Raw genomic sequence first — 144,179 nt, 5'->3', positions numbered from 1 at the left:
GTCTTGTAGTGTCACTGATTTAGGATCAGTTGTGATATTAATTCAATCATCAACTCTAAAATATTAAGAATACAAACATTAGGTTCCATCATCCAATTGATTGCCATCCTCAGGTATCTTAGTGTAGGCATATATAGGTGGTCCACCTGATGCTTTATTAAAGGTGTGGGACACCACCCCATATGCCTTTCCATCTTCACAGACCAATGGACCACCAGCGTCTCCCTGGAAGTACATACACAGTCTGCAGTGATTGCTTCAACAACATTGACCAAAGTGTGTGTGTGTGTTTGTCCATGTCATGTTATATAATGTAATATCATAAATGTACAGACCTCACCCGGTCCAGCCTCTCCCTCAGAGCAGTAAATCTTTTTCCCACGACACAGCTCATTGTCAGTGAGTGTTACACTGACTTCCATGAGTTTCAAAGACATATATTTTGAGTTTCTGTCATTTCTTCCCCAGCCAGAGACTGAACATGATTTTGGCAGAGAGCCATCACCTCGGTCTGCGAGAGCAATGGGTCTCACATTGTTGCTGAAATTTGCCTTAGAGCTCAACTGGAGGAACAGAGAGAGATGAAAAAAAAATTGAAGCTGAGGAGATAGATATTTATATCAAATCATGGATTTCAATTTGTTCAGAAATGTATTACATAGTTTGATTCACTACAGTTCACTACTACAAGTACAATGATTTTAAATGTAATTATTTTTTATATTACCTTAAGAATCATTATGTCATTTATTAATTCAGTTGCACTGTAGTCTTTATGTGGAAACGTATCTTTCACATATATACGCTGTATTCCATTACTGTTACGGACATTGTGAACACCTAGTAACGCTGTGAAGGACCTGAAATGACAAAAATAAATGTAAAAACGTTATCTTGAAGTAAACATATTAGTTAGTTGGTCAGAGCATTGTATTCACACAATGAAAACATTATGAGACTTGAAATTATGTCATATATGTCACATCATAAAGGAGTCATGAAGTGTATTTGTCAGTCTAAGTGCATGAATCTAGTTTTTTATTGAAACATGAAATCTTATCAGAGGCCATGAATTCCCAATAGATAAATATAAAGTGTGTTAAACTGACTTGGCTTGGCAGTGCGCTGCAGTCATCACAAAATCCTCAGTCAGAAGGAAGCCATCACAGTAAGATGTTTCACCATTCTGCATGTGCCGCTCCAACAGCACCATGTATGGCCTGCTATGTGCCACAGCCTCATGTCCTCCGTAAACTGCAGAAGCTAAATAAATGAAAATATATATACATAAGAAAAAATAACATGTTATAATACCCTGTGCACATGATGCACATGATGTCATAAAACCTAAACTTACCTTGACCATCAAGAGTCAGTGCCAGTATCAATACGACCAGTTCACAGTGGATAAACATGGTGAGTTCACAGTCCAGCTGAGCTACTGAGGAACAGTGGTACACATCACTGACAAGTTCAGTCTTTAAATGCTTCCGAGAGAAGGACGTGTTTGCCTGATTACACATTTTGGCTTTGAACCACAGTCATAAGGAGGGGCCTCTATCACCTCCAGATTATGAGAAATGTTAGATTTTCATAAAATAAGTCTAAATTCTTTAGATAATATTTATTTAGTTTGTTTAGTTCACATACACCACATGTAGCAATATATTCATACCTCTATGGTAACACACACAACTTTGAATATAATAAGTCATCAAGATGCTGTTGAAAGTAAAAAAAAAAAGATCAATCAGCAGACTGCAGCATTTTTTTTACTGTGTCCGGGCCAGGACCAGCAGACTCAAAGACAGCTTCATCCACCACGCTGTCAGGAAGCTCAACTACCTCCCTGCTCTTCCCCTCTCCCCCCTGCACACACCAACTCTGGACTCTGAGCTCCCAGTTCCCCCTTTGGATACTGTTCATCCCCCCCACCCCAAACACACACACATACACACAAACTCAGGGGCACCAGCCACTTTACACAGCATTTGACTGCTCCGTTTGCACAACACGCCTTGTGACTTTAACCTGTTATGTGCCGTAGTCTTATATTTATTGACCTGTTGTTGTATTGTAGATATGTTTATTTTTATTTTTTATTTATTTTTTTTTATTATTTCTCTCTAAATATTTTTTTATATTTTTTTTTCTACTTTTATGTTTACCTTGAGGCACAGTGGGTCTAAGAGAAAAATCCAATCCTCTGTATGTGCATACATATGGCAGAATTGACAATAAAGCTGGCTTTGACTTTGACTAGTTTAAAAGAAAATGCACAAATCAGTGATGTTTTTAATGCATAATATTTCATTTAAGAACATAGTATATATGTCTAAATATTACACCTGTTAAACAGCATTAAGTCTACAGCTGAATATTTGATTTTACATCACACTTGACTTGTGTGTCATAATTGGCTTTTAAGTGAACTTTCCAAACAAAAAATTGTAGAATTTGGTATCATCAAAGTAAAGCATTTTTTTTTTTTTTTTTTTTAGAAAATCTTTCTAAAGCAAGCGAGTCCAGACTTTGGTCTGACAGTCTCACTGATTTAAGATTAAGTTCTTTAATATTAAAAATATTAAAGGAAGAAAGATGAACACAAAAATTCCAATCTGCTATAAAGTAACAGCTGTCAGATAGATGCAGAGGAATAAAAAGTTGTTTCCCTATTAATACTATAAATAGTATTAATACTATCTCATATTTTTACTTAATCACATTACAATACTTGGTTTGAAGGGTTTTTGCAAATTAAAGAAGTCAAACTAGACATCTGCAGCCATACTGTAGACAGCTAAAAGAGGACACAGCATTTTCTGTTTTGTGAGAAAGCTGAACACAAACCTTAGGGATTTCCAGACCACACAATTCTGCAAGACGAAGATCGTATCATGTACAACTTGTTGGGGGACACGTTATGTTTCTAGTTATGTGAAGAAAAATGTTAAGGTCCCCCTTCTCTTCCTCAGTTCCTGCCCTGGTTTTTGTCTCTGTCCAGTCTTCCCCTCTCCCTCTGTGTGTAGGTGTGTGTGTGCTTTCTCCTCAGGGGCGTGGCGTGGCACCGGCACTGCTGCTATCTATTAACTCATCCTCACCTGTTCATCACCCTGGTCTGCTCGCAGTCTGTATTTTGTTCTAGTTTTCCACCGGTGCTCCATCAGCTCCTGTGGATCTCCAGCCGCCTCTGTTAACCTCCTGGCTTCCCTCCCGGGCTCTCACCTCACTCCCTGCACCACGACCTGACTCTCAGCCCTGGACTTTTCCCCGAGACCTTTTTCCACCTGTTGCATTGTTGCTGTGGCAATAAACCACTTCTGTCCCTGCATTCCTGGTGTTCTGTGGTCTGACTCAGCGTTGGGGTTCTGTATATGTTAACCCATGACAAAAAAGAAAGCATGGCTGACTATTTGAGAAGATCCAGATATAGTACTTTCCTCAGTTATCACCACACAGACAAGGAAAACTTGATCACTAATGGTGGCCCAGGTGATAAAGAGATTATTAAATGGAGGAATTCAGGGAAGTTTTGTACATGAGAATATAGTGAAGGCACTGAAAATAGAAAAGAAGGCCCCTCTCTCATGTGTACCTTAAGCCTTCCACTCATGGTATTATTTCACTGAAGTCTCCTACATTTTGATTGATTGTAAATTAAACTTTATATTTTGTAAAACAGTCTCTGACCCCAGTTTACTCTGGGTCTAGTGTATGTGGTTATTGCTTGTTCACATGTGTTTAAACTGTTTGTGTACAGTTTATCTTGTTTGTAATTAAGACAAAGCACAGATAATATCATGAACCATTTCCTCAGTCTGAGCTGACAGCAGTATACCACCTATATATACTTGGTTATCTCTCATTCTTTCAGGTCTTATTTTCCATTAAATATGTACAGAAAACAGAATGATCCCATGCAACTGTCTTCACTTACAAAGACCACGGCATTTAAGTATGAACATTAGCTTATTGGAATGGCAGGTACAACAGGGGTGAATGAAGAGAGAGAACCTGATGAAAATGTTAATGAAAATCCTAAATAATCTCACCTGCAAAAATAATTGTCCTTTGTTATCTTCACAGTTCATTTTCATTTAACATGTTGTTTAATTTAATTCTTAATTTTTTGTGTGTTTTGTCTCAGAGTTCTTCCTACATTGCACTTGTCAGTAGGTGGCAGATTAAGTTATGTCTTGTACATTACTGACAGCAACATAGACATAGGCAACATGCAGCTGACAGTCTGAGTCCATGGAAGCATGTGTTCTCAGTGCTGCTGTACTGATAGCTTGTTACTGGTTGAACTGCTGGAGACATCTAGCTGCCTGAGAGGTGAAGTGAACATGATGAGAATAAAAACCAGTCCAACTCAACCCTGTGGTTGGGAATGACTGGACATGCAACATCAGGCAACTTTGTAAAAGTAAAAACTAATTCTACTGCTGTAAATTTCCTGGAACATGCATGTGAGTGCAGCCTGGGTTTGACAGATCAGTGGGGAAAGAAGTTTAAAGAGGTTAATGATGGGAAAGGCTGCATGTACAAGGGCTGTAAAGGACTTCAATTAAATCTCATATTATAGGTACAGATAATTGACTACCTGGATGACGTATGTGAAACACCAATAATAACTTACCAGTGAGCTTGAATGGATATAACTAATGTATATATATAATAAAATCAGAGTGGCAGCTCTCAGAAGCGTTAAGTAGAAGGTTCTCTCTGTGAAAACTAGCCTGAGTAATCTAGTTTTCACTTAGTCCCTCTCTATATTGATGATATGAGCCTGGTGTGATACACCTCTTTATCCTGACACCACCTCCCGGCACCATTTGGTGCTGACAGCAGACTTTGCTGTAAATTTTCTGCCGTTTAAGTATAATTTTGATGTAACACTCACAGATGACAAACATCATTAGTAGCAGGATTATTCTGTCCTCATATTTGTTGTCAACACAAGTATTCAGACTGATATTATTTGTTGATTTGTATTTTTTTTAAATCATTTTAGTAAATATGGCTTTAAATAAATAGCTTCATCATTGCCCTCCCTCATTTTTTATTCATATTCTTCTTGCAGTATAGTATTACTTCCATAACATTATTTAAATTTATTATTTATCTTATTATCATTTATTATTTAAATTTAGCCTATGTTTGGACTGGTAACAGAAGAAGGTGGCCTTATTTAATAATTCCTAAACAATCTCATTGGACATAAAACATTTTTGTACAATGAGAAAGTGCCAAAGTTAGTGTACAACCGTCGCATTGGCTGTTCTGTCAGTTGCTAAAAACTCTAGTTACAGGTTCTGTTAAACAACAGGTGGGCTTGATCAGGTTTAGAACTTATAAATGAGAAGAAACTTTCAGCTCTGACTTTATCAAGTGAACAGTGACCCTTGTTGCATCAATACACTTCACAAGGAGGCAGTGTTGTCTTATTTGTGGGTTTAATTCATGTTCAAGCAGCGAAGTGTGTGTAAATGCGTTTCATACATTTTCAATCTTTTGACTGAACATTCCAAATAAAAAATTATATCATTTGAAATCATCAAAGTAAAGAAAATGAATTATCGAAAGCAAGAAAGCCCAGACTTGGAAGCACTGGTGTTACAAGTATTTCAGTGATTTCATTGGAAAAAAAAGTAAATTCCAATGTTGTGATCTGATCAATTAAGTATTACATGCATTAGAGATTTTTCATGCCGTTTTCATTACTGAGTCGATCCAGTCTCTATACTCAGGTATCTTAGTGTAGCAATGTATAGGTTGTCCTGATTTTGGATTGAAGGTGTGGGACACCACCCCGTACGCCTTTCCATCCTCACAGACCAATGGACCACCAGAGTCTCCCTGGAAGTACAGTGTACAGTGTTTCAACAACAGTAAATTAATTATCATTGTTGACTAATGTGTGTTTGTCCATGTAATGTTACTTAAATATACATACTTCACCCGGCCCAGTCTGTCCCTCAGAGCAGTACAACTTATCCATGGTACAGAACTCTTTGTCAATGAGTGTTACATTGACTTCCATGAGCTTCAAAGACATCTGTTTTTTGTTCCTGTCATTTCTTCCCCAGCCGGAGACTGAACATGATTTTGGCAGAGAGCCATCACCTCGGCCTGCGAGAGCAATGGGTCTCACATTGTTGTTAAAATGTGCCTTAGAGCTCAACTGGAGGAACAGAGAGAGATGAAAAAAACAAAAAAACAAACATGAGGCTGAAATATCAAATTTATGCAGTGTCCACCTGTTTAGCTATTGTTCAGTGATACTAATGTATACACTACAAACAACAGTAATACAGTAATATTTGCAAGTAACATGATGAGAAACCTAGAAATAACAAAACCAGATGAAAGCAAAACTTTGCCTTTTAATGATAAGGATTTTCTCACCTTAAGAAGCATTATGTCATGTTTATGTTCCATTTTATTGTAGTCTTTCTGTGGAAATGTATCTTTCACAGATATACGCTGTATTCCAGTAACCTTATTCATGTCATGAACTCCAAGGAAAACAGTGTAGGACCTGAAATAATAAAAAAAAACAGTAGTAGTATGGTCAGTGTATTGAATTCACAAAATAAAAATATCAAGAGACTTGAATTTATCTATTTTTTGTGAGATAAGAGGTCTCATCAGGAGCCCCAGAATTCCCAATACTTAAACATAAAGTGTGTTAAACTGACTTGGCTTGGCAGTGGGCTGCAGTCATCACAAAATCCTCATTCAGAAGGAAGCCACCACAGTGACTTTTACCACCATCCTCTGTGTGCTGCTCCAAAAGCACCATGTATGGCCTGCTATGTGGTACAGCCTCATGGCCTCCAAAGATTTGCCCTGTATGAACTGGAAAAAAACGAATCGATGACCATTGATCTTGTTGATGTTCTTAACAGATATACCTAAACTGACCAAAGAAACACAGAGTGGAATGGAGTTTGTCATGTACTGTGGTCTAATGTGTGTTCTATAACCTGGATGAAAAAATTATGTAAAAATGCTGCTTACCTTGACCATTGAGAGTCAGTGCAAGTATCAGTACGACCAGCTCACAGTGGATAAAACATGGTGAGTTCACAGTCCTGCTGAGCTACTGAGGAACAGTGGTGCACATCACTGACAAGTTCAGTCTTTAAATGCTTCCTTGACTTAGAGAGAGAAGGAAGTGTTTGTGTAATTTGCATATGCAAAAGATGTGGCTTTGAACCACATTGATAGGGTGGATGTCTCTATCACCAGTGTGAGAAAAAGTTTGAGTTACATAGTACAAGTCAAAATTTTTAGACAGTATTTAATTAAACAGATATGGAAGTATGAAAAAGTTAATGTGCAGTTATCACTCAAACACTCACACATTTTATCTGATTTTTCACATCAAGACTTTTGTTAGGCCACTAAAACTTTTCACTGAACACTCACTATCACAGATATCTGGCCTGGATTGACATTTACATGAATTTAATGTCTAATGGTGTGAATGTGAGCATAAATCAGACCAGAGTAGTGACCTCTGATATTATGATGCCTCTGTGGTGACACTCACAGCTACTGGTATTTCATGTTTAAAGCTGTGGCTTTCTCAGAGGAGTCACTGTGTCTGTCACACATCCCCAAAGGTAACATTATTCTGATGTTATCACGTCATAAGACAGTCCATGAAAATAGGATTTGTTTGAAAATGTGGTTCATGGAACTTACAGTGAAACGTGACCCTTGAGCTACTAAAGGAATGAACAAGTCATTAGGACTCTGCTGAAGTGAGAAGGAGATCAGTCACCACACTGCATCCTAAAAATTTTAGTAAAATCTTCTCTAAGCAAGGAGCCAAACTGTAATTATTTCTTTATTAGAAAAATGTATGTGTAACATAAATCAAATGCAATTCATAATGTCAGCTCCTAAGTAGTGGGTTCTGCCAGTCAGTTTGGCAAAAATAAAGGAAAATACACTTGCAAGGTTTGACTGCTGTATCATTTTAGCAACCAGTGAAAGATGAAAAGGGAATTTAGATGTTTGCCGAATACAAGGACAGAGGATCAAATGTGTGAATGAAGCTTTGCAATGACAAGCTCAAATGGTAGCGGCTGTAACCTGTTCTCCAATTTTCACCATGTAGCCAAGGATTAAAGTATGCAGCTGACTGACCAGAGTGGAGATATGTCTGTTACATCACTTCCTCAGTCTAGACTCAAGTATGTCCCTCATATCTTAGGTACAAACGTTGTAGTCATTGTTTTGAATGGTACACAATAGAGTTTTCATGTGTTAAAGAAGGGAAGAACAGGAGGTGGGGGAGGATGGGGAAGAGTGAACAGGTTTTTGGGATGTGAGCTCCTGGAGTCCAGGGCAGTAATGGGAATTACAGCAGGAAACACAGAGAGGAACTTTTTTTGGTAGAACAGGGTCTTCAGCCCTGTCACTTTTATGGGGACCACGGGGATGAGAGGACCGACTGGTTTAGCCATCGGACACAGCAACAAGGAAAGCGGGAATGTAATAACAGCCATAAAAACATCAATCACAGTGAAAATTACATGTTTATTAAGAAGAAAGGAAAATGACAACAATAAAAACCACCAGACACAGAAACAGACATTCCTAACTGAAATCACATATGGGAACCGAGGTTTATGGCCCCTGAGCTATGCTGATATGACACTGACTGTGTTCAGCAGTAATCGTGATGAGTTTACTCGTTGTTGGTGTTCATGCAGATGATCTCTACTGTATGAATATAGTTAATGTTAGACTTGTATCAGATTTTCTTACAAAAATTATCCCTTAAGGTTTTCATTTAGGTGGTGCCATCCACTTCAATGACCACCAATTATCCCCTGTGACTTAGTATAAGAGAGCAAAGCGTTTGTAGAGCATCGTAAAGTATAAGAGAATATTTCAGTTCATTTCAATATTTCAGTTCCCAAATCAAACAACTATTGCAACATGTGAGGTAACTGTATATTCACAGTGTCTGCAGTGTTCATTCAGATGTGTACATTTGAGTTCTTCCAATAAGCATGCACTGCTCTTTCTGGAGGATTAGTGTGTTATGGCCCAGCATTCTGGAAGTGGAAGCCAGCCAAGCAGGAGACCTTGCTGCCCACAAGAGAGGACAAGACAAGTCTGGATTCCAAGACTGTAGCTCAGCTTCTGTGATGGGAAGACGTCACCACTGTCAGGAGAAATAAGACTGTTCCCAGACAAAAGTAAGACAGCATTCCCAAATGGTCTCCACACACACCCACCCACCCACACACACACATACACACATTCTTCGTTAAGCGAACCTGTTCAGTCAGCAAAGCTCATGTCATTGACCTCACATGACAGTTATGATCTACCAACATAAAACCACATTTAATCTGTTCATTCACACTATTGCTCGAGTTGCATAAAATGATGCCAACAGAAAACTGATGATGCATGATCTAATCAGTTTCACTGTGTGTGTGTGTATGTGTGTGTGTGTGTGTGTGTGTGTGTTGTGTGTGTGTATATATATATATATATATACATACATATATATGTAAGAACTACTGCATATACTTAGACAACAAACTCTGCTTGTTTTGCTATCATATATACTGTACCATACAAACTCAAACTCAAACTTTGCTTTGTGACTTTACTGTGCTGAATGATCATGGCATTCTTCATTTGTTACTGAATAATTGTGACCTAAATCAAGAAATATCAGACCAAAGAACCATGTGCTAAGAATCTGTTCAAATAACTGCTAATAAAAAATCATGAAATCATTTTTAAGTTCTAAAGTAAAGCAGTATTTTCATAGCTGGAAAGGTAATGCTACACAGATAGACACAGCTGGCTGTTGATGCCTGGGGAGATTCTGCAAGTGGAGATCAGAAATCAGAAAGCATTCTTAGGTGCACCTGTGATTTCAATAAAATATTTTTCTTCCAAGTCAGGCTTTGACTGTTTATCCTCAATTAAATTTAGATATGTGCTGTTCAAATTAACTTTGACAGACATTGCATGATGAAAACACTCAACAAACTGGAGGAGTATGCAGAGTTGAGCAGTCATTTTTATTTTGCCAGGGGTTCAAATGACTTGACATACTGTCTGTAAATGCATTTTATACGTAGTGCAGCTCTCATCAGTGACAATTCAGAGTTTTACTACCTCACTGAAAATTCTCCACTTTCATTTTGTCTGAATTAAGTTATACAGTGCTGTGGTTTCTAATGTGTGAGTTTCAGTGCCATCTTCAGTATTAACCTGCAGTGTATTTGACTGAAATGGCACAAGTTGACATTGTAAGAGAGGTATTCATGGCCGACTTGTCAGTTTGGTACAAATATTCATACTGTATATCATGTGTATGTATTAGTGCTGTTGTGAAACACAGGAAAATATATTTTTTTTTATCCAAGTGTTCATACTCCCATTATCTCCACAGCAAAGAAAACACTTTTATGTACACAACCTTTGAAAGGAAGCCATGTGTGTATGTGTGCTGGGCACATTAGATGAAGAAAGTTCACTTTCCCACTACAGTCACACATTTCTCTGAAAAAACATCTGATGCAAACTGTAGCTTCTCATCTGACTGTCAGTCCTACTGCGCAGACCAGAGCTTCAAGATCATATCTTACAATTCAAACCTTTGCAATCTTATGTTGATTTATCTTGCCTCAGCTTGTTTGACGGCTTTCTGTGAAGCATGTTGTAATAGTCAGACAGCAGGTCCGCAGCACATGAGCCAGTACTGTACTCTCCCACTATGAGGCCACATTTTGTTTGTCTTCATCTCATTATTCTTGTAGGTCCCAAACACAAAGAAACTAGATCAGGGGCTCATACTGAATTTCACGGCTGCTTTTTTTGTTCACATATCACAGTTGGCAGGTGCAGTTGTGTAAGCACCCATTCACAATATTGATCTACACAGTGAAAATATGAACAGGCAGACAGTTAATGGCTATATGTAATTACCAAAGAAAGCCACATGTTCTTCTCGCCAAAAGTCAAGCTTCTTCTCAAGTAACGTGGCCGGCAAAAATGAGAGAGAAAAAAGACAAATCATTTGACTGAGCCTTGAATGACATAAATTATGTCAACTCTATGGGTGTTTTTCTGATCTGCTTGATCCATTTCAATCCAAAAAACATATGGTGACTATCCACTTTAGACATGGGATTCATATTTAGATGTATCAGATTTAAACCAGTATAACAAGGGCATGGGAATTTTCTTCTTTCCCCTCCTTTTCATTTTGTTGAAGAATGAAGCTTTTCCAACAAAATAGCTAGGCCTCTTTTTTCACAAGAAAGGTGATACCAGTAGCTAAAAGCTTTCATGTCTTCAGTTGTGCTACTCATCAGGCCTTTGAAGAGGACTTGTCAAATATGAGGAAATGGTATAAACCTACTGGTGATTACTAAAGTCAATATCATGTTCTCATTAGATGGTGGCCTATGTCAGTCAAGTAACAGGCTCCTAAATAAAAATGAAAAGTTGAAGACATAAAGGTCTAATTTCCCTTCCCCACAAGATAATTGACCTTTAGCTAAGCCCTGCTCCCCAGTAGTCACTGCTGTTTTGCCTATCAAGCTTTCCGTTTCAAATGGCACATACGCAGTTAACAGCGATAACAGTGGCAGATTTTACACTTGAAACTCTTAGATCAGCACATCAGTGTTTTCAGACCAAGGCCAACAAAAGCAGTCTTTTAATGTCTTGTTGCCGAGCATCAGTTTTGTCGGCTGAAATTATAACTGTTGCTGGCAGATTTTATTCATCTGTATCTCCCTAGTAAGTGAATATTAGCTCCATGAGTTGCTTGAAAGTGCTGTTGTTTAAACCTGACTCATTTTAAACATGAACAACATGAAAACAATAATAATAAATAATGCAAGGTTCTTGCAGTGTAGAGTTTACAGGGACTTGTTCTAGTCAACGTGATCTCATGGTGATTGCATATAAATAGCATATGGCTTTCAAGGACATTTCACATGTCATGTCTACACATTTGAAGTTTCCCCCACTCCATCCCTCGATTGCGGAGAAAAGGCAATTTACTGGCATACATCAGCAGTCTCTCCACTGGGTTAGGAGTTAGTCATCACTGATATGAAGTGGTACGAAATGACGTGACAAGCAAAAAATGTGTTGTGATAAGGTGAAATGACTCAAGGAAATTATCATGCTATTCATACACCATTTGGTGATACCAGCCTGTTAGTATGATATGTACATATGATAAGGAAAAGTATAAAATCTATCTATTTTAGCCACTTAGTTTACATGGAAAAGTTGGAAAAGTAAGACTGAGGTAAGATTTTTGTTTCGTTGTTTCATTGTGATTTTCAGTATGTTTCACCTGTTACATTACAAGAGGAAATACTTCTTGGATGAGGACTGACTAGTGTGTTAGGCAGACATTAAATATCAAGCTTGGCTGGGTTTCTGGAGTATAAATGTCCCCAGTGCAACAGATCAGTACAGAGCTGCTAACATTAGTCTAAACTCATATATAGTATAGTATAGTATAGTATAGTACAGTATGTAGTAGCATCCAGATCAGTTCTCTCTCCGTGAGGAAATACTACACAGCCTGGATGCACTGGTCATGAACAGGACTTTTGTGTAACGTAACCCCACCAAACAAAATGTATGAAATGCTGTTGACCTTAAAAGAAATGCTAGGTTACTAGTATAAATAGACTAGTTAGCAGGATATGTTAACATTATGTTGCATTAACACTGACTTATGTAAGAGTATATAAACACTCATGATTTTGCTCTTGTAATTTAGGATTTGGACAGGCTTAAAAAAATAAATAAATAAATAAAACACACAACAACAATTAAAAAAAAAAAAACGTGCACACCCCTTTGACATGTAAATAAATCCTAAGCTTTACAGGTTCCAGTCATTTTTATTAATCATCAAAAAATTCACATATATAGATGATTTTGATTTTTTTTTAACAGTCTGTAAAGTCTGACTGAGATAATAACCCTTGGGGTATCAACAGATATAACAGAGCGTGACAACTCCCCCCACCCACACACACACACACGCACAGCCAGATGCTTTATATGCATACACACATACATATACAGAATACCTTTGCAGTGTCTCCTCGTGAGTTCGTCTGTCTGAGATCCAGTGTTCTCACCGCAGAGAGCGCCTCTGAAAGAAAAACGTGTCGGTCAAACAGCGTGGAAACAAAAACAAACCTTTGAAAGGGTGCTGTATAGGTTTTCACTGTGGTGCAAAAGAGGTCTGTAAGCAGGCAACATAAGACTAATACATCAGCCCTTTTCATGGAGGGCAAGCTAAGGGTCAGATGTAATTAATAGGAATGGTAAGCTGATATTTAGACATTCCCATTAGTACGGTATAGCTGCGGGAACTGATTGAAGAGCCAGATGTGGAAGTTAGAACTAGTTTGGTCTGACTGTGTCATATTGGGTCATGGTACTCACCATATTTCAGCTGAGCATTGGTTTCTATTTTTATGATGGCTTGAAAGCCGATAATTTTCTTTAGTTTTTTTCAGTATTTATCAGTGACGTGAGAAAAGTTCTTTTCTCCTTTTTGATGTTTGTAACTGTGGTGAGATTCATTTGCATTTGTTTTCATTTTGCATTTGTTTTTACGTTTCTAATCTGATGCGTGTGTGTGTGAATTCAAATAGTGTTAAACTTGAAATTAGAAAAATTCCCACATTAGATGTGGTTCTTTCATTTCTTCAGTAGAGATATGAATCAGACCAAACTCTCTGTCACTCCCTCTACTGAAGGCATCTTCATGGTATTTCGTAATGTGGAGATTTTCTATAAACATATTTATGATTTGATTTATGATTTGGGAGAAATAGCTACTATCATCTGTTTGTGCGAAGCAGGAATACCTGCGTGGAAAGCCTTTAACTGGAGCCAAGCTTTTCAGTGCCCAACTCCCCAAGGTTCACTTTTATACAGGAAACCTTGAATAGATTGGTCCCACCAGATGGAAAAGGACACTGGTATTCTGGGTATTTGGCAGTCAGTGGGGAGAAGAAAAGGCAGGTATTTGGAGGTATTTGGATACATAGTGGACAGACAGGAGGTGGATAAAGAGGATGTGAGCGAGAACAATAGAGCGTGTATCTTTAGAGTGGCCTGCCTTGGGGTGGAAGAAGAGTCAGACAGTCTGTGTTTGTCATTAAAGGAGAATTTTCAATGGAGAAAACAGATGAGCACTTCTTATCTGATGATTCCTGACAGCTGTGATCAGACAGGAGGGGGATCAGTGTGTGTGTGTGTTTGTGTGTGCCTCTGCTGTATGAGTCTGTGTGAGGACATGCTCTGCATGTGCTTTTATGTATTGTTTTCATAATGAAAATGCAACACGGCTCATTTTCTCCCAAAGACCACCCTTGCTCCCACAAACGTGCTCTAAGGTTTCTGCTACATTTGAGTGAAGGTCAGAGTTACAACAATAACACTATAATGAGCCTCTCTGTACATAGCCAGACCCTCACCAACATAATCTAACTTATGACAGTCTGAGCAACTTAATTGGTGAACTGTGAATAATTTTTATGGCTTCATGCCAGAATAACTTTTATTTTCTAATTTGCTTTGTTGTACCAAAGCCAGCATGTTCCTTTTCTTTATGATGTAGTGGTTGATTAGCATGACATCAACATTTCAGTCACTCACTAATGGCTGCCATATATCATTGTTACACCTGCTGTTTACTGACCTAGCTCTGACTCCATTTGGCTTGGTAAGTCAAAGCCATTTAGAATGAATGTTCAAAAAGTAATGAGGAAAGACACAGAGGAATGAACAGGAGGGAGCATGAGACGGAGAGGAGGAAGAACCCTCAGCTGATGGAGGGACACCTGAGGTGACGGGGATGACTGTTCCAGCTGGTATCTCATTCCCATTATTCCCAAGATAAGAAAGCTATTTGTGTTTCCTCTCAGTACACCATATAAACATGATGATTGCATGACTGTAGCTCCCTTCTGTCAGTCTTGTATGTCATTTGGAGTGAAATCTAGGCCTCCGCACTTTCAATTTTATTGTACTCTGCAATATAAAGATCAATTCTAGATTATACTTTGCTGCAACAACTGATTGTTGAGATAACTGATATAGTCTGAGGATAAGAACAATCACCAGCAACTGTCTGCACGTTATTTTGTCACAGTTTGTCACAACTAATATTTTGCTTAAACGTGATGATAAAGTTCCCTTTGCGTGAATTTTGGTGTTTGTGGTGTTGCATGTGTTCATTGGATAGGTGACAATGTAGTGGTAAACAGGAAAGAAGCAGCGAGACAATGGGTATGACGTGCAACAAAAATCCCCAGCATACATGGCACACAACATGGTACAAGTTTAGCTACCATGGCACATAGTCATGACCTCTATTGAATGAACTAGCACAAGCATAAAAAAACTGTACATATAATGACATGTTGTTTTTGTGGTGAGATACTACAAGTGGTGTGGTGAGATACAATCATAACTAATACAGCACACATTCATACAAATGAGTGTGTTTGATTGCACATTCTTTGCCCTTTATTTGGAAGAAAAGTCTGATCCACAGGATACAACAGCTATAACCTCTGGAGAGAAATGTTGTTTTGCCTTGTACTCCTTTAGTTTCACATGCTTAAGGGATGAACAACAACTTGTTTTGCCACAGTGATTCGTGTCTCAAACGTCTGGCCTTCAGCAGCAGTCCCAGTGTGATATTCCTTTCAAGGTCTCAGAGTTTTCATATTACAGGCCACTCATGGTCTGGCAAATAAAGCTAACATGGCTGAGTGATGTAACAGTCATGAACAATCATGGATTTATCATTCTGAACTCCTGAGAATTTGAAGCAGTGATCTGTCATTATTAGAGAGTATTATACATGCATATTCTGGAAAGATATTGATTGAATATTGACAAAAAAAATGAACTTCTAACAATTTAGTTAGGAATGTTGTAGCCACAGAAGCAGCATAATCTGTGGAAAAGACGAGTAAGCAGTTAGGATTGAGGGATGGTATTTGGAGCAAAAGAGGCAGCTTGAATTCACCTCTTTAAAATTATGCATAACTGCAACTTCTAACAATAAGTACAGATTCAGCAAAACCATTCAGGAATTCATTTTGGAGGAAATGGAAATTTCATATATTCCACATTTGTTGAAGCCATTTCAGTGTTTTGCTCATTTGTTTTTCATTCTTCCATGTCATCCTTCCAAACGCTTCAGACAAGTGAAACAAAAAAACTTGTTTTCACGTATCGAGGTCATGCCTAACAAGCGTCAAAGCAACTGGTGCTGTTATCTACGATTTAATCATAGACCAAAACGACATAAAAACCTGAGGTGGTAACCTCAGTTTCACATGCTTTTCCCGCTACTAGTTTACAAGAAGAGTAGATTAATATCAAAAACCACTTCCATTGCCGAGTTTTGAGAAGCAAAGCAACACTCCTTTTTATCTCTCTCTGTCTCTGAGGGCTTGCTTTCAATTATGTATGTTCAGAGGCCAAAATGACTGGATGTCACTCCCTTCAATTACTTATAGGGGTATTGAACTGGACAATCACTGGACCTTTCACCCTCCAGATATGAGACTGGAAAGACACTCAGCACCTCATTAAGTGTTCCACTGTGACTCTAATGCTCCTAGCTCACACTCAAAGGAAAGTCAGGAAGACATGGACGATTCCCTGGGCAATACGTAGGTTATTCCAACCAGGTAGCTCCTGCCCTGACCTAGTTTCTAGCAAGCGTAATTTATTACAGTTGCCAGATCTGAAGTGAAATGTAGGAACATGTGGAAGACAAGACGTGTCTGAGGTCTGGGCAGCAAAATGCAGCAGATGTTGGGTGAACTGTGAAAACAAAACTTCAAACTCCTCAGCTGTTTTATGCTGTGAATGGGGCTAATTAAACGAGCCATTCAGCCATCCTGAAAAATCTTTTTGCATTCTTGGTGTATTTACACCATTAGGCATCTGAATCAGGTTTGTTTGCTGTGAAATTTGATTTGGCTGGTGCAAAGTGGGTTTGGTGAGTGAAAAGAGTAGGGAATCATGGTGGCCCACAGGTCATTTTTGCACAAGGGCCCTATCTTGTATGTTAATCCAGCCATGTTATCTAGTGCAACCCTCTTTCTCAATGAGACCCCAGAGTCTCTTGAGATGCATGTCTATTATCTTTGCAGTTACACACAACTGCGTATTTCAACACCACCACACCAAGATGTGAGTGATACACACTCAAGGAAGTGGATTAGTGACTCGTGTAGTTTGCAGAAAGAACATGCCTTGCAGAGAGGCTTGAGGTTGCAGAGTTGCAAAGTCATTTTGTGATGGACAATAATATGGGAAACCACGCAAGGTCAAAAAAACAGTCAAATACAGAGCTGCTGATGTTTTACAGAGCTATAACAGTACTATAACAATACTAAAAGATAATATCACTATTTTCTACTGCATATTAATACAGAAACTGGTGTTAACCCTCTAAAACAGTTCACTGTCTTTGTTGATATACATTTCCTGGTATTTACATTGTTTATTTAGATAAATATGCAAGCGTTAATTAATAATTTAAGTAAAGGTTGCAAAACTGCCAATTAAAAATACAGTTAGCCTTGACTAGAGGGTGGTAGTTGATCCTTGATAAATCCTTGTTTAATGCCAGTGCCAATCACTTGACAACAAAGCAGAATGATATGTCACTAACACCTGAACTGCTTTGGCTATCTATTGCTGAAACACAAATATAATTTTATGAGACTGGCTATTCATTGTATTGTTTTTAGAGAATAAACCCTGATGTGGATATATTCAAATTTGGCACAAAAAAACAGAATTCTCGAACTTCATCCCCATTCGTGTGAACATTACTCCCTGAAGATGCAACAAAAGCAGCTAACATGTTGAGTTTCATTCCATGAAGCCTTTGTTTCTGAATGTTCACTTTCCCAGATGGATGGATTCCCCTTTACAAATCAGTCCCTCCCCTCCTCTTACTGTAAGTCCTGTGTACTCTCATACCCACTGACGCGGCCTGGCTGGAGAGGCTGTGAGCCTGAGCGCTGTGATGTGGTTAGAAGCTGTAGGCCAATGCAGATTTCATCTTCCCTTTCATGGTCTATCAAATGGCCTTTTATAGAGCTGCAACTTTCTTTTCTTAAATCCTTACATTCAGTGTTACCAACTTAAACATAAGATTGATAGACATGTCCAGTTTTGTGGTGTTATTGTGACCTTTTTACATCTCCTCTGGCCATTACACCATCCTCTCTGATGGAAACTGGGGAACATGTTAAATCTATCGATGCTGGAATATAATTAAGGCAGAACTTCTTTGCTTCTTCTCTTGAGCAAACTAACTACGGAGAGGTATATGCGTATGTCTTGCAAGCTCACAACCTGAGAGATATCGCTTACCAAATGCACTGTTTTATAATCTGACTCTAATATAACACAGGACACACACACACACACACACACACACACACACAAATTAAATTTTTGTTTACTTTGTGAAAAAGCCATTGGCCTCTATTATCCAGTCTGTGATCTATCTTGTTCCAGACTGTAATATTCTTTCATAAAATGTTCTAGGTCTGTTTTTGAGAGCCAGGGAGTACAGTATGTCCCTTTAAGAGAGCTGTTATGGGACACATGCAGATCAGTGAGACTTGAAGTATCCATGAGAGGAAAACTAAGGACTTAGTTTGAGTCGGGGATTGAATCTCCAGCAGAAGCAGTCAGGCCTGTTGATGGCAACAGATGGGAACAGGCTTACTGTCTCTGAGGGCCACTTTCAAATGCAATGTTCCAACAACTGTTTCTCTCTCTCTCTTTTACTTTTCCTCATATGGGCCTTATTTACCAATATTTACTATATTAACACACCTGAATCAATGCATCATATATTTGATGACTGTGTCAACTCTGCTTCTTTTTTGGTTTGAATATAAAATGTCTTATGTGTTCTTTTCCCACAAAAGCACAAAATGTTGTGCTCAATTTTCTTCATCTGGCTAAGTTGGCAGGTGGCCTCATGGCTTACAAGGTCTAATAAATAGCTGATCATTGGTCTGATGGATCCAAAGTTGTTGTTTGTTGCTGGTCTTTGTGTGCCACAGGTCTGAATATGAATAACAGGTTGATGTGAGGGAGCTTGGTGTTTTTCAGAGGATTCAATGTGTAGATGTCTGCAGACTGAGGGAGGGTCAAGGGATTATGGGTCTGTGAGTAGAACACTGTGTCCTGTGTAATGTTTTATAGGTGTGTGTGTGTGTGTGTGTGTGTGTGTGTACATTTTCTGTTATCAGTGTTGTATGCACTGTGAGTTTTGTGAGCTTCCTGTCCCTCTGCTTCTGTGTGTGAAGTTATTTATGAGACAATGTGAGCAGTTTTTTTCTTTTTGTTCACAGGTTTGTGAAAGTGCTTTTATTGCTTTTGTACATGTTGTAGTATAAACAACATGTACAGAATAAACAGTATAAACAAGTGATTTATTTTTAAATTCAAAATTCTCTCTCTTAGTTCAGTTTAATAAGCCTTTACTGGTATGGCATTTTGTTCAAAAAGCATGTACATAGGAATGAGATAAATAAAGTAAATACCCCTTTTATACAGCCTATTAAAGGTGAGAATGTTGCACCTTCTGCCTCACCATTCTGTATAAAAGGTACAAATGCAGAATCAGGAGGAGGGCATTGCTGTTCTGCCTTTAAGCCAGCAGCGGAGGTGATTCAAATCAAATCATGCTGTTGTGTCACGGGATGTCGATGTTAACAGCAATATAGCGAGATCTCAGTTTCTGGGCTTTCTGCAAAGAGGCCTCAGTCTGTCACTTTGGTCCAGACATCTATATCTCAATGAGAACTGGAAGGACAAAATTTGGTACAAATGTCTGTGACAGCCAGAGAATGAATGCTAAATACTTTGGTGATCACCTGAATTTTTAACTTGTATGACCAAGTTGTTTAAGTTTGATATCGTCCAATTCTTTTGTTTATGAGCAGATACACAATGACATTCCCATCAGCTTCTGCCACAGTACAGCTTCATAGAGCTGCTAGCATTGCTGTAGACTCTGTAGCCTTGTTAATTCATTTTTTCCACACAGTGACAAGTTTTATGCAGTAAGGAAAGCAGAGAGAAAAGTTTCATGCTCACCTGCCAGATGTTGCCTAGACTGTAATGTTTACGTTCTATAAACACTATTGTGGTCTGAAATTGCAACAGTGTAGAGGGTATATAACATCAACACAATTTGCAAGCTGTGATCAATACAGTTCTGTATTATGATTATTTAGCTACATCCCAGAAAACTATACAGTACTTAATAAGCAGCATATACTGTAATCCATTTCCTAAAACCAATACAATATATCAACACAATCCAACATAAACCATATGGCACACCATAAAACCATCATAGAGACGTCATGACAGCTACACGTCTGCATTTTCAGATGGTGAACCCATGCCTCTTCACTCTATCTGCCTTAACAGTCTGTCTGCTAAGCTGGGAACCTTGAAGAACAAGACATATTGTGTCTGGATACAATCAGGACTGAGGACATGAGGGAAGGAATGTAGCATAGTCTGATCTCTCCTGCAGACATGTATGCTGTGGAGGTGCAGTGGGGGGGTGGGGGGTAGACTTTACAGGGAGTGACTCAGCGGCTCAATGTCATGCCCTTGCTGTCTCACAGGTACAATTAAATGATGTCTTTCCCCTACAAACTGGTTCGAGAAAAACATTCTAAGATTTAAGATGCGTGCAGGTCAAATAAGGTGCACTTCACTGAGCGACACCATTTCGAAAATTGGTCTGAATCTTGCTCTCTCTCGTCAGACTGTCTCTTAGTACTACACCTATGGAAATTATGCTGCACACCATCGCTTCAGATCGTATTTATCCAGTCAGTTTACATCTCCTTGAGTACAGCTGCCTGTATCTAAATGTCAGCACTAACCTTTACACATGAGAAATGACATTGGTAAGTCACATTAAGAATGTCAAAGTGAGTTTGCAGAGAAATGTATGTTGACAAGTAGAGAAAGTAGACTGTGACAGAGAGAAAAGAAGGAAGTATCTGCGTTCACACATACTTCAACACCATCAATCACACTAATATGATTGAACTCACAAAGTCCAACCTCAAGAAAAGCAAATAAAGCCATTAATCAATTTTTTATTTTTATTTTTATTTTTCTTCTTCTCTGTTTGAATTCTGATCCATACAAGTAATCTGGAAAGACAGAGGTGGGGAAATAACCACAGCACCCTAGAAAAAATGGCTGACCTTGAAGGAGCTAAAATCACAATAATAAATCAGCTTTCACAGATGTCACGTTAAGTTGATTGCCAATTAGCAGCGAGAGGTCTGTTCATTGTCCTGTTTTCTGCATGTTTCCATAATTCCAATGTAAATTTGGTCCAATGAGTCATCTCGCCTTTCACCTTTTTTCCTTTACTCAGGCAGGCTTTATGTTTGGAAAAATCCAAAGGATGCCTTCAGCCTGCATTGATGTCTGCCAACCGTTTAATATTGCGGGTCTGTAAAGGTGTGAGCAGTCATCTCATGTCATTAGATCTGATTATTGCCCTGCATGGTCATATAACAGTCAACGAAGGAGATTATTTTACAGGTCCAGGTGGTGCGAACACTGTTTTCCGTAACCATGATCCTGTTTTTCAAGTTCCTGATGCACCCATAAACACTGCTAAACAAATCAAAAGAGTGGTCTCATGAACACTGTTAAGAGCAAGATCCTTCCGTGGCCTCACCAGTAACCATATTTAAACATCATCGAACCTTTACAAGATCCTGAGCAGAGTGTGCAGTCCATCTCATCCCTCACAGAAGTGGAGGATTTTCTTCTTGACAAATGTTCCAATATCCCACTGCACTTATTCTAGGGATTTGCATGGCTCCTTCCAAGGACAGTTAAAGCTATTTTCTCATTATTTGGTGTTCTTATTGTATTGTCCACCCCCTGGACGTATAAGACTTGATGTGGACTGCCGACTGTTTTGGGAGGGGGTCCTACTACAGCACAGGAGGCCCAGTGGTAATGTCAACCTCAGCCCAAAGCACTAAACCCTCTCAGACTTTGATTAACATCACCTGTGTGACCAGTATGTTGAGTTTTATTTCACTGCCAGTCTACTGCTCCACACTCCTCTCCAGCAGGTGATCAGTGTGGGAAGGTGCAAGGGCTCAAAATGTTTCAAGGAGAGCATTGTAAATCACATATTACGTGGGCCAGAGGCATTTCTGTGGCCATCAAAGTGTGAGATTCATGTAATTTAGACTTGTGTAGTTTCTTTAAACCAAGTGTTTGACTGAATCCAAATAACTCGCAGACTTGCTGACAAGCTTAGGGCTGTCCAAATCCACAATTCATCAAGTCTACAAAGGGCCTTGAGTGGGCTTTCTGTAAACTTCACCAGATTGTGCATAGTTCACAGACATATGGATTTGATTATACAAAAGAAAGCAATTATAACAATAACCATAGGTATATCTGAAGACTTTTTTTTCCACTTTTGCTGTACACATTTATTGATGTAGCAAGATTTAAAATTCTATCCGTCCATCTATTATCTATACTTCTTATCTGATGAGGATAAGCTGACACTGGGCGAGAGCCAGGCTACACCCTGGACAGGTCAGATTTAATACTGTAAACACAAATTATGGATTGGCTGAATAGCTTGAATTTCTGTTTTAAAGTGGTTATGAGAAACTCGTCACATCACGTGACAGTGGATTTAAGCCTCTCCCTGCTTCTCTTTGTGTACCTACAAAGAGAGGGGTGTTATGGGTAACGTATGCAGAGACTTGCAAGAGGAACTGATGTGCACACCAGAAGTATAATTCCAGCTTGAATATAATATGAGCAGTGTTAAGCAACCCATGTAAATGGAAACTTTCGATGCATACCAATCACCTCTATCTCATAAGTAAAGCAGCAGACCCTGTACATATGCTGCATGAATTGCCAATGTCAGTACCGTTAGGAACTGTTGAGATAAATACTATGAAATGGGTTACAGGATCGATTTTGATGCATGAGTGAGGTCGTCAAGTCCTGTCTCATACCATATTTTATCCATTTGAGGTTTGGTGCTCTCATAGACTTGACGTGATGATGGTGAACACATCACAGTGCATATGACTGAAGTCTGTGACGGCTGTGAGAGGATGGCCATTTGAATTCAGCCTCTGTTGCACACTTTCACAATTAAATAATAGCCTATATGTATTAGTAGTTGCTGCTATATTTAAACTTGCTCTTTATGATTTCAGACTACCTGTCATCTCCATTTTTAACATTAGAAGGCTATGAATTGCGGGTTATTCCCTAAAGCCAAGTCAGCAGCATTTCAGACTTACATAAAGTGTGCATAAAGAGCTCAAAAAGTTTATGAAAGGGCCCTCAACCACTTATCGTTTTCACAGTGGGACAGAGCTGAACCCTGGGGCTTATTGGGAATGCAGGTCTATGAGGGCAGACATTGGGACTGGGCCGAGGAGCCAGTTGCGGATTCAGTTTCCTGTCCACTAAACATCAAAGTTGAGTCTGGATATGCATTTGAAGTGACGTAACGACATTATGGCTCATTCATGTCCCACAGTTATAGAGGACATCAAGTACCAAGCAAACAATAGTGTTATCCTTATAATGTATGAGCTTGTGGGAGCTTTAAATCATGCCTCCTCATATCGGTACATGAAACAAGAAGCACTTGAATGAGGAGATCTCTCAGATCGAGGAGCAAAGCAAGCAGGTAGTGGTGCTTTGAGTTTGGCCAAAGCATTTGCTTGGCTAATGAAAACCACACTGGCTGGAGAGCTGGTCTTCCATCCATCCTTGGCCAATGAGTTAAGAGACTATTGAGGGTGGTTGCTGGGTTGTAGACAAGACGAGGCTAATGATGGATGAGTTTGGGCTCCACTCTCAGTCTAATATCTCATTTGAGCCAGACTCTCTGCACCAAATTTTGCCCCATAGAAATAGTTACACTGTCCAGTGGTCGGAGTACTGCAACGACAAGTCAAGGAAATTTATAGACAGTGTAATACTCCTGTGATCATTTTTGGCCTGTTTTCCCACTGTCTGCTGCTTTGTTTATTAATCCCATCCAGCCTGCTGATTCAAATTTTCCACAATACATCATTTTGCTTACAGCAATTTTTTTTCTTTAATAACTCAAATCATTTGGAGCTCATTTAATTAGATGCACAGTATGCACACAGCAAGTTTTCTCACCTTTCAGCATGCCAAAGCAGAGCTGTTGGTGATGACTGTCAGTTTGTCAGTGCCACCTCGGACTTGCAGACTGTCCCCTTCTCTGCACAGCTTTTTGGCTGAAATTCTCTATGAGCCATTTCATAACCTCAGGACTCAGCCCTGTAATAACTAAAACTTGGCAGCACTGCTGAAAGTAAACACCTTTGGTGATTTTCCAATCTAACCCTGCTGTATGAGTGGAGGCTGCATGATTCAAACCTACCTGTGATAATCAGCATGCTAAAAATATTCCCAGCTGTGTTTCACTGGGTTTTACTGAGGGTATTTCCACAGAAATGCTCCAACTACATACAAGTTATGAGTTACTTACATACAAAGTAAATGAAACAAATAAACCCAGTGACACTTAATCAAAATAACTAAACTGAAAATACTAATGGTTACAAGTCAGCTGTATAGGCAACTATGACCAAAATAACAGAATCCAAAAGAAGAAAATAAAAATAAGAATTAACCCCCACTCACTTATTCATGCATTATAAAATAACCTATGGCAAAAACAGGGTTGACCAGTCCAACTATGGTGCCGGCTATCGCATGTGCTCCAAAGTGATGAGCATCAAACCTAGGCCCACCTTAGTGGAGCAAGCAAAGCAGCTAGACAAAACAGCAGTTTTCTCCACTCTAAACAGCAACCAGTTCAGAATTTGTCAAAAAAAAAAAAAAATGTAAAAAAAAAAACAATAAACTAAATTGATACAAAAAAGGCATGGATAAGAGCAGAAATAATTAATAGCCGCAGGGTATACATACCGATCGGCAGCGTCTATCACCTGAAGCGGAGGAGGTGTGCTCTGCACCCGAGCGGCAGCAATGGGAAAACCCAAACAAGACGGCCAAGAGAACAGCTCGTGAGCCTACCGCACCGGCCCGCAACACAAATAGCTATAATCAGGTGAAATAGTGTGTAGACAATAGCTGAGTAAAAGCAATAATTTGACACGTAACCAAGGCGAGACGACCAGGAGGTTGGTGGTCTCGTGACCAAGGAGCAAGGGTGATCAAGATGCACGCCGCACCTCTTTATCATGTGCCCCCAGCTGCTGATTGGCTGATAGGATGAAGTGAATGGAAAGGCAGTGAATTCACCTACATTAAGAGCAGGGATGAAACTCATCCTGCTACATGTGGACAGGCCTCTTCAGGCTTCACACTGAATACATCGACATAGGTTTTAAAGGTGTAGAATGAGTTACAATCATGACAACCTTTCTGTTTAAGCTGTTAGTTTAGCAGACAACATATTTGAGAATTCGGTCACTTAGCTCAGATTTCTTTACACTGGCTTTCCCTATTCTGCAGTGATTTGACTTCACATTTGCTTTTGCTGGGATCCAACTTCTGACAAGACGCAGTAGTATGCTTTTGCTGCCCATGACACGTTTTCAGAGCATTACTGCTCTCATCTGCATTCACGCTGCAGCCTTACATGAGTCAGTTTCTCAAAGTCAGGAATCAGAACAAGTGGCCTCTGTTATGCATCACTCCAGTCTAGACAGTAACTCACATTACTTACAGGCTAAACTGCCAGCACCATTATTACTGGCACAATAAAGCGATGGAGACAAAGTGAGTAAAAGTTGAAGAAATACAGATCATCACTGATGTATTTTTGTTTTTTGCAATTTGCCAATTGGCCAAATTTGTAGGTGGCACACAGCTACTGAGAAGGTCACTTTTTATATATTAGTGATAATTAAAAGTCATTATTCTTCTTTGATCATAGACAGATGGATGACTTGTATGCAAATATAAAAGGTCTCATTGAGGTTAAACTGAGTTGAGATCATGTTTTACGATGTATCTTTCTGAGGTTATGTTTTATCTCTCCTATCAAGTTTTATATGATAAAGGACTGCTGACTAAAAGGGACTTTTGTTTGTGGCGAGAGACAACATCACACATTTGACTTGCAGGGACAACATCTACAACATTGCCGAGGGAGCTGACAAACAATTTGTAATGATGCAGAAAAAAAACTGCACTGTGGAAAAAAAAACTCAGCCTGACGAAATCAGCCAAATACCTGTCTGGTCTGGAGGCACAGAACAGTATGGAGCCTGCCATGAAAGAACAATAACAGGCTTTATTACTGATAATTGAGAAATGGTTCTGAACTATTTGCACAGTACATAAAAAGTACTGTTCCACATTTACCACACACTTTGGGAACAAGTCCAACACCCAGTGTATTTAAGTGTTCTCAATAAACTCAGCTGGCCACCAAGATAGCCTAGAGAATGGGAATATTTGCAGAGTTGCATTGTTTGCACATGAAACAGTGAGTCAAAGATTGACCCTGATCAAAGAACCGGAAAGGTCTGTCTGGGTCCATACATGATGAAAAATGAATTTATGATGGGCAGCAGTCCCCGTACTAAGCTCTTAACGTGTTTCTCACTATGCACAAACTACAGCCTGCTGAGCTTTTTTTTTTTGAGCGGCTGCATATTTGCGTGTGCAATTGATAAACCTTTATTATCACTTTTTCTGTCGGTGTGAGAGTAATATCTGTGCTGCTTGTTTATTATCTGTAACAAAACATTCATTCACATCTACAGTGGCTCAAGAGCAGCAGCGTTATTTGTGCACCGCGTTGACTCGGTGTGGGTCGACTGGCTGGCTGCAGCTCGGATGGAGGCAACTCTGTCCGCACGGCTGACTGTGGTACCCGTCGGCCTGGCGGTTAATATGGAATATTTGCACAGAGCGAACTGCCAAATGCATTTGCACGGGCGGAAAAAAAGATCCCCGTAGTAGCGCAAATTAGAAAACCAGTTCCTTTCGCCGTTCTTTATGGCTTCTGGCTCCGGAGATGAAGAGGGAAACACGGAAGGCGTTTCATGGAGACTCATAGGCCCGGCCTCCGAGCTTTCCAAGAAGCGCTGCCGTCTAATGTACTCCTCCCTCGGCTACGACTCTGATGTCTGCCTATTCTATGTGAAGGGGGAGTTTTTTGCAATGGATGCCCGCTGCTCACACTCCGGTAAAGCCGCAACCTGTAATCACCAAAATTCATATTCGCCGATTTTAACCCTTTAGGTGAATTACGCTAGATGTTAAAGGTAAAATCGTGCATGCAGCAGCGTATTGAGCGTGGTCGGAAATCGAACCTGTGTAAAGATGTAAATGCATCTGTTGACCACTGTAATTGTACCGACATCAAAATGAAACGGTCTGAGTGACGATCTTGACAAAAAATAATAATTAAGAAAAATCGAATGTAAGCTCATCCGTTATACAGCATGTTATGCAAACCTCACAATCACATTTTTCCCAAGGGGGAAACAACAGAAGTCATTTGTTTTGAGAAGGAACTGTTATTTCCTGTATCCCTCAGGCGGTCCTCTGTGCGAAGGGGACATTGAGGAGGCAGATGGAGTCCTGCAGGTTTTCTGTCCCTGGCATGACTATGACTTTGACCTCAGGACTGGGAAGTCAGGGACCTCGTTACAGGTCAGTGATGAAATAAGTTTGTCTTGTTTCAAAATACTGAATGAATTATCCCACCAGAATATAAGTGTCTTCTTATGGTCTCTCTATATGCCATTCAGTCACATAGTAATGAAAAACATTAATAAGACCTGCATGTCTGCTTCATAGATGCCCTTATATGAATGTTTTTGAACCACCTGACATTATATGAACATATTAATTATTATAGAAGTAGTAGAATGCCCTTTATTGTCATTATACTAAAAGTACACCAAGATTGGAGAGCTTCTCCTTTCCAGTGCAAACATACAAAATATGCAGAAACAAATATATAAAGAAGACAAAAACAGCACAACTCTATATACAGTGAGGTATAAGTATGAATGTATGCACAGGTGTGTTGTATTGCACAGGATGGGTGTACAGTTAAATAGTTAAATACTAAAGGCAAAGAGTGAAGCATATTGCACAGTCTATGTTATGTTGATGGTGGGGGTCGTTGTGTGTGAGAGTTCAAGGTGGTGATGGCTCTTGTTATTAACCTAGTACTTAAATATGTATGAAACCTTCAAATACTCCACATGAAAACTTAATATGTCCAGGAGGCAGGAAGCTTCAGTTCCTGACTACAGCTGGGAGCTGATCTCAACAATCACATTGAAATGTAGTCAGATCTTTCATTTTTATTAGATGTAGGAAGTTCAACTGATTGAATAGTTCAGATAATGTTCCCCTTTTGTTCCGTCAAACATGTTTTCTTCCCCTCTTCTGCTGTTAGGATGAGTGAATCAATGAACAGTCCAAACAAGAGCTTCACTTTCTGTAAACATCTCATTTTCTTTTCCATTAATCATTTTTACCAACTGTTGTCTCTTTTGAGATATGAAAACAAATGCTCTGCTGCCACTGAAGTCAGAGCTTCACAGGAGGATTTACTACCTCCTTAACTTTAATACACCATAAGCTTGTTTGTAGTTTGACACATTGAGGTGCCGTCAGAGTTCTTACTGCTTTCCCAGCAGCTCCAGGTGGTGTGTTTCTTTTCCATCTTGCAACTCTTATTTCTTTGTTTTTGATTGTTTCAGCAACAAGTGTATGAAGTCAAACTGGAGGATGGCAATGTGTATGTGAAACACTCCAGTCATCTCTCCTTACTGCCTTTTCCTGCAAACCAGAAAAGCTGAACCACCTCAGTCCAGCTGCTTCATCCTCCAGCTCTTGGTTAAGACCTCAGATTGCCTGATTATGGAGCCTCCTGCCTGTAGCAAGCTCATTCGGGCTATTTTTAAGATTTGTTCCACAAACCTAAGCCATCCGAAACATTCCAAAGCCTTATCTGTCATTTTCTCAGAACTGTTTCTACTTTGGTTTGCCTGAACTCAGGATGATATCAAGAGGACTGTCTGAAGAGGACATGACTTCATTAAATTGTTTCAGAGTTTTTCTTGCTGGCATTCCAGGTAGAGACTCATCACGGACACTGAACACACAGAGCTGTGAGCTCAGCACTGACCTTGGTAACACATCAAACAGCAGCAAATATGCAAAATAAAAACACGTTTTTTTAAGTTATAGAGCTAACCGGCATTGATAATTTTCTAGATTTTAAGTATTCCTGAAAAAGATAATATTATTTTGTCTTATGGAAACATTACAGTGTGAATACGTTTTGAAGTGAATGCTTTTGTCTTCACATTTGAGCTGTCAGATTTGCACCAGCCATTACATCTTTTGTTGAAACCCACTGAGATTCTCTACTTGTCCATCTACTGCTAGTCTTATTGGAAAAATCATAACTGCTGTGATGGGATGAATTCAAATGCAGCCAGACGTGAAGCCATTGTGTTCTGCTGTCTTATTAGAGATAATGTGAGTCATTACAATACATGCAAAATGTAATGTTAATCTAGTGCTTTGTAAATGCAAATGAAATAGACAATATGGATAAAATGAATAGGAGAGAGTGCCATCTTGATGCCTTGACCAGACCTGCAGCTGCTAATTACCAATTTGGTATGTGGTGTAATGGTGAGGTCTAAACTGAGAACCACTGTATTGGAATAAGCAACACAAGTCTCCTTTTAAAAACATAAAGCTCCCACTTATTTTCAGTGGAATACTTTGTATGTGACCATGAAATAATGAAATACAATGACAGTTTCTTTCAACCACTACCAAACTAAACTGTCTCATGTTCATTAATCCCCATGATGGTTTTCCTTGTCTTCAACAAGCATTACCTGTAGTCTCAAAATTTTTAACTCAGACAAGTCACACTTGCTGAGTTGTGGCCTTTGGATAAATTTAGACATTTATTCCAGTGATGTCACGCAACAGAAACTCTCTTTCAGAATTTGGAGTTTCTGGATCGTTTTCTAACCCAAATAGAGTTCCAGCAAGCAGAACACACATGAAGGGCACTGCAGTAACGACCGGTGGCAGTCCTGGTGTTAAGATGCCTCCATCAGCATTTCTGTCACTTCCTGGCCTATGTACAGACAGGTTTGTCTGTTACTGACGCAATGGGATTTAAAAGAAGCAGTTAGAAAGGCGCCGGAGGAAGGTTCACGACCTGAAATGCACCATTGACTCAAGAAAAATGTGTTTTCCTAGCTTTATGTGTGTGTGTGTGCACTGATGCGAGGCTGTTTTCTTTATTCCTTAGTGGTGAGAGCAGTCACTCACTATATTTTCTGTCAGCTCCATTTTCTGGCAGACGCACAGAGGCCAGTCAAGAAGGTGTCAGTGACAGTGTGGCCCAATACTCCTGTTTCCCTCCCCGCTGTGCTCCCTGTTGTGCAACTTTATTACAATAATAATTCCACTGCCTAAAAATGTCTGTTATGTGCTGCAGAGGTCTCACTGCGTGCATTATAAGTCATCACCTGGAGGGTAACGGGCATTCACAGTGACAATGCAGCTATTTTGTGTTGGTGGAAAAGTCAAAGTAAACATTGTTAAGGATTCTGCAAAAGCCGGGAGCAGTCTTTACATTTTTACATCTTGACATAACATCCCATGAGTGCCCTAAGACACTGAGGAAACCACCATTCATGTGAGACTTTTGCCATATGTTTCCTAAATTATTTTTTTGTTTTGTTTGTTCCTTTGTTGTGTCTTGTATTAACTGTGTATCTTGCCTATATTATTTAAAAAAATAAATAGTTTTTCAGTGTGTTGTGGATACATAAAACACATCTCAGAAAAGAATATGAATCAAAAGTTTACACAAAATTGTTTATTTACAGTTCCTTGTTCATACAGTTATAGTGGATTTCATACACAATACAATACACAATTTACACATTAAAACTTAAGAGAGAAAGAGATTGGCATCACCATGCAATAGTTAAGCGTTTAAAGAGGATTATCAAGAGTTTGTTTATGTAATTCATTTACTGGAGCACAGTGGCAAATATACAACTCTCTTCTTATACTCCAGAAAGTGGTGGAAAAGTTCAAGGATGACCTCCTGAATAAATTACGATCTCCCTGAGACCAGCTGGACTGTGCAGAGGAGAAAATGGATGAATCTGTTGATGCTTGAGTTACTGTCAAATTGTTGGTGGTTTCTGGTGGATTGAGAGTTTTGTGCTTTTCTGCCCTGAAGTTAAATAGTGCCAGTTAACATTACATGCACCCACTGAAATGCTGTTAGAGCGAGTCAAAACCAAGTCAAGTGTTTTGGATTCTTTTTTCCAATTGTCAGTCATTACAAAAACATTTTCCCTTGAAAATGCCAATTGTTGAGCAAAATCTCAGTACAGCTGCTATTGTGACTGTGTGTATTGTATTCATTAAAAGAAAAACACATATTCACTTTTTTTTTCCAAGAATGAAATGAGAGGATCAAGTGCACTCTCACGTCGGCACAATAATTATGAAAATGTCAGCCAGCAGCTTGTTAGCTTACCTTAGCATAAAGACTAGAAGTTAACATAATCTTGATAGTTTGATTCATACAAGAACTGAACCATGAGTTTGCCAGACAACCAGCAGAGACTCTCAGTCATGCTAGCTAAGCTAATTGACTGTTGACTGTAGTTTCATAGTTACTATACTAATATGAGAGTGGTATCACTGACCCGTCTAACTGTGTTGAACTATTCCTTTAAAGGTATAAAACAAAAATACATGAATCTCCTTTAATCTGTATTTGTGATATTAACATTGAATGACTCCCTGTAATATGAAACGGTTGTTGCAATTACTGCTACTCCTACAGGAGTCCAATGAGATAAACATTTTCTTTCCATTAAAACTGAATCTTCGCAATGTGTTTTATTTGTTAGCTTAAACTCCCTTTATTTGATTCTAAAGACTTTGGAAACTTTTTTCTTAAGTCATTAAACCAAACATTGCAGAGGTTCTTTAATCTCCTTTGAAGTTCCCCAGAAGTCAAAGTAACCGTTTGGCGAGCCCAGCTTACTTTCCCATGCAAAGCCTTATATAATGGTTTACTCAGCCTATTATTGTTACCTTGTCCTTCAAACTCCCCTGATAACTTCTCCTCATGAATAAGCCAATTCTCCTGTCAAAGCATTCTCCACCGAAAACCTGCATTCTTCCATGTGCAACCACTTTTGAAGCCTGAGATTCTTTAAGTGATGGACTGTGAGGCCAAAAACCACTAATATTTTCCCCTCTTTATTTTTTTTTACTTTCAACAAATAGTACCCCCAAAATGATCAAATCCATCACTAGATAATCTCGCTCCTCTTTCTCTTGATGTCTCTGGTCAAACATTTCCTCCAGTTGCTGTACATCTGTTGGGCCTCCTCAGCTGACCTCACACACCACTGCATTTTTATAGAACTTATCTCTTCCCACACCTGGATTCAATCATCATCCTTCTTGGAGGGTGGCTGCTACGACTGCTGCAGGGAGATATTTGTTTTTATCTGGAGATCTGAACTGTTCAGTCTGTGGATGGCCCACAGGCGTATGATTAGAGAGGTCAGTGATAATCCTGAAGGTATCACAAGCTGTCATTCTATATTTTTCTGTTTTCTGGAGTGTGCTGCTCATAGTACATAATGGAAAGAGATTATTCTTCAAAGTGGGGCCAAGTTCAAGTGTTTGGGTTGGTTTTCATTTACACAACTTCACATTTGCACCTTTTAGCACAAGAAGGAACTGTTGCACATTAGGAATATAAATGAGGCTTAAATGTATTTAGCCAGAAACACATTTAAGAAGTAACTGTACAGTGGGCTGGGCGCCATTTTGATGGTAAATATGTTTGACCATAATCCTCTTAGGTCCAGAATATTGTCAATTGCTTAACTTCATCCTTTGTTTCTGGGATATTAACTTGTTTGGCTGTTTGTGAAAGTCAGGGTTAAACTGTTTTAATAGGTCTCAAGAGAATATGTAGTTTATTTTCTAATTAACAGCAGGCTTATATTTACTTGTCAGCCTCTCCCAGTTCCTCCATGGACCACAGTCCCCCTGATTTGGTTTTGGATTAGTTCAGCTTGAAGAACTTCTCCCATGGGTCTGCTAGAGCCCAATTTTGCAGATAAACAAGTTTGGAGCCTTTATCATTCAGTAAAGTTTCTTCCTATTACTGACTTCAAGTCAAATACCTGCTATTCTTTTAAGTCTTAGAATGTTTCTGTCTCAATATTTTTCAACATGTACACTTTAAATTTACTGATATTGTTGATCATACTGTCACAGTGACAGGCTTTTTGGAAAACATAAATACCTTATTGCTCTCATGCTAATAATCATGCAGATGGTTTTGTTAATGGGAAGAAGGCTCCACTGAGAGTTTTAACTCCCACTAACAAGATTGTGCTCTGAAGTTGAAAAGATTACTGTGCACAGATAGTTAAATCAACTGAGTCATGCAGCAAAGCATGAAAAGGTTAATAGATTCTACACAGTTCAGAAAGTCAAAGAATGATTACATGGCAGTTAAATTATTTGCTGAAAATTACTCAAAATGAATCCTGTGCAAGATCTCGTACAAACACCTTAACCACATTACCTGCTGCATGTAGGAGCTGTTGTTTCATTCACCAGCAGCATTTTTCATGCACTGTAATAGTTTGTCACATGCTGATGAAAATTAAATTATACTACATAGTTATTGCACTTCATGATATAAAGGCAGCTCACAAACACATTACCCAACAACAAAAACAATGTCAATGTAGACCCTGAATAAGCCTCTATAACAGTTTCTGAGAAAATGAATATATCATTTTGAGTAACAATCTGTTTGGAGATGACTAATTTGGAATGTGTAGAGGACAAAAGTAAATGTCATACCTTGATACTAATTATCCAGATTTTATACTTCTTAATACTAGTGAGATCCATGCTTGTCTTGGCAAAGGCCTTGGTCTTGTACTTTCTAAGTAGGTGTGGGAGGACATTTGGCTGAATCACAGTTGGCAAAGTGGCATGTTATTGAAAAACATTGAGAATTATGACTGAAAACATCCTCTGTTCCCAGGGTGGCATGCCTCACCCCACTGTCTCTTTAGAGTATGCCTCCCATTGGTGGAGAGAGTTTCCCAGTTTGTAGAAAAAGGGCTCAGTGTCTACTGCAGACAACAGGACCTCATGTTTTCTTCATTCTGATCTTGAAGAAAAGTATGAGTTCATTGGAAAGCAATGGCCAATTATGAAGTGTTTGGGGCCTGGCATAGTATTTATAGTTTTTGAAGGTTTGGTTTCAACCCAAGCATTGAGAGATGTCAGCAAAAACACCCACCATGGGTAAAGTGGAATGCCACAAATTAGATCTATAAAAGTTACATTCTCAACCATCAATTTAGTCTATTCATTCATAAAATTAGACCAAAGCCAATTAAATAAATGCCAGTCACTGTGTTACATATAAACATATGATGCGTGTCTTTTAGGAAGGAATAACTGAATATACAAATCTCTTCAAATCAAGTATAATCTCTTCAAGTATAAGACTGATGAATATCTTCAATCACACTTGATGATTTTGCTGAATTGCTGTCTGCCTTGGTTTTGTGATTTTCATAGTCAAGAGGGAGTTCATACTCAACAACAGTCGGACAACTTTTATTTCCTTGACTTGATGCTGTCATATCAGTCTCAACAGAATACCTATAAATGAAAAGAGAAAACATATAAATCAGTTTGATATTACTACCAGTGTAAAAATGCAGCAAATGATCTCATAAAAATCTAATTATTGGCACCTTTATTGGTCCTGCTGTGTGCGCATGGACATTCTTCTCCTAGTTCTAGAGCTGACTCTGCGATTCTGGGTCCTGCCCTGCTGCTCTGAAGGATAGGCCACCACCTGGGTGGATGATCTCTGCACCTGTAGACCCTCCAGCTCCCTCATGTCTCTCGCCATCTGAGACAGTGTCTGACCTGGGTTGGTCTGCAGGCGCTGAAAGAGGCTTTCCCTGTTAATTTTCCTCTCTGGACAGCTGAAGGTTAGTGCCACTCCAGAGTCTGATTTCATCTCCCTGGAGAACCCATCTGAGGTGCCATCAAAGCAGCGCCCAATGGCAATCTCCTTGGCCACCCTGGGATTCTGGTCTGTGACTGTATAAATGCCATAGTTGTGTCCCAGAGGATCAACAGGAGCTAGCATGGTGAATGCATGGGACTCGTTGTTTTGAGCAACTGGTGGATGTTTGATGAGATACTCTTGTAGGAGGCTGTTGGTGCCAATCCTGCGACAGTTCCCCTGTGGAAGGACTGATATAAGGGATCTGTCCACCTGAGCTTGATCAAACAACATGCCACTGCATTTGAACTCCAGACAGGCAGCCGAGGTGTTGGCCTCTCGCATGTCTCGGGTGCTGCGAATGTCTCTAATGCCATAAAGTTTGCCTTTTGTTTCTCGGTGTGTTCCTCCCAGATTCCTTGACCTGACCATCACTTCCTTCTGTCCATGGATCTTAACCTTAATGAAGCATGCTCTAAACTCCTGAGGATTAGGCCACCAGGAGAGGTAATCACCCGTCCAGGTCGTCAAATCATTCTCCTCAAAGGGAACAACATTGTATTCGTACTTGTCCTTTTCCACTCTGAAGAATCTGAAATGATTTGCATCAACAGGGGCATTTTCACATGCTATTAAATTCTGATATGGATATATTGGCCCATTGGTCTCATCAAAGTTGTTTTGGTTTGGCTTTGCCAAGTTGATTCTGAAGGCTGTTTTCTTCAGGGCTGGATCCTCATGGTCTGAGCGCTGGTAGTCTATTTTATCCAGATATGGCTGAGATACTCCAATAATGTTTGGATTCATCTTGGGGGAGGAAGGAGCTGCCTCGAGTTCTTCCCCACCCATCATTGCAGTGACATAAGCTGTGTAAGCATCAGGCCTCAGGGCATCACAGAAAGCTGGTAAACAGGCCCCATTGGGTCCAGTTATGACACTGTCGAAGCGGCCCCATGCCCTAGGATTCGATGAATATCCAGGCTTGGGCTCCAAATTTATCAAGCTGATCACAACACCTTCCAGCTGTTCACTTGGAAGGAACTTGTCACTCATGTAAGCCCTGACTTTGACATAACAGCGTCTGTTTTCAGGAACATCTAAGTTAAAGAGCCTACGTTCTCGGATCTCCATGTTACCTATGAGGAATGTGCGCTCCTCTCGTTTGCTCCGCCCATGACCACTGGTAGTTGTGGTGGATGAAAAGTCACTCTCCTCCTCCCAGACTCCTGTGTCTGGGTTTAAAGACCACAGTTTCATTTTGGGAATATGCTCTTGCATTTTGACATGCTGTGTGTCAAGGAGGACTTGAATTGCTCCAGCTCCAAGTACTTCCTTGTTGGTCTCATCTCTGAAGTCTACAGAGAACATGCCATAGGTCCTCAAAGGGAGCATGTCACCCTCATCGTCCACAAAGTTGAGATCACCAGGTGCTGCAGCAGCTGTGGTGATGTTTCTTGGGTCGATGAACGTGACACTGGCTTTTACAGTCCCCTCATAGATCTCTCCATTGTCCTTATGGAAGGAATTGGGAGGAATAACCAGCTGCCCTATGGGGTCTTCACCTTTAATCTCTCCTAGGCTAATAGAGTTGGTCTCTCCTGCATTGATATCAACAGGTGTCTGCTTTCTCATCACCTTCACATCATGGTAGATGGATCCACCTTTCTTGTCAAAGATGAACACCTTTGGAGTGTCAAGAAACTTCTGAGTGGGGTCAACAAAATTTACCACTAATCTCTGTGTATCAGGAGTAATTTGTAATGTGAAGCCTCCTTGGTATCCAGTGGTGCCCACCCTCTCCTTACCAATATAGATGTGCCCAAAACGCAGAGGCTCATCGTTGTCAGCTGTGACCACTCTACCACGAACTAGCACAGTCGGCTGCACGCACTTCTGACAGCTGCACTGTGTCACAGCGCGAATAGGGAGGCTGTAGCTCCCACAGTCAATGATTTGACTTTCCATATTTTGAACCCCACAACAAAATCCTGCTCCATCTCTGCAGCGCATATCAAAGTCTAGGGAGCCGGCACATTTGTTGTGAGGGCAGCGGCCAGCATTGTAGTACTTGGAGGTAGTCCCAGGTTGAACACAGTCCATCGGCAGTCTGATGAGGTGCACCTCAGGGGTGGAATTGCATGCTGGTGTTCCTTTTGCTGTAAATTAGATGATAAATTACATTGAGCTAGAGTTGATTTAGCACATGTTTAATTAGTCATCTGATATACATAAAACATGAAAAGTTACTTTTTCTGCAAATAAAACTGCACAAATGACTGCTGTGAAGTGTCATTTTTCTGCTGCTTTGGTTTAAGCAGATTTCCCATGTTGAAGACATAACAAGTTTAGCAAGGCTGTTTAACCCCTTAACCCCCAACCCCTGACCCTATCCCAAATCCCAACCCCTAACCCTAATTCTGCCAGCGACCAGGTAAGTGCTAGAAGGTTATGCTCTGCTTTCAAAGATGCCCCACCTATTCTTGGCAGCCTGTCAAATCTATTAAGCTTTTAATTATAAAATTACCAGGTGCTAGGTAATTGTATAACAATGCATGAGTGTGTATAGTAAATAAATTGGAACTTGCAAGCAGAGCATTTAAAAATATTATTTCTGCCTTTCTGATTTCACACATGGACACACACACACACAGAATGACTGCATGGCTTGAAAGTAAGTATGAGTAGCCAAGTTGGACAGTGAAATGTGCATGAAAGGGTAATTAGACATGAAGCTGAAGAGAACATTTATTTACCAACCATCCAGATGGGAACTGGAAAGAAAGAATAACTGTTCACCCAGACATTGGCAGAATTAATGTGCATGATATAATGGTTGAGCTTATAGTCAGGTATCCTTGTTAAACTCCCCATCTTCAGAGTAAGTTGATAACTGCAGACTCATGGAGCAGTGTGATGCAAATGAAATATTGTTAATGTACTGCTGATGGCTTTAACAGGAACTTTGAGTTTCCTTTGATAATGAATTATGTAACTTCAATTCCCCTGAATGAACTGTAGTGAACACATTTTATGGGAAATCAAATTAAACTTCTGCTTAATGGAAAATGTGAAAAGAAAGTGTATCAGGGTGAAGGAGTAGGGCATGTTTGTAATTCTGACACACAGGTGTTGTCCTGCACACATACTGTGTCTCCTGCCATAATGACTTTTGGAGTGCAGGGATTTGCCTGGAATAGATTGCTTTAGCACTCTTCCATGAAAACCCTGTTTGTTAATCCTGTGTCTTTGCTAACAAGCACCTGGAGGATATAAGCACCATGTAACTCTTCCACAGGGATGTGGAAACACTACTTGTCTGACTCTGAGAGAGAAAAGAAACAGTTTTTATTGACAATCTTAGATTTCACACTGGGTTTTCCGGAGAAACTGGTTTTGAGTTTTTACAGTGTCCAAAACCATCTCACACAATACGCAACCCCTTGTTTAGAAAGCTGTAGCTTCAACCAATATAAACATAATAAAAACATGCTCCTCCAAGCATAGCCAGATTGTGTGATCCCTGATGTTTTTATTTTCCAATGTTCTTTGTATGTAATGTTATTTTTTCCAGTGACAGATTGTCAGTTAACTGACTTTTCTGTCTCCCTCAGTTGTGGGACCCTGTGGTTTTGTTTGAATCCTCTTAATGTATGGACATGGTCCGTGGATGACTTAGTTGGAGCTCAGCGCTGACATTCCACTTTAAGCCTGTATTCAATCTCAGAGGCAGCTGCTCTTTATACAGTGAAATGAATTGCAGTCATTTGTTTTTTGTCAGTGGTTTTATTTGAATCTGTGTAGAACTTTGACTAAATATATCATTGTCAAACACACTGGGATAGCAGCCATCCCAAGATATAATCCCTGCTGTGCTGCTTGCTATCATCATAGTAAATTATTTTCTCTTGTGGCTGATGGTGATGAATTACTGTTTACATAACATCACTGTGACATTTACAAGAAAGGAGTTTTTGTATCTTATTGACTCTGAGAAATTTGTTTTCAGCATGACTTTATGTCATCACATCTGCTTCCAAACCAGCAGATTAATGTGGTAAGTCTTATGTATTTTTAACCATTTGATTGGGGTCCTGTGACGGGAGAAACCTACACTTGTGTTCAGATACTTTCTCAGTCAGACATTCTATATTATACATACCAATTACAGTGAGAGAGGCTGGAGAGGACTTGATGCTGCCTGCAGGGCTGCTGGTTTTGCAGTAATACTGTCCTGCCTGCTCCAGCTTCAGGTCCCGCAGTACAAGGTCCTCCTCATACTTGTACACTTTCCTGTCCAGCAGAGTCCCGTTGTGGTACCTTGAAAAGTAGTGACAGAAATTAATAAATAAAAAACTTTTATTTGAATTATTTTTTAAATGTTTATAGAGATGCATAACATATATTTAAATGTGTAATGGGTGTAAATCGTTTTTATATTGAAAACTGCACTAACTAGTAATTTATCAATCGATCAAAAGACTTCATGTAATGTGAAAAAGCTACTGATGAAACCACAGAGAATCATCACCCGCAGTTCCCCTCAGCTTTACAGAGCAATTACAGTGTAAATAGAGTGACTTTTGAATCACTGTTTTGGATGAATAGCCCACAGCTTCACTGTTTTGGTTCACTCTCACCGCTGTCATTACTATAATTGCTTGCTTTAGATGGGATGGGAGTAAGCCTCTTGCTGGTGAACATTGGGAAGTATTTAGCAGCTAAATAGACAACTATTTTTCTCAGGACCATTTGGACACCAAAACAAAGTTTGAAGTAACTGCCTTAATAAGAAAATAAACAGTTTCCATAAGTGTCTTGATAAGGGAGTTTCCACATATAAATTCCCCCATATAGAAAAATAACCTCTCAGATTCTAGCTATTTCTGTGTGTTGCACTATGATTAATAATGTCCCATTCATCTCACCAGTAGTATTTGTCAGGTGTTGGTGATCCCGTTGCCTTGCAGCAAAACAGCACCCGTCCTCCTTCATAACGCACTTTGTCCTCTGGGTGCTTTACAATGTACGGCTTTTCTGTGGAAGACAGAAAGGAGCAAACCCTCAAGACCTCACTCTGACTTGTGAATGGTGCTGCAGAGGATTGAGACCTCATAAAACTCAGCCAAACATTACACTTTATTCTTGCATTGGTCTCTATGCTGATGAAAAATTATTTCAAAAGCATGGGTCTATTTTTATTTGGTTTCCATGCAACCAAATAAGTGCTCCAGACTGTGTAAAGTCTTACAATAGACCAGACTGTTTACATCATAGTTTTGTCAAATTCCTAATTTCTACAGGAGAGAATATGATTTATTGGTTCTTATAGTAATAGCTCGTTCAAGAATAGGTCAGCAGTATCTAATAACTGAACTTTTATGTATCGGCACTCACCAGCTGATTTGAGGATGGCCTGCACCCAGGACAACCCTGTGGTGTTACTGAAGGTGGAGACAGTGATCGGGGCAAATTTCTCCTTCCTGATGATGATCAAGGTTGAGCTGGAGGAGCAGACCTCTGTGAGCCTAAACTGACCTTTGGCATCCGTACGGGCTCGGACAACCTTGGGCTGGCTGGCCAGTGCCACCCACGCTCCCGCCACAGGGACACCAGTCACACTGTGGACCTCTCCATGTAGCACATGGCCGTCACACACGCAGCGGCTGCAGTCATCACTGGGACGACCCTCGGTGCACACACGCTGACATTTGACTGTTTGGAAAAAGACACAGAGATGTCAGCAAAGATGGCTAAAGACACCTCTATGAAGACAGACATTTTCATAATATACTACATCATACCTGGACAAGGACTCTTCCCACACTTCTGTATTTCAACAGGCCGTCCGGTACACTGCACTGTCACTGAGGTCCTCACACAGGTCCTCCTCCTAATCCTGCGTCCTCCGCCACAGGTCACTGAACATGCCCCCCACCGACCCCACGGACTCCACTTGGCTGATCAAATGGAGAGCCAGGGATGATGCGAGTTTGAAAATAAACACATAATTCATATCAATAGTTTATGTTAAATTCCTGATCAATCTCTTAATTAACTCAATCATTCACACTTTTTTTTTCTCTTGTGCATAGGCACCCTGTTTACACAAGACAATGAATGGGTTATTAAATGGTATAGTTATACAGTATTGTGGGCATAAAAACATTTTTTTTAAAAGAAAGCTGATGAAATAACTGAAACTGAAAGACTGCTGATTACAAGTAATTCAGCCAGGAGCACTTGAATTTATGGTTACAAATTTCTTTTCAGCAGGACAAGTTTTGCTCTGGAGGGTGCTGCCTGAAAACACAACAGAAAACACCACACACACATTTTGTCAGAATCAATAGAAAGACTGGAGTTACTGATAGAACAATCTCAGCTGTAACCATAATAAAAAGGGAAAGTTGATTCCAGTTTAAATTCACGTCTGCATTTTATACAAGCAAGACATTTCATTCAAAAGGATAACACTTACATTACAATGTACTAGATTTGTTGTATATAGCTGTACAAAGAAATAAGATATATTTGCCTCTGTATTAACCCTTTGCAAGAGAGGTCAGAGGTCATGGTCAAAGATGCAATTACTTAACATTTAAGTGCATTCTAATGGTCATTCATTTGTCTTGCGCTAATTCAGGCTGTTGCGTTCAGTTCATTGAAAATCTATACAAACTCCATTTATAAGGTTTATGGCTCAGAAGCCAATAGTTTGAAATATAGGTATCATCTTTATTTCTGTGGCTTGTTTCTGTTGCTTTTGCAATCCTTCAGTGGGATTTTGACAAAAAAAAGTAACACAGTGACTGTCGTGACGCTCTTAACCATTATTAAGGGGAGCTCTGCTGTTAAAAGCTAAAGTTTCAGTGACATGATGATTCAGTGTAGTCAGTTGAGTTTGAAGTTTGAGTATTATCTGTCTCATGTCAGCAAGCTGCAAAGATGCATGCTGATATGGGAGTTTGAACCTTTGTCCTTTGAACAAGGGTCACAAACTGCTTGTTTGCTAGAGGGGTGGATTCTCACCTGTACATGGAGGGGTGGAGCACTCCCTCCTCTCTGAATGGCGGCCTTGGCATGCTGGCACCAACAGGAGAGGTGTGGGCTGAGTACTGACACATTTCCTCTGGCGGACCTGGATGCCTACGTCGTTACATGCCGTGGTTGAACAAGGACCCCACTCAGTCCAGTCAGTCCAATAGCTCTGTACTAAATACACAAATTGAAGAACAGAGTGTGACATCCTGAGCAAAGCTGCATCATGTGCCGCTTTTGGCAAGAAGCTTGTTCAGCGCTTACAAGCTTTTGAAATGTGTATTCATGCACGTGTTTGCCTGCATGTTCATATCTGTGAAGTGAAAGCTTGCACAGCTCTGAGCGGCTGTCATCACAGCTACCTGGGGGACACTGAAAGCGGACATGGTAGTTGGAGCAGATGCGGCCGTGGGGCTGTTCCTTGTTGATACACCAGAAGCCCTTTTCCAGACTGGAGTGGACCACTTCCCCTGTGTCTGCCGCCGCCACCCAATCAGTAGTGCGAGCCTCCATAGCCGTGGGCCGTGCACAAACTCTCTCTCTGTAATAGAAACGGATTGCCTCCAGGCGCTCGTAGTCTCCATTCCCCCCAGGATGGTCAATGTTGAACCAAGACGTCCACTCTGTCACGCCTGGAGGCACATTGAGGGTAGACATGGATGGAAACCAAAAGAATAGAATGCACAAAAAAAAAGCCAGAGAGGAAGAAAACAATTCAGCACATGATCCAGGAATAATGAAAGAGGGTTTGGGGGGGTGGGTTGGAGCTGGTCTTATATGGAGGGGAGACATGGGTCAGAACCAAAACAAAGGGAGCAGGGGGGAAAACAGCAGGGATAGGTTACAAACTTTAAGAGGAGGTCTGCTACTGCCATTTGAATCTGACTTCATACACCCCAGGGAGCTTTGCATTGTCCAGGTTCTTTCCAAACACCCTGGCTTGACTGATGAGGCATATCGTCTAGTTTTTTAGTCTGCTGCATGTTCTGAAACCTGAGTACTTCCTCAGGAGAAATATGAGTAATTAAAAATAAAAGACAAAAACATACAGAGGGAGTATTTTTCAATCACAGAGTAATGCATTACTTCACTTTGATTTAGTCCCTTGGTGAAATATAGGAGATGATCGAGAGGATATGTGCTGTAGACAGAACTCTGGATTCAGACTAATACTGGTGCTTTTTTTGTTCAATTAAAAATTAATAAGTCATCAAAACTTTATGCTTTTCAACCCCACAATGACAAAACACTTAATTTCCTTTTTCTGTGGCTGTTGCATTACGGCACACAGAACGCTCACTTGGATGGACAGAACGTACTGTATCTTCTGAGCTAAGAAAGCAAGGTGAAAAACATTTCAGCCTGTCTTTACTACAAGAAGGTCTTAGGTTTGCACTGTCCACTATGTGGATTAGAGAAGGGGTAGTGAATAACAATGTACAGTAATTTGTGGATAAGGTTTTCAAAGTATGATGTGTTCCCCCCTCAGACAAACCTGAGACAACCATGTCTCCCTAAACACCTCTCATTCACATATTAATGTATATAATAACTCTTTGCTGTATTTTCATTTCAGGGATAAGCACTCTAGGTTTTAGAGCTACAAAGCTGGAGCAGGCAGTATTACGTTCATAGAGTAAGCTGCATTCTACAAATTGAGCCCGTTTTTGCCTTATGTGTATGTTTATATTTTTGGCAGTTTGACAGCAATAAAAGTAAGTTAGTTAATTAGCAGCTCCTGTTTCAAAAGTACTACTGGATGCTAGACACATCACTCAATTACTTTTCACGCTGAAAAAAAAAACATAAAAAGTAGTGATTCTCAGGAAAGTTCTGGATCTATAAGACATGTTTGTTTTCCACGATTTTTGGACATTTTTTCAAGATGGACATCAGAGTCAATGTTATCCTCCGAAAGTGTACGTCAAACAGAATCTAAAAATATGTGTATCATATTTGTGTGTTTGGATTTAATTGAATTAAGACTCCAGGGATGAGTGCAATTGTTGACACAAATTGTGGTAAAGGGTTTTAAAGTACCTTATGCCACCATGAGCTGTGTGTCACAGCCACTGTGACCACTGACTTCATGTTGTTTTTAGAGCACTGGCACAGACTTGTCCCTTTCACCACATGCAGTATCGTTGCTTCACATCTCTCCAACTGCCCTCTCCTTCAACTCTCACAGTATGAAAAACTCTGCCATAGAATCAGCTGTCAGTATCACTGTTGGGTTCAGTACCTGTTGTCTGTGTGTCAGTGAATGAGTTGAGTGCCACTCTCCTGCCCCTGTCTGACTGGCTCCTGATCCTCACAGACCCTGCAAACAGGAAGAGAAACAACTGGATGTGACACAAAAATCAAATAGACTTATTCAATTGAATTTATACATTTCTCCCATTATGCTCTAAGAAACCTAACTCTAGAGTTTCAGTTCAACTGATCTAACAAAGTACATCATTACACACTGAGTTTATTAGGTAAAACTAATGCACTCTAATACACCAGTCTGATATAGGTTTACTGAATGTTACAGTTTACAATGTGTGTGTCTTTCTCTCCACACACACACACACACACACACACACACACATACACAGTGAGCATGTTTGCTCTTTCTCTCTTCATGGCAAGAAGCCTCTTCTAATTGCACGCCTTTCCTCTGCCCTTTACTCTTTACTTTCTCCATTTTTTCCACTGTGCAGTTTAGTCACAGGCCTCGGTGGGTTTTTTATGGGCTAAAACAATAACTACACTGCTGGGGTTAAAAAAAAAACGGTAGCATATAGCTTCTTTTCTCCTGTCTTCTTTCTTTCATCTTTCTAATTTCTCTGTTTTCATCTGCTCTTCCTTCTCCCTGTTTCCCCTCTCAGTCATCCTCCTCTATCTGCTCCCTCTCTATCTCTGGCTGTAGACTTTTCACTCTGCTGCTCCTCCTGCTTCAGCGACACCCCCGCCCCTCTTCATTAAAACTTAGGAACATCCTCTCCATCCATCATCTCCCCCATGCTATTTGTCATGTCTTTTCATCCATCAGCTTGTTGTCTCTGCTTGTCCTCCTCCCATCCTCCCTTCTCCTCTTGATCCATCAACAAGCAGCCGCTGTTGAGGATGCTAATCAAGCTCCAGCTGAGACAAATCAGTGCATGCAGAGTCATCTGTTAAGCAGCAGCCAAGCCAGAAGACTTCACTTTTACTTGCTCCATCAGCTCTCACACAGCACACACACACACACACACACGCTTTTGTGCAGCAGTTTTTTACCGATTTCTTTTTTGATCTTAATGATATAATGTATACACATACCCCGCACACACACATCATGCCTTTATGACTGAATCATTCTTACATCATCATGCACATACAACAGCACAACAGAGAGTGTAGGATGAAAGCAAATGTTGCCTCATTAAAAAGAGAAAGATATTCAACCTGGTATTCATTGTAAATTTGGCTCTTCAATGTATTAAACATGCACCGTGACGTGTTCTCCCTCATGCTTTGAAGTGTAATGATTCATTTTCCTACGGTGCTAATTTTTTATGTTTTTCGAAAACGTCAGTTGTTTGCATGACATTTCATCTCCGAGTTTCACTTGGTCTGTGCAGGGAAAAAATAAATGCCATGGTCCGTGACAGAAACAAAAAGCAGTCTATGTAGCCTTGTGTGTGTGTGTGTGTGTGTGTGTGCATCTGTGGGTATGTGTGTATAATATGTGCAAGCACTTAGCACTTTTGTAGAGACACTGCTGAGTTTATGAGCAGAGACTCCCGGCACAAAGGCTAGTATCGATCCCAGTCCCTGCTGGTTTTACAGCTCACTTCAAGTCTTTATTGTCATGCCAGCACATTTCTTTTTGGCCCTCAACGTTTTTGATCGATTTAGCAAAAGAAGCATGGTAGCTCAGTAGAACAAAGATTCATGGTCCAAAAATGTATTACATAGGTTTTAGGGTAATGTAGATAGTCAGCTGACCTTCATGAATGTTTTTTTATGCCCCTGGCTTTAAAAACCATTGACAGGTTTCCATATCAGCTTTGTCTTTCTGATACCGTAGAATGACTGAATAAACAGAAGCAAATGCTTTCACACTGATCTGCTGGGCAGATGTGGCTCCACTTGCAGTAGTTTAGTAAATTAAACCAAATTTCCAGTATTCTTTGTCTCCTGTCTGTGCTGATGACATTTTCAATGCGATTGAAAGAGAGCTTTATGTTAATATGACACTAATTTGTTGATTTCACAACAGCAGTTTACAGTCTGAGTTTGTCCGTGCAAAGTGCAAAGTAAAACTTTTCTTAGAGAAAGTGTACAGCAGGGGTACGGAAACAAGCTTTTTGTCTCACTTAATTAACATTTAGTTCCAAACTTGTGGCAAATTAAGTGCATTCCTTCCTCTGAAGTGCTAAGTAGTCACAGAGCGCTTTTTCTACTTTTGTTACATAATATTCACTCCTCACTCACACCAAAACAAAGGGAATTCACAGCGGAGCAATTTGGCTCCTGATTATCATTTCAAGATGTTCAATAATGAAAGTGAAATAGCAAACGATTCTTAGAGCTTTATGGGGTGACTAATGGTGGTAGAAAGTTAAAAAGAGGAAACCAAGATTAGCCACAGCAGAGGGCAAATGTTAGGGTAGTGACCTCTCTTGTGGCAGGTATGAACTGGCTCGGCTCCCGTGGCACAATTCACAGAGCTTATTGTGCTTTTGAGTGGCATGTTAACACACTGAATTTTAAAACTTTATTGGGGCACTGCCTCATGCGGCTGGAATGTGAGTGGATTTACCTCATCGAGAGAGCAAGTAACACACGTTTTTCTAGCCAGAGGGAGCAAGGTTAGAACTTATGATTTCCTCTTCTAAAAAAAACATCCTTAAGTGCCCCACTGGTACAGTATATCTTGTTTGTCCTTGTTCTCTTTGGTTTTGCTTTGCTCACACAAATCTCTTTACAGCTTTGACTTTTCATAGAAGCAAGAAGTCCAAATTAAACAACAAAGTACATCATGTGTTCACGCCCTCTAGAACAAAACACTGGGATTGTTTCCTGATCTGACACACAGGTTGATATTATTTGTCTGGGTCTTCCACAACCCGTACAAACCCTTACAAGTCTAATCTAATCTAATGTGACAAAGCTATGTTTAAGGTTAATTTAGGTGTAGACACCAAAACAATGTGTCTAGGTTTAGGTAAAGTCCCAGGTTTGGGTTAAAATAAGAGACTGTCTGAGGAAGTTTCCATCAGTGCCCCATGTATGTTTATATCGAAGTGACAAAGCCCTCTAGTGGCCATAGTATTATGACAAGAGCAAAACAAGAAGTCAGCTGACAATCAGACTTTAACATGTGATCCAGTATTCTTTTCCCATTTCAAACCATAAGTCCGTGTCAATGATTGTTTTTTTATGACCATGATTGTTCCCTAAATTGAAAGGGACTCTGCTGTCAAACGTATTTTCCTAGTGCCAGGAACAAGTGTTGGTGATGGTTGCTTGCCAAGAGCTTCAGCCATTGTTGCTTTTACAAAACAAGAGGTTAGAATACATCTCTGGGCAGCGCTACTGCTACAGGGCAGTCCGGACAATATACAGTCAGTCTCTGTCAGAAAGTGACAAGATGGGCTAGCCAGTTAGCATGCTACCTTAAGTAGAAGAAATAGAGGCAAAACAATAGTTAACATTGGTGTTGCTATCCACTGCTGGAGACAGGTCTTGGCAAATGAATGAATGAGGTTTGATGCTGAGCTCGGAGCATTTCTTCTAGGCTAATAAGTAAACAGCTTTTAATGCCAACATTGGCTATGTAGCAATAGCAAAATGGCTCCTTTAACCATCTTTTCAGTACAGTAATCCTGATGAGAAAGGTGCCCTGACCTTAACAAAGTACTTATTTTAGCCCAAATCCTTAACCACAGTTTGTCACATTGTTAAAACATATCTATTTTTCAGTGATTTGTAGTGGTTTTCAAAGGAAGAGGCAAATGATGTTGTCCTGTCAAAATGGGCCAGGAAACACCTTTATGTGTCCCTTTTGAGGGAATGGACAAATACTGGAGGATTTGTAGTAAATAATTATTTGGAGTAATAATAATTTGGAGTAAAATGATACTTTGTGAAAGTCATAGTTATGCTATAAAAATCCAATCTAGACTCTTATTAAATGGGAAAGAAACTGTAGTCTCTTGTGTTCGATGTTTTGTTGATCCAACCATCCACCATGACCTCCTCTTATTTGTTGTTCTGCAATAGCTTCATTTCACTTCCTTCTTTGCCCCATCATAATCCCTATGGTCAATAGTGGGCTTTGTCACTTTGACATATGTTGTTTCAGTTCTCTTTCAGTTTTACCTTTAACATGAACTCTGCCACTTGACTGTTATCATAAACCTCAGCCAGCCTCATCATGACCCTTGTAAACCACGGCCATCCAGGTAACAAGATATGTTTTAGCGGCACCAGTATATAACAGAAGACTTGTATCTGCAGGGTGGTTAGCATCTAGGTCCACATATAGCCACATGGCAAGCACCTGAATTCCAGACTATGTCAGTTACATGCCTGAAACATAGCTACTGGATTACTTTTTATCCTGCATTGCAGTCGTTGTCATTTTTACCCACCCTGAGCTTGTTGTGACAACTGCAAGTCTTATTTTAGAGGACTAGCTTTGGATTTAACGATTTACGTCACAGTGGCTCTTTCCAAAATACAGCCAGTGTACTAATAGCTAGGAAGGCAAACCTTCTAATAATAATCAACAGTGCCTTTGCAAAGAACAGCCTATTTCTCTCCTTCACTCTCTGAGTGGGAGTCTTCTGCCTTCACCAGAATATTATACAAAGCTGCCAAAGAGAGGTAGAGGGAGGAAAATGCAGAACTTTGTGAAGTTGCACCCAGAATGGCTTCAGTCAGCTTAGTGAAGTATGGTTGTGCCAGATGTATGTTGGCAGAGAGACAGGGCTTAAAGAGAAGGTCTGGATCCTCTTTATTATATTCCAGATCCTTACAAGCAGGAGACGACTTGAAAATACCAACCCCCTTTCCATGTTATGTAAGCTTTTGGACAAAGTTAAGCTCCTTAATAGAACATGGTAGTACAATATTTGCCGATGAATCTACAGAAGAGCAAGATCGGGAGTGTGTGCTGAAGCATCTGTCACAGATGTCTTGCCCTGGTTAAATTTAGCTTAACCAGAGGATTCATGAGAGTATGAGTTTTTGTGTGTGGGCCTGTGTATGTGATGATCTGTTTGCCATGTCATGTGGAAGCTGTTTATGTGTTTGGCGACCTTCTTAGCTGAGGTGTTTGTGGTTTCAGAGGAGTCTGCTCTTTCTCTCTACGTCCATCTCTCTCTTTACCCCGATTTCTCCTTATTTTCAAAAACCCATGTCTGATTCCTAAAACATCTGCAGCTCATTAAAATCAGCTATTTTGTGCCTGACATGAACTAATGATGCAAATCGACCACATGATTTAGGGATTTAGAAAGGTATAACAAAGATTTTGTGTTCTCAGTTATTTTCTCCCTGATGCTTTTAAAAACCCAATTGGGCAGTGTTGAATTTTAGCAGTAAAAATACCTGGGAGTCCTTGCTTGAACCTCAGACACCTGTGCACAGGTATGGAGCCAGGCACTGGAAATAGCTCAATTGAAAGCAGCTGATTAGTCCTGCAATAAATAATATCTTGGCATATCCACATATGCATGTACACATAAATACACAGGGAGAAGAAAAGAAAAGAACAGCTTCGAGGTTGCCATTAATGGGAATTTACGCCTTTTCCTTTGATCCATTGTAATCCCTGTCTTAGTCATTAAAGTCAGCTGGCCAGACAGCTCTGTGTTTGGAGCAGACAGTGGTCAGCATCTGGAGGACTAGCCGCTGTGTCTCACTCACAGCAGTCCTCCAGCTGCTCACATACACCACCTAGTTTTGCCTGAATATTATGCAACAAGAGAAGAGAAAATTGGAAGTCTCTGGTAATGCACCATACTGTTAACAGGCCTGATTACAGTAACTTAAAAAAGCCAAGGAGCTGGACTTATGCTAAGAGGCGGTTATGCCGCAGTGTTCCCCTCTGAGTTATAACGGGCATTCAGCAACAGCTGCCGTCTTCAAATAGGAAAACAGCTCATAAATCTGGGAGCTCTAAGGTGTATGGAGAGAGTGACAGAGAACAAGGCGAAGAGAGAGCGTTTGATGGAGAAGGGCAGAGAGAAATAGGTGGAGAAAGGCAGAGGAGAGAGTTTGATAGAGTGAGAGAGAGGCAGAAGGGAGAAAAGTGGGAAAAGTATTTGTGGAGAAATACCTGAGAGAGATCAAGATCAGAAACAAAAGGTGAACAGACAAAGACAAATAGGCAGATGGAGACATACACTCATTATATTAGTGGTGGAGTGAATGCAGTGAGGGGGGCTGGGTGGGCTGTCAAAAAGGGAAAAGGAAAGAGTGACAAGCTGGCCAATTTGACGGGGGGAAAAGAAGCCTGGTAAAGTCATTCTACCTGTGCTCTTTATCCCTCTTTTTATTCCATTTTCTCATTCATCTGAGCATAAACCAAACAGGTGGGAAAGTGGGTCACTTGGTTTGTGATTATTGCTTCTTGTTTCCAAGGTGACTGGGTTTATATCTTTAGGGAATACTGGCACCACGCTTAAGGGTGAAATGAGGACAAAATGCACCACCTTACCCCAAGATGTGGATGTAGTGACTAAAGGAGAGCAGCACAAAGCATAAAATTTTACAATCCATCCTAAGGTCAGCGTACACTGGCTGTGACGCAGTGATCTCTTTTTAGTGAGAGTCAATCTGAATCACTTTTCTTACATTTACCTTCTTTCCTCATTAAACTGTCATCTAATCTTATAATATAGTCATCAGTGAATGGCACACAGACTCAGACATTTACGACTCTAAGGCCTATATGAGTCCAACAAGATATGGAGACCATTAAGGTATATTCATTTTTGTTTGCTTTTATGAAGTGCCAGCTTCTTTTCTTTTCTAATAGAGAACAGCTGTAGGGTGGACAGAAAGTGACAGCTTTGGAAAAAGTGCTGCTACTGGTATCATTCAGGAAGAGTGGCAAGCTTTCAAAGGATGATAAAAATGAAATTTTGGGGGAGGAAGCTGCAATATGGGAGAGACAGGACAAGGGCCTTATGTTTGTATGTAGTTGACAGTCCACAACAATAAAAAGGTAGAATCAAACAATAATGAAAAATGTAAGAATTGGCTCTTTGTCAGTTCATTAAAGTCAGCGGAGCACTTAAGCTGCGTTGAGACTGCAAAGGCAGGCCTTCTGTTTGCTGATAATGGCAGCTACTGCACTGCAGCCTGTCATTTTGGAAACAAAGTGTGCGCTCCAGAATCTTTTGTCATCAACAGCACTTTTTCTGTCACCAACAGAGTTTTTTTCTTTGATTAAACTACACCACAGGCTGAATATGGCCCCCTCCTCTCCCTCCTGTTAACCTCCTCCTCTATCACCACGTGTTGTTGATTCGCCTGGTGGTGAAACGCGCTGGTGACTTAATATCAGAGATTAGGAGCTGCTGAGGTGGTCTATAAAATAACACACACACACAAAGACACACAACCTTATCATATGAGCTCACCACCAGACATTTCTCCACCAGCCCTGCTATTCCTGACATCCTTAGGGAAATGCCGTCAACTTAGAAAACTCCACAGTTCTGTCAGTTATAGTGCACATGTGCGAGTACTCATACACTGACCCTCTGTTTTTACAGTTGTGATTACCAAAAATGACAAGACAGATTAAAAATAGTCCACCTCAATACAAAATGTATCTTACAATTGGTTCTCTTTCATGTATCTTTTTGTTGGAAACTCTTCTTTTACAGTATTTCCCTGTTATTGTGCTGTTGCTGGCATTCACACTTGAAAGCACAAATAAAAATGATCAGTTTTCACTTACCTTGGCCCAGAGCCACTGAAGCCAGGAAACACAGCAGGAGTGCCACCTTATTCAATTCCAGCATGGTGCCACACTGTCACTTACAGATTTGTTTCTCTACAGCATTGACATAAACTTAAGAGACAGAGAGGAAAAAACAGTTGAGATACAGCTGAGTGTAACCACTTCAGTCTCTCAGGTGTGAGTGATGCTGCTGGTGGATCAGAGCGTCGCTGCTGCTCTTTCTCATGTGAGTTGAGTTGCTGAGTTGGAGACAGGAGCTCTGGCGTTTTTAAAAAGAAGGGGCATCAGGAGTATGCACCAATCCAGCCCCTCTCTGCTCACCATTGGCCAGTGAAATGTAACATCTGGGTCCCCCATATCATCTTCCTAAAAAAGGTGAGGATATGGTGGGGGTAGAGAAGGAGAGAGAGAGAGAGAAAGAGAGAGAGAGACAGGCAAGGAGAGGGAGGGAGAGTGTGTAGGTTGGTGCTGTTGCTCAAAATAAGAGGGTGTTTTCCTCCTTTTCCAACCGAGGTCTAATAAGTTCAGTCCTATTTGCAACACTTTTTGCTATTTCTGTCACATCTTTTCTTTGTAATCACATTTTGCTGTAGCAGGTGTGTGTGTGTTCATCAATCTATGCAGCTTCCTCTGTGTGTGTCACATTCACAATACACAACAGCATGCAGTACTTTTGGATTCTTGACAAACACATTTTATTTGTATATTTTATTATGTTTAATTATTCTGCTTTTTGCTTTTTTCAGCCAATCAAATTATAGTTTGAAACATGAGATTTTCTTGTTATTCATGATAAACAACTCAAGGCTTTGTTTGCCTGTTTATTCTGTCTTAAATAAAGGAGAACGCTTCTAATCATCTTCTGTAAAATGTCATGTCGTTCACTGCCCCCCACCCCCCACCCATCCACCTGTCTTTCTCTGCCTCACTCTGTGTATCTATCATTCCAACAGACACAGGACAGTGCCAGATGCTGCTCTCCCCTCTGGTTCGACTTCTGGTTCAGTTTTGTAACTTTTTAACAGTCGCTGATTGCGGGCCGATGCACTGCCAAAGAGTGGAAGTGGCGTCATATGGCATGCCATTCAGGAAAAACTCCTCAGAACGCAGACACGAGACATGCTTATGAAGTGCAATGTCCTCATTTGCAGCATGTGAATTGTTGCTATTTAGCAACGACGCTTGTAAAGTCCTTGGATATTAAAAACGGTACGAGTACGTGCATTCAGCTCTTTTACACATCCCACTAGATTGAAAATTTAAAAAAGGTGTTAAACAGCCACTTTTGAAAGAATTTTGTTTCAAAATAAAGGCACCTCTCAAAAAAGGTGTTCATATGATGAATGTTGGTGTGACAATGATGAAAATAAGTCCAGGATTTTAAGGGCTGATGTTTTTACAATACAGTGGTGGAAAGTAACTGAATACAAAGTTCTACTATTTTGAGGCTTGTGTACTTTATTTGAATATTTCCATTTTATGGTACTTTTTACTTAGACTCCATTATATTTAATTAAATATTGTCAGTTTTACACCACATTTATCTGAAAGCTGTAGATTTTTAGAATAAGATTTTACAGTAAAAAAAAATATGTATATATACGACACAAGATACTGTTAAAGGTTAAACTAGTGTTTCCAACCTTTTCTCTTTGTGTAGGTGGGACCTTTGTTGAGATTCAAATGTTGTCGGCTGTTATACCAAAGACACAGTTCACCTGTAAATCTGTCATATGCTAAGCAAAGATTAGAGAAAGAGAAGGTTCACAAAATGAAGACAGATAAGTGTAGCAGAATTTTTTTTTTTTTTTATTAATCATCTCACAACCCCTCAGGTCTCACTTGTGACCCTTTGGAGGGATGGGCCCCAAGGTTGAGAACCACTGGACAACCAAGCTAACTTTATATAGTAAGTAAGTAATTAAAACTAGCTTGACCACAAACAGCTACAACAGTGAAATGATGGTCACACATTGATGCACCAGTATTAAGAATCTAATAGTGTCATACATAATAATGAGTACTTTTACATTTGATACCTTAAGTACATTTTTCTACTACTAATAATAATGTACTTTTACTTAAGAAGGATTTAGAATGTGGAAGAAGCAGCTTCACCAATACTCAAGATGATACATAATCATGCAATTAATATTTTGGATAGGAAGGGTATAAGATGAAGATAAATGAGTCTCAGTTCAATACATTTGCTAATAATAACCAACAATTAATGTCCATAAATGCCCACATAACCAGGCTCCTATGAGGAAAGTGGAAACATGGAAATCCTTTAGTTTCACTGAGAAAAAGCCATGTAAATTGTTAAAATCTGAGCTTTTGTGTGTCATACAGTGTCAGCACTGGATTAATCTTTGTGCCTCACTGCTGCTCTGACCACATTTCTTCTTCGTGTAAGTCTATCTCTCACTGGATATTACAACAAGTGCTGCTGTCAGTTATGATTGTTCAATTCTACAGGCCACCGGCGACTCCAAAGCTCATTACTCAGCCGCTCTCATGAGAAGCACAAACGACAGAGTGGTGACAAGTCGTTGTTTCCTGACAGGGATTGGACAGGCATGAAAGACAAGACTAGCGAGTGCTCAGACATATTTCTACAGCCCTCGTCAGCTCTCCTCTGAAAGATTTAATACCACCGAGCAAAAAGGCAGGATTGACATTCCTTTTCACTGACTTTCTACACCCACTCACACATGTGCGCACACACACCGGGCATTAGTGCATTAGTATTCAGAAGAAGCTCCTGTGCATTGTATAAATACACATTACCTCATCCATAAACAGCACAGCAACCTCTCTTAGTCATTCTCATTGAAGCCTGCAGCCCTGAGCTCAATAATGAGAGACCTTCCTCTACAGCTGATTCTAGTCTGATCACACCTGTTTATGGCTCTCATTACCAAATCAAATCCAGTTGGGAACCAATAAACAGAAGTAACAGTGTGCACTCATCTAAGAAGAACAACACTAATTGCATGTGATGTGCATATAACACAGCTTGGTGACCTGTTGATTAGTGACATTAGTCATTTAACAGAACAAGCTGCATTTTATTTTGCTGCATTCTGTCTTGAGCAAGATGTGGATTCATTACCATTTCATAATAAAATCCATAATCTGTACTGTAGCTTTGAGGATCAGTAAATGATTTAAAGAATTAATATTATTTGTCAGAATCTTGACATGAGTAGTAGAATTCATGTTATCAAGTAAAAGTAATTCAGAGAAATTATGTCTGAGTTTCTTAAAAACTACCTTAAGTGAGTTTTCTGGCCACGTGGGGGTAGTGGAACAAGCTGAAAACATATTTAATAACATCTGCCTTATCAGAGATTGTTGGTCGTACGTAATACATAGCTATTTTACAGTCATCTTAGTAATCGTTAATATAAAATAACGTCTGTTGGTCATTGTATTTTAAGTGAAGAAAAACAAACACCAGGAACTGAATCATTATTTAAATGGCCTTTTTTTATTGGACAAGAACTGTCTGGACCTTTTGTAACAGCTAATGAAGTAACTGAAACAAAAGTAATGCAGAAGTGCAGGCTGACCAAACAAACCAAAAACACATGAACAGAAAATTTAGAATCGCCAGCCTCCACCAGTTCATCTCAGCAGCACACTTAAGTAGAAAGTTAAAACACAAGAGCATAAACACATCAGAACATTAACATTTAAAAAAGGGGGGTTGAAAATAAAATTCCAGTGCTTGGCATCATAGAAAATTTGTCTTTCTTTGCTGACTATGAAAAGGAAATTTCTGTCTTTTGTAAAGTAATCAGTAAAACAGTGTAATGCTACAGCTTTTACAAGTACAGAAATTGACACAGAAATTCCTCATGCCATTCCCTAAAAAGACATGACTCAAATAATAGTTCCTAAACATTATCCTTCTACTGTAGCTCAACAGCACATGTGGCTAAAGTGTAGCCAGTTCTACACAACTGCGATGTTAACATTAAATCACATTAACAATCTATAAAATACAAAACAAGAGAATAGATTGACTGTAACTTTTTTCCAAACTGAGGAGCGGCCACACTGGCTCTCATGTTTCCCATGTGTTACAATTCTATGAGACAGTCTGTGCCAGGGTAGTCTGGGAGGTTAAGCTCGTATTTTTTCTGGATGTCATAGGGCAGGAAACGTCCAGCCAAGAAATGCTTCCCCGAGAAACTCATGGCGCACTTCTTTGGCGCTGTAAGTGAGATGAGAACTTCTGGGTTTATCCCATCCTGACTTGGTTCTTCTACATCCCAACCTGAGACAGACCGACAGACAGAAAGGGGAATTAAAGGAGAGGAGTGCTGTGGTGATTTTCTGCCTGTTGTGCTCACACACAGCGGGTAGTGTATATGGTGTATGATGAGCTCACACTGAGCTGACTGTAGAGAGATTTATACTCCACGTGTGCCTCCAAACTTAGAACACTCCTGTCTGAGAGCCAAGGCTCCTGGGGAGCTGCCTGGAGGCTCATTTATCATGTCGTGTTTTTGAGACTCCATCCTTATATCCAGTTTTTGTATGAACATTTACCTGAGGGCACATCCACACTGGCGATGGGGATCTTGACTTGCTTCAGGGTGACCAGAATACCAGAGTATGGCTCCTTAATGTTGGCACAGTCTGCCTCTGGGCCCAGCATGGCATCAATCACAAGGTTGTAGGCATCATTTATGAGCTGCACCTGAACAGACACAAATACCTCAGTATTTGTAAATGTTAACTTCCTCTAATAAGTCAAAGATGTGGAATATACTTCAGTCTATCTAAACAATACTCGTATATATATATATATAATTTGATACCTCTCAAATGTTAAGTGGACGTTTCTCCATTTTCAAGGGCCATAAACTGAAAAGGTCAAGAACCACTGGTCTGGGTCAGATTTCACAATTTAATCATAACAACACACTCTGTTACAAATTGACCAGCAGCACATTCTTAAAAAGTAGTGTTTATAATCAAACATCACATCATGCAAAGACACTACTAAGGTCTTTTGTAAAATGTGTTAAAATGTGTTGTTCCTGACCTCTGTGGGGAGATAGGAGAGGAAAGGAATGTCCATCTTCTCACACTGTACTGTGAAATCCTGGTGTAGACTGTGAGAGGAGCGTTTAGGGTGGTAGATGGTAGGCTCATATTCCTACACAAGATGAGGCAACAGAGAATAGGAGGAGGGGGGCACAAAGGAGGAGAGAAAAGGTTACATAATATCGACACTACAGCCAGTGATTTCAGTCAGCGTTGACATGATTGAGCGCGGGTGATGCATCAGTGTACATTTGGCCAGCAGTTCGTGACAAGTGAAAGTGCTGTGAACCAGTGATCAGAAATTGTGGTTTTCTATAGTCTGTCTCCTGAATGAATACTTCCTTTATAAACTGGAAGCTGAGTCAAGTAGAAATCCAGACACCTGCAGTCTGAAAGGTCTGTGATGCTCAGCAGGAAGCACCTGTGATCTCTGACCTTTATACAGTCACAAAGATAAATCTTAAAACCTGGGACCTACTGTCAGTAGTGTAAGTGAAAAAGGGCCAGCTCATCCATATTCAATTTTTTACCCCTAATGATGTCAAGCCACCATTGAGATGTAGGTATTACTTGCTCAGGCTTTAAGAAAGAAATCCACATTGTGCATTTACTCTTGATAATCCACAGACAAAATTTTCATTTTTATACTTTTAATTTAGTCATATTTTTACATTTTATGCTGCTTTATACTTCTACTCCGCTACATTTCAGATGGAAACCTAGTTAAAATAGAGTTTTGGTCAGCCACATTTAAAAGACCATTCAGTAATTATACTAATTTAAAAAAAAAACACTTGATACATGACACATAATAGTTTTCCTCAAGTAAGTGAAATGAATATTTCTTCAGGGACTGCTGTTGTACTTTGTAGGTACTGTGAGTTCCATTCACCTTTACTGCAATAGGGAGGAGACTGAAATCTCAGAGACGATATCTCAAAATCAAGGTAAACAAAGAAGAAAACTCCATATCACATGAGATAATGTTACAAACAGTAATATGTTGTTTTGCTGATTCAAAAGAGATTGCATAATTTATCTAAACATCTGTCCAGTGTGTCCACATCAGTCTTTAGCTGCTTAAGCCAAATAACTATTTCACAGACATCACATAAAGAAAGGAATAAGTAGAGAATGTTCTTTCAAATGTGGGTGAGCTGTGAGCTGCCCTACAAAGGAAGTGATCTGTCAGGTCAGACAGAGCGCTGCCTCCTTGGGGATCCTGAACCAATCAAACTGCCACAGCCACTGATCACCAGACATCATCTCCCTCCTGATCTCAGCAGAGCAGAAGGTGAGCAGCAGAGCCAGATACAATAATCTACTGTGTGCGTGTGTGTGTGTGCGTCCCTCTGAGTTTGCCCTTGACCTCATCAGTGCTTACACCATTAAGCTAAACTAAGGAGGCACTTGCAAAGACTGTTACTGTCACCGAGCATGAACAGAAACGAGCCGTGAGATGAAAACAAGCAGAGTCTTTTTCCAGTCAATCTAACAGAATCACACTTCCCCTCCTGGAGGGATGATGGTGTTTTGTTGTATCCTGTTTTTTACACACAGACCATTAGGATTGGAGGCATGAGGTCTGAATAAAGTCTTTAACAGATGAGACAGCTAACATTTCGACTGGGCTTTGAAGACGTGTCAAATATAAGTGTCTAACTGTGTGCTCCAGTCTGTTCGAGACAGATTTTAATCATATCACAATGACAAAGCTGAGAAGAGATTTAATAAAGAATAGTTGCAGTTGGTTCATGACCAGCATCAGAAATGTGAAGTTTCCATGCAGTGATTGCCTATGGAGCACATGCAGTGAGCCAAACATAACATCATGTCCACTTGTTTTACGGTCATATGAAAAATACACCGGAACTAATGTGCATAGGACTTGTTTTTTTATACTCATTTTACATCAGCTTTGATCAAGGAATATCTCCTCTGGTATGCAGCATTATGTTTTTTCCGTATATCCAGCGGTGGAAATAATCAAAGATACACGACAGACTCAGACACAACTTGATTTTGTGAACACGGACATCTTGGAGTGACGTGAGAAGCAAATCGGCCTGTTCGCCTGCAGCTGATCATTCATTTCTATGCTCTGTCTAATCACATTCACAGCTCTGCATCAGGGGCTGAGGGCTGTGTGTGTGTGTGTGTGTGTGTGTGTGTGTTTCACGTGCATGCATGCATGTCTTCCTGCTGACAGGGATCACATCGCACCATGAAAAACATACACTCTTACACCAGATTCACAGTCCAAAGTAAGTACTCATGTTTCTGAAGTTAGGGCAAACTCAGACAAGTGTGGTCCCAGTCGGCCTACTGTAGTGTGCAGTCACTTAAAAAAATAATAATCATAAAATTTTATTTATATAGCACATTGCAAAAATATACAAGAAATGACAGATGCAGAAGGTAAAAACATTAGAAACACAGCAAAAAAAGGAGATAAAAGAGCAGACAGTACACACAAGATGTGTTTAAAAGAGGAAATCAGTGCCTGAATGTTTTAAGGTTTTTTAGGTTAAGTTATTGAGAAGCTCCTTATTTGTTTCTGGAATACCAGGATTAAAATATATCTCCCTCAGAACTGACCTCTGACCTCGTCCTTGGCTTCAAGAGGGAAAAAGACAGAGAGTGGGAGGTGAGAGGGGAGAGATAGACTCCACAGAGAGCCATCAGCCTGCTTAAACAAAGTCTGTCTAACATGGTTTTAATCAGAACTATCAATGCACTGTAAATCTAGCATGTCAGACACATATGGTAAAGTGTATAGATGCATTCCTTTCTAAACCAAAGATCCCAAAAACACATATCCATTATTTCCCTTCCAATAAAGTCATGGACTGGAGCAGGACTACAGCTCCATGCACTGAAATGAACTGCTCTGTCTAAAAAAGATACTCTCTCAGCTCCAGTCATGAGGATGAGGAGTCCTGCCTCCAAAAACAATCTGTCTCAAATTGTCAGTCATGTATGTGGCCTTAGAGGCAGACATGATGGTCATGACATCATATCGTGGCTGCCGAGCGTAAGAAACAGACAGTTTTAACGAGAGTAACAATAGCATGATATCATGGCTGTCTGAGTGCCCTTGCAGAGAGGGTAATGGGATAACAGCTCAGAGCCATTTACAGGAGCTGAAATGAAATTCTGTAAAGCACAGAGGGCCTGTATACGGGATCCCCTGTTAGTCCTGATGTAAGTTAAGATTGTTTCTTTGATTGTGATATCATCTAAATGACTGCACAAGCACCAGACTGTGGTTGCTTTCGTGTACATTATTACTGGCAACACTAATGCACTTTGTACAGTAGTTTACTTACAAACATGCGCAGGTGTCGGGCACACACCAAGCCAATGGAGCCATTTTGATCTGGACCACAGATCACCAGCACTGTTGGCTGCTTCTTTGCTAGAGAGCTGAGAGGGTAGGCCTAGTGGAGAGACAAAGGAGAGGCAGTTAGAGACAAGCTGATGACTGAGTAAATGGAAAGGTGTAAGACATGGGGATAGAAGAGATGTACAGGAGAGAAAATAGAAAGGGTTATTGTGAGAGAACAATAGTGAGACAAAAACAAGAGGAAGATAGATGGTCATCAGTGTTCAGTATTATCCCTTGGACTTCAGGATTCTTATTCAGGACAGGTCATCTGATCTGTGCCTCGGCCTCTCCATCATACTCAGAGTGCCTTACTGCAGCATGCCAGACATGCCAGACGAGGATGGAAATGGCACCAGCTCCATTGTCTCTTCCGTGTATGAGAAAAGGTCCAATCTCATTAAAATAACCCTGGTAGCAGTGGAAAAAATACCACTGTCCACGCCATGGGATGCTTCTTTATATATAACTTTCCATCTCAGCTCCAGCTGCAGCAGGCCGCTGGCATCTGCCTCATTTACTGGCCGCACATTCCCTTGTAAATCACCCTGCACCTTCTTAAACGAGACAGGTATACGCCTGCGGAACTGTCAACCTGAGTGGCTAATCTTCCATCTCCAACACCTAAACAGAGCTGCTGTGCAAGTGTCTGTGTGTGTGTGTGCGTGTGTGTGTGTGTGTGTGTGTGTGTGTGTGTGTGTACACACTTAGTCATGATCATTACTGAAAGCCCCAAAGGTGTCTGGCGTCATTTTCCACAGATTCTTCAGAGTACAAAGCTCATTGCCATATTATGGATTGTTAGCTGATGCTTTTAGGGGGGTTTGTATATTTTAACTGAGAGAGAGCGTTATTACATTACACAAGAATGATTGTTCATCATTGTAAAGGTCACTGCATAATTTCCTAAACTGGAGGAAGAACTTGAACAGAGGAAGACAGTTCATGCAGACTTCTGGAAATGCTGTCCAATTAGAGCCCAATAAATGTGTGTCAGAATACAACTCATAAGACCAATTAGCCCAGTTTTATCACCGTCATAAAAAATCTGGGACTGCAGTTCACAGTAACGCTTTAGATTACAGCTTACTTATTGTAGTGCAAGTATTTTGTAATTATGGGGCACATATAAAAGAATTACAGGGTAATGTATTAATAGAACAAAATAAGAAGTCTTAAAATAACCTATTTTCTATTTATTAGGAACAGATAAATGAATATTTATGTAACTTCTTTCTTTTTTTTTTTAACTCAACAGATACTCAGATCTCAATCAAAATAATTACGGGGCACAATACCATAGTTCTGGTTAATCTGAAGAATATAATAGTGCAAGGCTGTATCCTGTAATTCAAAAAGTAGTTACCTCATAATTTTCAAGTTGTTGCCCCTTGTTGCTCTTGCATCCCCTGTAAACCCTTTATTGCATCCTGTAATAATATACAATTATGATTACAAAATACTTACAGTATAATTTGTAGGCTGTAGTGTTACATAATTCAAATTAAACCTTTTTCGCTGGTTCATCCACTGTTGCTGATCTTTGGCCTGCAAAGTTTGGAGATGAGCCTGAAATAGGCAGAAATTCTTCCACTGTGCATAAAACCCATTAACTTCCTCTTCCACTGATGTATTCACGACATGAGAAAGTTCATATGGAGAAGTAGGCCATTCCCCACATTGGATAATTGGATATAACAAGACTCAAAACGCATTAACTAGAGTGATGAATCCAGGAGAAGAGACAGCGGCCGTTATCTCCATCATAACAGCTCAGCTGAGAAATCATCACACAGAGTGAGTGAGATGGAGGAGAGAGCGTTATGGTCGCTGAGGGCCACGGGGCTGATGGTAATATTAGGAAAGATGAGCAGGGAGTGATCGAGAGGAAAAGAGACACAGGGTAGAGACTAAGAGTGGACAACAGTACAGCATTTTCATATCTAATAAGACAGAAGCTCTTGTGAGTCTCACACTGTGTAACATGGTAATGACACTTAATGATGAATCTCACTGAGTTAATTCACAGTGGTTCTCTCTGTGAATACATTTACGTACTCTGTGCATGTGTGGTCTAATGTCAGGCTTTCTGTGCAGACCTGCTCCCTAAAGGGAAATGCTAACTGTAATTACTGCAACCAGCTATTAAAGGCTAGCCATATCTGATAGAGCTGTTCCCTGTTGTGAACTCAGCCATAGACTGTAGGGGTTACCAGATTAAAATAAATATCAAGAGATTAAAGAAGCAGAGAGGTGGTGAACTTAAAGCTGCACCAGTGACTGTTTTTTGATCTTACCAAGGGATCAAATAATTATGTCTAATGTGAAAAAGGTCTATTTAAATGGTTCCACAGAGAATTATCACCTGACTATGCAGTTCCTAACAGGGTTTACGGAGAGTTGTTTGGTCTATTTTGCACACTTGTTTTGTTTTTTTGATCTCGCAGCTCGGCTCTCATCAACCAGTGTTTCACATGCAGCAGGAGGATATTGTCAGCAAATTTGTTCTGTTAAACTGTTCTGTTAAACTGATCTAGTGTCAGGCAGAAAAAGTCAGAAACTGTGAAAGTAAATGAAAGTTGTTGTCCTCATAAGCTGGTGGAGACCAAAACAGAGCTAAAAGCAAAGTGAATATTGGACTTGAATTTGTTTGGTTGACAGAAACTCAACAAACTCAAGAATGTGTTCTAATGTTGCTCCATGTGTGCTGGATATCTCCATATGCTCCAGCATACACAAATTCACATTACAGGGTTTAATGACCTCTTCTCTGAACATTGAGGAGGAGTGAGGAGGATCAGTGATATCACTGCTGGAGCCATTTTATGCTGCTGGAGAAACAATTAGAGCCACACACTGTTGAAGGTATAAAGGGAGCAGGCTGAATCATTTCAGGCAGTGCTCTAATATGTTTTGAAGTATTTATCCCATCTCAGTTGCAACAGAGGCTTGATACACTCTCACACATCTGTCTCCTAACAACTCGTTTTTCTCTACTGGGCCTTGAAAGTGGTAAGTGAGTGGGTGAAGACAATTAGCACAAGAGGAGACAGAGACCATTTCTAATGGGTTCCTGTCGTCCCTGTCTCCGTGTCTGTTTTGTTGAAGGTGCTCCTTTGTTTGTTTTTTAATGGAAAAAACAAGGACTGCCAAGGCAATCTTCATGCAAATACTGAATTTCATGACTACTTTAATTACCATATTAAAAACATCTTGAAAGTATGACCTAATTCTTCGTGCTTTTTGGTGTGTTACACACTGAAAGAGTCCGATGGCATGGCCAAAATACACTGAAGTCATGTGGAGTTTTAACCAATAGTGATGATAGCTTCACCTCTTTCATACATCCAGTGAAATATCTTGATACAAGTTTATGATACACTTTATTCCAAAAATGTCATTTATTTCAATAAAGTTTTAAACTGCCTTGGCAGCAAATGGCATGTGATCACAGTATTGTTTTAGAAAAACAATGTTTCTGACTCTGTTTCAGGCTAATAAACTTGTTGAAATGTTTTCCAGTGTTTGAGATATTTATGATATTTTTGATGTGTAGGGGATTTTGACAAGTACAGACAGATGGTTTGTTGCATCTGTTGAGCAGGTTTGTAATCTGGTTGCCTCTTTTCATCTGCTCTGCTGTAGAACTTCAGACACTTTCTTTTAGTTTGCTGGAGAGTAGTTTTCATGTCAGCTTACAAGCTTTTAACCAAACAGATTAAATCTTTGAAAATGAAATATATTTTCTAAATAATCATAGTTTTAAATACATTATAGAAGAGGCATATTTGTCATCAATAACTTAACTTCAGGAGGGATCTTTAGGAAGGCCTAAAGTCAAGAAGTCAAGAGCAGAGCACAGCTAGGATCCCCCTCTCAGACACACTCTCTCTTACACACACATCTGAAAAATATAGCTGTCTTGATTGCATTAAGGTCTCTAAGGGAATACTAATACTAATAATAAATGTTAAAGACACATGTGCCTTCATGTCCAATCAATATGAAACACAAACTGAGCCTGAGAAAACATTATCAGGGTACTAAAAACACAAATATACTCACACATGCAGAAAAACCTGTGCCTTTAATATTGTACTAGAGCACTGAACTAAAGTCCAGGGGCTCTTGCAAACTGTCGGCTAATTTATTGCTGTGTGGTAACAAAAACATCTCCTGTCTCCACTCAGGTGATGAAAAGCCTCAGACTGATACAGAAACACACACACACACAGTCTGAACCTGGTGGCTGTGGCTGCTGGAACAGTAAACGGATTACTTACAGAAAACCTAAAATCTATCTGGCAACCAGAGGTGTGTGTGTGTGTGTGTGTGTGTGTGTGTGTGAGCACATGCTTGTTTTGTGCGGTATACTTGGAAGCCAGCAGCAGTAGCCCTGCAGTGAAATCACTGAAATCAGACTGTCTGCATCTCCGTCTACTGTAATTTTCCTGAAATAGCAGTGATGTCATGTACGCGGTAGCGTGCTGCTGGCGGCTGTGGGCAGCAGCGATCCACGGCGTCCAGGCCATGTTTGTCTAGTAAGGCTATGCTGTTGGGGCTGGTGGTGGAGGGCCAGGCGTGGGTCCAGCAGTGGCTGATGATAATAGAGGGGAAGTGGATGTGGTGGGTTTAATCACACACTCTGAGGGGAGAACACAACGTCTCTACTCCTGACTGATGCTGCCACTCTGCCTGTCTCAGCTTTTACTTCTCTTTTTTTCTGGCTCATGTTCCTCGTCTTCTATTTCACATTCTTCAAACTGTTGCTGTTGTGTCTGTCCGTCACCCCCCAAGAATGTAATAGCTTTATACCAAGTACAAATGCAGTAATGACAGAATGTCACACTAAAAGACACACTAGCTAAACATGTATTAATAGATTCTCATGGGCCACTTGGGGTAAATTGTAATCACAACACGTACATATTAACACCTTAAATTGATAAATTGATATGACGTACGTGTTAGCAAAATCTTTTCTATTTACTCATTCAGCAAACGCAGAACAATAGTTATTTTCTTTTTAACTCCAGCTTTGGTCTCCACCAAACCTTGATGGAAATATCTGGCTTTCTTCATCTTTACTGACAACAGTCATTAAAATCTACTGATATTCAAAATGAATGAACAAAGTAAGTTGCAGTCAGAAACAAAAAATGACTGAAGATGCTAATCATCTCTAACTGAGAACAGAGTTGGTGACAGTTACTGTGGTTGCATTACAACAGATCCATTACAATCAGTTGGTCATTGTTAGCTAAAAATACAGATAATGCAGCTTAAAGAGAACAGATCATGTTAAACATTTTATTCATCAAAACAAACTGATTTCTTCATCTTTATGACAATCTTAAATCTTGATATTATGTTTATGCTTGGATGTTGTGTTACTGAAAATGTTTGCTTTGTAAAAAAACAATGTTCTTATGTTTAGGGCCATTATGTGTCTATGCCTGGCGTGGTGTCTCATAAAACTCTCACTACCACCTCTATCAATCAACACATTTGTGTTTCCACTTCTGTGTGTTTCTCTGTGTCTTTGTCTCTTTCCCTTTCTTCTCTTTATCCCTCTTCCTGACAGCAACGCAAGGTTTCATGTGTCATTCATCACAGCCTGTTGAAGAGCCCACTACGGAAACCAGCATGGCGTTAAACCAAGTCAGTGGTCTGGTCAAAGGGAACCACATGTGTTCCTCCACAGACAGACAGACACACACACACACATGCACAATCAGCTCGACACAGTCCAGATCACAGCAGAATGAAACTGCAACCACACCAGAGAAGAGGAGCTGCGGTTCTGGACCAGTGTGGTTGAGGAGAGCTGAGCACAGAGTGAGCTCAGGTGTTCTGCCCTGAGGTGAGCTGCACAAATGTTTGGAAGCAAATGTCACAGAAAGTTAGAACATTTCCTCCACATAATAATCAGACATTTTGTATGGGGGTTGATGCAAATTAGGAAAGTGTAAGTAGCAGCAGCTGTGACTTCTTGCCCCCTTTTTTTTAACAATTGAGCAGTCACAAACCAGGATCTCGCTTGGTTTTGTAATGATTACTGAGGCTGAGACAGAGTGTGCAGCAGCTTTTCTTAAAAAAAAAAAAAAACTGGGATGACCTTTAGAAATGGCTTATTGAGTGATACACAGTGTGTGCTATTTAACAGATTTTCACAGGAATGGGTCAGTTGAAGCCACAGTTTGATTTTATTTGACTTGAGTTTGTAACAGTGGTTCTGCATTAGATGGTTTTATGCAGAAAAGAAATGTAATTGGAAAAATTTGACTTCCTTTGATGTGGCCATTTTTACCAAAAACCTTGTGTGGATGTGAGAAAAAATCGCAAGCTCTCTCAAAGAAAAAGATTGATTGAATTTGTGTTAATCCTCAAAGCTACAAGATTGGTGAAAGAACTGATTAAGAATGGAAAAAAAGCAGTGTGACATTTTCAAACAGTTATTAAATGTCTGTACTGTTGAACTTTGCTGGTTCATTTGCAGTACAAAGACAGAGCAGCTGCAGAAGAAAAGATAAAACTCCTCAATTCATGGAAAATATTTGACAAAATATATGGAATTACTGTTGCTGTTACAAGACAGCTAGAGAGAGTGTACACTAATATGCACACAGAAAATACACACAGTAAATGCAACCACTGTTCAGTGTTTGGTGCTGCAGGTTAATGGTTCAAAGAAAAGAGCTTTGAAAGCATAACAGACATTCAAGCATAGGTCATTTCACAATAAAGCAAAACTGCAATAAAAACATACTAGAATGATGTTATTTGTCTGAACCTTGATTTATAGTGATAGTACAGGATTGGATCGGCCCATGACCACACAAACACGGATGGATGGCGATTATGGATGTCTTAAAAAGAGGAAAAGAGCTTGCCTCTTGCTGTGTTCTGCTTTATACTTACAGTAAAGTAGGGCTACAAAGGAGATAATAAAAATGAAAGTTAGAGGCAAAGACAGACGAACACTGTGTACAGACCTTGGTGATGGCGAGGGCGCATGCTTGTCCCCAGATCTCTATCAGTTGCTGTTGTCCAAACTTGTAGTCCCTCAGTAGCTCTGTCTCGATGGCTGCCACCTCCCCTTTACTGCCAGACACAGAGCAACACATGGTTAGTAAGAGAGGTATCATGTTTATTAATCATCATCATCTATAAAAACATCATCAGCATAACTGTAAGTGGAGCTGTTCAGGGAGGAATGTACACAGTATCAACATGTTGTCACTGCTCTGCTCCAAGAAGTAGTCAACGCTGAGCCTCAGGGTTTCATACACTTTTCATGATCTAGTCCACAAGCAGAAATGCTTTATAGTGTTGTACTGTGAGGGCCGCACCAATAACCACACAAAGATTTGGTGCTACCATTTCTACTGACTTACACTTTTAATTTTACCATGTCCCTAACCCTACCTTACACTATTTCTTTTCGTTAATGTTGAGTTGGTGGCAAACTGTCTGTCTAGCTTTTATTTGTAGCTATTTGTAGTTATTGTGTTTCATCCACCGTTCCTCTGTTACATCGCTTTGACTGGCTTAGTCTATATTTTCTACCTGTTTGTCATTTAGTTAAGTCAGTTTTGAGTTAAGGTCAGCTTTGTGCTTTGTTGAAGTCAGTCTACACTGCTGCAGTTTAATTTGGTGCATCCTGAGTTCAGTGCCATTTGTTGACTTATTTTAGGCCCAAATTTAGTTATTACTCGCTTTTCTTTTGTTCATTTTCACCTTTTTGCTGCTCGGTCTCCAACAATACTGTACTGACTTGCAGTGCTCAGGCCAACACAGCAGGCATTTACAAGGTGACTCTCAGTTTTGACATGACACAAAATGATACATAATTGAATACCACTACAAAAAAACAAACTGACATGCTGTATGATGTGCTACAAAGGTAGTTACAAGTAGATGCCATATATCTGCTAAAGCAACAAATGTGGCCAGAGGGTTTTAAGAGTCATTTAAACAGGTCTATAAGTCAAGGTCTTCTCATAACAATGTTACAGTCTCTGGGAAGTGAGGTCATGAAACTCAAAACAGAACATGTGAGAGATGAACTGGACTGTAGCCTTTACAGAAGCTTACATATTCCAGTTTGTCCCTGTGTACTTGTGCACACAACTTTACATTTGTATGTTTTCTGTACAAGTTATCATATTTATAATCTAATGTTCCCACATGTTTGTTCTGAACTGACAGCCACCTTGCTTCATCTGGCTGCTCTCTGCATGGTGACAGTGTGACTAATGCTGCTGTATTGAAGCCTGCTGGTGCTGCTTTTAGCACAGAGGTCTGTGTGTGTGTGTGTGTGTGTGTGTGTGTGTGTGACAAATGCAGTTAAGACAGCACAGCGGTGGGCAGGTGACATGGCCACAGCTATGGTGCTGTCACCTGCTATTCAGAGTATGAGGAGCAAGAGCAGGTGGAAGTGAAATCATCACAGTCTGCCTTCTTCATTTGAGATCTGTAACATCCCTGTAACTCTACAGACACCTGCTGGTCCTCCTCAGTACTGCAGCTCAATACGTGGATGGTAAAATAATTGCTCTCAGTTGAAACAATACTCAGTGTTTTAATATTTTTCTCCAATTTACTGTACCTCAAGGTAGATGTGAGAAAAGAAGAAATAAGGAGAGAGAATAAGGCAGCCACTGAATTACAATTTAAGAGTTATTCAAGTGAGATTAAATATTTGTGTCTAACCCTTTAAAGATCATCTATCAAACTACTGAAGAACAATAAAATCAATGCACAAATCAGCTTCTAATCAACACTGACTTAACAGGGCTGCTCCACTCTACTGCAAATCCTAACCTCTTAAAGAAGATCAAGAGCTTTTTGTGTGAGTGAGTGTGTTCGTGTGTGTATGTGAGTGTGAGAGGTTACATCATTTGTGTTTTTTCTTGTTACATCATGCTTAAAAAATCCACAAAAATCCACATAAGGAAGCTGTAAAAAGCAAACATAACTCTCCAGGCAGTGACATCCAGTGCGTTTTCAGCCACCACATACGATGGACTCATAATATTATATATTTAGATGCACATACAGATGAACAGAGGACTCACATAAGAGATCAAGATAAATAGCGCAATAGATTTGTTTTAAATGGGAAGAATGAAGAATTTTACAGTCACGCAGTAATAATGCTGTATTTTTCACAACTGTTATTCAGTTTTACCTATTTTCCATGAAGAAACATACCATTGTTACTGTTCTGTTTATGCTCAACATTTAGAGTGAAGGACTGTACTGAATTGTGCTATATCCCTGTGTGTGTGTGTGTGCGTGTGTGTGTGTGTGTGTGTAGGGGAGAGAGACAGAGAGAGAGATGAGTATGTATAAAAAAAAAAGTGCTGACATGCATTCATCTGGTGTCATTTGTCACTATTCTCTGTAGTGACAGGGTGACTAATGCAGAGCCTGCTTGCGCTCCTTGTAGGATCTTTAAAGACACAGAGGCATCTGTGAGTGTGTGTGTGCACGTGCCTTGTGTGCATGTGCATGTGCATGCACATGCGTGCGTGTGTGTTTGTGTGTCAGCAAGCCAGTGTTTCCAAGTGGGGCTTCTGGCATTTACCTGTGCCAGTGGAGCGACAGCAGCTGTCACCCACGGCTCACCTCAGGGATGTTTCCTGAGTCACTGTGACAAGTTGATCTTTGGAAAGTTCACCCCAGTCCACAGGGTTCGCTCTGTGCTTTGTTGCACCCAATAGTATCAGAGTTTTTTACAGGTCTCACTGATCTGAATTGATCCTACAAGAGGACGGGCTATTTCATTTGCTTGCCTTTAAAACAAGAGAAAGGAAAGGGGAGAAAAAAGGAAAGAAAGGAAAAAGAAAAAAAACCCAAAATCTATTGTGTTGTTGTTTTTGGATGGAGAAACATCACAGTAACAGTACTGCTACTGAACAGGCAGTTACTATTGATCCATAACATTTCTGACAGGACAAAGTGTTGTGGTTGTGCAGCCCAACAGCTGCTAGTTTTAGCCAAGAGGCTCTACCACAAGGAGCAGCACATTGTTTACGACAGACTAAAGACAGATGGCTGTTTCATGCCACATACTGCATGTCTTTTCAATTACCATCTCTGATGATGCTTGTTATAATCTTTAATCAAACATTTATTTGCCTTAAGCTACTGAAGACTCCATGTAACCAGTTATTTTTGCAGTAAAATGCGTAAGGGCCTTGTTTTTAATTTGGTGCTGAAAGCTTCAATACCAAACTGACTCTAAAGGAAGCAGGTATGTAGATATAACCTAGTCCTTGATTTCAAAATGTAGGCATGTGGGTGTGTGCAGCTGCAGAAAAAATGGGGTTTTATGAACAGTAGCTTCTGTTGCACCTGTAGCCAGAGTCATACTGCAGCCGGCGGCCTCTCCCCGGAGGGAGAGATGATTTCCCCATGCTGGGTGTGATGTGCCCCTGCAATGTGTTACCTTCACTGTAGCATTGCTCAACTGTGATCACAACCCGCTTAATGAGCCTGTTTCCCATTACACATGAGATGAGGTAAAATGAAACTTTGATGGTTCCTGTGGGGAAATTGGGACACTGTAGCAGTAAGTGGCGGGGGCATATACAGATAAAAAAGAACTGAAATAATGATGAAGAGGGTGGGGGGGGGGGTCATAAAAACATTAAAATGTAAATTGCAGCTCATGAAAAAATCATGACATGTGGCAATCACAAAGTATACAAAACATGAGCGACACTAATCCTTTATCATCAGCTCTTATTGTTTCTGCACAATTCAAATGTATTTGTTGTTAAAAATAACACAACACATAGAGTATAGCAGAACATGCTGTTCAGGAAGAATAGTAGCCTACAACAACACCAGTTATATATAATAGATACTGTACAATGAAAGTAGTGAAAGCACAGCACAAACATACCATATTTATCATGTAATGCCAGCCAATGAAATACTGCAGCTGTAAAGCCTCCTTATATCATATGAGAGGTGAAAACACCACTGAATATTGGAAGACTGAAATAGCCACATTTCACCGCCCCCTCCCTCTCAGTTTGCCTAATTTCCACCTTTCCAGTGTGATCTGCTGGTGAGATAAGGAGCATGACTAAAATAACTGAAAGTGAAACAAAGTAGTCGACAGCTTCCCATTTTATATGTGCCAGGGGGGATCTTTATTTCATGAAGTGAAATGATAGAGGAACAGACAGATAATTTCTGTTTTGTTTCACAGAAATACCAAAGAACTCATATATTAATTAAAAGCATATAAACAAAGTCCACATTGCTAACAGCTATCTTAATACACAGACTGTCTCTACTATATTTTACAGCTTTGTTTTTAGCCACACTAAACGTTCAGTCTGCCAGTGATGACAATGTATTCCACCGACTTTGGTGAGCTCCACCATGAGGTTAACATTTTTGGTTCTGAGTGAAATATCTTGTCAACTAGCTATATATTCATAATCTATAAGCTCAACCCCCCACCCCCACCTATGTTACACCCTGTTGCTTCAGATATACTGTTGTGTAATTGACTAAACTGTGCCCACTAGTAAAAGTTCATGACAAGCACACAGACTTTGGGGGACTGTTCTGGTAAAGAGCAGGCAATAATTAGTCAGACCTCCGCCTTAGAGAGGACAGAGAGAATAAAAACACACTGCTCATTAAGTCCACCGCCCTCCTCTTTGTTCCTCTCTGTGCCTGTCCTCTCTGCCATTATCTCTCCACCTCCCGCTCCATCTAATACTCAACAGTTGCTGATGATACCTAAGGCCTTTTAAACACAAATAAAATACCACATCAAATAACATGTTGATAACAAGGAAACTGTGACATTTCCACATACATTAACATCTATTTTGTTGCTGTCTATCACAGTTAAGAGGAAATGATGATGATTCAGCCTAAATACAGTTAAGTGAAAGCTTTTGTTTTTGTTTTGTTTTTTTCTACAGATGCTGTTCTTGGAACTGGTCATTGTTGTGTACAGTAGACCTCTCTCCAGTGTCCAATAAATGATGTACTCTACATTCTTGTTTAAATGACAGTGAGAATTATTGCTATGTCTATGGCTATGTCACAAATACATATGCAAAAATGGATAGGGTTATATATACGTAGATAGGTTACCTGTGTCATCTTTTTATTTTCATTTAAAACTACACACCACCATGCAAACTTACAGAGTACCTCGTAACCACTCACTGGCCTCACTTCCCACAGTTGAAATTTTGAGTTCATTCAGTGATTCTGGCCTTTCGTCTCATATAAATCAGACGATAGAGGCATGTTAGCAGCAATGTGAGGCTTCTCTTTGAGCTAAATGCTAATATCAGCATGTAAGCAATCTCACACTAACATGCTGATGTTAGCAGTATTATGTTTATACCATTGTCACCATCTTAGTTTAGCATACTGGCATGCTAGCATTTGTTAATTAGCAATAAACACAAAGTGCAGCTGAGTCCGACAAGAATGCTGTAAGTTTTGCATGTATTTGGTCATTAGGTGTTGGTATTGAAAATAAGTATTAAAATTTTGAGTTGTTTATGGCGCTAGATGACAAGGCAGGGGATCACAAAAGTAATTACAGTTTATTCTGAGGGGTGCAATCCATCCAACAGTTGTTGAGACATTTCATTCAAAACCACAAATGTTAACCTAATGGTGGAGCTAGGGAAAAGGTCAGAGCAACACCAAAGTCAGTGGGATTTATCCTCTGGGGACAATCTGTAGAAAACGTGCTGGACCGACCGACACTGCCATCCACAGAGTCTAGTCTCTGCAGTAATGCATTGGCGTGGATATATAGATATAGAATCTACATGAAATGTAGATTGACTGAGGATTCCATGACTCCCTGTCCAATATGCTCTCTATGTAATCTAAAAATCTATTGGCACATCATATGCACATGGCTTTGAGTGTCCAGATGTAGACCAATTTATTATCAGGTACTATTGTGGTTCACATACCTTGTTAAGCAAACACTGTATTGTTGAATAATGATTCACTCAAGATGGAAACTCCCACATAATTTATATATTTAATTTAACTTATTGTCTTTTTGTTTTAGAAATGTATGTTGTGTATATAAATACTCTCAGGGAGAGGCAACAGCCTTAAGACATCTGCTGTTATAGTTAAATCCTGTATGTAAAATGTGTCTGAAAGACAGACTGAGGCTGTCGATGTATTAATAACTCAAGTTTCTCTGAACTGCAAAGCTGCTGGAGGGTTGGGTTGGACTGTGTGGGTGGATGAATTGTGTGAGGGTTTTTTTTTTCTGTCCTTGTCATTTGTTTTCCTGTCTGTTTTTGCCTGCAATTATCTGTCAGCCAGTTGTGTTGATATATGCTTGTGCTGTTCTGTGTGAACGGTGTAAAAATGAATTTTAAAAAAAGTCAAAAAATGGTCACAAAAAACAAATACATTCAAAATAACAGAATCTCTCATGTAACCTCGGTAAATATCAAAAGAAGCTTCCCCACCGTGATGCAGAAATACCTTGACTGAGCGATTTGAACTGGATGTGCAGCACATTCAAGAAAAAAGACCTTGCAGTATTCTCCACTCTGATATTTCCTCTGTCTCCTTTCAGTCACCCACCTCGCTAGTGCTTTCCCTCCACCGCCCTGTCCTTTGATCTCCAACTTTACTGATCTCGCGTTATCATTCGCCCCAGTTTACCCTGTTCCATTTTCTTTCTCTATCTTCCTCTGCCGATCTCGACCTCCTAGTCCGCCGCCCTCTGTCTCTCTCTATCGACGCTGCTCTGATGAAGGTTCGCACTTCACTGAACCAGAGTGATGGCAGATGGAGGGGTGACAGCAAGAGACACGCACAGAGAGAGAGGAAACAGACTGAGGGAGCACATGGGAGATGACTCGCCCTGGTTGATTTAATCTGTTGTGTTTTATGATTTTTTTTTTTTTTAATACACAGGTTTTTGACCTGAGGAATGCCTTTAGAGGAATAATGCAGAAGGTAAATTCAATACAGCACTATATAAGCGGAGAGGTGAGGCTGTACACCTATCATTACTCATTTTAAGCCTCACTTTCATCACTACCCTGAGGATAATCTCGTTATAGACACTCAGCCTTGTTCCAGCTAAAAGGTTTTGGTCATAATTTTGGCATCATGCTGATGGACAGCCATGCCTGTGTTCTACTAAGCATTATAGCTGTACAGTGTTGCAGAAGGATGGATCCCCTGCTATTATAACCAGATTATCAGTGGGCTTTTCCAGGTGTGTGTAAGGTACCTTTCATCATCAGTCAAGCCTCCTGGAGTGTGCCTCCAGGGAAGTCCTGCAGAATCCAGCTATGAGACAACGTAAAGGGGAAAAGTCGAGGAGGGGAGTGCAGCAGGGAAATGCCAGATTGCTCAGATACAGACTGCTTAAAGTTGAGGGAACAGAAATCAATCTTTCTTTCATTAAAATGTGGGTAAAACAGAAAATGACTTAGAAAGGCATCAGAGGGAATGCCAGCAGAGAGTGACGCAACAGAGAAGGATTTTCTGAGAAGAAATACTTACAATGACAATGAACAGACACTATTTCTGTCTTCAAAAGAACAACAATGCAATAACTCAAACAAAACAAACAAGAGGCAGGCTGTTATATAAGCATATCTCAAATGAAAAAAATCAATGCCCTATAGAGATTATGTCTGAATGTATGAGTGTGGAGCTGTGTATATTTCTATCCAGACTGCCTGAGCATATATAGTTTGGATGATGGTGTTTTCTACCTGGCTGGATCAGCATCAACATTTTCTATTTGAAGTTACTAGAATCTTGAAATAATTTGTAGAATCACATTGTAGCAAGCCGAAAACACAAGTGAGCATGACTCATTACGAGGTGTTTAGTGTGACTGGCTGAATTCAAACTCACATTTATAGATCACTGGAAGTGTAAAAATACATATTGTGTTTCCCTCCGCATAATCTGATGATGGGCAGGAAGATCAGGTGCCGCAGCAGTGGGAGTGTCCATAAACAGCCTCAGCTGGCAGATAGGAGTTGGCCCTGTGCCTCCATATGGTCCCGTTCTAACTGCCCAGTGTGAGCCCCTTCATGCTGCTCAATTCTTATCAAATCAGGATGTCATGATTCACTTTGTTTCAAATCTACTTGGGCAATAATTTAGGACCGGCTATATGTGGGGTGTGTGTGTGAGAGAGACAGAGAGATACACAATCACATCCATACGACTGTCTGCACTAGCATCATTCTTTCAAATCAGGCTTAATCAGTTTAGCTGTCTGCTCATGTTCCTCATATCCGGTATAACCAGACAGGCATTCTTTAGATAATCCCAATCAGCGGCTCCTGCATTATGCCCTCATAACTCATTTTGTCCCTCAGCAGCCATGCACCTGTAGACATACATATAAAATATGAACATGGATCATCTTTACCCAAAGCCACAGGTGTTGGCAAGCTCATTTCAGTATTATATTTCCTGTGTGTGTGCATGTGTGTTCCCATGATGCTAAAAATGTCCATCCATGAGTCAGGTCTACTTATCCCTCATTTTTAGATGTCATGTGATTACAAAAGGATAAGGACTGTTATCTGCATGAAGGAGCACACACCCACCTACACACACACACACAGTACACACAGATACCACTGAGGCACAAATAGATATTAAGTGCACAAGACATACATGGGTGCAGGCACATCCACATAACCACAGGTTACATCATCTCATGCTCCCTCAGTGGTCTTCCATCCTTTCGCCTAGTTATCCAGAATATCCATGTATTACCTTTACCTTGGCTTTAAACCCAGCTCCCTCGGTTTTAGGCCAGGGGCCATCAGCATCACAAATTACACAGGGCATGTGTTGTCACATCCCATTCGTTTCCACTGTTGCAGAGTCTTGTCCTCCAGGTGCTGGAGGCAGAGCAGAATGGCTAACACAATTTCACACACAGCAGACCGATGTTTCTCTTTGACCTGAAGTTTAATAACAACAATGTATCAGTCGCCCTGCGCTTTAGTAGGAGCAGCCTGTCTTTAGAGAGAGATTAAGCTAAGCTGTGCAGTAGATATATATGAATCTCTATCTCTCTGATCTTGTTTGAACTTGGTCAGGTAATATATATCCACATGTATCCATCTGAGACTGACTACATTCACACACAGCACCAACAACTGTGGAAATCTAGAGATTTCTTTCTTTTAGAAGATAAGCATCACTTCCATAATGGTTCTGTGAGATTGGCTGATGATGGTTCAGTTCGTTGTTAGCCCCATTTGCACAGATCTGATGCCATAGCAACAAAGCAAACCAGACTAATGTGACCACACATAAAGAGCATGTTACAAGAATTCTGTAGCCACATACAGTAGCTGACCCAAAATAGGCCATAGCTGTATTTTAACATCCTCCAAATCATTTCCAAGTACATTTCTCACATCAGTGTGGGCACATGCCCTGACCATCACTGGATGTGGTTTGGGGGATTGGATTTTCAGTGATCTTTGGATGGATTCATATTGTTCCTGTCTGGTCATGTATAATCACCTGAGATAGGGTTGTAATGTCTGGTCTGAACAGGGCCTTTGACCTCTATCCCTCATTTTTTGCATTTGCAATTGTTCCCAATGTGAACACAGCTTTAATCAATACTTTTATATCAAATGATTACACATAAAAGAAAAATAAAAAATAAAATCAAATGATTGCACATAAAAATGTGAAAGTGGTCCCCTCAACATTCACTAAGAGATCAGCAAAATGACTCCAATGCTAATGTTGCTCCACATCAGCTGGGTTCACAAGTTCACCATACCAGCTATTGACCTCCATGCCTCCATGTGGTCAAAAACCCATGTTATTGCAAGTTTAACGAATTTGTCTAATGGGCACTTTCCCTGCACAGCAGCCATTTTCACAGCTAACTGTTGAACCTGCATGAACATGGACAAGCCATTTCCTCTTTTTGACCTAAAAGTGACAAGCGTCACGGGGAGGGTTCATGCTACAACACATCCAAGTACAGTGGTAAGGATAGAGTCCCTCAGAGGCTTCCCACTAACAAAAATTGCCAGTTGTGTTTGTTGCAGCTACCAGAAATGTAACCCCTGCCTCCTTGTTCTCTACATGTTCCAAACTGTCTATTCAAAATGTACATTTTCTTAGTATAAGTTGCAACTGAAGTGTCCATGTGTGTTTCATTTTAACCAATGACTTTGCAGAAATATGTCAGTTAACAGGAAAATGGCATTTTCATAACCAAAACTGGATGCTCAAAGCATTCACAGAAATTGTGGAACAATGGGTGTGTGATGTGAGTGATGAATAAAGACCGATACTGTTAGAAACAATCTCTGTTATCATTCTATGAGATTGCAATAAATCTGAAAAATTATAAAAGCAGCTCTAAAAGAGAGGTCTGAACTAGTATGGCAACATAATGAAAATAAGTGAAGGATAGATGGGGAAGGTGAAGAGGCAGCAGACAGGGAGAAGGGAGGAAGAGAAAGTGACACGGCATAATTAGAACTGCCGCCAACGGCATGACTGAGATACAAAGGAACAAGTCAGACTAATAAAACCTTGCCATGAAGAGGACAATCTTCCTACAGCCCTCTCTGCTGGATGTGGCTAAATAAATACTTTTCTCCAAGGCTGCAAACTAAGAGCACAGTGCTTTACTGTGGCAGTGTGAGGCAGTGTTTAATCAGTGTCAGTGATCTTTCATTACATGGCTAATGTTGAGTAGGAATTGATAGAGCCACTGGAAGCAACTAAAAGAGAATAGCATTCTGTTTGCTGTTTTTCAGGTTGGTCTTTAATCCCAGAGGCCTCTGTCTGCAGCTTTTACACCCATTTGGCTCCAGATGTCACGGCTGGTTAGCTACAAGATACAGTGCAACAGACATGGGGGAAATATAGCAGGAAGACAAAAGTGGGGCAGGGCATAAAAAATAAGAGGAGGACACAGAATGCTCATGCAAAATACAATTACACATGTATTTACATACATATTGCTGCAGATACAGAAAAGATATATAGAAGGTTTGTCAATGAACTGCTTGTGCACACATGACCAAACTGCTGATTACAAAAGTACATAACCCTATCAAAACGGTCACATTAAAGAAGTGAAATTCCTGGTAATGTAGTTTTAAAATGTGCTGTGTAGCTTAAATCAAATCATTGAATTGGAACATTCAGTATCCTGCTGTTCAGGCTTAAAACTTGGCTTCACACAAAAGGAGCATTTATTTTACTATGGTTTTTCCCTGAAGCTGAGGCACTCACAATTCATCAGAATTGCATATGAGAGTTTTTAGATTAATACTAATGATTCCCTGCACAAGAAGGAGCTAAGCATGAGACACCACAAGAATCAGTTATCTCAGTTCAGATTTTGCTACATCTGATTGTGTTCATGTCTTTATGTAGCCTTTTGTGGCTCCAGAGGGAACAATGTTTGGGCCTGAAGACTACAAGTTTGAAAAAAAAGTGGAGGTGTGGAGTCAGAGAGAAGTGAGTTTACCAAACCTCTGTAGCCTGCTCTTCACTGCTGCTTGAAGCTAGCAACCCAAGGCTATGTAAGCCACTACTAGCATAGTACACCAAAATATTCAACCAAACTGGGTGAGTTGTGGGTAATGTAGGCTTTGACAAACAAAAGGACATGTGGAATAAAACATACAATATCACAGATTCTGTTTTGATCTTTTAAAAAAAAAAAACTCTTCATTGTCAGTCGAACAATTTCATAGAAGCATAATGCTAAACTGTTTTGGTTTTCTGGTCCACAACTTTATTGTTGTGGTTCCCTTTCAGCAAGCAGCTGTTTTCAATGAAAAGTAAGTGACAGTGAGCATAATGGATTATTTAGCAGCTCAGGAGTTGGAGTTGGTGCGGACCAAAAACAGAGCAAAGAGAGAGAATATTGAGCTTACATTCACCAGAAAGACACAAACTAAAATTCAAATTAATTAATGTTGTGTTTACAGCTTGTTCCATTACCCCCATGTGGTTAAAAAAAGTCTGTTATTGCAGGTTTAAAATATGCATCAAAGTTGAGGTTCAAAAGAAGAGACACAAGTTGAGGTTCAAAAGAATTCTCCAAAGTAGTAAAGGAGATTTCCTGAAGGGAGGCTGCTGTTTTGAGAGAGTTTTGAAGGTCTGACTGCAAAAGCAGAATCATTTTTACTCTTAGAGATTTCAACTTGGAAAGTCTGTTGGAAAGATCTGAAATAAAGCACAGAGGAGTGCAACTCACGGCTTCAAGTTAAGCCATCAGAATCAGCACTATGGAGATCATTAGTGTGACCCTCTCTTGACCAGTTTCAGTAGAATGTGACTGTGAGGGGTTTACTTGCCACGAGATAGTTGTTTGTTGAATTTGGTGTTGATGACCGCAGGTTCCAAATAAGGTGTTTACACCTACTGTACATGCAATGTTGTTTTGTACTGTAGAAAAAACAGAAAGCTGAGTGTGAGGTGGAGGTGTTATGAGCCCTGCAGGGCATGTTATGCTGGAGTTGTTGCATCTCTCCTTCTCTGCATCTTATCCCCTGCCAGCTCCTCCCTGGGGAGAGGCAGCGGGGCAGGTTCAGCTGACAAATGAAGGACTCACTGTGGGCCCGCCAAGAGTTGTCTTATGTCATTCTGTCAGTGATTACAGTATGGCGATTGTGGTTTATTCTGTTCTATTCTAAACTCAAGCTAAAAAACATACAACCACAATTCAAAACTACCTCAAAATATGGGCCTCCACAATGTGCATGTGCTGAAACAAGGGCCCTACTTCTGTCCTGCAGTGAAGAAGATGAATGTGCAGAGTGGGTGATACTGGAGATAAATCCTGGCAGCACAATTTCATTCATTTTTTTCAGCAAGTGTCCCCATTGCAGACTTTGAAACCCCTGCAGGAGAGCACAGGGCCTCATCTCATCTCAGATCCTTCGGATACAACAGACTAATCTCTTCCTCCTGCTCACACTTTTTAAAAGCTGTATTTTGTAGCATCACCAATAAAAGGCAAGATGAGAATAGCAAAGAGGACAAAGAAAATGATGCTGAGAATCTCCCTTCACTTCTTCACTCTCTTCCTAACTAATCGTCCTGTGAGTGTGTGTATGTATTCACCATATGTATGTGAAGGTGCATTCCAATCCTGTCTCTTCTGAATTATTTCGCTTTAACTGGGCAAACTATGGAGACACTTTATAAGGCAAAGGCAGGTGGGTCAACTGAAAGGCAATTAGATACAGAACACACGCAATAAACAGTCCAGGAGCATATTAATGAGAAGCACAGCCTCAAACCCACACTGCCACCGTCTCTCTTTCTCTCCCACCCTCATGTTTGGCCACAAGCCTTCACGCCAAGTGAGATTTTGTGTCTGACACAAGTGCAGCTCCATACAAGTGCACCTGCATGCACACACACACACACGCGCACACATACACACACACACACAATGCACAGGCTGTGTATAATTGATGAGCACAGCAGTAGGGGGAACCATGAGAGAGACCAGAGAGCCATCACATCGAAACTGGCATTCGGCCGACCTTTTGCGGCTATGCTTCCATGTGTGTATGCATGCATGCATGCATATGTGAGTGTGCGCGTGGGCATGTGTGTGGGTGTGTTTACAACGTTTGGGTGGCAGGTGGCAGGGAGAAATGTGCGAGAGGTGCAAAGAGACCAAGGCTGATGGCAGAGATGATGAAAAGAGTATTCTTCAGGGACACTTTGAATAAAAACAATTGCAATGATGGGAGAGTTAAAAACAATGCTGAGGAGTGAGGGAGGAGTCACTTCTAATGAGAGCAGAGCAGCCAGGTGTCACAATAAACCTGGACAAAACCTGGAGAGACTGACTCATGCTCCAGAGGGTGAGACTGATGTGAGTCAGGCAAACATGAAACTCTCCTCTCAGTCAAGTGGTGTTTTACATAAGCAATTAGCCGCCAGCCCCTGTGGCCTGGTGTTATGTTATTGACACACACTCACGAAACACACATCACAGCCTCACGACTTCAGAAATGCATATTAAATTCCAGCTGCTGCTCAAACTTTCTCCCAGCTCCAGACTCGCCCTTGGCGTCGTCCCTTACTGACAGACGTGTTTCTCTGTTAAAGGTCCATGTGTGCAGCTGTAACCTCAGGCTACCGCTGGCTTTTGCGCTGACAGTCTTAACTGTAATGTATGCACATGTGGCATTTCCCATACATTAGGAACAGAATGTCACACAAGCTGTGCAGCCTGGGGAGCCTAGCAGGGTGTAGTGTGTGAAAACTGGTGGATTTCTGTGCGCGTCTACGTCAGTGCTGGAACATACATATGGTGCTCATGTGAGTGTCTATATGTGTGTGTTTAGTCAATCTTCCTCACCTCCCTCTAAGATGATTAGGAAGTGAAAGAGCAACAGCAGCAGGGGGAGCAGGAGGTACACATGTGTGACCGGCACTCTGCCGAGGTGTGATATGGAGGAGGAACCATCACACAAAGCCTGCTTCTGTCACTGCTGCCTACTCAAACACCATCCTCAGCTCAGTTTTATTCCACTGGTTTATATCAGCATAACTGACTGGCTGCTATTAGATTCATGGTTGGACATTCATTTTTATTCACGTGCTTTCATTCATGTCACTACAGCTGCTAGCAAAATGATTACAATGTATCCTCAGTAAATCCATTGTTGCAGTGCTGCTTTAACTGGCATGCAACTAATCATTTTCACTGCATTATGGAACTATAATAGGTGAGACACTGTACAGCACAGCCCCACAAACAAAACCCTTATCTCTGGTCACTACTGGTCAAGGCAATTATGCACAGTCTGAAGTTACTGACCCCAGAGCAGCAGTATTTTAATATTCATTATTAAATCTCCTCAGCGCCGGCTAATCTCATTACCTTGACCTTGAGCGTGCCGTGGAGGGTAATTAGATCAACAGAAGAACTTCATTCAGTTACCACCTCAAAAACCGCCTCTTTTCTAAATCTGCTCTAGCTCATTTCCATTCTTCTATATATTTCTTTAGCATCATTTGCTCTTGATTTTAAAAATAGATTTGTTCAATTCCTATTTTTTTTAGTGTCTTTATCAATAGGTAAGTTATAATTGTATTACGGATGTTCCTGAAAGTGAGGTTTATTTAGTTGTTATACTCATTTGCAGCTAGATACCTTAGTTCTAAATTTGAATTGTAGTTAAGAGGATAGATGGTGGTCGAGCACAGAGCTTCCAGCTTTATCTACCAGCTGAATGATAATAAAGGCAAATTGTGGCAATAAATAACAGACGTTGTTTGTTGAAGGTTTATGGTGTTTGCTCACACAAACATGCCCATTGAAATAAAATAGAAAAATGGGTAAGCTTCAAAACACTGTGCATTTGGTGGATCGAATTTTGAGAGTTAAAGGAGAATAAGTGAGCAAAACAGACTGTGTCTGCACACACAGTGGTTGTTGATTCAGGTGCAGACACTGTTTAAATTCATTATGATAAATAGTATGTCTGCAGGCTTGCAAATCAGTACAGGAGTGGGTGGGAAGCCATACATCAATGTGTTAATGTGTGTTCATGATTATGTATATACAGTGCGGGTGTGTGTTAGTGTTGCGTGTGAGCTGCCGAAGGGTCAGTAAGTAGGACTGAAGCGATAGGATGCAGCAGAGACACCCGATAGCTAAAGTTAAAGCTCCTCTATCAAAGCTTGACATCAAGGTCAGAGGTTTCTGATACATCTCCAGATCAGCGCTCAGTCTGGGTGATCTGGTCAGTCTGTAGGAGAACAATGAAAGGTTTTTCAGCACCAGACATCGAACAGCTGATTTTGTGTGTTTTACACTGACCATCCACTCTCCTGTTAAAAGGTAGGACAGGCAGTATTTACACTGTGGGGAGCTGTGCCTCTGCTGAGGGCTCATGTTTTCATGCTGCAGTGGTTCAGACAAGTGCATAGTTTTACTGAATGGTACAATTCAACCAGCAGAAGTAATAAGCCTCCACCTCCCTGTTGGTAGGTATCGTGAGCCTGCGTCCCATCCTGATAGTGATAGTGTTTTCAGATTTCCTCTGGTGTGTTATATTTATCCTGTTGCCCAATATGCCCCCGTCCACCCTAATGGTGTTTTTGAGTGATTGGCACAGGGCCTGCTTTTGACATTGTGGGTGGTCCAATTGATTTTGGTAGTGTGGCCATTTCCCTAGAGTGCTGCATTTTACTCAAAGTGACAGCCTGGTGTTGTGTTGATGTCACAGCATTGATGCATCATTGGCTATGCTCTATTTAAGCCACTAGTGGCTGTAACGCTCTTAGCACAGGTCCACGCAGCGAGCCACACACAACCTCCTCTGTGAGTGTTGTGTGTGAACTGTCCATAACATTTGATCAGCACTCATTCTTGCTGTCAGCCTTGCAGGAGTTGCCATCGCCCTCCAATTTGCAGCAGGTGCTGTGGACCAATCTACAGCAATACAGGCTGTGGAAGACCATGCATGTGTTTTCAGAGGCCTGACGCAAGCAACAGCACTTGGAGGTTAAGGGTCGAGTTAGGCTCAATCGGAACTAGTTTGAACAAAATGTCGTCCAAGCACAACTGAAACTGAAAATGTTTGTAGTTCTTGAAAATGGTCTCATTGAGCACTATGGAAAGAAATCTGTTTTCCAGGCTGGCCGTCACAGAGAGGAGGGAGATGCAATACCTGCAACACTGTCAGCTTTTTAGAAACACATCTAACCAACAGCTCCTGTCTGTCTCTCAGTGTCTGCGCTTCCTCTCACTTTCTCTCCCTCCCTCCCTCCCCTTCGTCCTCCTCTTCTCTCCAGGGTCTTGATCTACTCTCCCCTGCATAAACATTTAGTTGATTGTCTGTTGATTCCTCTGTCTGGCTCTCCAGGTTGGTGTCTTTCTCACAGTGTGCCTCTCTCAGCATCACCATTAACCCCCTGGCGCACCAAGCCACTCGGGAGTCTAGCCTTAGCAACTGTCCATCAAAGCATCCAGGAGGCAAGAATTGCCCTGCACCTCTACTGATTGTCTCATTACAGGTGCCAGAAATGGACTGAGAAATAGATCTGAGTCGTGGCTGTGAGGCGTTGCTAGGCAAGGATGAAGGCAAAACACTCAGTTTTCTATGTTAAAATTGCGTAGTATTAATTCTAGTGATGGTTTGTGTGTGAGTATTTTATGGGGTGTTATAGCTGTGGAGGTATCTGTGTTATACCATTTCCATTTACGTTATATAATCAACTCATCCATGAAACAAGTATGAAGCTAATTAAATTTATACATTATTGTATTCTGTTGGAGTATTATCTTGACTTTCAAAAGCCAATTTTAATTTCTATTTATATAATCCTTCAGTGAACGGGAAGGACGTGGTAAACAACAACAGAGAGCTATATAAAAGACAAGACAAGTCATTTACATAATAAGAATTCAGCGACAGTGTTCCTCCGATGGGAAGCAAAACAGAACCACAATCAGGACTCAGCAGAGCGAGACAGTGAGCCCAATTACTGAAAACTGGGAAAGCCTTCCTGGCTGCGAGCAGTGGCACACACACAAATGCTTACAAAATTCACACACACATGAAGACACAGTACCTGAGGACAAACACAGAATGTTCCTTTCGTAAAGTCACAAGGACACAAATGCATTTACAGAAATAGAAAAACAGTTTCGAATTTATGTAACGAGCAAAAACTCCATGCTTTCACGGCCAGTTTCTCGTGCCTCTCCCTCCCTTTCTCTGCCAATTCAATTTCACCTTCAATCATGTACAACTGGAACTGCTAAACAGAGAGAAAACCGAGAGAGCAATTTTACCACAAAAAGCACTCTCGCGCACAAAAATGCTGAAATATTGTGATGAAACCTATTCAATAAAACGCACAGATTTAACTTGAGTGCTGCATCTCTGCAAAGGTCTTTAACGAAAAGATCACCTGTTCATGTCTCAGTCAGCCAGGCAGCATCTCTCGCCGGGGGGTGTAGCTGGGTTTGGTTTCTATGGCAGCTGACACAAAAGTAATGTGAGTGACAAGTGGTAATAGCTGACAGAGAAGTGAGTGCTAAGACACCACCTCTCTCCCCTCTCTCTATTTTGGTGCATCTGCATCTTTCTCTCTGTCTCCCCTGCATTGATTTTCCAGTGGAGACGACATAAGGCCAGTTGCTAGTGGGCATCGTTCCCATTCTGTCACCATGAGAACACTTCTCTTTCCAGTCACATTCCTCACAAAAGCTCTGACCCCTGTCAGCAAGTCGCCCACAGGGTTTAGAGGATTGAGATAGTGAAGGAGTAGAGATTAAAAGTGGAGAGTTTTGATGTCAACAGGAGATACAGTGTCTACCATTTGGAAAGAAATCAGGCCTATTGTTACAAAGTGGATCACATCGCATTAAATGATTACTGGACATATCTGAGTAATTGAAGAATCCTGTTGAAGAAATGGTAATAACACTGAGTGTTTACTTGTCTAAATATCTCAAGAAGTTGCTCAGAGAGAATATGATAGTATTTAACATAGCTAGAGGATTTTCTCTTACCACCTTGCTTTGGAGAGGTTCCAGGCATGACTCCGGGGCCAACCCTGTACATATGTACTGGAGGGTAGGGATCTCCCAGGCAGTTATATAGAAGGACACTGGAGCCTTTTGAGACCATGTCTGCTCTGTATTCTCCAGTGATACCAAAGTAGAGGCTAGTATAGACTCAGTACCTGGAGTTAAAAACATTTGCTGAGATAATGAGGTAGATTAGTGTCACCAACAAGTAAGCTGTTAAATCTAAGTCTGAATAATCTGAATAGAATGACAAACACAACTCAAACACACAAATCCAACAAGGCAGGCAAGACTCAAAAAACAAGAAGGGCAAGCAGAAAACAGACTTGAATCCTGCAGCTGCATTGCAAATATTCGACAAACTCTATCGAGACACCTTCTGCTTTTTTATTGTTCCCAGTTTTTGTCCAATCATGCTAGCAAGGTTACCGAAAAGTAGCTTATTGACGGTCATGAAACCCTCACCTTGCAGGTCTTGTTAGTCCGTCGAGTGTCTATAGCCAGGCAGCTATATATATACTAGAAGGTTAATTGAGGAATGAGGAGCAGGTGCACGGATTGGATGTGGGGATCAGGCAACTGGAGCTGCTGGTGGGGTACACTGAGAGAAACAGCTGGAGTGACTGGGAATGACAGAAGCTGGAATGGCTGGTGACTGCCAGGTGAAACAGTCCGCAAAAAATATTAAGGACTAGTCACGACAGTATGTGGTGATGGATTGGTGGCAAGACATAGATAAAGATAGATGGAGACCATAATTTTCTATAACTCTTAATATAAAGTCCAATCATGGCCTATTTCTAGGACTCAAGGAAAGAATTTGTCACTGAGGAAATATCACATGATTTAAGCTGCTGGCTCTTTCCAGTGATGGGCACCACGGTGTGAATAAATGAATCTTTAAGCCACATAAGTCTTCGCCAGTGACTACTCTGTCAGAATGCTCCAGACGAGATTTGATGGATTATTCCTGTGTCTTAATGGCACTCAAAAATAAATGCTTGTGCATGTGTGCACAGGCTCAGCCAGGGTTTGAGAACAAAGCCAGTAGGCAATTATAATAATCAATTCCTCATGACATCCCACACTTGAAATCAATAATGCAAAACAAGACCGGAGCTCATGCTGGATATGGGGCACAAATGACTTTTTCAGAGGCATGACAACAAAGATTATTTCCTCCTCAGCTGCACAATAAATTGTATGTTTGCTATAATTGCAGCAATCATCTCCAACATCTTTTATCAGGATTCACACATGGAGCCTGGACATGAGCCTGTATTTTGGACTGTGGTAGGGTCTGAATGTTTTGAAGAATTCCGAGAAATAGGAGTGGAGCCAGCTCAAGTGATCTTACTGAAATCCGACCCTTATTACTGTGATGGAAACAGAAGCACGAGAGCAACAGGGGCAGCATTCACAATACCGATTTTTTTAAATCATCTATTTCCTACCTTCACCCTCATCTACACACACACACACACACACACACACACATCGTGAATACACACTCCCATAATCCCTGTCTCTTCCCTTTGCTCTCTCATTCCTGGCAGCTTTCTAAATGTAGCACAGTGAACAAAATATACAACAACAGCTCACACACAATGACAACGCATCCTGTCAACCCACATTAAAGACTGGATAAATATTAGCATATAAACAAACGCACACACACAAGTTCATCCCACACATGCACAAAAGCTAACATATTTGATGATGATGGAAAAATGATTAGTGCTAATAATATGTCTAAATGAAAGTCAGACATCCAGAGGGCTACTTCAAAGAAAAAACTTCATTTATTTTCTTCACTAATTTCATTGCTGATATCTTGGGATCAAACAGCATCGAGAGCAAACAGAGCCAGAAAGAAGCTCCTGAACATGAAACAGATTTTTTAACAGACACTTTTACCCTTCATCTTCTTTTCAGGTGAAAGTCAGGTGAGAAAAATGTGGCAGAATAAACAGTGAAAGGCTTTGTGTCACCTTCAGTATCATCATCAAAATTACTAAAATATCATATGAGAAGATCACATTCAAGCAGCAGAATAGTTTAATTAACAGAAGTTAATTGAGGCACAGTTTGGACCTGCCAAATGAAATAATGGCGTGTCTCTAATAATAGCATGGTGCTCTGTTTCACTGAGTCAAATGAACACCCCTGTCATTACTGCAAGTTTTCATTGCTTCTCTACCTTTGGAAAAGTGATCTGGAAGTAGAAACTAAATCACCTGCTACATGGAAGCACAATGGCCCATACGAGTATTTGCTAACTCAAATCCTGGCCCTGCACAGCAAGGCTGTTTAATTTTGACACTGTGTCTTTCTGTGTGTGTGTGTGTGTGTGTGTGTGTGTGCTGAAAAATAAAAAATGGAATCTGTGCAGAATAACATCATTTGGTGCTCAGTAAATTCACCAAACAGAGCACAGAGTTAGGCTAAAGTGAGCAGTGGGTTTGTCACCTATGCAGCTCAGGGTGAAACACACGAAACATCATTAAAATCATTGCAGTGTGTGTTCTCATTATAGCCCTGAACCACACTAAAGATTTTTACATCGACAAATTTGTTTTTCCTGCCTTCCAGGCAGCCATTGGTCACCTTTCACTTCTCTGTATGTTGGTGTGGGTACAGCAGTGAGGGGCCTGGAGGTATTTAAATGAAAGATTTGCATACATACATGTGTACAGATGCTACGCATTGAGCTGCCACCAAGGAGACACTAGATCCTGTCAAATTGATCCTACACACATTATCGCATGGACACACACAAACTCTCACAAGCATCACCTACATTTATTCCAATCTTTAACACATACTATAGTGGTTTTATGTAGATCTAGACTTCTGTCTCATTTGCTGCATGTGCTTAATCAAGATAGTAAAAGAGGAATAATGTATGAACTCTTCCACTTAAAAAACACCTAAAAGGACTGTGCAATTCCCACAGAAGCATCTCTCCGATGTAACCACCTCCATTTGTGTGTGTGTGCACCTAAAATGGGAGTAGTGTCCTCATGAGAGAGTCCAGTGTTTCAGAAGAGAGGGATGAGGACAGTAGAGAGGCGCCAATGATGGGAGAAAAACCATGAAGATGAAGGATAAGGAGGACTGGGATTTTTTTTTTTTTTAAAGGTCATTTTTTTCAAGGACAAGATGTACTGAGCTGCCTCTTACTTAGTGTGAGTGAGGGAGAAACCAGCCATTAAAATTTGCACCAGTGCCTAGTCTCACACACACACACACACAGTCTGTTCTCTAGTTGTGTCATCATTATCTAGGCCAATGTAAAGCTAACAGTTGTTAGAGATGTGAGGGAGGAAAGAAACACATACATCAAAGTGGCCTGCCTGTGTCCCTTTATGTGCATTTCCCATTATAGTAACACACACACACACACACATACACACACACATATATATGTATATATACACAAACACACATCCTCATAGTGTGAAGGTCTTATACAGGTGACATGAAAGCACTTAAATAACTGTCACACTACGACCCTATTACATCTTGCCAATTTAAAGCACAAATGATTTGCAATTACCTCTGCAAAGAAGGAATCATAGGTATTCTCTCTCTCTCTCTCTCACTCACTCTCACTCACTCTCTCATGTTTATAAATGCACAAGACACATGCACACACCAACGCATCCCATTTGCAACTGCTGCTCTTTGTAGGACAACTTATTGTATATGGCCTGTCAGAGCAAACCTTAAGTGAAGACAAACAAATCAAACTCACTCCATCATTTCAATCTGCAGTAAGCGTTTGACCTTTTCACTCTGATCTCATCTCTCCTCAAACCAACTAGTGCTAAAGCAAGATTAAATTAGCTTTTCTCTCGCTGTAGCCCTGAAGATTTGCTCTTGAGCCACAAATAATGCTCTGCTTTTGTCACTAGGTAACTGAACGTCAGTAAAAGAAGATGGCAGGGTTGTAATTTTGTATCTTCAGTGAAGGCAAGACCATTCAGAGAGGTTTAACAGGAAAGTATGTGGAAATACTTGTGTCTTATTGGCTAACAGGTCTCTCTCAGTTTTACTTTTGATGGGGTTACTATGACAAATGCTAGCTCACCCAGTTACAGTCAGTGTGAGATAAAAATGGAGAGATGCAGATTTTTTGCCGGCAAAGGTGCTGAAGCTGAAGCGTGAACATCCAAAGTTGGGTCATAACAATACTGAAGTAGGCTAAATTTAACCAGATACCATAAGTCATTGTCAATATTTAATATATTTATATTTATATTTATAATAGAGGCAGGAATTATGGTTCATATCAAATAGGTCCATCAGCAATGATTTTCCAAATTATCACAGTTTACACAGTCACTTTGAGTAGTTAGTTGTTTTCAACCTTCATTTGTGAAATTTTCATTGTATAATGGGTTTTGAGGATTTTCCATCATGTAGGCCTGGTAATTATGGTAGTACCTATCTGATATGACGCTCATTGTGGACATTCAAATGGCTGGAATATTCATGTACAGATTATATGGCAAATCAACTTCAGACTCTTCTTTCGTTCTACAATTTTCACATATTTTGTGTGTCAATTTAAAGGTACATTTAAAAGGGTTTTGCATGGAGAAGAATCTGGGCTCAGCCCCTGGTGGATAACAGTTCAGCCATGTTGCACCTGTCTAAATCTGTCATTGTATGTATTCTATTAAACAAATTGTGGCACTGTGGGGAGAATATAGATTTTCTCACATGTCCCCTAATATCCAATGAAATCCGTTAAATGATTCACAGTGCACATAATGAGGAGAACAGAGTCTTGGCTCTGCATTCCTCAAGTGGCTCTCTTGTGTTTCTCGTTAACAAAGGCTGCTGCCTGGAGACTAATTTAAGCCTGAATCAGCAGGGTTTTGTGCTTTAGAGTGGTCAGGGAAATTAAAAGAAGAGCTGTCAATCCTTGGGTGAAACAGAGAATTTGTGAATTCACTAACAAGAAAAAGTTCCTGCATTTGCTTTCAAATTCTTATTTCTTTTTTTCCTGTCAGTTATTGTGCGTCCTGCCAAACATTAGCTGCCGTTTTGAAAAACATGTAAATTAGGAGTTTTTTAGCCACACTTGCAGCTCCAGGGATGACAGTATTGGTTTGTAAGTCATTCCATAATGTAATTCTTACCTCAAGCTAGGTATTTAAAGTTAATTTTGTGTGAATGCAGTGTGCTTACAGCTGTCAGGTAACATCTCTGATTATGTTATCTCACACTTAACCACTATACACATATGCTATTTATGAGGCAAAGGTTTGAAATAGCAGACCGGCATCATTTCGCATCCCGCTTCCCTTTATCCCCACTCTATCCTACATGCTCCTCTCTCAAACATATTTATGGAGAACTCTTACAGCTAATCTGACTTTAATGGAGGAGGAGGAAAATTATAGCTAAACACTGCACTGGTAGCAAATCATCTCTCCCCTCCATCCTCCCGCCATCTCCACCTCTCTGCCCCAATCATTACATTTGGCCTATAAATAAATGCCTGAGCTGTCACACAGGCAAATGGAGATACCAACATGGGAATTGGTGGCAGGGATCTGAAAGGAGGGAGGCAAGCCAAAGGAATAACAATAAGCCCAATATGCATCGTTGCCAAGGTGGGAGAGACATGAAGGCAAAGCAGGTAAAGTCAGACAGCTTGACACACTGGCAGCAGAACTGACAGACGGGCAGGCAGACCAGCAAATGAAAAGACAGACGAAAATATCTCAGACCAGTCTAGTATTACTCTGTGCAACTGGCTCCAGGCCCCAGGTGTGGTGGACAAAGGGGGAAAGGTGGGCCAAAGAGTCAGAATATTCTTCAGTGTCATAACAGAGAGAGAGGAGGGGGGGAAAGATCTAAAGGGAGAAAAGTGTCAAAATACACTCAACTGAGCATCATGGAAATATTAAGTGTAATGCTTTTATTTAAACAAAGGCAGCATATTGTGTTGGCAGATGTTGCACTATTTGTCAAGTCACCCCTGAAAAAAAACAAGCCACTGAGAACAGTTTCTAAATTCAGAGAGGCTCTGAAAAAATTCAGCCTTTTGTACACAGATATTGTCAGGTCTCCCCTGCTGCTAGGAGGACAGTATTTTTCAGTTGTTTGACAGTAAAGAGCAGATACAACCGAACAACTTACAGTGGTGAGCTGTAGTCAAGAAGCAGCGTTGACCTTTTGGAAATAGAGGTAGACTTTATTTGCCTGAATAAATCATACATACAAGCCAGAATTTCCTCTCTGTATTTTTACTCATCTGAACTTTCAGAAACTGTACAGGCAGTAACCTGCGACTGTGCCAGCTCCAAGTCATCACCAGCTCAGAACCACTGCCAACATTTACAGGATATCTCCCTCCTCAGGCCACCTCATCGACTGAAGGACCTCAGCAATACCTGCACTTTAATGGCTACATATACTTACTGCCAAAGTGTTTGTGGTGAAATTCATTTTGATTCCAGGTGTGAATTAAGTTAGATTTTTTTTTTTGTGATATATATATACATCCTACATTTCATCATGTGTGTATGTAGTGTGTTTAATCCAGAGCCATGGAAAAACAGTCATCCACAAGATGAGTCATGCTCGGAATGAATTTTGATCTTTCTGCAGTCACAACCATTATCACAGTAAAACAGCAGGATTGTCACGTATTTCAATTTTCATGCATTAACTTAATAGGTTTCTGCTTGCCTCTGGCAAATACATTACTTAAAACTTCTATATAATTATATCAGATCATTGAACAGTTTTATCACAGAGGTTTCTTGAGGCTAATATTATCTCCGGATTTATTTATTTTTATTTATTTTTTTCTAACATAAATCATAGAGCTTACAGTGCCAGGCAACAATTATTTCCTTCAAATTTTTCAATGTTCACAGAATCCTCACCAAGCTTTTGCTTAAACAGGTTGCTGTAACAGCTTCTTGTCAGCCATTAACTTGATTGGCAACAATCATCTATATATATATGTATACTGCATATCATTTAAGAATTCATTAGCACAGGATAATGTAGAATGGGAATAATGAAGGATGAACAAGTTCACACGTACAATACGTTTAAATGTTTGCACATATGCACATACACAGACCCATGACGATGATGGTTGCTGTGTAATCAGTCACCCATGCTGTATTATATGGAGGATTTAAGTGACTACTTTAATTGACTGTCAGCCAGCCCTAGTCAAGCTGCAGAGATCTGAGAGTCTCAGGACTGGGATGAAGCCTCTCGGGTGATAGTTAATCTGTCGGCTTCAGCTGCTCAGATGTCGACACGTGGAAATGAATGTAAATGCAGGCAGCGCAAAGAATGTAATTACATACATTACTGTATTGAAAAGTGGGGGGTTTTTATTAAAAAAAGCTCCTAGAATAGATTTAATACGTAGGTACCTGTACTAACTGACATGGCAATACATAGAAAGCAAAATAGACCAGTGACAGGAGTTAGGAGCAGTTAAATCAGTGACAGTAACTGTGACGCGTTACGTTAGCTACATGAGTCACAGCAGAGATACAGTATTCTTCTATATGAACATGTCTTTAGGCACCTCATGCACACAATAGTGTAAAATCAATCAGGGGCTCACAGAGTTATTCATATAAATGATCGACAGAAAAGGAAGAAGCCATCTGTCTAGGCAACATATATTAAGCGCATCATCCTATTTGAAATGCATTGAAGGAAGAAATAGAACAGGGATGTTTCCCACTGAGTGACAACACACCCAATTTACAGTAAATTAACCAGAAACAAAAGCAGCAAGGCCAGGAAGCATCCAGGCGTTCACACTCTAATCACACTACAGAGAACACCATTCCTTGGATTTAAAGGGGTTTTCCTTGGATTTAAAGGAGCTGTCTGTGTATGTGCATGTGTGCCTTTTCATAGCTGATCATACCATTAATATGGCCTATATGGGACATACACAAAATGTTCCTGAAAAGAGTACTCTACCAGTTTAGCATTACACTCATTTTAATAAGAAACAGTTTTTTTATGCAGCAGAACCAAAGATATAATCTTTTTGATTCTACTTCTTACCTTATGCTTACATTACTGACAATGCAACTTGACTGCTAATGGTTTGGTCGTAGATTCGGGTGTGTTTTGCTAGCAGCGTCTTATTTAGCCTGAAGCCTGATGTTGCCCTTTACCAGTGGTGCCAAAATTTACATATATCCTTTAGCTATTTATGATGATGGTAATTTATGATATACCATACTTTTTCATGAAACAGTAAAAGTATGGGTCACTCGGCTGCACCACATCCACACTTTCTATAATTCTGTGATAGAAACTGGGACTCTGACTTTGTCTTGAATTAGCAACCTACCCATAAAAAGCTATTAAAAACCACTCTCTTATTAGGGGGAGCAAAAAACTAATGATGCTGTAGATTGTTCTCACTGATTAGTTTTTTTTGTTTTGTTTTTTTTTTTATCTGTGCAGCTGTCTTTTATCTTTCATTGTCTGGCGAACATGGTCTTATTTGAGCTGCATTTTTTGTGTCAATACTTGCTGTTTACTTAGTGTGCATCCCAGAGGGACTCAGACTTCTGGAGTCATTTGGGATCTCAGGTGGAACCAATTAGACTAATCAATATGTGAATTTGCAGTTTGTGTATATATGAGTGTCTGTATCAAAGGTCGGAAAAACATTTTAGCTGTGTCTCAGTACGCCTATGTCTGCAAACACCAGTGTGTAAAAAGACATTATAAATACATCTCTTTTGTTTCTCTTCTCTCAAAAATCTCTTTCTTCCTGTCACTCTGAAAATATAAGTGGTGTTACAGAGGCAGCCGGGTGGGAACAAACACACCACACTGACATTCAGTTGGAAAACAAACAGATTATTCATCTGATCCACAAAGATACTGAATCATTAGATGCTATGCTTGGTTGGTAATACTGTATCTGTCTTATACTGCCAAATTAAACATGGACATCCTAATTCAATAAGAGCTCATAAATGTGATTCAATTTGAGGCTTCAGTGGAGTGGAATGGAGAAATGATGAAAATTCAGGATGGGAAAAGAAGAGTAGGAGTTTCTTGGGATGGAACAAGATATTTCTTCAGGCATTATTATCATTACCATCATCATCATCACCAATATTGGTGAGTTAAATAACTGATATCTACTATTCCCTTCTGTCTAATTATCTTTTAAAAGCTTGCTCTGATTCAAACAGATTGCTCATGTCAAGAGTTCTCTTGAGTCCAAAAAGATGTGGATGTTCTTCTCTGTCTCTCCTCGCTATTTCAACTATTTACCACTATTTATTTCTTTCTCACTATACTGTTCATTGATTTAAGAGCAGTCCTGTGAATCAGTAAGACAAAGAGAATGGAAGAGTAGAGCAGGAAAGGAACAGTTTGAAACAGATGAAGAGGCAGAAAAGCAGCAGAATAGTGGTGAGACCATGAGAGAGATGCAACAGAAATGTGCAGGTGCCTACCTGAGGTAACGCAGTGGTTCTATGGTTTCAGCCTCTGCTTCAGCTGAGCTGTGGTTCATCTTGTCCATCTGTTTTCACCCAGCACGTCTCGGCAAATATGAGAAAGGAAGAGCTATGCCGCTCCAAAGAAAACACTTCCGTTCCCTCTCTCTCTGACTCTGATTCAATAAACACACTGTCTACCTCCTTTTTCCTGGGCATAGACTGAGAATCTAAATGGGCTGTGGCTCTTGATTGGTTCAGTCACTGGAAGATAATTACCGGCTGCTACACACACACACACACATACACACTCTCTGAATCTTCCCTCTGTATCTCTGTCTCTCCTCTCTGTCTTTTTCCCACCGTGGCCCCAGCTCATTCTCTGATAAAACCAGCTGGCTCTGTGTATCAGCTGCGCTCACCGGGAAAGCCAGCCAATTAAGAATCAGGAGGCATGGTGCTCGCCGGCTGATTGGCTCAGCCTGCCGTGATCATAGCTGTTCAGTCATCCAGGGTGCAACCCCCCCCCTCCTCCTCCCCCTCCACCCACCCACCCACCCCACCTTCCATCTCATCTCCCTGAAATTCACATAAACACGGACACACACACACACACACACACACAAACGTTTGCGCGTACTCCTTGGTGGCAGAGGACCTCTTGATGTAGAATCTAGAGCAAGCACCAGACTGAGGAAACACTTGAGTGCTCAATGAAATCACAAACACAAACACCTTTCATATGAAGGGGGGGTGGGTGAAGTCCATCACCTAAACTGAGATATAGTACATGAGTGGGTACATAGCAACAATTTGCAGCTCCAGCACAAAGGATGTATGATATGAACGGGTTCTACAAATGACCCCAAAAGGGCTTTGATGCATGTAGAATGATCATATGGATTTAGGGCAGCTGAGGAAAACACTCATTAAAACTGTCATTAAAATGTTAATATCATAACACACAAACATACAACATAAGCACACACACACACACAAATGCACACAGACGAAGGATATGTATAATGGTATCATGGGGAGAACCTGCGGCTGCCAAGGAATGAAGCTCGTAAGTGGGTCGTGGCTATACACAATAGCACACTTTCTTCTTTAAAGGTCTCTCTCTCCCTCTTTGTCCCACCAGTTTGCTCTGACTTCATGACCGCCTCTTACAGCTCAGCTCACAGAGGCAGGTTTTATATCACAGATTAGGGTGTAAGTCTTTGTTTTTTCTAACAGATTACACAAACTACCTATTTGGAAGATTAAACTGTGAGGATAATTGAAGACAAACACAGGTGCAATGGGTGGTTGGTATACTCTGCCACCTAGGGGTTATATATGACTACTGCAGAGAGGAGGAGACAGATGTGTATTTAGCAGGTGCATGAGTTTACTAAGAACACATGACAAAGATGCTGCATCCACTGCGTGGAATTATGTATCTTTGCCATTACAAGTTGAGAGTAACAGCAATTGTTAACTTGCTTGAAGGACAGACTCACATTATTATTATTAGTAGTAGTATACATCATCGTTTCAATAATTTATGTTATTATTTTATATTTTATTTTGTCTTATTCCTAAAAATTAAGAAATTTGAACAGTGAACCAAAGTGAGTGCTACAGCTGTTGTTTGTAGTTTTCTTTCTTTCACACACACTGGTAGTGATGTAACTGGCAGAAAGGACTGTTTTCTATGAAGAGATCTTTATTGTCACTGTTTTTTCAGAACAATGAAACACCATGCACACTGAGGATGTGCAGATGTGTATGTGCAGAAAGACAAAATAAAAAGAAACTCTTGCATATAATGAAATCCAGCACAAAGGACTTGAATTAATTACTATCACTATGACTGTACCAACACTGAACAAGGTTAACAGACATCAACTCCCATGTTGTCGCATCCTAAAATATTATGCTGATGTTTTTATTGAGTCCACCAAGAGTACATAACTACATAAGGACACTGGGTCTTGTGTATGTATGAGTACGCCTGTGTGCCTTAAATGCAAGTGAAATGTTACTATACTCTAACAGTGAATAAACAGGCAACCTAATCGTGAAAGAGGGGTTAAAATTAGTTTTATTATTATTTGATAGAGCAGAAAAAAAAAAATCAAAAAAACAAATATTTCTCATACATTGTTTTCTTTTCCATTTGGGCTGCACTGCCTTTTAGCAGCGTTTCAATCCCAAACAAACGGAATGGTGATATTGTCGTCAAACAGCAGCAGCAGCAGCAGGCAGTAGTCAGGACAGCACAGGGTTACACTTAGCAGGGGGCACAAAAAGATGGACTCATTCCAGATTGCTTATTTTGCATCCACAAGACGCGGGCTGCTACCTTCTGCCTGTCAGGAATGTACAGACAACCTGGAAGATTTCCAATGCTACAGAAACACAAAAATCTCAAGCAATTTTAAATTAAACTTTGCTTGTATTTCTATCAGCAATGCACAAACTGTTAAGTTGCACCTTCCTAAATGAAACCCTCGTGTACAGTGACGATACCCCAGGACAGAGGGATAAACTTCAACTGATGCCCCATTTACCTAATGCAGTGCACCATCATTCAGAATGCAGCCTGACAAAATGATCAGTGAGCTAATGAGTGCACTCTGGATACAGGACACAAATCCTGATAATATCACATTAGATTATCACATCATGGATGCATTAGGAAATCAAGACTGAGACAACAGGGCAGCAAGACTCCAGGTTTGTCATTACACAGCAATGTGATAATCAACACTATTGTTTCAATGGGAAAAGAGAAAAGGATAAAAAATGGACATGTACAGGATATTGAGAAAATAACTGCTTGGGGGATCAGTTTGTCAATTTGCGTTTTAAAACATATTGCCTGCTTAACATCCAGATTTCAACAATTGGCTGACAACCCTTTTTCACTGCTTAAATTCAACACATTAATATTCTATTTTTCTATATTTAATTTAGCAACACTTTTCCAATCATTGCAAGGCATGAGTGGTGGGGCTAAAGACACTCGACCACCCCACTGACTGAAATTAAAGAGGACAGCACATGGTTGTTAAATAACTTAACTCCATGAGTGATGGGAATTAATGTAGGACATATTGTACATCACTAGCTTATCCTGTGCTGCTGCAACCTGATAAAAATGCACTATAGCTCATGTGAAAGGCATAGTTAGCTCAATTCAAGGATCTGACAGAAATCATACACACCTTAATGTTAAAGACTAAGAAGTTCATGTCATTTGTTGCTATAGGGGTTTTTGCATAACTACATTCTGAAAGCTGTCCAGCTTCTCTCAGTCCAATCGTAGGATGAGTGGGAGCCACTGGACACACAAGAGAAAACAAATCATTTCATGTGGAGATCCATTCAAACTTAGGGCATAAGCATATATCTTTACTAACATGACCCTATAAATAAACCCAGAGACAGTTTGTCTATAGAAGAAAAATGATGCACCACAACCTATGACTAAAAGCAAAACAATGTCAAAAATATGACATTCCTTACACCCCCTCAGTTTAGCATGAATTCATGTTTATATCCAGAGAGGGTTCAAATAAACTAGAAACCTTCTAGCAGAAGGGATTCCATTTGGGCTCCACTAGTTCTTTGGAAGGGTTTTTTTTTTTTTTTTTTAATAATATTCAATAAGAATAGTCCTCCAAACATATGCTCCGTGTTTTTACATGAGTCAGTGAAACCTTAATCTTTATTCTTCCTCTTCATCTTAGAAAAAACAAAGTATTTAAAAGTAGGCCACAACATGGAACCCAGCAGATGTAAAACCACCTCAACAGTAACATTAGCCTGTAAATTAAGACCTCGACAAGAGGCCACTTCCAAAGTATCAGGGAGCACAATATTCCAAACACAGTATATGACTTACAGAAGAAAAGACAAAATCCTAACATTCAGCCATACAAAATAATCTGACACACTTTACCTTCTCCTCTATACACGGCGTAGGTTAGAGAGAAGAGGCAGTCTGTGTGCAGATAAAGATCATTTTTTACAGTCCTTTTTTTTTTATCTTATTCATTTTTGCAAAGCTGAAGCAGTTCTTATTATTTTGTGGATGGTCCTTGAAGCTCAACCACAATCCCTGTGATGAGGTCTTCAATTAAGTTCGGTTCGGCCACCACATGGGCCTGAGTCTGACTGGCTCAGACTGGAGAGGGGAAGGACGTAAGGCGGATAATTTATTGTGTATAATAGTGATTATTATTCTTTCCCTGCCTGATCCAGAGGCAGAGGAACTCAGGGATTGTGTGGCAACTTCCTCTTGGTGAAACTGGGAGGGTCAACCAATATACAGGGGAGGGAGAGGCAACATCACTGGAGAAGTTTGTAAAATTGTACATGCCCCATGTTTACCCCAACCCTCCGAAAGGTACCCAAATTCTATTTGACAAACTCCTTGAATCCCAGGAGCCCAAACTGTGGCAGCACAACTCCAATTTGGGATGGAGGACTCAGGTAAGGAGGATGGTAGCAGAAAAGATCTGAGGCAGAGATGGAGGAACACCTCCATCGCACAAAAAAAACAAGAAAAGACTGATTGTCCCCTGCACCATTTTGGCCAGAGGCATAGAAGTCCATAGAAAGGATTAGAATGATAATGAGAATGGCTGTTATTGATATTAAGAGGGGTAATAGTTGTGGTGTCAGAGGGGAGGAAGACTGCATTATTTCCATGTGTTGGCTGCTTGGGAGATTGAGCGGGAGGGAATCATGTCCAGCAGGTACTCTCGCTGACGCTCTACAGCAGAGGTGGTCTTATGAGCAGACAAGCTGGGGTTCACATAGGCCATAGTCACACCTGTCAGGAAACAAATACATCAGTGGTCAATGCACTGGATATAATTAGATCATTAAAAGATCAAGCTGTTTTACATTGATTCTATGATGACATTTTAAACTATCACAGTATTTTGACTCAGGTGGGAAGAAGGTAAAGATAAAGGAAAAAGTCGACATAATGCGAGATGAATGAAGATGAAAAATATTTTGCCCATTGCCAATAAATCTGCACCGTTTAGGATTTTATATTTCAGTGTACGAATAAAATCCAAGAAGATATAAGGACTATTAAAGTAATACTAAAATGAAAAGGCTTAGCCCGAGGGAATGGGAAGAAAGAACGAGAAAGAGGAATCCACCTTAGAAGAGAGTGACTACCCCAAAGAGGAGCACAAAGCGAGAGCGGGTGGAGCACGTTCTCGGTCTAACCTCATCTCACGTTTATCTACCTGTGTTGCCACTGCTCTGCTTCCTCCAGGCAGCCACGTTGCCCTGGTTACTGCTGCTGCTGCTGCCGGCGCTGACCTTTGCCCCCTGCTGCAGCGGGCGTGCTGCAGCATGCTTACCTGGCCTGCTGCCCAGCGCTGCTGCTGTCACCGCGCTCTGCAGCTGAGACGAGGAGAATGAGGGGACCACACCACGAGACCTCACTGCGGACTGGATGTTGTGTGACAGCTGATTCTGTACATAGAGAGGAAGTGATGGGAGTGTTGGTGACCTGTTGTTAATAAACCATGTTTTTAAACGTAAACCACAGTGCTGGTCCATCACAATGAAAGGCCATGCTAACCTGCTTAATGGTGGAGTGGTGGGCAGCCACAGATCTGTGCTGCATGGCAGCCCTGACCTGCTTGTACTGCTGAGACACCAGCACCTCACTCTTGGACAGTGAGGGAGAGGACGAGGTGGTTTTAGAGACAGGGGAGGCAGAGGAGGAAGAGGAGGCCGCCTGCTGGAGGATACGCTGTTCAATCTCCTGCTCCTGTTGGAGGGCCTTCACAAAAGCTGCCTTCAGCCGACTGGTGTGCTCAGCCTTCAGGGCCTTCTTCTGATTGGACGACATACATTGGTCACAGAGGATGGTCCCAGCCTTCTCCTTTCTCCAGCGGGAGGTAAAGTCCGTCTTACACTGGGCACAGGTGTATGGTTCTTTGGGAATGGAGCTGGCCATTGCAGCAGCTGGGCCCAGATTACCTGAGTGACAAATGAAATAAACAGAGCTTTAGATTAGACGTATACCATCGCATTCTACTGGTCAATCCACCTTTGCACTACAACATCCCCAAAGTAGCTACCAGAGTGTGAAGATCAACCCACCCCTGCCATGCATCTCCAGAAGTTTTTGCACCACCTCTTCTAACCCCAACAAGTAGATGAACTCATTATTGGCTGCTGAGGGCAGGAAGTTGAATTCGGGGGCAGGAGGTTTGGGTGGAGGGATCTCCAGTAGCGTCTTCTCTAACTGCTTACGCAGTGCTAGCTTGGCAGCCGCCTGCCGGCTAGCCGGGGAGTCGATACTGGAGTTGGGTGACACTGAAGAGCCCTTTAGGCTGGTTGGAGAGGCCTGGATACAAACAATAAAGTCAAAACTAAGGGGTAACACACAGGGACGTTCCTCTTACGGTTGACCATACGCACTACAGAAATGCAGTGTGGTCTAAAGAAAAAGTGTACTGCATTTTTATCCTCTGTGATTGGTACCAGTACTTGTATAATGTGCTCACCTGAGGGATGTTGACCATAACATTACTGTTGGCCACATTAGCCACCCGGATGAGTCCCTGCTGAATGATCCTCTGGCCCTGGACCTGGACATTGGGCACAGAAGCCCTGGGAGCGAGCAAGAGTGGAGGGGGGCCTGACCCGCCGTGTTGCTGCTGACGCTGACGTAGACTGGCTATCTGCTGAGGAGTAACTGCAATAGGCTGATAACAGTGCACACACACAGAAGCAGCCATTACAGACAAAAGACCGAACAATGAGAGGCAAAGTGAGAAACTGACGTAGCTTTTCAATTGAGTTCACTTTACAAATGAAACAGTATTGTGGCACACTAACCTGGGCTCCTCTGACCAGAGGTGGCATGACAATCTGAGAGTTGTGTTTGGACGGGACATGTTGCCCACCCCTCACCAATGGAGGAGGGATCACCGTGCCTGAGCTACGATCTGTCACCTGATAAAACAAGAATACAATTATACAATTAATGACTGACTTATTTGTAACACTGAGCTTCAAAAGCAGTGCATCTGAATTTGTATTTGTGAAATTTTCTGAAAAAACTCAGCTGCCCTCCGCTGTATAATGTACTACAGTGGTGGCATGTGGCTCTGACAAAGTGTGGTAACTACCTGGAGGGGTCCTTTGCTTGATGTGATGCTTCCTCTCACCAGAGGAGGAGGAGTGGCGACAGAGCCAGTTGCCTAAGAAATTAACACAGAATAGTATTAGTCTATAAAGCCGTATAAATAAGCAAAAATCTTTACAAGTCTTAACTCATGATATTAATTGGAAATTAAAAAGAAAATTTAAGAAGAACTAGAAGTCTAAAACAACAACAACAATTCCCATCACTGCTGCATCTATCGACTTTAACAAAACGTAAAAAAAAATGTAAACAATGATCTCTGATCTCTTCTACAGCTTTTACCTTCTGCACAGTGCTCTCCTTCTGGATCTGGCTCTGTCGTAGCTTCTTAAGCAGCACCAGTTTGGCTTCTTGGAGTCTCAGTTCTTCCTTCAGCTGTTTGATGATGCGCTCCCTCTCCTCAGGGGAACTCCTCTATATACACAATAGAGGGGAACGATTACGGGAAGTTTATAGTTTATACCCACTTTCAGACAGGGATTATAAGGAGTGGTTTAGTCAGTCAATTTGTTGCAATGTCAGTAGTAAAAAAATGCCTTCAAATTCACTACTGAAACAATCAAAAAAGGTCTGTCTGTCTGTGCGCTAGTAGGAGCAAGTGAACAAGAATGTCTTGTATGCAAAGTTTAAATTCTGTTTTCATACCATAAGTTTATCTGTGTCAGTCTTCGTGAAGCAGTGGCCATTCATGAGAGGACTGGATGGCTCGTTGTCGGATAACACAATTACATCATCTGGTGACGGTGGCTGCCGCTCTTTCTTAATGTCGCTGAGGGGAAAAAAAAAAACAGTAGACAATAATACTTATTAATTAGAACTGATTGATTTTATGTTTCATGGTACAACCAAGACTCAACACTTCAGCCTACAACACTACAATTACCATCAACTTTAACTAACTTGTAGTTTTGTCTAACATCCAGTAGATGGCGATATATAATTATGATTTTATCTTCTCTGTTGCAGCGCTAATGTGCACTGGGACACACAAGACAAGAACCAAGAGATCAATAATGGAGTAATGGCGACCAGGGAAGATCGCAACAACCCGTTATCTCCAGCGAAAGATAATGTCGACGGACCTCGCCTGATCTCTCCCTTCCAACAGACAATGCATAGTCAGTCACAAACAACGTGCAAACAAAGGGCAAATTAACGGTATTGTTGTTTTTTTTTAATAAGAGGAAAGGGCTTAAGGCCTGTGATAAAATGTTAAGTGGCTTTTCCTGAGGACTCCGGAGAACAAAGGCGACTAGTGGCAAGCTACATATACATCAATCTGGAGAGGGGTGGAGATAAGGAGTACGGGTTGGTTGTAATTTTACAGCACATGGACTATGGCGGAAGAATAACTGAGCCTCTATCACAGCGGGGATCCTGTCAGGTCTCAGGGGTTGGTATGTTTGAAAATAAAAGTCTGAGTGATAACGAGAAGTGGTGGAAGACGAGGTAAGGCAGGGGCAGTGTGTGAAAGGTTGAGGTTTGGGTCATAATGTGGAGTTATGCATGCACACATGCAGTGAAATTATATAATTGTTCAGGCGCTGTCGAGTGAGCGGCTTCAGGGCTTCAAGCTTAGGCCCATTTTACCACCCAGACAGGGCCTCACCCCTCCCCTACCTCTGTGGCAAGGCCTGTGGCCTAGCCGGATCGGCACAGCCTGGGCCTCAGCTCTCCCCTCCCTCCCAGCTGCCGACACCAGAGTCACAAGCTGAGAAGAGCGGAGGTCCGCTGGAGACACTGGAGAGGGTGACAGTGAGGGGGAGGGGAATACATGGCCAGGAGCCAACCTATTGTGTACACACTCTCTCACTCAGTCACTCACTCACTCAGTCACTACTTCACACACCCCTCCCCCATCCTTCCTTACTTGTTCATCTTTTATACTCCAACTCACTGACTCAGTTCTTCACACGCTTTCTTCCTTTTGCACACTCCTCTCTTCAGACACGTTTCTCTGCCATCTTTACCTTCCACACAACAGCTGTCTAACAGCTCCCCTCAACAGACATTGCATGCCGAGTTCAACAAGGTCAGCTATGTTAACAATACCCATGTTGTTTATACTTGCATTATGAGATGAGATTTTCAGCAGACTAAACTATCACAACATGAACCACAACAAACATTTGGTGTCATAACATAACTTTATCCAGCTGCTGAGAACACAAACAATAAAAATACATTTTACTGCTACTTCCTGGAATGTACTTGCCTGATATATTTCCCTTCAAATCTATAAAGATGTCTGACATCCTGGTACTTTGAGAACACTGCTATTCTGAGAAAGATTATGTTCCTAAAGCACAGCTGAAGCCTGAGGGGGCAGCGCTTTTCCTCTGCATCTCTGTTTACATTCCATACATATATATGATATGATAAACACTGCCAGACACAAGTAGCATTAAAGAGGAATGAAGAGTTTCATCATCTCTCACAAAAGCTTAATGGTGACCCAGTGCTTTGACTGACTTGGCCTCTCTGACAGCATGACATGGAATAGCTTGTGGTGGCTGCTACTACTCTATTGAGAACAGCTTACACAAGCATCACAACACACACCAGCTTGGTTATGTAAGGTCCAGTGTTTCAGCATGCCTCGGCTTCCCCGATCATGGCTTCGCACTGACCCCACTATAGGACTGCTGAATCAGTCGTTATTAGGTGCAGTGGGTGCCGTTCTAAATGCAGTGCAACTCTGCAAAGTGTCAGCAAGGTAAGGCTCTTTACATGAATGAATCTCTGGGCTGTGAAGAGGCACGGGAGGCCACAGGCCTGTCAAAGATGTGTTTAAATATTGACATACTGTTAAAATACATACTTATCATCACACAGCATGCAAACTACTGATGTCCAGAGGGGAATACTGCTTCTTCTAAATGACTCTTTACTACATGCACCCATTCAAGACATGTTCAGTTTCTGTATTGATGTTGGCATGGGAAATTGGCTTACATTACATTTCACCAACAGTTTTACAAAGTTGGCCAAGACAGACAATGTCACTTGTATGCATCAATAAGGTAATCACCTTGCAGTGAGGAAGCACACCAACACATGCTGAGGGCTAAACAGGGGCCAAAGGTGACACTTGAGTGAACTTTTGATATACCAGAGACATAGCAACACACTTTCAGCTGAATCACCCCTCTGTTCCACTTAAACTGCTATCACATCACTGTGTGTATTTATTGCTCTACCAAACACATCACATGACATCAGGCATTTCTGTGTGTGGTCATGTGACACACCCACCACCCCTCCTGGCCCCTCCTTCCTCCAACTGCTCCTTCCAATGTGGAAACCATGGCAACGGCCAGTTGGAACCAGTTTGTGACACATAGCCTTCATTTTGTGTGAAGTGTGAGGCAGAGTTCAGGTGCTGCTGTGGGAGAAAATGGAGCCCAGGCCTCAGGAGCCTCAAACTTTTCAAAATGGGGGCAGGCTGCCGACAACCACACAGCGACTTCCTGTATGACTCCTGTCAGACCACTTGCTAGTGCAAACTTAGAGAGAAACCTGAAACTCCAACAGACATCTCTACACACAACCATGCACTGTGCATGCATGCATTAAAGCCAAGACCTGCCACACATACAATGATCCTTAACAAGTTTTCAAACAAACTCACTCACAATATGTTACATCACCTCCCTTTAAACCATTTGATGATTCAACATCAATTAAGCATAACTACAATAGGAATACGGCCACAAACTGCTTTTTTGCATCTTCCACCCCCACAGACACAAACCAGTTTGTAAGCAGATTATGGTGCATTTTGTCCAGCTGGAAATACTTACAAAGGCTTTATTGTGGACAAAGTTGGCTGACTAGGCAATACTGAGGCCCAGTGTACAGGGATAGACAGTTTAAGGCAAGGTGTTTATAGTATTCCTTTCAATGTTGCTCATAGACTACTGGCTTTGACAGTATCATGTAAACTGAACAATATTATGTTCCTTATGACCAACAAGCTCTCAGCCCCTGTGAATGAACACCATGAAGCACTGTTCATGTTACTTCATTACACACAAACAGGGAGGCTCCAAATCAAACCCTGTGATCTTTTCCTCGTCTCACCTTTTTGACGTGCTCATGTCAACAGGCTCGTCTCCAGTCTGCACCTCCACTTTAATGGTGGCCTTCACTTCCCCAGCCTTTAGGATGCTGGCTGCTACTTTTGCTGCCTGCTCGGTCTTCAGCTTGACGCCCTCAGCTCCAGATCCCACCAGGGCCAGGGGAGCTCCAGCTGCATCCCCTCTCTCCAGCTTCACCCTTTTACCATCCATGTCTCCCAGGGACCCAGCAAGAGCTGCATGGTCCCTCTCCAGAGCCCGCTTCTGGCTGCGTGTTTGACGCACTGCCTCCTCTGACATGGCTGCTCTCACCCTGGAGAGAGAGAAGACAGCAACAGTTACAAACAATCTAAATACATTTACAGGACACAGAGTACAGGTGTGAGCAATACCACACAGACCAAAGTGCTGTCACTCTAGGACAACGCAGAATTATTATCTACAGTCGATGTCTTACACATGTGAGCAGAGGTGGTTTCCATGAGGCAACTTTCAAGCTGAATTTTATTTTTCATGATTTATTCAACTTGCACACTTCATTGTCAAAATTTCTGCTTTACACTACTGTGCAGGTTTCTTTGAGTGACTTATACCCTTGTAAAACTGCCTCTCTCCTTTTGCCAGTGAGGTAACCATAACAACCACATAGTAATGTGTGAACATCCTATTATTGCCAAATTCTGGAGGGCCATACATGAGATACATTTTTAACATCAAGAGCTCTGTCGAGTTCAGTTTTAGTCATTTCCTCCAACCACTAAATCTAATACTAATAGAGGATACTATGAAATCTGATTTGGAAACAGAGGACGAGTACAAGTCCAGTTAAGAAAAAAGAAGTCCCGCACATCTTGTTGAGTAAACTGTTTAGTCAAGTTACCACGGTTGAGGTACGATTAGGACCTGTCCTGTCTGCACTAAACATTATGGAGCATCCATCGCAGGAAATACATGAAGTTGCTAACTGCTTCAATTCAATTTAAAATTGAGTCTGTAAAACTGTACAACAGCAGCGCCAAGTGTAAGCTCTATAGTGATAACTGACCTGAGAGGCTGCCTTTGTCTCAGAGGCAACAGAGTGGCTGCGAGTGCTAAACCAAATCTACTACTATGAATCCCCAATATCACACACGTGAAGACGCCCTTCAAGTTTAAAGGGAGTGATACCTAAAACAAAAGGTTCTAAATCCACCCAGCCTGTTGTCTCTGAATGTTATTGTGTTCTCATTTCAGCTATCTTTGATCATATCTTATTCCACACATTGCCACAATGTTGAAACCAGGGACTAAGAGAGACTGCGCAACAAAATCCTGCACTGGTGTAATCATATGAAATATGAAGTAGCAGCAGAGCCACCAGGACAAGATTGTGCCTGTTTCACCTAAACTGTAATGTTCACTGGACCTTGCAAAACCTGACCAGGCTAGTGAGTCCATCTACAGTATGGTCTTTGAGAGGAAATCATCCTCAAAAACGTACTAATTATACACTGTTGTTGAGTCTTGTACATGAAAATGTACAATGTTAAATTTAGAGCTGCAACTAACAATTATTTTCTAATACATAATGAGTTTATTAATCAAATATAAATTGATTAATCAATTGTATATTATTTTATTGATGCGTCAAGTAACGCTTTAGTCTATGAAATGTCTTAAAAAGTGAGAAAATGACCATCTCAATTTCCCACAGCACAAATTGATGTCTAAAACGTGCTTGTTTTATCCAGTCAACAGTCTTAAACCCAAAGACATTTCATTGATTACTACATAAATGACAAAGAAAAGCACAGAATCCTTACGCCTGAGAAAATGTTTAGCATTTTTTGCTTGAAAGATTACTGAGAGATGATCAAAACTGATTAAACTAAAACTAATTTTATTTTGACTGACAGATCAATTTAGCGGACATTTCCAGCTGTAAATAAAGGGACAACGCTGAGGTATACCAGCGTCTCCTGTCTGACTGCCAGTGCCCCAGATGCTGACCCAAATCTCACTCAGTACAGTAACAGCGCAGGATGGAGAGACCCAGTTAACTTTCTGGGAAAAACCTATTACACAGCAGAAAAACAGCACCAACACCGTGCAACAGTCGCACCAATGTAGGCCAAGCACTCACTATGGAACAGGAACTCGCAGGCTCTTCTAAATAAACATATAATAGTTGTTAGAAAATTATGATGCTTATAAACATTATGCAAAAGGATGAGTGCATGGAGATCTGTGCACGTTTGATATGACAGCCTTATTGGTGGTTAAGGCTCAAACCAAGTGTATGTATACATACACACCAAGGTCTTGTATTTTTCTGATTCAGAGAGCTGACTCGTGGTCTTTGTAGTCCAACGTGACATCACAACGGCTCCACATGACCCTATCCAAAGATTCCACGAGAGACAAAAAGCTCTTCCCCGAAAACCGGTTCAAACCGGTCTCAGATAGAGGGAAAGCGCAGGTTTAACCCCTGGAGAGACAGAGTCGCAGAAGGGAGGGAGAGAGACGGGGAGGCCACAGGACATTCCACAACATGTCTACCAGCCAAAAGGGAGGCGGACACATCACTAACATGACTAACTTCTATGGCACTCAAGAGTCATTGGCCCCTGACAAACATAAATAGTTTGCCTTCCAGAATCCACCTTTTATGATATTTGACACTCTTAAAACAAGATAAACCCTATTCTAGTATTGTTGGAGACAACAGACATCTTGAAATGCTTTTTGTGCAATCCATTAAGAGTTCAAAGATTAAAAAGCCAAGTGAAGGTCATAATTCACCTCATGTATTTAATATACACAACAACTCCCACTAAGTGTCTGTCGTCTATAAAGCAAAAGCTTTGAAAGAACTGCAATGTAAGGTGGGAAAATAAAACTGCATTTCAGCAATTTCAACAAATTGCTGTCTGCAGTAAGGCTGCAGTTTGTTCTAGCAATTCACATCTGTTAATTCAGCCAAATTTTATTTTTACAGGAGATAAGACACAGGCATCCCTGATGCTTTGCAAGATGTTAAGCTGAGATGCCTGCAATAACTAAACCAACCACATCCAAAACAACTACAACACAGCTAAAACATTCACTTCTGTGTTTGTGGAGCCTAAAATTCACCCTGCTCTGGGTACACAACAAGGACAGATGTGCCCTGCTGTACCATCCCTGAACACAAAGGCTATCTATCTGCCAGAGATGACAGCTTGTGTGTGGGTGTGTATCTGTGCATGCCCATATACCACACACAGTGCTTGAGAAACCATACTTTACCCTGTAAGACTGAACAAATGGTGGCTGCAACAGTGTGGCAGTGAAGCGTGTCAGGTACAAAATGACTGTAACCCTTTGGGGCGATGCAGTGCCAGATCTGCATGTCACTCGGACGGCTGTGCTAGTTCCAGGTATAGCGACATGGCTACCTTTGTCCCAGAGGAGACTGATGTCATCACGAATCCAGTGTTTAATGTGCTTGATCCACTGCTGCTAAGCAACGGGGTGGGGGGTGGGGGCCAAGTGAAACTGTTGTCCATGCATATGTTGTGATAGTAAGTATTATGTATGCACTTGAGCTGGACTAAGAGGGATGTGTGTACTAGTTTCATCGTTGCATCACACTCCATCTCACTCGCCTTCAAGTGAAGCACCACTACTCAGAGAAGCCCGTTTTCTATTCAGCTCCTTGGTTTCTTTATGAGCCCTGAAGGCTTGTTGTGAGATAGGAGGTTATTCACAACCTCCACTAAAAGGAGAAAAAAGAAACTATAAGGAGATTCATCCAGAGAAGACATCTTAACTATATGGGAGCCTATCTGAGCATAGCCATCAAACACAAGAGTCTATCTATGCTATTCACAGTGACACCTGAGAGGTTTAGAAGGCAGCAAAACCATGGCAGCAATACTTTGAGCCACCAAATCTGAGATAGTATTGCACTGAGATGCTGTTCAGATTATTTGCGATGGCAGGAGATGACACAGGGACAAGCAGGTATAACATGAGTCTGAGAGTTTCTGTGACAACTCATGTTGAGGACAAAGCTACACTTTTAGTTGAACCAGTCAAATTTAAAAGTCATGTCAGATCGCTGACTATGAGGTTAACAGAAAATCTTGAAGGAGCAGATTTTTGTACAGTATGTTTTAATGGATAAAACATACATACATACATACAAACAACAAGAGAACATCAGGATTTTGTATTCTACGGCCAGTCAATCAATCAGTGCTAGTAGCATTCTTGACACTATCAAAGGTCCCCCAGCTCCATCCATCCTGTGTGTACAACCAAGTGAAAGTGACACTGCAATCTCACAAACAAGTCTGACTTGTCTATCTTCAAGTCCATCGGGAGATGCCTGAGGGGAACTGGTACCCCAAATCTCTCTGCCAGGGAATCAGCAACCTAGAGTGGCAGCTCCATTCAAAGATCAGTTCTGCCTATTAACGTCCTCAATCCTTGATCAGTACTCCACTCCAGTATTCATTTCAGACTATCAAGCCTTGCCTTGCCTTGTCACATTACAGCTCTTTGACTTACACTACACACGTAGCCCACACACTGTAGAGGACATACTCAGATTACAGGAACCTATAAAGTGGTGACTGACTGATCAGGTTCATAAATGATCTGCTCCCAAAACAAGAACACACTCACTCAACAAGATAAGAATAACACTGCATCACACTACACCTTTCAATCAGGATAATTTTGTAGGTGCTTATAGGTAGGTGTAGATCCATATTTAGTTTTTCTAGAAAAGTAATTAAAGCACCACATCCTTGTCTCTGTTGTCTATTCAGAGAATGGAAGAAAGGGCCAGCCCAGCTGAGCAATCAACGGCAACAATGGAGGAATGGCAAGTTTTGCAAGTTTGTTTGATCATTGCTGCTGTTGAATTATCAGGTGTACCTCACATCAGAGATACTGCTGTGCCCATTGCCAACAGAATAAAATAGAATTCCTTTATTGACAACGCACGTTTCAAGTACAATGAAATAACTTTTGCAACTCCTGGAATGGCAGATACCTTAGGGAGCACTGAGCTGCTGTGTAGATGTACGCCACCATCTTCTAGATATTCACTGACTGCCAAAATACATCATATCTCCAGCTGCTGTGCAAATTAGTACTTTATATAAGCTCATAATCATACAATATAATAAAGGTCAATAATTATTCATGTATATTATTATTGGCATCTGGCTTGTAAGTAGAGTCTCACTAACGCTGCGTTTGTGTTCATACTTTCATTAAAAATTTGGAACAACTTTAACTTCACTTTAACTTATTGCCTATAATGCAAATGTTTCCTTATTTTTTCACTGCTTCGACCTATGGCCCATGAGCCACTGTTTACTGTTGAATTTTTTTTTTAGCTATAGTGAAAAAGTACCAATCCACACACATCCATAAATGTGGGTCATACCAAACCATGAATTTTGTGATTCCTGCTACAGACATTACTAAATATTGTTTACATATCTGCATAATTCTCTGCATTAACATATTGTATGCCAGTGTAACAACCAAACCTAATGAAGATACATCACCTTGGCGTAAAAATGCATTATCTACAACAGCTACAAGACTGACATAGTGGATGAGAAAGAGAGTAGAAGACGGCAGCCAGAGATTAGTGATCTGTGCCTGTTCCTCTCAGGAGACTATGGAGGAATAGTACATGCATGTCCCGCTTGTTTCCCTCAGAATAATAAGGCCTAAGGGCAGAGCAGATCTTAAGATAGAGAAAAAAAAACTAAAGGATGAGGGAGTTAGGGGCTGCAAGTGAGACATCTCCACTACCCATTCAAATTCATCTAAAACAGGCGTATGTATGATAAGTACTAGGGCCATTTGATTTCCTATGTACTAACATTTAATAAATGTGCGTTTCTCTTTGAAGGCTATATAGGCCAATACCAGTCATCTTGTCTATAAATTAACTGTATGAAGGAAACAAACCATCTCTGTGTATGGTGCGGCAGGATAAGATGCACTTGCCTGAAAGAAAATGGAAATCTTGTGACCTGGACTGACACTACAGGTTTTATTCTCAGCCAGTCTCCTATTGTGTCCACTAGTTCATAGGGAGCTGATCAATGGCAAAGGCTCACCCCCTCAGGTAGCATGCTAGCCTCTCATCTCCAGCACTGTAATGATCTCCCCACTGGGACTGGACCCAGCCAGCTATCACATTAACAGCCATTTAAAAAAAAACTAGGCTTTTCAGCTATGTCCTTGGGGTTCAATACGAGGGGAAACAACAATTATGCTGTCCAATAAAAGCAATACAAGTATGGATTATTACTGCCCAATAAAAGACACCAGAGCGACAACCCTTTTTCTTCTGTGGCTGAGGGGCCCTGGCCCTTGTAATATTGAATTAATCGCTCAAACTGCCAATAATCTTATGGGCAGATATGACCAGCTGATGATCATCTTAAATTCAGGGTGATTACTAACTACTCATCAACATGAAGGTTACTCCTGCCGCTTCATTTATGTCACATCATGCTCATTAACTATGTTTTTCCATTAACTCAATAATTTAAGGCTATCAAAGAGTATACTTCTTTTCCTTTGGGATATTGTTTAAATAGAAAAAAAGGAGATCAGACTACCTATGCTAATCTGTGCTCACCAGGCTGGGAGTGGGGGCAGGGACCAGCTGAGGTGGTGCCCTGGTTGGGGGAGGGAGAAGGGTGCAGAGCGCATGTGGTTAGCTGAGCCATAATCTAACTGTACCCAAGTGAAAAAATACTCTTCCTTGTCTTCTCTCTTTCTCTCTTTCACTTGCTCTCTCTCCGTCCTTCACTCCACCCCTCCCTGCCTCACACACTCCCCCCTCCTCCCCTTCCTCCCCCTCCTCCTCCTCAGTTGTTCTGTTGTTGGCCCGGCCAGCCCAGAAGTGTGTGTGTGTGTGTGTGTGCCCCTACTGGTTGTGTCCCGAACGCCAAGGGTTAAGCCCCTGCCATTTTAACGCCACTGACAGATCAGACCATTAGGGTGTTACCTAACAAAATGGAAGCCTTTAACCCTGAATCTGCCAGACTGCCTCTGTGCATGTGTGTGTGTGTGAGTGTGTGTGAGTGTGTGTGTGTGTGTGTGTGTGTCTGTGTGTGTGTGTGAGCGAGAGCCAGAGCCACACAGAGCGCATGTATGTGTGCGCATGTCTCCACCTGGATTCTCCCTCAGCAACATGACAACGACAACAGCAGTAAGTCCAGGAAGTGCAAACCAGACGTTTGTGCATGATCACGCAAGAATTCATAAACATATGGTTACACTAATAACATATATAACCATGGTCATTTTTTTTTCTTTTAAACACAGACACTGAGACACAATGATGTACTTATTCATGTATCCTCATTACATAGAGAACTAGCAAATTAAAAAAAAAAAAAAAACATTCTCAGAGCCCATATCTTGTCAGGATTTTGGCAAGCATGGACAAAAACACACGTGCAATGCATAAAAGCCTTTGGTAGTATTTTGAGTTATCGATTCACACCTTTAACAGAACGTAATTTACTGACTAACATAAAGCTCATCTGAGTTGCGTAGCTCTAAAACACCTTATCATCTCATGTCAACCCCCTCCTTCTTTCTTGAGCCTGTAATCACAAAATCACTGGATACATTTTTAACCACAAATGTTTACTAGCTATAATAAAAAGGAATAGCTAAATGTTTTCAACAATCCTAGACAGGGATAATCTCCAATTTCAGCCAAATTGCTTCCAAATGGTTACTCCATAATCCTGTAAAACCAGAAGCCCATACCCACATACAGACCAGAGGGCCAGGACACACGCAGGCTGCTATCAGATTACATTTCTCAGAAATGGATGGTAGCAGGAAGTGACCGGAGTGGAGAGAAAAAAAAGAGCTTAAAGGGTGCAACAAAAAAATACACTATACCAAACAAGACAACTACGAGCTAAGAACACCATCAGTGCACATTGCTGAAGAACACAACTGGGCAAAGTAGGTCAGTTGCCTCGAATTTTTGAGTCAACAGTCATAAATTTCAGAAGCTCTTCATCAGTAGGAGTTGACCGAGGTTAAACCACAGTGAATAAAACATTCTAAAGTATAATGAGATATCTAAAATTAATGTAGGTGCATTCAGACAGCACTATAAACATGAGAAAACATCTGAAACAGATTTAAGATTAATTACAAATTAACCAGGTGCAAATTAAGTCATGTGAATAGTGAATTACTGTCATAATAGTCCACACTTTACACAATATCTGATGGCATACACAAACAACAAAGCAACCAAGCAGCATTGTTAATTAGTCTTTGGCAACTGTGCATTTTCTAAAAGGAATGAAAATGGATATTGTATGAGATTCAGTGAATGGCTAGTTATGTTGGATGATATGCTGTAACTTGCTAGGCCAGTTTGGGAGACAGGTAAAGATGAAAGTAAAGGTCCTCAACAAGAATGTAGCTTCCATGTCAAGTCCCTTTTTCCACAACACTTCACGTGCAACTTATACAAGGAGTCAACAGCATCTGAATGCTCTCAATCTACAGGCAACAACGATTATACTGAAGATAAGCTACTGCCTGTATAGCCAATATTTAGATGTTGGAAATTATTATAAAATCTAATTTAAGGGTACATACACAAACATATAAAGACAGAGAGAAAAATCTGTTTATTTGGTCCATAGACAAGTATTCGTTTTCATGTTCTCAGTATTACAACTGACATGAAAGCTGAACCTGTTTGAAGTGTTTGTGTTGGTCTACACCTACAATGAATACACTGTAAAACAAGGATTAGAACTAAATGTCTGGAATAAGCAGTCTTTTTTTAATGACCACACCCAACATCACTATTGGGTGTGGTCATAAGTGTTGTCCGTTTCATTTGCTGCCAAACCCAACAGTGATGTCACAGCTGGATAATGAACCTTGATATTTCTGAGTGCCAACCAAACTGTGTCTATAGCCCCTGCAATCAAAAAGTTGTGAAGGGCCCAAAGCGACACTGAATGTTTGTTCAGATTGTTTGTCTTGTTTACTTATTCTTTGAGCAGCCTCAGCACTGTTCGCAGGTGAGAATTAAGAGTACAAAATGGCAGTGGAGGCTGGGGTGTTTTAAAAGGCAGTTGTTTGCCATGACCATGTTTCTATTCAGTTTTAGTTATTAAGATATAGTTATATTCTAAGCCATAAAAAAGTCAGGCTAGCATCTGTAGCTTGGGTAGGTGCTGCTTTAAGCTCAAACTCAAACTGTTATCACTAGGGCTGCACGATTCTGGAAAAAATGAGTATCACGATTTTTTTTCAGCATGTTTTTTGTGCTAATTTACACGAGGAAGCAAAACAGAAGATATAATAGTGCCTGATATAGGACAGGCCATGTTTTAAAGAGTACGGTGTAGACTTGCTCTATATGAAAAGTTCCTTGAGATAACTTCTGTTGTGTTGCTATATAAATAAAATTGAATTAAATTGAATTGAATGTTTGGCTAAGTGGTAGTTGATGGAGTCTGTAATTTCCTTGTGTCTATGGGAGCTTGTCAGGTATGGTAATAAACGGTGTAAGGTTCTAAGGCTGCCCCCGAAATGTCGACTATTCGATACATTAGTCAAGAGTACCCTGATATGACTCACAGAACATCTGAGGACAAGTCATTACACTTTTTTTTTAGCTGCCTCAGAATTCACACACACAGCACTGCAGGAGCAACAGTGCGACAGGCTGTAAACTTTACAACCACATCTCGTCTTAAAATGACCAAACCACAAAACTAACGTTACAGTTAGATACATGGGTTAAACGGGGGGCAGAACAACAGCACGATGCAGGCAGTGAGACTTGCTCTGATTCTCTCTGCTCCAGTGTCAGGTGAGTTCTACCTGCCTGCTGACAGCTGCATACCCTGCTGCAAGAAACCGCACCTCTAAAGCAGAAACTACTGGTGATAAGACGAGTTAAAACGGGCTGACAATGTCTGTCTGCAGTGTCTTCACTTTACACATTTTGTAGCGGCGGCCCGCCGTGGGAATATTACTGCCGCTGCTGAAATACCATTAAGCTGCAGAATACCTGGTTGAGCTGAAAGAGAAAGTGGTAGAATTAACTAGCTAATCTTTTTTCAGTCATGAGCACAGTGCCATCAGCAGGGTTTTCTTCTGGATTCATTTTGCCGTTTTTATTCTAACACAACATCTGGCCTCACACTGTCATTAGCCACTGTCACTTACTCGCTCTCGCCAGGTTTATTTGAGTTTCTGCTGCTCTGAATCACGTGGTGTAATGGCACATTGTCATTGGCTGAGGGAGATAGGAGCGTTCCAGAGAAGCCTACAGCTCTCTCACATCCTTCCATACTACTAACTATGGTCCAAACATGTATAATTGCAACAAATTGAGACTGAACATACTACTACTGTGTGAGGCTACTGTCCTCCTCAAAACAGTGGAGCAGATGATCACAGGAGAAACAGATTATGTTGCAGGAGCAGTCTGAGAAATTTCATTATAGATGTTTCACTTTGTCTGCCATCATTAACCAATTACGTACGTAAAACACCATACTTTCTCTTGTCTCATCTACTGTGAATATAGTAACACCCCATTATTTTGTGCCCCGTTTATTTCTCGTAAGTATTAAATAATGGTATCGTACCATCATACCCAGGAATTATGGGAAGACGCCAACATGCCATCAAAGTCTAAAATATAATTATGGAGACATTATGGGGATGTTAAAAATACAATTTATAATCCACATCATTTCACCCTGATAATGGACTGATCCAGCAGATATAGGGCAGTGGGAATGACAGCAAGCTTTAGGAATGATAATCAGGTCATTTTTTTCCTATGTAGTGTGACGTGGTGGAAGACAATCGATACAGTGTGTGGAACACCTCACAGCACTCTAGCACGCAGACCACCATTTCAAAACTATTTTTACCTTTGTTCATCTGGTGTGATGCTATAAATTTAACCTGTTTCTTCACCTCACCCCACCCCCCATGATCCACAGCACATTTCTGCCTGCTAACCTATACTGTCTATGAGAGAAACTGATGACTTTGCTGATCATAAGTTGGCCAACCAAGTGGGCTCAATCTTCCAAAGTCTGTGCAGTTAAGCCTTGTTTTGATGACTCTTGAGGCCAGGCATGACAGTGCACGGATGAAATACACAGATATACAACCTGCGCAAAACAGCCATGTGGCAGGGAGTCAAGCAGGACAGTTTGTCCCCTCTTGGATACATGCCTTGATGCTGTATGTGTCCAAGTTGCCAGTCTGCCTGTTTGCTGCACTGAGAGTTCGAGAGTTGCCATGTCAGCACTGGCCACACAGTGGAAGCATTTGTTAAAGGCTGACTGAAAAAAAAAAAAAAACAACTTTAGAGATGTGTATTCCATAATGTGTCAAAGTGCAATTAGTCCTGTTTAAATTGGACACTATTTCAGGCAATTCTGGCCATGCAGGTTGACACTTGTGAGCAATAATGCAAGTGGGACCAAATAGAAGCATGACTGGTTGGTCTGGGAAGCGCTGCAGCTATGAAAATGTAAGGATCTGGTTGGCAGCAGAACTCAGTGTAGCCAGCTCCCCATCATCCCCAGATTTAAAGATGTTAAGTTGTGGAAGTGGCCTAGTGTTCAAAGCTTGGGAGAGCCCCCTGAGAATATGCAGATTACCGCAAGTGTTGAATGAATTAGATTATTTGAGGAAATGTTGTTGTGCTATTCAGCTTCACACTGAAGGGAATATAAAGCAAAACTGGATGCTTGATTTCAAAACTACACAGCTTTCATGCGTTGGAGTTTTGTTTTTTAATATGTCAAGAAGGGGTGGGAATACATTTTTAAGCCGGTAATACCTGCCAAAATACCTGTGGCAGCTGGCCTGGTGTTATTTGTGCCTGCTGACTTTTGTTTTAGTCTGGTGCACTTTCTAATTCCATAAAATAACCACTGTGAAATTAGCTCAGTTTGAGTTTCACTTTAGCTTGTCTAACTCACTCTCCATCTCAGCCTTTCCCTTCTATCTGTCTCTTAATAGTGTGGTCATACACTGCATGTTGTTTAAAAAAATCTCAAAAAATAAAAACTGGGCAAAAAGCAAACCAACAAGCATGCTTAACTATGATAATCAATGTTAAAAGAAAGCATTGTGACTGGCCAAGAACTTATTTGTGAATTTCTCCATTTCTTTACCTTTGTGAATTTCTCTACCTATGAAAACAGTGCCTCTATAGGTATGCAGGGCAGTCTCCCAAAAACAAACACTACTTCTTACTATTTATCTAAGGGTCAGTTCACTGTAAGCCAAATGGACCACCTGGTCAACAGGTGCCCATTAACTAAAGGAATACAAGACGTCTTCTGTAATAATAGATGTCCACCAAGAAAGTGCAGTATGGGAAGTATGGTGGAGCACAGCTGTGAAAAAGTCTCAACTCAGCATGTTTTTGTTTGTAAAATTTGATGCTAGCTTCATTTAACACAGTTAGAAACTCATCACTGCACACATGTACCTCCAACTGTCTGAGCCAGGTTCACATTGTAAACACTCATGCTTGAGTCAATATGAAGTCCAACAGGGTAAACAAGAAATAGTTGAGTCAGTCAAACGTTGGAGGATTCCTCTCCTCCAACTCCAAGAATTGCTCAAGGCCTTTGGGTGGGACCCCGTGGCCAATAAGACTACTCCTGTCCTCTGGCATGTAATACGACAAACAGGGAAACTGATACAAAGACGTTTTCAAAGGACATAAAAACAATCAGATTATGAAAATGCTATTTAAATCTGTCGAGTAAAAACAGTACTACATAATCAGGATAAGTTTGTCAAAGCATAAAGGTACTCTGAAAGCTTTACAGAACATTAGTAATTTAACAATGGCATTACGCATTAAGTAGTTAACTCAGTGCAGCAAGCAATAGGTAACACAAGTGTCAAAAAACAAAGCGAAAGCAATGCTACAAAGTAAACCACCCCATAGAACAAGAGGTCAATTTTCGCTTGCAGCAGACATCTTTCACTTTTGCATCTGATTTGATAAACAAGTGACTGCCACTGTGTAAATGAGCCTAAGACTCCTACAGTAATGACATCACCATGGCCTAATCCTAATCCTACACACTAAAGTACAAGGATCCCTCATCATCCACGCTTTGGTGCAACTTCATGGTTTCAGCTGCATTTCCTGTTAACCTTTACACAGTGACTGTGCTCACACCCGACCAGACTGTAACTGCTGTGTTAAACTCTGTCCCACGGTGAGCTACAGAAATATTATTATCATAACACCTCAGCAAGATGTGAATGGATGGAAACAATAAGATGGATGCCATACTGCAGAGTTATCACCAGTTTTAGGTCCACATGTTGATGTTAATCATTAAAACACGTAAACGACAAAGGCTAATGCAGGGAATGTCACGTTTCTCAGGAAATAAGATACATTCACGATACAATTCATTGTGTTTGATCAAGGTCAAATCTCCACTTTAAAATCTGTCATGTCCATATTTTTTTCTAAAAATGAACAACAAAACACAATGGAGTGAGCACATCTTTTTTTTCATTTAGAGAAATTAAAATGTGACACAACTGGATATAAAACCTTTAAGTGCGTAGCAGAATACTTCAAAAATCTGATCCCTCACTTTCATGCCCAAAGCTCAGCACAAGCTGTAACTCAACACAACTGAAAAAACACTTACAGTGAGATTAAATTCCTGTCGAACTGACCTGCAAATACCAAGACTAATATAACCATAATAAACTTAACAATGGCAACAATGAGCAAGGTACATTTGAGCCTTACTAATAACTAAAGCAAGAAAACAAAATCTAGTGGGTGGTGGAAAATACAGATGTATCTTTAAAAAGTTTCAGTCCTGATGCCGCAGAATAAGAGTAGATCCCGAGTCATGCCTGTCTGGTCACATCACTCTCAGGATGGCTTTTCATAAGAGGCACCCCTCCTCAGGCAAATCCAAGGCCCATCATAAAATGCAAAGCGACATGTGTCCCCCATCACTAGCCAAGGGTGCCAACTGTCTGCTTGCTGCAAAAGGGGGGCACTTGTGCAGCAGAGGTAGATATATAAACACTGCTGCTCAGTTTAAACACACCTCAAAGACAGGTGAAAACACAACTAACTAAGTGCCCACTCACGCAACATGACCCATGGTTCATAGCTCACTGTAGATTGACATGACTGCCTACATGTATCTTCAAATGCCTAGCCGCAACAGAGTCATTAAAGGGCTTATTAAATTAGAGTTCAAATTCAAGTAATCTATCTCACAATTAACATTAAATGATTATTATCACAGCAACGCCTTCAAATGGCCTAAGTTGAAGGGAAAATGAAGGGTATAGTAGTTACAGAGTATGCCCAAAGACCTGAAACTGACACATCTCATTACACACATTAGGTGAAGGATTTGGTTTCAGTTAAGAATCACTGATATTATGATAGCAAACGCAACATCAGCATTTAATTGTCTATGGGCTGACGTGGGTGATAGCTACCAACCCGTGGTGGACAGACAGACAGACACACTCCGACGGAGGCACAACCGTCCACCATTACGCCTCCATAAAAAGGCTTTTCACGGTTGAGCTAATCTGACAAAGTTCTGAGATCAGTGGCTCATAAAGCCACAATCATACCCATCCACGGCTAAGAAGCGCAGCCAGCTTAGCAGTAACCAGTGACAATACTGGTTATGTTGTTGATAAACTTTATTGACCCAACTTTGCCCAGAAGAATAGCTACCTTTTTCCAACTAATCCATCAACAACAACAGGCTATCTCATGCTAACGTTAACTTGGCTTGCCAACAACAACCTGTCCATCTGTCCGGCTACAAAACCAGTGGCTAACTAACGCGAGCTAACAGCCAACTGGGGTTATCAGCGATTACACGTATTAAAGGAAAGTCAGGAGACAATGGAGCATATGCTCCTTTAAATATGATGATGTGGATTGTGATGTTTAGCTTAGATGTCGGTTCGCGTCCAAATAGCGATACACGACAGACAATGAAACCGACCCCGTCTCACTGAGCCGCTAGTGTTAAAAGGCTAGCTAGCGAGCTAAGTTAGCCCGCTAACGCTAACTCCCTGGACACTCGTCTGCCCAGACAGACAGTCGCGGAAATTATTCACAAATAATCGAGCGTTAATTATATACACAAAAGAGCTGTTTTCCTTCCACTTTAATCACTCCATTATAAACAAATAAAAAGAACAACTTACATTTTATCTTACTATTAGAGCATCCTTATACAAGTTTGTCGGGGAAGTTAGTTTTAATTTTGCTCGACTTTTTGAGGCGGTTTGTTCCTGGCAGTTCGTGCTCGGTAGGTGTGTGTGTGCAGCTGAGCGACACACAAACTGTTACCTTGCACGTTAGCTGAGATCAAGCTATGCTAGCTAGCTTAACTTACGTTAGCTGAGCTAACACCGATAGAGAAACTTCACTCGTCGTCATAATTTAATTTAAAATTAAAATATTGGATTAGTTGATGTGATGATGAAATACACGAACTTACGAAGTCTAGGAGGAGCTTAACCGAGTTCCCCCCGCGATTTTCAGATGTTTGGTGTTGGTATTTAGCTGGCTTCGGTGTAAAAATCCCGGGGATCCCCTCTCTTCTGTCCGCTGCCACTCCGGTTGCCAGATAATGTAATGAGCCACCACAGGCGGCGTCATGCTGCGTTCATACACACCTCGGAAATGTTAAGTTTCCAACTGCTGAGATAGAGGGAAAATGCTGCGTTTGAAACTACTAGACGGAAGTAATGCAGAAATAGGGAGAGTAAACAGGGGCAGGGCAGCTATTGAATGGGAACCTAAACTGCTGCACGAATCCAATTTAGTTTACAGTTTATTGTAAGTATAGACTTATCCTGTATTGTACTCTTTGCCCTTTGGCACATCACTGTTACACAAGCCCCTTGCTTGTCACTGAAACGTCCCAGTTTGTCAATTAATGTGTGTTGTGTGTGTCTGATTATTTTATAATGGATTAAAATAATGACCCTATTTTGCTGAGGAGTAAATAAACCTGGCCAGCTTTTTCCCCACCTACACTTCTTGCAGGGTTTACTTAGACATGAGGAAACAAAAATAAATGCAAACATAAAAGTCATGTATCCATTTAACCCTTTCTTTTTAGACGTTTTACTTTCTATTGGTGATAATGTAGTTAGTCACAAATGTCACAGTCCCTATGGTCATCACCATCACTGGTATTTTATAACATTTGTTTTCATGACAAAACTCTTTGCGTATCATATTTTACCATGACAGTATGTTATGGGTCATGTTAGTGTCTCATACTGGAATCTTAGTTTTCACCCCTAGTATTTTTTCTGTCTTGAGGCTTCCTTACGTGCATGTGGTCTTCGTGTGCATGCACGTGTGCATAACATGCCGTCTGTTACTTGGCTAATTTCTTAATTGCCACTGTGCATCACTGTATCCATAATGATGAAAAACAGCAGCTTCGCCCCTGAGCCAACACCTTACGTCATAACAAGTCTAGTATAGTCTAGTGTCTTCTTGCTGAACCTTAAAAAAATCAAATCACAGGTGGCATTCACAGTATAATGGATATGACCCACTGCCATCTTCCTGAGATCTCAGAGGATCCTGTAGCAGCTCCCACATCAGTGGTGACAGGAGTCCCAAACTTCTGCTGTTTGAATCCAGTGTACCAGGACACCATGCCAAACTAGCCACCCTCCTGAGAGCCTCTGTCTGTTTCTGAGTAACACTGCTGTCATCAGGGTGTGCCTGATCAGCTTGCTCTGGACTACACAACTCGGTACCCTGCCAGGCCAGCTCTGTAGCCACAGCTGGTGATCTGGTGTTGGGGTGGGAATTCCTGTGGTTATCCTCATTAAAAGAAACCCAGTTGCTTCCTGGCTAATTGCAGAGCTGTTCAGACTGCCCTGATAATAATCACCTCTGAAACTCAGTTTACCACCTGCAGTCAGACAGTCTTGTAGAAGTTCAAACCAGCGAGATAACAATGCTGAAGATGAGGGCATCCTTAGCTACAGGCACGAAGGAAGTATTCAGAGTTTTATTCCTGTTCAAGCTGGTCTACGGGGCCTACCACAGGGGGCAAAGGAGGCATGGGAGCAGGAGCTCTCTCCTCAGTTCTCACCTCTCTACATTAATGTATTGAACAAGTAGTCATAGCAGTCCAGGCCCTGCTTTGTATCTGTACAGTGTTAACCCCAAAGGAGGATACATAAAAGTGTGGAGTAGACTTCAGTAGTTTGTTAAGTACACTTCTGAGTGGCGCAAATGAATATTTTCCCAGTGAGAAAGGAGCAACCTTGGCCATGATCTCATAACAATGTGAGGAGAAAAATAAAGGAAGGAGGAGAGGAGCTCTTGACTGAACCAGACAGTTGTTTATATGTTCTGACAAAAGATGGGGTGAGTTGGCTGAGGTACTGGAGCCAAGACTAGCACGTGGATGTTCACAGATCCAACAAACGGTAAGACAGGAAATGAACGACAGATATTAGGATCGGTAACATGTCAACACATTTTTACCCTTATGTAACACAATGCAACATCTCTATAGCATGTCCAGTTCTTATATCTACAACCTCTCTGTACCATGAATAAAGTTTTACGATACATACATACAAGATCAGAGTGAGTAAAACATTAGAAGCACTCAAATTACAATGACTCACTTTAGAAATTGTTCTGGAAATGCACCAGTTGATCAATTGTAATTAACCACTGAAAAAGTCAGTGTAATTATTTTTGATGGTACATTCCAGGCACAGATATTTATTTAGTCCTAATATGTTTTCTTCTCTAAGTGTTAAAGGTAAAAACATTACAAAAGACCCCTGAAAAGAATCAGAGCATATAGAATTTAAGTGTGTCTTATAAATTCATTCTCATCACGTTTACTGTAACTACCACAGTAGTTAGTGATTTAGTACTGTGTGGAATTAATGATGCATCATACAGACAAAGGTGCTCAGTTTCTTTACCATTGTTTGCAGTGTTTACTGTGCTGGAAATGAGTAAGATGAGTGGCTCAGTTTGCTTCCAGTATCTGCAGTTGTATGAAGACAGCGCAGATCAATCAACAAATTGACTGTGCAAATCTCTAATGCACAGCAAAACAGCTGACCAACACAACTGATTAAGCACCAACTGTTACATCTACAAAGTGAAAGGGAAATCAGTAAATTACAAACTTTCAATCATATTTTTATTGGAAAATTATTGAAAACAATGTAAGCATTAAAAATGTAGGCATTGGATAGAATATGGCTAGTACTCAAGCTTAAACTGTGTCCTTACAGAGTGCCTTAAATACCAAGCATTGAGAATTCTACATAGGATAGCTAAAAATACATATCACACTTTACTAAACTGACTTTATAAAAAAGTCACTGTACAATAAAGGTTCAACAAGTGGCGAATTTATACAAACATACTGTAAAGAAACCATTTAGTAGATCTATCAAGACAAATTAAAATATAACAAAATAAAATAAATTCACTTTTTGAATATCAGAAGATTATTGTAAGCTCCAAAAGTCTAAACATGATCTGTAAAAATTAATAAATCAACAGGGATTCATATATTATGGAACTTCAAAAAATACATCAGTTAAATGTGTTTTTATAGCCACCAAATGATATAAAATCCAGAAGTAATTAAACGTTACTCATTAACAGACCCAACAGAGGCATCTTCTGGTCCATAGAGGAACTGCACACAGTTGCTTATGCACTGTCCCAAAACAATGTATACTGCCAACTGATCAACTGATTATTCTGTGAAAATATATTACAAGAGGTCTCTATTTTCTTTCTAATATGGATTTTGTGCAAAAATGATCTACCAAGAATTTATTGTTAGCAACCCAGGTCAGAAACTAATATACAGGGAGTCCACATCAGTAACTTCCATGCATGAAACGAAAAACAGCATCCATACAAAAAGGCAAGATGTAAAATATTTACCAACAGTTACAAAAATATCAACATGAATAAATTAATTTTCTTCTACACTTCTTTACTGCCCACCTATCTAACCCCCCCCCCCCGTTTTTCCAACAAATGGAAAAGAAACCTGTCAAATGAAGAGAAGGATTCTCTGAATCAGGCAAAGAAGCCCTTTTACACGTCACTGCATGTCCTTCACTACTGTAATCAAGAGTCCAACCCTGCCCTTATGCCCCATAAGCCTCCATGCCATCAGAGAGGATGAAATACATTTACAACAACAGCAGTTGTAATTGTTTTATGACAATTAAAAATGTAATAGCAGATGATCAGGAAGCAATCTTGAGAAGCTAATAAAGTGAAGGTTCAAGGTTTGTCACCTGTTAAAAAGCCTCCCAACCCTCAGCCACAGTGGTCTGATAGCAGGTTGTTAGGCATCAGTCTGTTGCTTGTGATAATGTACCAGTTACTGTGATATGCGAGACAGAAGGTTCCTCATAGCAGGCTTGCAAGGCTGGTGGTGGGGCCGTTCTGGGCTTGGATCTGGACAGGAGGAGGGCCATCGGTCCACTGGAAAACAGAGAGAAATACTGTAATCTCAGCACCACACAACGCCAACACAGAACAGACACAACATAATGAAGCCTAAGTATGTAAATCCAATATGGCACCAGAGTGAGAGGAGATAATGGAGGGTAAGGGTATGTTAAGTTGGAAAATACGTTAATCTGCTGGACATACACTGATGAGGTTATGCTCAGGGAGGCTGCAGGCAGCGATGTGGTCCTGCAGCAGCTGCTGGGAGAAGTTCTGATGCATCTGGGCTGCTTCATGGGCATCCATAGTGTTCCCAAGGGCCTTGTTCAAGTCTACAAGCACAACACAGGGTCAAAATCTTTGAGCAGGGCTTGCATCTTGAGAACAGAGATTTTGTGCATCAAATGCGATGGAAAAGTCGAGTATTCTCACAGTAAAGCAAAGCAAAGCCTGTTTTTTCATTCAAATGTTTGCAAGTGACAAAACAAAGAGCTTAAAAAAAGTAGTTCACAAGGTAAGGGAGGTCATTACGTACCTTTCAACAGTGCTGAAGACCAGAGCTGAACAGACATGTCCAGGGATCTTGCTGGCCAGCTGCATGGCAGGTACAACCATGTTGTTGCTTTCCTTTAAGGAAAAGAGAGCAACTTGTTTGAGAACCAGAAAAGTGGAAACATCACAGATGGAGGCAGTTTTTATGAACAGCATTAGCATTAAAAGCGTTTTTAAGTACGGACGCATGTGGAAAATACTGCAGGGTTATCAGGGTTAGATTTTTCTATCCATGTTTCTCTGTCAGTCTTTTTGCTTTGTCATCTTACGTGAACATAAGAATTAAAAGGCCTGTTTCACCTGCAGTGCCCCTCCTCCTCTGTGAAATGATAATCTCAAGGGTGGTGTGCTGCTATGACCCCAACCAGTGGTACCAGTGCTGAGCTGATGAACAACACGCTCTGTTGCCTCAACTGTGACGTGTGAACACTTTTTTAATTTCTGGATGATTCAGCTCCCCTGAGATGGCTTTATTCACCGCTGCTGTGATGTGCTGCCACGCAATTTCCACTCCATTTTTTAAATTTGGCATTTCTGTATTCACCAACAGATGTAGATTAACTGTAGGAGCTTGCGTGCTGGGATATGAGGCCTGTGAACATGCAGATCTGTTCAAGCTCACTGTGTTTGTTACATAAAGTGATCATATGAGCAGTTTTACAAAACAGAATAATTTATTAGTGTACAATGCTTCTATTTTTGGAATTATAAAACAGCTTTAAAAATGAGGCCCGACTTGAACAGACTGGATAGTAGAACATTTTGTCTCACCTCGATACCTGTCAATTAAACAAGATAAGGAATAATGTTCAGCTCTGGTGACCTGGTTGTTATAACACCTGTCCTGAATTCTTAGCCCAAACATCAGACCCATTTGTCATGCATTTAGTCTTACTCTATGGTTGCCCAGTACGTAGAAGATGTGGCCCAGCAGAACCAGAGAGCAGGCAGTCAGTCTGTTCAGGTCCTCAGCGTTAGACATCTTCAGGGTTTCCCTAAGGAAACGTCTGCAACACAAAGAAATATAAATATGTGTCGGGGCAGAGTTGACCTGTGGGTGTGTTTGCATGATTTTTTAGTTTTGTCATACTTGGCCTCATTGTAGCGTCCTTGGAAGAAGGACAGGAGTCCCCTGATGTAGAAGGCTGCAGCTCGGAGGCAATGGGAGCTGAATCAAAAACAAAAACCAGTTGTTGAACTCTTAATAACATGAGCAAGTTTTAACAAAACGCATCGCTTTAATTTATCGTCCTATGCTATATATGCACACATTGTAAGAACTCTCATGCTTCTTACCTTACTGGGAAGTTATGGTCTGGGTTTATTCTCTCCAGGAGGCTGTACAGCTGAAAAGAAAATATGTTAAAACAGTGATTAGTCATTAGTTTAACAGGGTTGTCTCTCCCTTTGTTTTCAAAATAAGAGCGTGCTTTTGTCCAAGGTTACTTCAAACCCTGTGTTTTTTTTTTTTTCTTAGACCCAAGATAAGGATCACTTAAATTTGGTTATCAAAGCACTGTGTAACATGGGACATTTTACAGTTGAAAAATAAACACAAGTGCTCTCTGGTGGACAAACTACGTAATAGCAACACTATTTTTAGAAAACCACCGAAAAAAAATTGTATTTGACATTTCTGTACAGCAACTTCTTGTTACTACTGGCCTGTATATATATATATGCCACTACCAATGTTATCTGCTGATGTATTTGGTCAGGCTCAACAAAAAGTAAACCGCAAACATAATATAGAGTGTAAACTAACCACTTGTTTTAGAAGTGGTTCGCTGCATTACACTGTTGTAATTTAAAGACATGACCCATTATTACTTGACTGACCTCCTGGTGTCGGTTTCCTTCCCTTATGTAGACACTGGCCAAGTTGGTTACAATGTATGTCCACAGTTCCTGGTGTGTGGTGAGCTGGAACACAAACAACAACATTGGACATGTTTAAAATAAGAGCAGAGAGCAGCTATAGCAGAGAGCAGGAGGGTAACCAAGAGGAGAAAAGAAGACATTGATCAGCATGTACTCACCCGCAGGGCTGTAGTGAACTGTGCCTCTGCATTATCCATACAGTTGACTGAGATACAGTACAGACCCTGGGATATGAAAAGAACAGAAGGAAAGATGTCAATTTCTATGCTTCGGTGTTCCTGATAAGTCAACTAAAGTTTCATAATTTTACCACTATTCAAAATTCTTATTTCAATATGTTTTGTTATAGTTAGTTTTCAATTTGGCCTTATAGAGTGTTCTACATTTCTAAGGTGGAAAATTTTCGTTCAGATTATTCCATTTAAGTCTTGTTTTATTCTCTGTTTGTTTAAATTTACATACAACACTGTAATGTAATAAAAGTATTTTCTTACCATTTCTAACATGCTAGTTGTCTATTTTTTTTATTTATATTTGGTAATCTACTGTGAAAGGGTATTTTGCAACAATAAATCTTTAAGTATGAATTTAGGAAGACCAAAATTCCCAAATAATTTATTTTCAATTAAAAAACAAAGTAACACACAAAGGCAACCACTGAGAATATTCCTCAGTTAAATTTGTTTTCAGTCAACATTACAAGTAAACAGCAGTTCTAGTATTTCTGACCATGTCCTCAAACTTTCTTTTTTTTCCTTTTTCTTTTTTTTTTTGGCCAAGCACACACAGTTGTACAAACAAATGCGAAAGAGGGTTTTGGTTTAAAATACTCACTAATAGCGTGTGAAGCTGAGCAGCATGGTTGGTGAATAACCTGGGGGACTGTTGGCACAGCTGACACACCTGTGAGATCTGGACAGGCAGAACAGAGGGCGAGTGTTCACTTTCACGTGCTCGTTCAAGCATCTTTCATCATTCATCTTTTTGTGAGATGCTACGAAACCCAGCTCTCAAGGCAGCTGGACTTTGCTGGGCTGTCGTTTTTTGCACACTGCCACAAATTAAATACTCAATAAAAGACCATGAAAACAAACAAATAATATACCTCTTGTAATGCAGTGGCCTTGTGGCCCGTGACGAGTCGACACATGATGATGTGCTCCAGTAGAATGACTTGAAAGGTAGAGAGGATGGGGCTGCAGTCCAACACTGAAACATGTAGATAAAATGAAAAAAATGTACACGAATAAGCAGTGCAAAATGTGTTTTACTGCTCAAAACATGAGCACAGGGACAAGTGGGGTAACTCACTTTTTAGTTTCTCTAGTTGCATAAGAGCCTTGTCTGTGTACTTCTGAGCTTTTTCCAGATAGCCTGCTTGCATGGAGTGCATGACTGTCACCTGTAAAATGACAACAGAGTCTTTAACACTGTAAACCAATTCCTACTATTGTGCATGTTAGAAGAAAAAAAAATCTCTAATCCCCATGGTGTTAGTAGACAGCATATGCAAGTGAGAGGCAGGGTGTTGTTTAAGGCTGCCACAGTAACCAAACCTCTGCCTCACTGCCACTGAGTCAAACTACCCCTGAGGCAAATTACAAACATCCTAGGGATGCCACAGTAGGGAAAATTCCCACTGGGTAATAAACTCGTGACAACACTAGTGAACGATGAAATTTTACAAGAAAAAAGGCGTCAGCTCAATACGGTGTGTGCATGTAGATTAGAAGTGCTACCTCCAGATGCTGTCATCTTCATTCAGACAAAATGTTACAGATTGCCTCATCAGTGTTATCAGGTTCTCTTTAGGCATTGGGTTTAAATCTGAAATACTGCCAAACAGGCACATTTGCTTTGTCTTGTTGGTCAACTCCTCTCTTCGTCAACTGATAAGAGTCTTTCAGTTTATAACTGTAGCAGCTGATGAAGCATCGATAGCTAGTATTTTAGAAATTAGTGTCTGTATTTGATGGGCACTAATTAAGCAAATGGCTTTTGTATCTATAAAAAGTGGGAGGCTTATGTAATCTGTGTGTGCCTGAACACTGCGTAACACTGACAACTGCTGCAACCCCAACATACCCTTACCATTTATTAAAGCTTGTTTATTGGTTTTTCATAAATAACAACAATAACGTGGGCTGATGTGTGCTGTTGGAGAATCCAGTTGTTTTTTTTAATAATCTACGAAGATTTAGGATATTTGCCACCTAGATTGTGGTATGACCACCATTGACAGTGAGGGAAAAAATTAGACCATGACAGCCTTCCTGGGAGATTATAATAACTTGTGGTTTATGTGTGGTACAAAGAGAGAAGTGGCATTACCAAATAGACGAGGACACACATGTGCTCCTTGGGCAGCCAGTGGAAGAGGTCAGCTGGGTTGCTGGGCAGAATCTCATCATCGTGGAGTGTAGAGATGGTCTGGATGCACTGCTGCAGCTGCTTCAGACATGGCTTCACACTCTTCACCTAAAGGTATACGTGTACACGATACACAAATTCTTCCTTACTTCCTGATAGATTTCTTCCACCCAGACATTCTCCCTATATCTATATGGATGCATGCTTTCTAACTTCTCCAGACTGGACTTCCTACCTGTCCAGCATCCAGGTAGTGTGTGACCTGTAGGACCAGGAAGAAGACCCTGAGGGACTCCTTCTGGATCGGGTTTCCCTGCCAGTTTTCTACAATAGTTCCGCACAGTGTGAGCAGAGGATGCACCTCCCCAAGCTTCCTCTCCATTAGCAGCAACTAAAAGAAGAAGAAGAGGAAGAAAACATCATCTGATGTTGCTCCAGTTGTTTTTCATTTATGTGGTGATACCACTACTGTTACATATGTAGAACACTACTCTGGTGTGACAGCACAGATAAAGGGTAACAAAATACTCACCATTCCTTTACTAAGGAGAAACAATGCCCTAAAAAAAGCAAAAACACAAAGTCAGATTTTTCCTTATTCTCAGTCAACATTTCTGAACATGTTGTGTAGCAAGAAAGCAACCAGTGTGAAGCATCAAGGACAACACCATATTAAAATGTAAAACACACTGAGAGCTGGTGAAATGTTTATCACAAGAACTTTACAAGAGCAACATTTAACTTTGAATGAAATGCAGAAAAATTAGAATGAATTATTTTCTGTGCATTTTCTGAGGATTTTGTGATGTTTTGTAATGTTTGCCTGAACCCACAATGAAGAGACAAGAGTAAGGAAAATGTAGTTTTATCTATAGGTCAAAAATTTAGTAGTAATTAAAAGAGAGCTTAAATTTATCATATGTAATTTGTTAAATTTATATGATGTTTAATGTAGTCTGTGACATGGGTACTTCTGTGAAGGGCTACTGGGATTGACAAGTCAGCAATAAAGAGAATTGCTGTCAAATAGATTCATAGTCCACTTCCCACTATCTGGTTTGGGATAGCCTATAAAATGGCAAACCCTCTAACATGAACATACAAACAGAAGCAAAGCAGATAAGTGAGGATGTAATGGACACACTGGGACTCATAAATTATTCATACCTCTACATAGTAATAGAAATATTTTTGTGTGCTCCAGTTTAATAGTGATGTTTTATTAAATTGAAGGTGTCTATGCTATCAACTAGAAGCTTTAAAAATGCAACAGTATTGAATAGGACTGAATGACATTTACCTGGTATATTCTGAGCCCACCACACGGGCATACTCTGCTCCGACCCCTAGGAGGTCACAGGCTGACACCAAGTCTTTCTCCAGTGTATGAAGTTGCTGAAAGAGACAAAAGGGACATTCCTATCATCACTTGGGACTTCTTTGTTATTTGGGCATAATGTCAAGACTCTTGCAAAATGTAACAAACACATACAAAGTGTGAGCGTGAGCAAATTGCGCTCAGACTTGTTACCCTGCATATGACTATGAGTTGAGTGGATGAAATAATGTTGCCCTCATAAGGAGACACATTCATACTCATACATACCGCCAACTGGAACAACAATCTGCAGTGCCAGTATGGTGTTTGTTGTGAAATTTGGATGGCCTTGCGCAGTAGGGGTTTTGCAGAGTCCACCAAATTCTGAAAATTGTTTACAAGGATCAATAGTTAATAGTCAATATTAAATGCCAACGTTCAGCCTGCCCTGCATGCAACACCATTAAATTAACAACTTCTAGTAACATTTCAATCTCACTTCAAGATAAGAAGTGATGAATTAATGTAGATAGGCTAACATTACTTCTTCCTCGTGAAAATAATTAATGTTAACATTAATTAAGAAGGGCTTACCTGTTGGCAGAAGAGTTCTGACAAAATGCTGGCAGCTTCAAATTTGACATCTTCAAACTGCGGGACTTGTTGCGATATAAACCACTGCAACAAAAAGAAACAAAACGTTAGCCGCGTCACATTAGCGGTGTTTGCGATCTTGATGAATCACTAATAATCCCATACAGCGGCTTGTTTGACTGACTCAACAGAAAGAACGGAGCTGCCGACTCGGGACGAATATTTAACAAAACAGCTGACCAAATGAAACGCGAACATATATTATCTTTCATTTTCTCTACAAATGTAACCTTCCTGATTGAACAGCTATTTAAAGACTTCCGCCGTTCGCTGTTTTCGCTGCCTGCGGCCTACAACCGTCCCCTTCTCCGCCGCATCCCCGCTCTTTCCCAAATCAAACGTCCCTCACCGCTTTCTCCAGGTGGCTTCGGGCCAGCTCGCTGTTCTTGGTGTGGTGGTAGAGAACCGAGCCCAACTGAAGATGTGTCCGGGCCTCGATCCTCTGCGGAGGCTTAAACTGGAACACGGCCTGTAGACAGTGCACACAGAGCCGGATTTTGGGCGGACTGGAGGTTCGGAAATGCTCCGCAAAGCCGAGTAGGGCGAGGTACCAGCGCTCCGGGGCCTCTACGTTTGACGCCATTTTCCCCGACAACAACAAGTTTTTCAGCGCTATAGCCAGACTCCCGGGTTGCCAGGTTCGGTCAGATACAACCCCCAGTCTAAGCGTCCAGAGACCTAAATCCATAAATTTTGCTTGCTTTTCTTCTTTATAGTTAATATTTAATTAGTGTATGACTAAAAGTTGTTACGTGGTTATAATAAACGTGTTTGTACCAGTTTAGTTTATTTAAGTTATGCATTCATTTGACAAGGACGATGTATATTAATTAGCCTACATTTCTGAAAATATGCCACATCCAGCCAAGAAGCTAATTTTCATCTGTTTGTCCCCAAATACACGCAAAAGATAAACCATTCCAGTTAGATTATTTACATAAAAAGTACATTTACAAGGAGACAAATTATGAGTGAATACATTTCCCCAAAAGCAATTTTAGTGTGAGACACTGGTGCTCAGAATAATTTATATTTTGTTATTTTTGTTGTTTTATTTATGTTTCATGCAATACATATAGCTAAGAGAACCATATGGAGTGGCTTACCGTAGGTCATCTGTAACATCAACATTAAAACATTCATGTACAATCAGTAATTTAACACCCTGAGACCGATCATTATTAAAATGAATGGTTTTACTTTATCTAAGTCTAGAACAATTAGGCACTAACTGACCTTCAGTTAACAGAAATCAATCAACTTTTTCAAGCCAATTTTGATAATCACCTAATTATCTTTGTCATCTATCAAGTAAAAATTAAAACCACCTCTAGTTTTCGCCTCTCAAATATGGTGATTTGCTGTGTTTCTCTATTTCATATTGTTCTAGATCAATGAGTAACTTTGGGTTTTAGACTATTGATCAGGCAAACCAAGTCATTTAAATTTAATTCTGATTATGCACAGAACAGATTATGCAATAATGAAAATACTGTAACTGTTAGTTGCAGTCCTGAACCTACCTACTTAGCTGGACAACAAAAATAAAAGGATTTCACATGGATGAGCACTCAGAAAAAAGTAGACTTTAACATGTACAATTTGTTTTGTACAAACCAAACCTCAGCTGCTCAGAAAGTTGAAAAGTTCTGTTTGTAATATAATGGCAAGTCTGTTTAGACTAAATATTATCCATGTTGAATGTGATGAACAAACATGGCAACCCAATGTTGTAGATAAACTCGCGATATTTTTTCCGAATAACGGGATTAGCTCTTGGGTATTGTAGTCCAAAATACAGAATACGCTGTCCCACTTTCTTTAAGACCTTGAAAAGCCTCAATAATCTTGTGCGCGAAGCCAGGTAGCGTCTTCAAGCTGAATCTCCCACGGAGGCGTCGTCTATAAATACACAAACACACTCAGCCGCAGCTTGATACCTGTCTTTCACAATCATCTCCAGAAGCGTCTACGACGTGAAAAGACGTGCCGACACACCGCGGCGTGCGCCGTTATAAGAGCGACTGACCAGCCTCCAGCGAGCAAACAAGAAATGTGTGCAAGTATCTACAGGGCTGACTGGTGACTGATACAACACGTCGAAGATTTGTAAACACGGGGCCTTTTAAAACACAAACGAAGGTAACACAATGCTGCAGTTGGTCGGTGCACCACTAGATTTAACTGCAATAACGACGCACGGACCCGTTTATTCATTCTTTGTACAACTATGATTAGCAGTTTTATTCATTTGAGGTGTGGTCTCTAAGTTATAATGTGCCCCATTTAAGAAATTGTCAGTGTGTGTGTCAGTGTGTCAGTGTAGTGGTTGATTGCTATTAACAGTGCATTTACTTCTATGCCGGAAAATAATAACGATGCATTGATCTTTTGTAATACAATCCCTTGTTTACAAGCTCGGGTCCGTTTATGTAGGGTATGGGCGTACGTGCAATCACGCACTGTCCTTATGATAAACACACTGAGGCAGTGCGACACGGTGGGCTGTTGTTTTTGTTCTGCAAAAATCTCTTTTTAACCGCTCCTCGCACATTTCTTCATTTATTGTCATCTACAGCGCGTTTTCCTGAATGAGTCGCTGAGTGTCTGACAGCCTCGGTAATCTGTGAAGGGCACACATGGCCCACCGTGTGCACGACCATCAGAGCCGCCTGCCCGTGGCCCAGGCCACCGTGCTGGCCCTGCCACCCTCCAATCAAGCAAAAGTGAGTACAGGCTCTTCTATGACTCAGACGGGTCATTGTTTTATTGTTTACCAACATGTTTTGACACGTTAGAGCAGTTTAGGGCATGGATTGCATTTCAGGTTGTTGCAGGACTGGATTTTAACTTGATCTTCTTTACTAAAGCTCAAGTTGGAGATTGAAAATCTTGTCATGGGCCTGAGAGCAGTTAAAACAGTGCCAGTCAGTCTTCAATGTGATACCTTTAGACTGTATAAATTAAAGCAGTGCATTTGTAATGAATGTAGATTCTTTTCTCTTAGTAGACCACACAGTCACATGGACCATTTCACTAGGCTCTGCACTTTAATCCATCCTGGCAAAACAGCTGCTGTCAGTCATTCACTGTGTGCAATTCCATTTTCAAAATGTGCAATATCTGTATTTAGTTCAGTCTGTCTATAGTCGTATAGTCGTGTGTATATTTGTTCATACTTTTCTTACATTGTCCTGTTTATACTGCTCTTATGTTCATATTTTTTATAATATTATCTTGCTTATATCTAGTGTTTTTATTTGTATTTATGATTTTATCTTTTCAATCTCTGCTGCTGCTGCAACAATGTAAATTTCTCCACTGTAGGACTAATGAAGGATTATCTTATCTTATCTTATTTTTAATAGTCGCCATTTTAGAACTTGTTCTATAATGCCCCTGTGGTGTTGTTTCTTTATAATCAGTCATAAAACAGGCCATACCTTGTGGCTCTGCTCAATGTCATGGGCCTGTTTTTGTGACATGCTGTAGCGTCTTCCTGGTGCTGCACATACTTTAGAAGGGCATGCCCAGTACACTGCTGTAAATAGCAGCGAGGAGCCTGCTAATCTAAAGCTGGCCTTACATTAGAAGGTTGCATTGAATAATAAGTAGCGTGTAAATTTGTGATTACATGTTTTAATATATTAAAGAAGCATGTTTTCAAACATTCATTTTCCTAAAATTAAAGCTAAGCTCATTTTAAGATAAGAGCAGTGCCAAATAATACAAACTTTTACAATAAAGTTGACCTCTGACAGTGTATGTAGCCAGGTAAATTGACTGGTTGTATAGTAAGCAGTAATAGTAAAATAATTTATAGTTATAAATGGAAATGAATTAAGTCTAAAACCATGTCTTCCCTCCTCGTGTTTAAGTTGTGAAACATGTTTGTTATTCGTGCCAAAGCTCTGCTTATCAGTCAGTGGGATTGTTTATTGGGTTCAGCTGCTCCTCACAGGTGAATGAATGCTCATGTGTGCGTACACACACACACACACACACACACACACACACACACACACACACACACACAAATGGCTGTGCTTCAGTGAAGCGCAGGTTGGTGTTATCTCTTGTGATTCTGACACAAACAGTTGCTCTCTAGTGTTAATTCACGTGCAGATTTCACTGTTCTGTTGTTGTTGCTGTTAACTTTGCTGAGTGACAGACATGAGTGTTCATGCTGATAAGCATGTGATGTTTATGTTACTTGCTTGTGAAGATCATATATGCACATATAAAGAGACAAGTGATCAGACTTACTTTCTTTGTCCTCACTTGTCCATGCTACATGTTTGTGTGTACAAACAGGACTTGAGGCCCAGATGGACTGCTCTGGACTCCCTGCTGTGTGGTGCGTTTGCTGGAGCTGTGGCCAAAACGGTCATTGCACCTCTGGATCGGACCAAGATCATTTTCCAAGGCAAGAACAACTCTCCTTAAAACTACCTTTTAAATATAAACAGGCTTTATATGTAAGTGATTTAAATTCTGTTACGTGTTTTCCCCTCCACAGAAAAAGTAACAATTGTTTTTCTGCTCTTAACTAATTACTAATCCTCTTAGTAGATGTTTAGCCTACATGAGAGAGAGTGTTGTTGAACTCTAAGGTTCACTGTGTCTCTTGTTGTTGTTTCACAGTGTCCTCAAAACGATTCTCAGCTAAGGTGAGTTCAGTTATTTATCCTATCATAAAATCAGTCATTGAGTAATTCTGGATTTACACAACTACATAGGACAAAGGTAGAGTACTTTAGTACTGACAGATTTAAAAAATAATTGGTTACTATTTTGATAACTAATAAATTGTTTGTCATGTAGAAAGGTCAAACAGCTGATGGTCCCAGCCTCTCACATATTCGTGTTTATTTGCTTTTCTTTACTTAAAATCAATATTTGTCTGCACATTAACTTTTGTCATAATTTTTCACACTTAGTACCAAACTAGTAAACAAAAAAAAATCTTTAGTTTCAAGCCCAGGATGTATGCAGTTGATCTTTTGTTATTACTTAACTGTATTTGCACACTCACATACAAACTTAATATGCAGTCATATGCCTAATTATTCTGCTAGAATATCTTGACCATATTATGATTTTTAGGATATTTTATATAGAGAAAGTGAGGGGCATCTACCTCTGTTCCTAACCCAACACACTATATACACTTTCCTCAGGAGGCCTTCAGGCTCATTTACTGTACGTACATGAAGGATGGCCTGCTCAGTCTGTGGAGGGGAAACTCTGCCACCATGGTGAGGGTCATGCCCTATGCTGCCATCCAGTTCTGCTCCCACGAACAGTACAAAAAACTACTGGGGAACTACTACGGCTACCAGGGAAAGTGAGTAAATACTCATGTCTTTCAATAGTGAGGATTTAATCAACATTTATTTTCATTCATAAAAACAACGTGGTTAGGCTTTTAGTTATACTAGCAGCGTGGTTGTATGGATGTCAGTGTAGGGCAACATTTTTGGTCCAGACTGAAATGATAAAAAAATTAATAGATGCATTGCCATTACATATGGTACAGACATTCGTTATCCCTGGAGAATGAATTGAAATAACATTAATCCTCTGAGTTTTCATTGAGCACCATCATCATCGGGTCAATGCTTTGATTTATGACCAAATACCTGCAGAACTAATGACATTCCCATTATCCTTAACAGACTGTGTGTTTTGTGCTAAAACAAATGCTAACATGCTAAACTAAGGTGGTGAACATGGTAAATGTTATATTTGCTATTATTGTCATCAACAGATTGAAGTTTTAGCCAGCTAAAAGATGAATTTTTAAAAAAAATTCTGTAACTTACCACAGTTAATTGTGTTGTTTGTTTCAGAGCTCTGCCTCCTTTCCCACGTTTCCTGGCTGGCTCTCTGGCCGGCACAACTGCTGCTATGCTTACCTACCCTTTGGACATGGTGCGAGCCAGGATGGCAGTCACCGCCAGAGAAATGTAAGCTCCTGTCCTGCCATGGTATTTTTCAGTTACAGGAAACCAGTCAGTCAGAAATTAGCTTTAGCTTAAGCTAGCTATGACTGTATTCCAGTTAACGTTAACTACATTGTGGTTTGCTTTTTATGTTCATTCTGTAGTTCCTGCAAATTTGACATGATGTATTTAATTTTGATATGGTTAAACAGATGTCAAAAAGTCAGACTTAGCATTATGGCAGTGAACACAATGGTAGATGGTCTTTAACAGCTGATAAGTAACTTCTCTGTCTTTGTGCGATGCCTCTTTTTCCAACAGGTACTGCAACATCATGCACGTTTTTGTGCGGATCTCCCAAGAGGAAGGCGTGAGGACCCTTTACAGAGGTTTCACCCCCACAATCCTGGGTGTCATCCCATACGCAGGAATCACATTCTTCACATATGAGACCCTCAAGAAGCTACACACAGGTACAGAGCGACAGTACTTTTTCTTTTCTTTTAATGCCTGCATTCAGTTCAGTGAAGTGAAATATCAGATGTCTGCTGAAAATGTTGATGATGATGTTGAACTCTTTCTCTCTTTGTGTTCTTTTTCTTTCACTGAAGAAAAAACCAAGCGATCCCAGCCTTACCCTTACGAGCGCTTGGCCTTTGGCGCCTGCGCAGGCCTGATTGGACAATCTGCCTCGTACCCTCTGGACGTGGTACGTAGGCGCATGCAGACAGCCGGCGTCACAGGCTCATCCTATGGCACAATTCTGGGGACCATGCGTGAGATTGTAACACAGGAGGGAGTGATACGAGGACTATACAAAGGCCTGAGCATGAACTGGCTGAAAGGGCCCATCGCTGTGGGGATTAGCTTCACCACATTCGACATCACGCACAGCCTTCTGCTCAAATTGCATCAGATGGGCTACTTCACCCACTGAGTCAGTGAGCAGCAACAGAGGGGGAAGAGAAAAGCACAGATGAGACTGGCATGAGGAAGGTGGTCAAGTCTGTTGTATGGCAATAATAAGTCTCTGCACTCAGTGCAGGGCCATCCTGCTGCACACTCCTGTTCCCTTCAGACAGGATGTCAGAGGAGTGGATGAGTGTGGGCGAGAGATGTGTTGTGCACACAGAAACACAGCACCTCAAACTTTTGGGAAACGCAGCTGAGTGAGGAGACAAAAAAAAGTGTCTTTAAATTGTCGTTCACACAATCGCAACATTTTGAAATTATGGTACCACCACGGTGGCTGAAGTGATTAACGGTAGAACAGTGAATAACAACTGTTTTGTTTTTGCTACATGTACACGGAGGACTTATTTGTGTTGTGTTAATACGTTAAGGCTCGCACTTTATTACATCTACAATGTTCTTTCAACTTAATCCTGAATCAACAGAGAGAACTCTGTTTTTAATCACTTGTATTTCTTTGGATTTGGATTTTATTTTTATCATTGTTTTTTTTTTCTCTTTGATTGTTTTAAATAGCCCAGTCATGCAGGGTGTATGAGCTGTAACAAAAGGGTGATTATGCAATATGTTTTGTTTTTAAGTTTAAATTTTATGATGGTGCCGATGTTGATTCAACTGAAATTGATGGAACAGAATTGTAGGAGGGTGATGATGTCAGCAGGACTGCACAGTTTCACTGTCCATCCAGCACTGAGGGTGTGTGGTACAATATCATAATGTCCAATAAGTGAAACTTAATCAAATATAAGAAATTAATCTATGTATATTACAGATTTTGAATTATATACATATCTATAAAGATTTCATTTTTATACTGTGCTCACATTGTTGTGCAGATTTAATTATTGCTTTTACTTGATTGTAAAGTACTGTTTAACTAAAACATCTAAACATGCCAAAGCACTTAACTCTGTCATAAGTGTCATGTTACACAATGAAAAATCATATTTTCTCTGCTAATGTACATTTAAGTATTTCCAGAGATGTAAGTCTACAGTTGTTTCAAGCATAACTGACCATGCAATAAAGAGTCCATCCACAATACAGAGCAATGAGTTCTTTTGTCCACACGAGGGCGCCATGTGATAAGCAAAACCAGTTGCATACATCAGAAACATGAAATAGCAGGTGTAAATTTGAAGTTGAAATTTGAAGGTTGTATAGTTACAACAGGTTTTTATGAGGCACACAATCTTAAGCCTTCAAATGTGCAACCACAAAATATTTAGCTGAAGAATAATTGTGTTAATTGGAAAACTATATCATTTTGCGCTTTCTCTGCTGAAAGAACGAAAAAGCTCAACTTAAAATACAATAAATAAAAGTAAAAAAAATAAATAATGATATCCAATATGTCATATCTGTACAGGTAAACATGCACTGACTGTCATTGTCACTAATAATTTTTGACCTACATGTGTGCCACGCCACCTGCCCCCTTCTTCTGCAATAGATGGCAGCATTGAGCAGCTGTTCTTCTTCTCGCTGCCTCCTGGACCATTATGGATGTTAGTTAGGCTCTGATCACCTCGTGGCCTGAACTTGACCTGCCCTCTGCTCACTGACACGCTGTTACTCTTACTCTAGTCTTACTCTTACATACTGTCATTAAAGCATCCTGTGTAAAATTTGTATTACATTATTAATGGTGCAAATATTGTGTTGTTGTTTTTTAATGTGTCAATGATTCTGAAAATTTTGTGAAAAACAAAACCATTAAATTCATTTTAAAAAAACAAAGACTAATTACTCACTAAAATGGTAGAAATAATTTATGTATTGGATTTTGATTTAATTTTTTGATACACAGATGTTGTGATGAGAAAATTAAGGAAGTATAGAGTGGAAATAGTTGAAAGAAAATTATAATAATTATAACATTGTTATGAAAATTGAGATCATACCTCTCCTTTAAAGAATGTTTTTATTTAGTGTTATTTATTTAAACTCTATTATTTAAAAAAAAAAACAAAAAAAAAAACATCCCTAGTGAGACACTCAACCAAAATATCCAGAAATTAGAGACCATTATATTGCAGATAAACATGACAAGATAAACCAAGAATGATTTTCAGTGGCTCATTTATTAAATATTTTCCATCACACACCACACACATTCAGGACATTCAGGAATTTCCATTAAACAGATGAAACATGACAGACCCACACACATCAGTCAAAATCCTAAAATCTGAATTTGTTTATTATAATTAAACATTTCTTCATACTACACTACTGTACTATTCTAAAAGTTTTAAATATTTTTTTCATTTATTAGAGGCTGATTACTCTTTCACATTTACTGAAATAAATAAGGTATTGGAGTAATGGTATGCTGCATTCAAAGGCAGTGATATTTTCTGTGCTCGGCCTGTTTTGCTGCACTGCACACGAGCTGTGACTAAATCTGAATCGTAGGTGAGTGTGTGCCCGCTCTGTCGCATTGATGATAGCATCACCCACCACCTGACACAGCTTCTTTTTCCTATGCGTTGCCTTCCTGAACTTCACGTCTAAGCGGCTGGACGGAGGGATCCTGCCCTCCTTCCATCTGTCCATCCCTCCATCTCTCATCCTCCCTGCCCGTATGACCTTGAGTGTGAATTATGGGATATCCTGCCACCCTACAGTGTGCAGCCACCCAGCCTGGTACTGCAACAATCGAAACAATACCACTGGGTGGATAACATGGTCGGAGGGCGGGTGCCTGAGAGAAGCAGGAGGAGGAGGAGATGGTGGTGGAGGAGGAGGAGGGGTGGAAAGATGCTTCTTGAAGGCGCCGTTGCCATAGGTAACCTGGATCTGTGCCAGGAGAGGAGAGTGAACCATTTGCATGTATTCAAATCTCGCATGAATAATTCACTTTGAAGCCCTGGCTGGAGCACTGGCAGACAATAGCTGTTCACACACACACACACACACACACACACACACACACAAGCACAGATGCACAGTATATGGGCGAAAATGCACACAAATACAGGCTTCCCATGCACATAAACCCAGCCTGATCCTGTGTGAGAAAGGTGAGGAGGTTAAACTGGGAGGCACAGAGGAATAAAACCTATTTCAGTCCTAAATCAGATTCGGATGCGTCGAGACAGTGGCTGTGGCTGTAATATCATTTTGCATGTATTTCAGGAGCGCTTGAAAACGTTCTGTTCTGCCTGGATGAAGCCCTCTCCACCCTAAAACACAACAGATGGTGCATAACCGGGCATATGGGCTGTTTAACTTCGAGCTTATACTGTAGATGTCACAACGCAGGAGGTTTAGGAGGGAATGTACGGTAAACATACACAATATACACACACGTTCACACCCCTTGCGGTGCCATGAAGAGAACCACACTGCCTGGGATCCGGTTCAAAGGCCTTGCTCAACGTAAGCTTCTCCCAGCACCTGGCCCTCTCACGGCGGTGTTCATAAATTCAGCAGCATTAAAACGCCTTGAGAGACATTTTATCTAACATAAACGGGCCCCGTAAAGGCTTCCCTGTAAACTTCCCTTAAAAAAGCCAAGAAATGAGTGAGAAAATATCAAATCACGTCGCCGTGGCTATAAAACACAGTCGAGAACGGCTATAATCCCTCCACGCATGCATATTGATATTTACAAGTGCTATAGGTACGTCATCCTCTCCCGCTGCCACCCTCCGAGCTCCCTCCCTCCCTCTCCCACCACCCCATAGCCGAGTCTTGTTAATTTTATAAGATCCAGCATATTGCCACTTATCGGCTGGCAGCGTTTGTAAAAGCTCTGGGGTCAGTGCATTACTGAGCTGCTGGGCTCCGCTCTTCCATTAGAGGGAGTGTTCAGGCTGCGTTGGCCTTCACTCAATCAAACGCAGGCTCCAAACGGCTGCTCCAAGTGCAGATGAGGGGGCACAAACACACACATTTTCACATACACACACGCAAATGGAGACTCCTTGAATGCCTGGTTGTGAAACTATAGTACGCATAAATCTGAGCACATAAATCTGGGCAT

General features: G+C 40.6%; 7 protein-coding genes across 21 annotated transcripts in view; 2 read left to right on the top strand and 5 right to left on the bottom strand.

Moving 5' to 3' along the window:
• LOC108895425 (granzyme B) overlaps nucleotides 1-7,123 on the bottom strand; it is a 68,962-nt gene extending 61,839 nt beyond the window's left edge. For 2 of the 13 annotated variants that reach the window (XM_051077493.1, XM_051077491.1), the window contains exons 1-2: nucleotides 7,024-7,123; nucleotides 6,702-6,861 (exon numbers count right to left, since the gene is read on the bottom strand). In XM_051077493.1, the coding sequence (XP_050933450.1) occupies nucleotides 6,702-6,805 (104 nt within the window). In that variant the 5' untranslated portion in view covers nucleotides 6,806-6,861; nucleotides 7,024-7,123. Of the gene's footprint in view, nucleotides 1-335; nucleotides 564-727; nucleotides 861-1,109; nucleotides 1,264-1,357; nucleotides 1,442-2,850; nucleotides 3,089-6,408; nucleotides 6,542-6,701; nucleotides 6,862-7,023 lie in introns of those variants that run through there. The other 11 variants (XM_051077486.1, XM_051077482.1, XM_051077494.1 and 8 more) reach the window with 10 other exon arrangements.
• Nucleotides 7,124-26,848: 19,725 nt separating this feature from the next.
• On the top strand, nucleotides 26,849-32,043 carry si:ch211-212d10.2 (uncharacterized protein LOC557710 homolog). Its single transcript, XM_018670330.2, has 3 exons — nucleotides 26,849-27,328; nucleotides 27,683-27,798; nucleotides 28,863-32,043. Exons 1-3 carry the CDS (start codon nucleotides 27,139-27,141, stop codon nucleotides 28,959-28,961), a joined length of 405 nt encoding a protein of 134 aa, XP_018525846.1. The 5' UTR covers nucleotides 26,849-27,138; the 3' UTR covers nucleotides 28,962-32,043.
• Nucleotides 32,044-33,494: 1,451 nt separating this feature from the next.
• Nucleotides 33,495-52,351, bottom strand: cilp2 (cartilage intermediate layer protein 2). The gene is made up of 10 exons (XM_018670328.2): nucleotides 52,215-52,351; nucleotides 44,508-44,585; nucleotides 42,628-42,897; nucleotides 42,257-42,439; nucleotides 41,029-41,184; nucleotides 40,622-40,939; nucleotides 40,153-40,261; nucleotides 39,387-39,544; nucleotides 34,968-37,383; nucleotides 33,495-34,872 (listed from the first exon to the last, which is right to left on the bottom strand). The coding sequence occupies exons 1-9, from the start codon at nucleotides 52,276-52,278 to the stop codon at nucleotides 34,970-34,972; spliced, it is 3,750 nt and encodes a 1,249-aa protein (XP_018525844.1). The 5' UTR covers nucleotides 52,279-52,351; the 3' UTR covers nucleotides 33,495-34,872; nucleotides 34,968-34,969.
• A 3,337-nt stretch (nucleotides 52,352-55,688) lies between these two features.
• On the bottom strand, nucleotides 55,689-96,102 carry yjefn3 (YjeF N-terminal domain containing 3). The gene is made up of 6 exons (XM_018670347.2): nucleotides 95,722-96,102; nucleotides 67,659-67,767; nucleotides 60,608-60,718; nucleotides 57,277-57,390; nucleotides 56,778-56,928; nucleotides 55,689-56,502 (listed from the first exon to the last, which is right to left on the bottom strand). The coding sequence occupies exons 1-6, from the start codon at nucleotides 95,787-95,789 to the stop codon at nucleotides 56,306-56,308; spliced, it is 750 nt and encodes a 249-aa protein (XP_018525863.1). The 5' UTR covers nucleotides 95,790-96,102; the 3' UTR covers nucleotides 55,689-56,305.
• A 1,672-nt stretch (nucleotides 96,103-97,774) lies between these two features.
• gatad2ab (GATA zinc finger domain containing 2Ab) lies at nucleotides 97,775-122,700 on the bottom strand. 3 transcript variants are annotated; one of them, XM_018670286.2, is made up of 12 exons: nucleotides 122,517-122,700; nucleotides 118,213-118,322; nucleotides 106,964-107,272; nucleotides 103,526-103,649; nucleotides 103,163-103,294; nucleotides 102,864-102,935; nucleotides 102,571-102,687; nucleotides 102,237-102,437; nucleotides 101,830-102,076; nucleotides 101,303-101,706; nucleotides 100,962-101,193; nucleotides 97,775-100,531 (listed from the first exon to the last, which is right to left on the bottom strand). In XM_018670286.2, the coding sequence occupies exons 2-12, from the start codon at nucleotides 118,278-118,280 to the stop codon at nucleotides 100,398-100,400; spliced, it is 2,040 nt and encodes a 679-aa protein (XP_018525802.1). In that variant the 5' UTR covers nucleotides 118,281-118,322; nucleotides 122,517-122,700; the 3' UTR covers nucleotides 97,775-100,397. The 3 variants fall into 3 exon arrangements, with proteins under 3 accessions (XP_018525802.1, XP_018525804.1, XP_018525803.1); XM_018670288.2 differs by lacking the exon at nucleotides 118,213-118,322 and having other exon boundaries at nucleotides 122,517-122,696; XM_018670287.2 differs by lacking the exons at nucleotides 118,213-118,322; nucleotides 122,517-122,700 and adding an exon at nucleotides 122,221-122,408.
• Nucleotides 122,701-125,194: 2,494 nt separating this feature from the next.
• Nucleotides 125,195-133,922, bottom strand: LOC108879146 (MAU2 chromatid cohesion factor homolog). Its single transcript, XM_018670338.2, is given in 19 exon segments — nucleotides 125,195-126,529; nucleotides 126,701-126,828; nucleotides 127,032-127,071; nucleotides 127,073-127,123; nucleotides 127,944-128,055; nucleotides 128,139-128,216; nucleotides 128,345-128,394; nucleotides 128,888-128,971; nucleotides 129,088-129,153; nucleotides 129,764-129,841; nucleotides 130,035-130,138; nucleotides 130,241-130,331; nucleotides 131,261-131,407; nucleotides 131,535-131,690; nucleotides 131,832-131,859; nucleotides 132,600-132,694; nucleotides 132,906-133,001; nucleotides 133,212-133,295; nucleotides 133,621-133,922. Coding segments are annotated over 19 exon segments (1,797 nt in total). The 5' UTR covers nucleotides 133,855-133,922; the 3' UTR covers nucleotides 125,195-126,454.
• A 1,120-nt stretch (nucleotides 133,923-135,042) lies between these two features.
• Nucleotides 135,043-141,230, top strand: LOC108879149 (mitochondrial coenzyme A transporter SLC25A42). The gene is made up of 8 exons (XM_018670345.2): nucleotides 135,043-135,413; nucleotides 135,850-135,997; nucleotides 137,586-137,697; nucleotides 137,916-137,941; nucleotides 138,452-138,618; nucleotides 139,124-139,240; nucleotides 139,538-139,689; nucleotides 139,828-141,230. The coding sequence occupies exons 2-8, from the start codon at nucleotides 135,911-135,913 to the stop codon at nucleotides 140,151-140,153; spliced, it is 987 nt and encodes a 328-aa protein (XP_018525861.1). The 5' UTR covers nucleotides 135,043-135,413; nucleotides 135,850-135,910; the 3' UTR covers nucleotides 140,154-141,230.
• The last annotated feature ends 2,949 nt before the right edge of the window (nucleotides 141,231-144,179 follow it).

This window comes from Lates calcarifer, linkage group LG17 (genome assembly GCF_001640805.2).
Source record: "Lates calcarifer isolate ASB-BC8 linkage group LG17, TLL_Latcal_v3, whole genome shotgun sequence".
NCBI lineage: Eukaryota > Metazoa > Chordata > Actinopteri > Centropomidae > Lates > Lates calcarifer.
This window is presented reverse-complemented; position numbering and strand designations above follow the sequence as displayed.

What these genes read in the sequence shown, in the direction of transcription:
- si:ch211-212d10.2 (XM_018670330.2), top strand. Translation starts at nt 27,139, where the DNA reads ATGGCTTCTGGCTCCGGAGATGAAGAGGGAAACACGGAAGGCGTTTCA. An exon ending in TGCCCGCTGCTCACACTCCG is followed by an intron (nt 27,329 to 27,682) that starts GTAAAGCCGCAA and finishes TGTATCCCTCAG; the next exon opens with GCGGTCCTCTGTGCGAAGGG. An exon ending in AGTCAGGGACCTCGTTACAG is followed by an intron (nt 27,799 to 28,862) that starts GTCAGTGATGAA and finishes TGATTGTTTCAG; the next exon opens with CAACAAGTGTATGAAGTCAA.
- cilp2 (XM_018670328.2), bottom strand. Translation starts at nt 52,278, where the DNA reads ATGCTGGAATTGAATAAGGTGGCACTCCTGCTGTGTTTCCTGGCTTCA. An exon ending in ACACCTGACAAATACTACTG is followed by an intron (nt 39,545 to 40,152) that starts GTGAGATGAATG and finishes CTACTTTTCAAG; the next exon opens with GTACCACAACGGGACTCTGC. An exon ending in AGCCTCTCTCACTGTAATTG is followed by an intron (nt 37,384 to 39,386) that starts GTATGTATAATA and finishes TCTAATTTACAG; the next exon opens with CAAAAGGAACACCAGCATGC.
- yjefn3 (XM_018670347.2), bottom strand. Translation starts at nt 95,789, where the DNA reads ATGGACAAGATGAACCACAGCTCAGCTGAAGCAGAGGCTGAAACCATA. An exon ending in GAACCACTGCGTTACCTCAG is followed by an intron (nt 67,768 to 95,721) that starts GTAGGCACCTGC and finishes TGTGTCTGGCAG; the next exon opens with TAAAGGGGAGGTGGCAGCCA. An exon ending in TCTCCTATCTCCCCACAGAG is followed by an intron (nt 56,929 to 57,276) that starts GTCAGGAACAAC and finishes GTGTCTGTTCAG; the next exon opens with GTGCAGCTCATAAATGATGC.
- gatad2ab (XM_018670286.2), bottom strand. Translation starts at nt 118,280, where the DNA reads ATGGCAACTCTCGAACTCTCAGTGCAGCAAACAGGCAGACTGGCAACT. An exon ending in CTGACACAGATAAACTTATG is followed by an intron (nt 103,295 to 103,525) that starts GTATGAAAACAG and finishes TTGTGTATATAG; the next exon opens with AGGAGTTCCCCTGAGGAGAG. An exon ending in TCTGGAGATGCATGGCAGGG is followed by an intron (nt 101,707 to 101,829) that starts GTGGGTTGATCT and finishes TTTGTCACTCAG; the next exon opens with GTAATCTGGGCCCAGCTGCT.
- LOC108879149 (XM_018670345.2), top strand. Translation starts at nt 135,911, where the DNA reads ATGGCCCACCGTGTGCACGACCATCAGAGCCGCCTGCCCGTGGCCCAG. An exon ending in CACCCTCCAATCAAGCAAAA is followed by an intron (nt 135,998 to 137,585) that starts GTGAGTACAGGC and finishes GTGTACAAACAG; the next exon opens with GACTTGAGGCCCAGATGGAC. An exon ending in GACCAAGATCATTTTCCAAG is followed by an intron (nt 137,698 to 137,915) that starts GCAAGAACAACT and finishes GTTGTTTCACAG; the next exon opens with TGTCCTCAAAACGATTCTCA.